Genomic DNA, 140,409 nt, shown 5'->3' with positions numbered 1-140,409 from the left:
GTACACTTTTTTTTTTTTTTTTGGTGTTTAGAGATTAGAGAGTCACAATAGCTGGTGATGAGAATCGAACGGAAGGGAACTTTTTGACTTACATAGAGTTTGAAGATAAAATTACGAGTTGTTTATGGCTAGATTTTTATAGCAAGAGTTGTCACTTCTTTGTTTTTCAACCCGTAATAAATTCCTACTTGTATAATGAACAATTAAACATTATCGGTAAAAAGTTTTTTCTTGCCTTATAAAGAGGACAGGGAGCTCCATGTAATAAAATAGGCTATGTACTAGTGGCATTGAACAAGGATATGATAAAGCCCCTTTTGTAATATACTTGCAAGCGTTAGCTCATTCACAGCAAATTTAAAATAATACTGTAATTGTTTTTCATAATGGATATAAGATAAATTAATACAGTACTTACAAAGTATGGAGTACCAATTAAAACATTCATTATATAGTACTTAGATAGATTAAGCGATCATGCCAAGACAAGCCGGGCATGTTCACTTCAGCTTAATTTCAGTTCAGTTCAGCTCTAATCAGTTCAGTTCCTAATTTCTTCCTCTCATAAAATATTCATTTCAGCTTTATTCAGTTCAGTTCAGTTCAGTTTAGCTCCAATCAGTTCAGTTCACTTCAATTTTGATCAGCTCCAATCAGTTCAATTCAGCTCAGTAAATGTAAACAAGCCCTAATACACTTTATACACTTATTAACAATACTGTAATATTAATAATTAATAATAACCCGTAATAGAATTGTATGGAGTACTTTTTTTCAGAAGTTGTTGTATGAGTTCTTCAAGTCAACGTAATGTCGGTCCATAAATTAAGTATATTCCACTTTATTTAATTATTTTTAGTGGATAGTAGCTGTAGACTTTTACTCTTAGTTTTTTTGACGGGTAGCAGTATACTTTGGACGCTCTTTCGCGTGGAAATTACGCTACTTGGTTGTTTCACGTGATCAAATGGACTTGTTCTTGTTATCTTTATGCCTCTTACAATATTCCCTGTTTTTTTTTTTCTTCGACAATACTAACAATATTCTTTTTACCGAATACTCGTATCAAATATTCCATGCTTTGAAAGTTTGCCCATGATATTCGATTGACTAACTCTTATTTTTATGATAAACTAAAATTTTGGAGACTATTTTGAATGCTTGGTGGAAGTAAAAAGTACACCCTCCGTCACTTAATTAATTAAAGGTTAAGTGATAAAAGAATCTAAAGATCTTGCTTTAATAGAGATGCAACATCAACAGATGAAGAACTCTCCTCAGCATTCCTGGTTCAAATCAGCATTAGACAACCATCATATTAGGCTCTAATCATTTGGTACTAGTATTGAGAATTTCGACTTAACTAAATTTGTTTTACAAGTTATTAACAAATGCTAACAATTTAACAAGAACTATATTAACCCTCCAGATAGATGTAAGTTTTATAGGCAAATGTGCTGAATATCATGAACAATAAGTACAAAATGCAGATACAGGATGCTTTCATCAGTCAATCTTACAGATTAATAGCTAATCATTAAAAATGCCTCACCTAAATCAAAATTTCATGATAATTGAATGATAATTCATTCAATTATTCAACAACATTTCTTTCATTTCCTTTTTGGTGGGTAAGGGAGTTTATTGTTATTGACAATTAAGGCAGTGTAACCTTTCATTTCATTTCTGTACTGGGATTACCGATCCTTTTCTCATCAAAATGTTTGATATCTCCCAACATCTGAACCACTACTGATAATCTTAGAGTTGTCGTTGCAAAAAACGCATACCCCAGCCCATTGGGTGTCAAAGTCTCTAGAGTTATATAGGCTTTGATCTGCAGTTCGACTTTCTTCAGTTCTATGAATAGTCCAGTCTGCAGTTTACCCACGAGCTCATCCAACTTCACCTAGTAATTAGATTGCTTTGTATAAAACACTATAAATATCCTGTTGTGGAATCAACAGTATCATCAGAGCCAACACTGGCCTTTATTTTCTGTATCATCTTCAACACTTGCCACATTGGGGGCCTTTGCTCCGGAGATGTCAAACTGCATAAACTTGCCACCTCAACAAGCATTGCAAGGTGGTTGTCTACAAAGCAGTCATCATCGCCCCTCATTGACTTCACCCAATCGAGCATATCATGGGGTGCAAGATATGGATGGTGAGAAGGGGGTTTTCCTGAAAGAAGCTCAAGCACGAGAACACCAAAAGCATAGACATCTGTCTTAGGAGTCGCCTTCCTAGCTGAATTCCGGGCCTCGGGACCCCTGTATCTTGCAGAATCAGGATCTTCATCATCAGAAGATGCTGATAGTGAAGCAAGGCAGTAATCTGTCAGGCAGGCCTCAAAGTCTGTGCCTAGAAGGACATTAGAGGCCTTGATATTGCCATGGATGAGCTTGGATGCTTGGTGGATGTAAGCAAGGCCTTCAGCTACGTCCTCAGCTATCTTCAAACAAGATGTCCAATGAAGAGGTTTTGCTCGCGTTGATCTTGACCCTGCAGAATTCCAGAAACTATAAGTAACAAAATAGACCAACAGAAAGATCTGATTTCTGTCTCACCAAGACCAAATCAGGCAAAATCCAACACAGTTGAGAGTGAGGCATGTGCTTAACAAGTTATCAGCAACATTATTACTAGGGACTACACTTCACAAGAGTAGAATGATAATTTAAAAATAACAGTAAACAGCTTCAGTAAAGGAGAAAAAATAAGAACAGTAAACAAAATCAGTAAATGAGTTGATCTAAGATGTTTCCATTATTTATCTTATCAATGCCCTCATATGCTTAAATTGCATTTTTCAAAATGTCACAAAAATAAATTTATCATGCTTCCTAGTTAAAACAAAATCTCACAAAATGTCACAAAATCTCCAGCATAGTGCCTTCATTTTTATAGATATTTTCACCAATCAAAAGTACCAGACACCAAGCTTTACAAGGCCACAAACATATATAGGATCAAAATAGAAGTGAAGAAGAGCAAAAGAGATGGTCCCCGAAAAAAACTTTAAGGGGATCACAAGGAGCAACCCATTGGAAACACTTCATGGCTAAGAGACGAAGCAAGAGATACAAATCCACAATCATAATAAGGTCAGAAACATAAGGTCAGAAACAACTGGAGAAGAGCAAAACAGATGATCCCCAAATATACTTCAAGTCGATTACAGCAATGAGCTTAGGATTGAATCAACGATTTAATCATTTGGATCAAGTACCTTTCTTCTGATCAAGCCAATGAGTTGAGTCTTCAGAGCCTTCTGATTTTTTGCTATTTATCCTACTTTAAGTACCAGCTTTGATAATGGCATAGTCATCTTTATCGGAAATAAAGGCAATACAATCAGTCTACCCTATCACTTCCTAAGTTCCTATTCCACGGAAAATAACCTAAATAATTTGGCAAGCACCTGAACTCCTAGGCTGCTATCCAATAAGTTGATTGCATGCACGAACATGAAGGTTAGCTTTGTTTAATCTGGTTGTGCTTGAAATAAACAGTTTCTATTTGAATTTGTGTCCCAATATATACTGCATGAGCAGCTTTACACCACGCAATTATTATCTTTTTTTCATATAAACTTTCAACTACTATAACTGATTAACTATGTTAGCATCTATTGGGACAGAAATACCAACTAACATTACAATCGTAATATACTGATATAGATTATAGTCTTATAGACCACATAGTATATCTATAGGAGCAGAACTACCAATGAGCACTATTGCTTAATGTTTTATACCAATCATGGCGGTAATCATTCAGTTCTTTTCCCTTATACTAACTTATCAGTCCTTTCTTTTCCATTAATCAATGTCTTTCAATTCCTTCATTGCTTAATATGTTGCTAGCTAGAGTCTAAAATAGGACCCAATATCCAGTGATGCAATTGACACTTTTTCGTTGCTACAGTGATGTTCAGTTGGCTGTTAGCTAGAGCACAACCAACCCGCCCTTATTTTATTTTCCCACATGATTTTGATATTGAAATTTCTCACATTTGGGTTATAATCTAATATTCGGCTTCACTCTGATAAACTAGCTATTCTAAGATCAACAGAAAGGACCATCTGCATGGCAGATTGACAAGACGTAAATATATCACAGGTTCTATTCATGTAAAATCATAACAAAGCTAAGGGGAGGAGAAATATTAATTAACTAACCCCAATTATGATTTAACTTTTTGGAGTAAGACCCTATTTCAAAAATAACTTAAATGTTTTGGGGAAGGGACCACGCAATTTGTGTGGCCTGTAGTCATACCTTATGGACTTCCTTGATAAGATCAATCATTAATGCTCTTTTACCTAAAAATACCTCATGTTGTTGTTGATAGAACTCCACAAAAAGCTAGCTTAAAGCCTAAGATTCACTTATGACTTAACCTTAAAAAATCAATATAACTGCAAAATATTTGGAGAGAGAAATTATGTATGTGTTGGACAAAGATTTTGCTGAAAGTGTACTCAATTCTAACATAATCAGAGATACCTAGTAAAACCTTGAGCAGCTTCAGTCAGTCTAGAATATTGGCTAATAAATGCAACTTTCCACCAATTTAGAACCATCCCTCCCAAAACTCACACATATAAAACATCTCCATTATCCAGCTAATTAGATAGATATAAGGGAGTTACCTAATCAATTGCTCACAACACCCAACCTTTACAGTTTCCTTACCTTTTCCCTATAATAACAATGCGCTTAACAGCCCACCTTTAATACGTGGTATAAAATTTGACTCAAGTAGCAAAATTACCACATATTTGCATTGTAAAATTTGTGTAATGCGTAATAGTCCAAACACAATCACATAACTAGGGTAACATAGCTTGAAGGCACAATACAGTCTGAACAAGACTGGTAGTCATTCAAATGGATCTTATTTCCTCCTAACAAACAGAGCATGTTTGACATACTCCATTGTCTCCATTTAAGTACATAGTGGTAATGCTGCGAGTAAATTTACTACAGTATACTTTTTTTTTTTTTGAAGTTGAGTATATATACGGAGCATAGCATGTTAAAAAGGGGATCAATTGAAGTTGAGTATATATACGGAGCATAGCATGTTAAAAAGGGGATCAATTGAAGTTGAGTATACATACGGAGCATAGCATATTAATTGAACTGCTCAAAACTATGTATATACACATAAAATAAGGAGTCCAGTTGACAAACAAGTCAGAAAAGAGAAGCGCGATCATCGGCACTAGGCATTGATAATTTGATATTCACGAGTTTCTAATCAGAACGCTTGTAAAACTATTGTCAGTCACTCTCCGATTTTACCACCTCCCACTATCTAACTTTCTCAACTTTCTAAGTCACGAGACATCCCAATCACCTGTGTTACCTTACAAAATTTTAAACTTGTAATATGCTTATGACAGATTATTTAATTCAACGAGTATAATAATTACGGAGTATATTAATTTACGAAAACTAACAAACTCTATCGTCAGACTCACCACAAGACCACACCAAAAGTACGAGTATTAATTTATTTACTCATGACAAAATTATACCCAAAAAACATTAAAATTACATCATATATTTGTTTTATAGCTTCGGACCACGTTGATTTTTTTTTTATACTCGTATATCAAAATTCAAATCAACAACCCGAGAATCCTAGACCTCTCGTCCCTCGTACAAACAAAATAATACGAAGTACTCCGTATTCTATATACTCGTATACGTCCATAACAACAACAACAATGATTCTAATTTCTAATAACAACAAATCAGACAAACATCCCAATTAAATCATACAAATGCTTAAATTAATTGTTAATAAGAACAAAATTAAAAGAAAGTAGTTGAAAATCATACCATGAATAAGATTAAAGACACTGCCATTAGGTTGATAATCATAGATAATCAACCTTTCTTCATTAGCTTGAAAATAAGCTCGAACAGGTACTAAATTCGGGTGTCGCATACTCCCAACTATTTCCATAATCTTCTCAAACAACTGACTATCAACACCGCTCATTTTAATCGCATCAAGCCTTTTAACGGTCACGATTAACTGATTATCTAGCTTTGCTTTGTAAGTGGTCCCCATTGTTCCTCTTCCTAACATCTCCGCCGAACCTCTCATCAGCTGTTCTAGGGTGTACAGTTGCGCTTCTCCTATGCAAAACACCAGATTCCCGCTCTTCTCTCTCCTCCCTCCACCACCACTACCTTCTTCATTCTTCATACATTTATCATCTTCTAATTCATTGCTTTGTGAATCAAATCTAACCCTAATTACCTCCGATTGTTCAGTCATCACTTCGCCGGAAGAAGAATTTCCGGCGTAATCCTTGGATGTTTTCTGAGTTGTTGCAATCGACGTCTTCTTCTTCGCAGCTAGAAACATGAAGAACAATGACGAGAATAAGAGTAAACCTCCTAATGAAAACCCTAGAATCATGATTGTTTTCTTCCGGTGTGATTTCATTGCTGGAGGAGAAAGCAGCGATTCAGAACCATTTGAATTTGGAGGAGAAGAAGAAGGTTGGTTCATAGCAGAAGAAGAATCGAAGAAAGGAGAGCGAGAATCGCAGGGTTTATTAACAATGTCGCCGCATAAATTAGGGTTTAACGAAAACGAAGAAGGAGTGAATTTGGAGAGAGTAGAAGTATCTGGAATCTTCCCGGAGAAGTTATTGGCGGAGACATTGAAGAAGAGCAAGTCGGATTGGTTGAACTTGGGGAGGCTGCCATTGAAGGAGTTGAACTGAAGCTTGAGAGTAGTGAGGCGGTCGAGGTGGAGGAAGAGAGGAGAGAGAGAGCCGGTGAAGTTGTTGAAGGAGAGGTCGAGAACACGGAGTTTGTAGAGAGAGAAAATGGAGGGAGGGAGGGAAGAAGAGAAGGAGTTGTGGTCGAGGAGGAGAGAGCGGAGGTTGGAGAGAGAGTGGAGGTCGGAAGGGAGAGGGCCGAAGAGGGAGTTGTTGCGAAGGACGAGGACGCGGAGTTGGTCGAGGGAGGAGAGGGTGTTGGTGGGGAAAGTGCCGCGAAGGGAGTAGTTAGGGAGGGAGAAGCGGACGACGCGAGCTTGTTGGCATTTGACGCCTTGCCAATGGCAGTAGTCGAAGTGTTCGTGGAGTGTGAAGAGGAGTTTGTTGTCGAGGTCGGCTTTTGATTTGAAGGATAACAGAGAAGCTGCGTCGTTTGGGGGGACTGGGACTGGGACTGGGACTGGTTGTGCTGTGGTTTGAGAGGAGATAGAGAGGAGGAGGAAGAGGGTGAGGGTTAGAGGGTGCATTGGAAGGTTAGGAGAGAGAAAGATGAGGTCCAGAATGTTGGGTTGCCAATGCCATGGAAGTGAAGGAGATGACAGTACTAGTGTACCAGAGAAGTGTGGGGTGTGGGGTGTGGGGACAGTCACTCAGAAGAATTTCTTGTCCTATAATAATGTGCATGTTTGATCATTAAAATATTGTTATTGCTATTTCCTCTTTCCTTATGTGTTTGCTTTCATTCCACTTCTTATGGTTCTTTTAAGACGTGTTTTAAAACAAAACTATTTTTATACTCCTCCGTCCCTAAATTACATTCCTCCTTTCTACTTTTGGTATTCCAAAATTACATTCCTCCTTTCTATCTTTGGTTAGTTTTTTTTAGTAAATCAACTCTCTTTTTTTGTTTTATATTTAATACTTTGTCACTCATCCTTACCTAATTTCACTCATAATCCTTGTGCCAAATTACAATGAATATGATTGGTTAAAATTTTTCAATTAGGAGCATGTGATTGGTCCTATTTTTTTTTTGCAAAGGATTGATGACATGTCATGAGTAATAACTATTCTATCTTTGTAATTCCCATTGCATTATCTAATTATTGTTATTTGTCTTATTCTTCTCTTCTTAATTCCCGTGTAAATTTCCAAAGAGGAATGTAATTTAGAGACGGAGGGAATAATGAGTAAACTCTAATATCATACGGAGTATTTATTGTACTAGTATAAAAGTACACAAACTAATTTAAATTCAATCAGATTGCATATGTTACATACTCATATTTCTTATAGATTAACCATTAATGATAGTTTGTGGTGAAACTTGTGTAAATTTGATTAGGCAAATAAATAGGAGATTTAGTACTTTGTTGTGTATATGTCGTACTTTAATATTTGTTGTGACAGTTTGACTGATACACTGACTAATACATACCGTGCTCTGTATTATACTTCGTATCTTGTAAAAGTATGAAAAAATAAATCTTAAACATACATTGAGATAAATCTAATTACACGGAGTAGACAGGTAGGCGGTGTCCAAGATTTTACTAATAGCAACAAAAAATTGGGAAGCGGGTAAGTTTGAGTTGGAGAGGTTGGAGTGTTGTTGGGAGTCTTGGGAGGAGGTGAGAGTTTGTTGGTTGGAAATAGAAAGAGGAGATTGAGGGGAGCAGCTGGCGGAATACAGTTTTTGGAAGGGACTGAAATGGTTAGATGGGTCACATGGGGATGACAATAGAAGACTTTGTTGACACTTACACTACACTAAACTAGAAACTAGTCTTGTTTTTCAAACATAACACTTTTGCTAGGATTACGCAATTGAAAATGATACTACCAAGAGCTGATTAGATTTTGAAATGGTTACTTTCATGTACAGTACAGCAGTACCAGAGGTCTAGAGTCAAGTTGGGCCAAAAAACACACCACCATTGCGTTAGTCCACCGCTACTCAATCTAATGTGCAAACAAACAATACGGAACTACCTAGTGTTGGAGACCTGGAGTATTTAACTCGTACGTTAATACTCGTGTGTTAAAACTCCTTCCAATCCTTTTTATTTGCACCATAAACAACTTGCATGTGTTTATCTTTCGATCATGTCTATATGATCTGGTCATATCTCTTTCTCATCTGAGTTTGCAATTTTACTAGTACAGAGTTTTACTTTTTATTACTTCTCACTCTAGGAATCACGTCGTCAACTTGTGATCATCTGGCTAGTTGTATACTTATGATGAGCTAATGAGACACAAGTCAAACCTTTTTTTTTTTTTTCTTTTTTTTTTCTCTTTTTTTCTTCTACTTTGTGCACTTTCTTTGAGTACATGGGCAATATGAAAAGCAAAAGTTAGTAATAAGAGTAAAGATAACAAAAACCATCAAAATAGATTAAAGTTACTACTCAACTTTCTAGCTTCTAATCTTTGAAGGTTAAGACCACCTCCACTACATAATGACAAGAAATAAAGTATCATTGCCTTATAATTACTTTAGCTCCATTCGAAGTGTTAAGTTGCTAACCCACTAATAAAAAGTGAATGATTGTGAGCTACCTATGTCTTCTTTAAATTTACATGACATAAAATGAATAAATTGCCAAACACTGATATCCTTACTTTCTGTTAAGATGTGCTTCTCTTTTACTTTCAATTTTATACCGATATATCAATAGAGGGAGTATTGTAATTAGGTCCTTTTAAGTTTCGTTGAAAGAAAAAAAAAAAGAACCTTTTAAGTTTTACTTCGTATTTGTTTACTAATACTCCTAGAGAGTAAAGTTTAATCTGAGTAAAAAGTTTAACTTCCTCAAGGTTTTTTAGATGCATCACTTTTAAAATCAATCACGAATTTATTAAGTAGTTTTTGGAGATTGAATAAAAAATAAGAACCCATAGAGTTATTAACTAAGAAAAGTGATATATTTATATTAAAACTTTCGTATAAAAAAAATGATGCATCTAAAAGATTGAGGAAGTATAAACTATAATTACTTTTTTTTTTTTTTTGAAGCAATAAACTACAATTAGGGCATGTTCTCCTCACCTTAATTTCAATTCAATTTAGCTTAACTTAGTTCAATAAATCAGAACAGGCCTTTACTATGTATGTTGTAAATGGAAAATATTAAAATAAAAATAACAAAATAATTATATTGATTAACAACCTAAAAAAATGCTTAATTATCCGGAAAAAGACGATGACGCGTCCAATAGTAGATAGCATTATCGAGTGCTGACGATACGAGCAATGTTTGCTACCTTGCCAATATATACGAAGTATTTGTCTACAAACATAATCAACAGCGCAGATAGAGGAAAGACGTTTCGAGCTTAATTCAATGGCAACTGACTTCAAATCAATTCCTGTCATAGGTATATTCCTTCATCACTCTTTCTATCTTAATTTACTCTTTTTTATTTAGTTTTTTATTTTTTATATACTTTCGTGTATAGTAATTCCTGTCATATGAATGAAATTTTTGTAAGGAATATCTCGATTTAAATTGTACACAAGAAACCATTTCATTTATATTAAATGAATGGCATAATTGAGATGCTAAATTATAGTTTCAATGGTGGTGCATATGTCCATCTTGTGGGTGTACTCCATCCATTTTACAAAGTTTTATTCATCATTCGCGAATTATACATAGAAAAATAAAAAAATTGCTTTTTTCTATGTAATTATGTCTAAGGTAAATCACACAATATCATGCAACATGTACACAAAGATATTAAAGGTTAACGTTGTGTGATCAAGGAAAAAGAAGACGATAGGAACTTTGTGGAACGGATGAACAGAGTAATTAAGATAGTAGATTGTAAGGGACAAACAACTTTAATCAATTGTTTAGAAATGGAAATAGATTAAACTAGGAAGCCCTGTTAAAATTGATCTTTATGTTAGACTGCTAGTTGCCTATGAGTATAAAGTGGTATTCTCACGGTGAGAAACGAATTTGTTTCTCATGTGGCATTTTTGTGAATAGATCAACAACTTTTTCAACTTTATTCAACTGTGGAGCCCACAATTTGAAAAAGTTGTTAATTTATTCACGAAAATGCCCCCATGAGAAACAAATTTCGTTTCTCACCATGAGAAACAGGGAATTTCTCTATAAGCTAAGTGTCAGTGATCATAATTTGAATTTCAGTGTTTTTTTTTTTTTTTTTCCTTTGACACAATGCAGATATTAGTCCTCTGCTTGCTAAATCTGATGATGCAAACATGGCTGAGGATGCTGGTGTATGTGAGGTTGTGAAACAACTCGATAAAGCATGCAGAGAGGCTGGCTTTTTCTATGTGGTATTCAAATTTCGTTTATTCTCCTCGAGTAGTCTTTATATGATTAGCTTAGTGTTGTTGCCTTCCCTTAGACTTCCTTGTTCCCATTTGCCAAAACTTCGTGTCGTGCACATGTGATAAATGATCACACTGCTGAGAAGGCAAAGACTTGGATGATCCTTAATTCCTTATAATATCCAGGGAACTGTAATTACCATGTCGTATTGTGTGATTGCAGATAACTAGATAAGATGAGTTAAAGTTTTCAACATGAACCTAATGATCCTCGTGTAAGAAACAATTATGTACTTCGTTAGCTTGAACTCGATGTAAAGTACAATTATGTATTGTCCTCGTCAAAAATTTCCAACAGACACTACTAGACATCTAAACTCCATGTATTTGCTGAAATGAATGTCAGGCTTTTTATGACATGCACCCAAATTAGGAATTGTTTACCAATCATTTTGTATAAGCACTATGTTAGTAAAACTTTACCACACTGGGAGTTGGAAATTTGTTTTTACAACAAACAATCTTGTGATATGGTATTAAATGGTTCTCTTTTTTTGCTGATTAGAAAGGCCATGGCATCCCGGACTCCCTTTTAAAGGAAGTCAGAGAAGTCACCCATAAGTTTTTTGACCTTCCTCTGGACGAAAAACTCAAGATCAAGTTATCTGCTGCAACGGGTTACAGGTTATAAATTTCATATTATGTATACTTACTCTTTTTAGCTTTGTAAAGAGCTTCACTCAATGTACTAGTATCTTTACTTTGAATCTTAAAATGCAGAGGTTATCAGGAAGTTGGAGACAATATAACCAAGGGTCTGCCTGATGTGCATGAAGCTATCGATGTAAGTCAATGTTCTATAATCCTTCGTTGATGAAGCAAATCAAGCAATCGAGCAATATAATTACTTGACTGGAATTTGCTTAACAGAATGTACTGTGAAGTGAAAATAATCATATTGGAGGACTCATTCCTCGTACTGGTTGTTTTCAAATTTATGGATCATTTGATTGTGGCAGATTGACCAGTGTCCCGTGGTCAAATATTAATTCTATTAAAATGTCATAAAGTATGATGTTCTGTAAAGTCCTAGTAGCTAACCATTTAAGTTGAGGATCATAGCTATTTAGTTAATGGGAGGCTCTGCAGTCAACTGCTTCAACATAATTTTCTTTTTGTTCTAGTTATACAGAGAATTGAAGCACGGAATGTACGGAGACATGGGGAAACCAATGATAGGACCAAACTTATGGTATGTGCAAACACCATGGTTTTTATTTAAAATTTGTCTTCTATGACAAATGCATAGATAGTACTTATATAGGTTTAATCTCGACATTGGTTTACTCCATGTTTCTTTTGATTTCGGAATCAAACTGGTTGTGTGTTGTGTGGAAATGACCGAACGTGCATGTAGCTTGAGTATTCTAGTACAGAGTAGTGCATTAAGATCATACATTTACAGTCTTGAGGATCCATCACAATTATCACTTACTCAAGGTATTGTAAGACAATGGATTTACTCCCTTTAATGCAGGCCATCCAAGCCTCAGAACTTTAAAGCAGTGATGGAGCATTATACTGAACTATGCACAGGTATGTTTTCTATCTCATATCTCTCCTCTCTAGACCAAAACTGTATATTTGCTTGTATTCGATCCAACCAAGGTTTCTTTCTATTGGCATAAAAACAGAACTTTCTAGGAAGATTGTCCAAGGTATTTCCCTAGCCTTAGGTGGATCAGTCAATGAGTTAGAAGGTCGTATAGCAGGCGATCCATTTTGGGTCATGCGTTTGATTGGTTATCCTGTGATCTCGAGGGAAAATGGGCATAACGAACTTGGAAATGACATTGGATGGTAAATTCTTAGGATAACATTACTTTGGATTCTTGCATTTCTTTTCACTCGTTATTTGCTGTCTAATGTCTTTGTTTTGTTATTGTGTTCAATATTTATACAAAACCTCAGTGGAGCTCACACAGATTATGGTAAGTTTATTCTTTGCAAAGATTAGAGAAATTTGGCTTTTATGTAATGGTATTGATCTCAGTATGATTTTCAATAGGTCTTCTGACGCTCGTCAATCAAGATGACAGCATAACAGCTCTACAGGTATGTTTAGTAATTAGTAGTGTACCAGGGACCAGCCTTTTTAACCTGTTGACTTAACATAGTTCTTAAATTCCCAGCTCATTTTTTTAATCTCTTGTTTGTGTGTTACTTATTCTCAATTCACCTCAAATGTGTTGAAGGTTCGGAATCATTCAGGAGAATGGATTTGGGCTCCTCCGATTCCTGGGACATTTGTCTGCAACATCGGCGATATGTTGAAGGTACATTACCCTCATCAGTAGTATGATTAAATCGAAATTGAATATGTTGATTTGTGCAGATTCTGTCCAATGGAATATACGAGTCCACCTTACATCAAGTCATTAACAAGTCTCCCAGATATCGTGTTTGTGTTGCATACTTCTACGAGGTTATACTCTTTCTATATCTCCTAGTGTTTGTGTTGCATACTTCTACGAGGTTATACTCTTTCTATATCTCCTATGCTATTCTCTATCTTGTTCTGTGAAAGCTAAAGTTTCATCGTATTCGCAGACAAATTATGATGCAAAAATTGAGCCCTTGGACATTTGTGTACAGAAGACCGGGGGGATCAAAAAACTTGGACAAGCTGTTTATGGTGAACATTTAATTGGCAAAGTCACAACTAATTTTCGATACTAAAAATGTTTGTACAGTTTAGAGTTTTATGGTCATATTGTCCTAGGATAATAGGTTGTGCCATCTCTTTTTTTTTTTTTTTTTTTTTTTTTTTGAAACCCTTATTGATTGTGCCATCTCATTTAAGTGACTGAAAAGTGGTAAAAAATAGCCCGAGTTCTTGATATTCATTTATCTTATGTTATTGGGCCGGTAATATGTACTTGTGATCTAATTGGATGAATGTTTCTCTTCTTTGTTATTTCCATTCAAGATGTGTGTGAATTTAAAGGTTTTATTTTAAAAATGAAAAGTAGGTTTTTATAAGGAAAAATTTGCCGAAATACTAGAATCTTGAATATTTTATTATCTAATTTATTTGTTATTTAAATAATAAATTAACCAAAACAGCACTCTTACAAAGCGCACCAAACAATACAACCATATCTTGAGGAGAGTTCATCAAGAGTTTCAAGACTCTCTTCTTAGTTCAGTTACTCTAGTGGTTCTATAAAAACCACATCTACGAGAGTGAGAGATAACTTAAGTGGTTAGAGCTCCCTCCCGATTTCATGATATTGTGGGATTGATTCTCACCCTACCCTGGTGGCTCTCTAAACACCCAAAAAAAAAAAAAATTAAAAAAATTATTAAAAAAAAAAAAAAAAAAACGCTACAGTTATGGTTGCGTTCAAGGCAAGTAATCAGCTTGTACAAAATCAATGCATTAATAACAAGCAGATCTAAAAAAAAAAAAAAAACTACAATTATGGTTGCGTGTTCAAGGCAGGCAATCAACTTGTACAAAATCAATGCATTAATAACAAGCGGATCTAATTTTATTTCAACTGCATGCATAGGACCTCCATAAAAATTGGGAAGGTCGTACTATTATATATCATCTTACCAAGTTGCATATAAGATCAACAATACTATTATTTGGATTTGAAATTAGGAATAAAATCCAAGTGGTATAAGATTGGAATTTGATTTCTTTTTATTTAAAACATTGAGATTTGGTATGAGCCATACCTAGCTCATCTTGATTTAGCCCGTACCTTGTGATTTTGAGGTATGAATTTACCAATTGAAATTTTCTTAACAAAATAAGTTTGAAAAAGACAAAACTCATAATAATTAGGTTCATTCATGCCTAATAAAACAATGAACTAAACGTCTAAACACCCCCTTAGGATTTTAATTAGGTTATGTTAAAGTATTTATCTTCGAATAAGGAAAGCAATATTTTTCTTCCTACCAACCCGTTTTCCTATTTTTCATCTTTAGAGCTTTTACCTCATTTTGACCGATTGCAGTTACCTTATGGTAATTATTTAGCTATTTTTACACCATATAAAATTTATTCTGATACATGATACTTTTTGTCTTTTTATTTCTAATTATTTTTATTTCGGCTAATTTACAAACAAACAAGAACAACTAAACGTGGCAAAGCCACCTCAACTATATCCTCATAGAGGTACAACTGTACAAGTAAACGTGGATAAATTTATTATGATATATTGATACATGATACTTTGTATCTTTGTATACTCATATTTTCTTATTTCGGCAACGTGCCAAACTCTGTGCACATTTGACGACAATTCATTTATAATGTATTTAATTGTATTTTAATTTTTAAATTAGGTGGTTGGTAAATTCCTTACAATGTCGATTTTTCTAATTGGCCAGAATAAAAGCACATGTTTTTCATGTGTGTGTTGTGGATAAGGCTTATGATGAGGCCGTAAACAACTTAGAATTGTAATGCTCGTGTACGATAAAAAGGGTCGTGCGCAATCTCACTCTCACTATCTCACTCACACTTTGATTGGAAGATTTTGCATTTGAAATTAATCATGAACTTCCAGCTTTATTCATTCCCTGTTATAGGTAATACGGAGTATTATATTCATTGCTTTTTTTGTTACTTTATTTTAAGTATAAGGCCTTTTCTTTTTAGTTTAGTTTTTATCTATCCTTGATAGTTTGATGGTCAATTGATTATATTCGTAGTTTAATGATTGTGTAGCCAATTTCAAATCATTTTAAGACTAAAATCAGACTTTTGTTGTTGTCGTATCATAAAAGGTTAAAGTATTTACTCCAAAGTCACCTTAAAGATTTTATTAAATACTTCATAATTTCGATCGAACTTAAAAACAATGCACTTTTTTATATAAAAAACCTCGACGTTATAACCTTAAACTATATTATATTGCTAAAATTGTACTCTATAAAAATACTTTGCTAGTATATATATTAAGATCAAGTTCACCAAGAGCTACAATGTGATCTGTGTTATTTGAACTCCCGATTAAATGGATGTATTATTTAAAAGATATGTTAATATTCATTTAATTTAAAATGAAAGTTTTAGTTTAATTTTACTTGTTATATGTCTGATACAATATATAATACAGATATAAGTCCTTTGGTTGCAAAAGCTGATAATGCTAATATGGGTCAAGATGCTGGTGTACGCGAAGTTGTTAGACAGTTGGATAAAGCTTGTAGAGATCATGGCCTTTTCTACTTGGTTGGTACTCCATTAAATATTTAGCTTTAGAAGTCATCACTTAAATGTTTTGCTAAACTTAAATTATTTTTACCGAACGAAAACTAATTTTAAATTAAATTATTTGTATTGATTCACTATGATATTTTGTTGTTTAAAGTTGCTGAATTTAATGGAACTTAACTTATTTAGGTTGAAATATACTCATTTTTACTAAACTAAAATTACTTTTATTGAATTATTTTTAAGGTGTCAATAACATGGTCTTAGACTATTTTATACATATTCGAAGTACTAAATGGTTCTATATTTGTTGATTAGAGAGGTCATGGCATCCCAGACTCTCATTTAAAGGAAGTAAGAGAAGTCACACGCGAATTCTTTGAAATGCCTCTTGAAGAAAAAATCAAAATCAAGATGAGTGCAGCGACTGGACACAGGTTTAATGACGTATATAATTCAGCTTGGTTGTCGTTACTAGCAAATTTCATCATATCAAAGGAAATATGTCCACTTAGCTATTAATCCTGACTCGGGTGTTAAAATGCAGAGGATATGAAGAACTTGATAAAATTTATACCAATGGTCTTCCTGATGTGCAGGAAGCTATTGATGTAAGTAAACGTTCCGTACTCCTCACTTTTGATCGTCGAGTTATGTTGTTTGGTCGACATCAATGTAGCAACCATAGATTATCAAAGTTAGAATAGGAGTTAAGTTTTGTGTTTTATCTGCTAATAGCCACTTTAACTGTAGAATGATTTTCTTTAGTTCTTAATTGTTACTAAAGTATTACAAAGAATTTGCAGATGGAACGTATGGAGATAAGGGAAAACCAATTGAAGGACCTAACTTGTGGTATGTGGCAAATTCTATACATACATATACCTTGATTTTGTACTTGCATTGTTACATACAACTATACAAGTACGTAGTATATTTGCTTAAACAACTTCATTATTACTGATGATAAAACTAAAGTAACTATAAACTTAGCTTACGTGACTATAGTAATATAATCATCTAATGCAATGTATACTTCTCCGGTCAGTGGCAAACCTAGTAATCTTTTCAAGTGGGATCAAATAAATTAATATATACTAAATTCTAATTAAACTTAAGTATGTTTATTATACAAATTTTTGTACACATATTGTACATATATTGCACATATATATTATATATATAGTACATGTAATATAATATTAATTGACTCGTGTAATCAAATTTGGGCACCATATATTTGTCGATCGAACTCGTAGATTGTCTGTCCAAGATAATTAATTTAATTGTTCTCTTTTTGTTAAATTGAATAATGTAGCAAACTTTTACAAGAGTGAGTTAATAAGTGGGGTCAATTATCTTAAACATGATTCCGCTTATACTTCTCCTTTTAATGCAGGTCATCCAATCCTCCTAACTTTGAAAAAGTGTTGAAACAATATATTGATGTTTCCACAGGCATGTTTTCTACACCTATAGGATAAGAATATGTATGTGTGTCGTGTGTGCTCGACTTTGATTTAAACTCGTTTGCTTTGTACATATATATAACAACATAGCTTTGTAGAAAGATTATGAGAGGTATTGCACTGGCTTTGGGTGGATTAGGCAACGAGTTTGAAGGTAATATTGCTGGCGATCCATTTTGGATTGTACGGTTGATAGGTTATCCTCCGATATCTAAGGGATCAGATGGCGAACCACAACGCATGGGATGGTACATAACTTGATCTTAACTTGTTGTGGATTCTTGAATTTCATTTTAATTTTGCTAAATTAACTAATTTTTACCATCTACTACTATGATCTCGGACATAACCTTAGTGGAGCTCACACAGATTATGGTAAGTCTTTGTTTGAGGGATTGTAAATTATTGACTTATGTGTGACATATTCATTCATAATGCTCTTGATTGACAGGTCTTTTAGGATTGGTCAATCAAGATGAAAGTGTCTCAGCTATAGAGGTATTTTCATTATAATCCGTGATATTTTTTTGTATATATAATAATCAAACTAGTAAATTCATTGCTTAATATAACTCAGTATTTTGTTTGATTATTAGTTGTTATTTGACAAAAAATAAAAATAAAATAAATAAAAATAAAAATAAAAATAAAATAAATAAATAAATAAAATTAACGTCAAATGTTGTTTGAAGGTTATGAACAATTCTGGAGAGTGGATCTCTGCTCCTCCAATTTCTGGCACAACTATTTGCATTATTGGTGATATGCTAAAGGTCCTTAATATCTTTCCATTACTCCGTAATATATATATATAAGCCTAAAATCAAAATATATCTCATAATAAGTTATTTACTTCCATCAATGTTGTCAATTGCAGATTTTGTCCAATGGTTTGTACAATCCTGCTCTTCATCGGATTATCAACGCGTCCCCAAAATATCGTGTTAGTGCAGTTTACTTCTATGAGGTTAACCTCTATTTGATCATCTTTAGATTCTTTACCCAATATTTATGTATAAAAACTATTGTTTTCATAGCCTTTACACTAATGGACAGACTAATGAAGAATTTTCTGGAGACTAATTATGGTATTCATAGTCTTTACACAATTACAAACACTAATGAGGAATTTTGTGTTGAATGGGCAGACAAATTATGATGAACCTATAGAGCCCTTGGACATTTGCGTACAAAAAAGTGGTGGAAAAAAGAAACTTGGCACTGCTATTTATGGAGACTATCTTGTTGCTAAATTGAAAAAGGCCTATCCGTTTTAGCATACGGAGCACTTGGCTACAAGAGTTTTATGTTGTACACTTGTACTACATAGCTTGTTGAATAGCCAATTAGTCAAGCGTACAATCTTGCTTTTATCGTGCATTTAATTGCTTTGTTAGTTAATAAAATAAGCCCATGTTTTTACCAATACCCTCCAAGTTGAGGGTTTTACATGGTGACATGGTATTATAAGTTGAGATTATTTTGGGTCCAATGGATATTACAGTACTATGCTGATGTCCTTCCATAATATATGTTGCCAACTACAAACTTAAGTAGATAAAAATAAATAAATAAATAAATAAATTTGATATGTCTTTCCATGATACAGTATATAGTCAAATGCGTATTGTAAAATATATTTTTGACAAATAGGCTCTTTTATAATAAATCCATTCTAATATTATGTAATTTTTCTCATATAGTATTAATTTAAAAATAATTATAAAAAATTATCGTGCATGGAACAGGACCTAACCTATTATAAATAAAAGGTGTCTAACCTCACTCAAGGGTTACACAATTGATATGAAAAAGTACTTAGTACATGAAAAGGACCATAACCAAATCTTAACATTCACAATTTTTGTGAGTCCAGGAATTGTGCCCCTACGGGCGGGGCAGACCCTTTGAAAGTGAGAGGCAAGTGTAAAGGATCCACACTCTTAAAGTGGTCTCTATACTCACTTGAATTTGGCCCCTAAGTCTTTCAAAAAATTCTTCAAGGTCCGCCATTGTTCAGTTATAGGATTTATGACGTGAGTTTCAGGAACCACAAACCAAGGACATAAGCCATGGATCAACTTTTGAGTAGATGAACGAGCAGTCGTACATACCAGACACAACTGCGCACGGAGGCATTCAAGATCTAGCCAAAGTATGACAAAATATTGCCAATTGCCATTGAATTGTGTGAGCCACCAACTCCCTCTTTAAAAAAAATCTTGTGAAAACGGTCAAGTAAACCAAACACATCAAAATCAGAAATTTTGACGTTGTGGAAAAAATTGTATTGGATACGAAGGATTACTAAAAAGGAAAAAAGACAAAGTCCGTTAGAAGGCTGAAAAGTTACCAAAAGCAGAAGAAGAATTGGAGAAGAATAAGTCATCCTTAATTCAAGCAATTACCAGTTCAACACACTGTAATAGTCGTATATACACTGAAACCAACTCCCATTAATTCAAACTTCCACACATAATAATTTATTCACAAAAAATCAATCAAATCTAGGAACTACTTTGCAATCTGTAAATTATCGATTAAACAAGATTAAAAACTCGACTATTTGCTGACTTGCACCCACGGCCATTTAAGAGTGAAGACTTTGTACATACATCATCCTCCACTTAAGTTGTAAATTTTAAAACACCACCATTTTATCTCCAGTTCCTTCCACAATCCCTCACAAGTCACAACACCATGAGTATTTTCTTCATAATCTCATCGGTTACCATTTTAGTAGCCTCCTGGCATTTCATCGGATGCATGGTGAGCAAATTCCATAACCTCCCTCCCAGCCCATTTTCTCTTCCCGTTCTCGGCCACCTTCACTATCTCAAAGACCCACTTCATCTAACCTTGTCCAAAATCTCCCATAAGGTGGGGCCAATCACTCTCCTCCACTTTGGACAACGGAGAGTCCTCCTAGTCAGTTCGCCGTCAGGGGCAGAGGAATGTCTGCGTCAAAACGATGTTATATTTGCCAATCGCCCACGTCTTTTGACTGGTGATATATTTGGCTACAATTGCAAAACTTTGATATGGGCACCTTATGGAAATTTGTGGCGGAACCTCCGTCGAATCTCTTCCGTCCAGATCTTTTCTCTCCATTCATTGCAGCTCTCCTCAGGAATACGTTCAGAGGAGGTGAAGTCCCTGATGCGTCGGATAAGTACAGAATCCGAGAGAGATAATCAAGTGGTGGATATTGGGGAGGCTCTGTTTGAGATGACGCAGAAAATGATGATGAGAATTTTGGCAAAGGAAGGGTATAGAGGAGAAGGGAAAAGGTTTAGGGAGGTAGTGGAGGAGATAATGAGGGTTGAAGGAAGTCTCACTGTCGTTGACGTGTTTCCAATTTTGAGGCTTTTTGGGATGAAAAGGAGATATCAGGAGAAATTCAGGGGTTTGGCTGAAGAGAAGGAAAAGTTTTTGAATGATTTGATGAACAAAAACAAACAATCTGTTATCAGCTCAAGTTCTGCTGGTTTAGTTGTTTCATCGAACAGATTGAAGATGACACTAATTCAAGTTCTGCTCTTGTTACAGAAAACAGAACCTGAGTTTTACACAGATGATATGATCAAAGGCCTGTTTCAAGTGAGTTCCCTTCCTGTACTACTTATTTTCTAACGACGAAAGCAGATTTTAAAATAAAATATACTAAACAAAATAACAGGATTACTACAGTATCCAATTTAAAATTTAAATTAACGGAAATAACACAAAGGTATGCACAAAAAGCATTGGAAATAGCACAGCATCAACAGCAAATCTTCTTTACTAAATCATGTTAGATTGCATTCAATCCCTTTTTTTTTTTTTAATAAACATCACCTATACTTCCTGCTAATGCATAATGAACCAGGTCCAAATACTATATTTAAAACCGTAGAATTACTAAAATTCCACACACCCCCCCCCCCGGTTGAGCGTGAAGATCAACCCTGGTAACTCACCTGGTAGCCAATGGAGTGAGAAACTGCTCCAACTCCGTTTCCTCCACCATATGCCTTAGTATATTACTTTAATCTATGATACAAATAGTGTAAAGAAAAAGGCAACACATATATTATACCCTACTAAGTATAGATGATTTCTTTGGATAATAGCTGAAATTGCTGATGAAACACTAGCAATATAGCAATCTCTCACTACAAACGTTTTTAAAGTATATATGTCCATTTGGCATATCCAATCCATTTTCTTGCACTCTTTATATGGTGCTAATACCACTTTCCAACAATATAAAAGACTAATTGTGAACATTTTTTCATGGTGAGTTAGGTATTACTATTGGCGGGCACGGACACTTCAGCAGGGACTATTGAATGGGCATTATCATTAATGCTCAACAATCCGCCGATTCTCAAGAAAGCACAACATGAGATTGCTACACAAATAGGATATGATCGACTTATTGAAGAATCGGACTTAAGCCATCTTCCTTATCTACGTTGCATTATATATGAGACTCTAAGGCTATACCCTGCAGCTCCACTTCTAGTCCCTCATGAGTCATCAGAGAAGTGTGTTGTTGGGGGATATACTATTCCACATGGCACTATGCTATTGTTAAATATTTGGGCCATACATAACAATCCAAAATACTGGTCTCAGCCTGAGGAGTTCAGGCCCGAGAGGTTTGAAGGGGTAGAAAAGGATGAAGAGAAAATGAAGTATAAATTTATGCCTTTTGGGTTAGGAAGGAGAGCTTGCCCTGGAGAGGGCATGGCCATGCGAATGGTTGGGCTTACATTGGGATTGCTACTGCAGTGTTTTGAGTGGGGAAGACCAAGTCCTGAATTGGTTGACATGAATGTCAAGAATGGGCTCAGTATGCCCAAAGCCAAACCACTTCAGGCCAAGTGCCAACCTAATAAACCTATGGCCCAGCTCATTGCACAACATTAATAAAGAGGGAAGAGATGATGTGTAATACAAGTATACGAATATGTTTCTAAAGACTAGAATCATTTGTTTTTTTTGGGGGGGGGGGGGGGACACAAATCTTATATTATCAAACATTTGTAAATAGGATTGTTAATGTTTTCACTAGATACATCAAACAATGTGAGAAAATCTAATGACAGTACTCCCAATAGTGAACTATTGTAAGCTAATGTTACACAAAAAACATTTGAGCCTCCATATTCTTCCTAGGCCACATTGTATAATAAAGATGAATTGAATTCTTACAAAAATAAATACGCACCTTGAACTTTTGCAATGCATGTGGATCATGTATTAGTACTGTCCTTCAAATACAGTGGAATCTTAACATCTAGCTCTCGAAGCCGATCCACCAAGCCATATAGGAACTCAAATGTAAGCCTAGATTGTGCATTAAGATCTTCCCTAACCTGCGGTTGCATCCGAAACCACTCCCCCAGCATCTTGTGCACGTGTGCTCGGACAATTCTCCAAGGAACAGGATACTTTTCGCAAAGTTTCAGATATTCAACTAGCAGTTCTGCCTGGTCTATGCTTCCATCTTTACAACTTTCTTCACCTTCATCTACCCATTCAGGGGTTCGAAAGCCAGCAAAGAGGGCTGGATTTTCAAGGAGAGCATCAGCTGAGAGAACCCCTTCTGCCCCTGTTGCCTCCAAACAGCTGTGAACATCATCCAAGTGTCTAATGTTCCCATTGGCAAGAACTGGGATTCTGATAGCATTTCTGACCTCTCTAATCGCACTCCAGTCTGCCCGAATTTTCTTTTGGTCCTTCTGATCTCTAGTTCGACCATGAACAGCTAGAAGAGAGCATCCAGCTTCCTCCAACATCTTTGCATAGTTGATTGTATCCTGCAGATCTGGGAATATTCTGATTTTGCAAGAAACAGGAACTTCAAGGTTTTGAGCCAGTTTTTCCACTAAAGATTTTACAAGAGGTAGCTTCTCCATTAAAAATGCTCCATAATTACCTCTTCGAGCAATACGCTGAGGACAGCTGCAAAGTGCATACAAAGCACATAATGAAGTATTACTTAAAAGGAATGGGATAATCGTTTTAATTGAAAATTGTTTACATATAACAGTACAGAACACGGAATAATCATTCCGGCAGCAGTATAAACCTGGCAGTGGTCAGTCAACAATTCTTACCCCAAATTGATATCAACATAGTCACAAAACGGTTCCACCATTCGGGCTGCTTCAAGTAAAACATCTGGATCATTTGCACAGAACTGGACAAATAATGGACGGTCCTCCTACATGTATTACCCAATGCAAATTAGCTAAAGAATGCAAGTAAAATTTAAAAACAGTGACTAATGTAATCCCTCTGATATTTCAACGGATAAACTTTGTAAGAAGACTAAAAACTAACAATCTATTATTGTGAATGGCTGAATGTATATGGTTTTGGTAGTCAATTTCATGAAGGGTAATTTCACTGACTAGAATGATAGACAGTCTTTTTAGAGGGTATTAATGATGAAGTAACACATAGTACTTGTCAAATTTTATATGCTTCTGAAATTTCAAAGATGATCATAGTAGTTTTAATGCTTTTACCAATGACAAGAACAGCAAATAGAAGTATTGAAAGTTGTCAACAACATTAAAAAAAAATTGACACACACCATTGAGAAAATGTGACAATCATACAAATGTGACAACAAATAGGAGAAGAGCGACGGACCAATGCAGGCAAAGTTCATGCATATTACCCTAATACAGCAATAAGCTCGGTAAAACAAGTTCAAAATACCAAGTGTGAACAATCACAAGCCTGACGAATAAGTTCCTCTACATGAGAGCGTAGTTAATAATACCTAAAACATGTTGATCTTCCTAGATAGGCAACATATAAACCAAAGTCCGACAGCTAATCCGAAAGAAACAATATGGATCAACCAAGTATTGAAGACCTTTCCTTTACAAAAATTGAGACAACTATGTTCTCAAAATCCCTTACATTACAATTGGCAAATTACTCTATTAATGTTCTGCATAATTTATTCACAAGAATTCCTTGCTTAATACTACAACAATAAGTTTTCCATATCATCCAATAATAAATCAACCATTTTTTTTTATCAATTCTAACAAAGCACAAATGATACAAATTAAGTACATTTCTAAATTTCACTAAGTACTCTTTGCATCAAATTGACCTAGTTCTTCCACAAAATGCGTCATAAATTGCACAAATTTAAAATCATAAATTGAATCGAATAAACCAAATATAATCAACTATCAATTTCAACAATTCACTAAAACCCTAATTTCATAGAAAGAGAAAAACCCCAACCTGGCAAGTAGTAAACTCCGACGCACGATACTTCTCAGTCTCAGAGAAGATTCTAGAATGCAACATAGGAGTATAAGCAGCCTGAGCTCCATACTTGCGGCAAAGCATCCTAAACGGAAGCTCAGAGCAATCAACCATGGGAGCAACTATCAATTTAGGCCGGCCCAACTTCTTCCAATGGGCCCAAGCCCGTTCTATTCGAGCTTCTCCGGTTAAGTACCCATTGGGCTGGCCCAAAGAGAGTCCCTTCCCCTCCACCTTATCTTCTCTCACCTCCGATAGTGTTGGCCCCGAAGAGCAGAGGAGCTCGTCGTGGTTCTCTTCTTGGGCCGTTGATGGTGGTGGTGGTAGAGTGGTTAGAGAAGCCATGAATGAGAGCTTTGGAAGTTGATGAAGGTGATGGTTATGGCGGAGGAGAGAGAATCTCATTAGCAGATCATTGCCGGCAGTTGCTGGTTGCGGGGAAAACAGCGGTTTATTCAGGATTTTTTTTTTTTTTTTTTTTTGGGATTTTCTTGGATGATGTTCCAATTGACTGTTTTGGAGCCCAATCATGTGTACGAGCCATAAAAGGAAGCCCAACATTCATCACTATCCTCCAAGCCCAACCTTAAGTTCTAGTTTTTTTTTTTTTTTTTTTGACAGGAAAGTTCTAGTTACAAGTGCAGATTTACTCTGTTAGACTGTTTGTTCTCTTTTAGTCGTAACATTTTTACCCTAAGATAGTCATGGTTGAAATTGTCCTTTAACTTAATATCAAGAGCCAGTTTAATAAAGAGGACACTGCTCCTTTAAAGTGAAAGCTTAACGAACAGTCAGTGTAATGAAGAGGTCACGGGTTTAAATCTCATCCACCCCTTTTGAAGTGGAAGCTCAATGGACTCTAATGTAATAGGGTGTAATTGAGTATATAAACTGATTTTGTCAGGACATAATAGTCATTTCAAATCAATAATATCATTAACTAGTGTTTAGCCCGGGCAATGCCCCAAGTCGATACGTTAAAAATTAGTATATTATAGTTTTCATATATTATATTTTATGTAGATAAAACTTTGCTTTTAATATTTTGCATGTACATAATAGTGTTTAATATTTTTATTTTAGATTTAGTCTAAAAAAATTTTGACATGTAAAAGTACAAATAAAAACACTCTCATGATCTACATTAAATATATTTAAGAAGAATAAGTTAACCATATTATTAGATAGCAAAGTTGGTATGACTTATTATTTATTTTTCAATGGACTTAAGTTCGATTCTTGACAAAAACATTTTTTTCAAATGACACGTGGCATTCACATTTCTAATTGGGTGATGTGGCATGCTCTTGGTGGAAGAGAGGGGTGACACATGGCGTGTATCCTTGATTAGGAACGCCTTTTAATATATAGTATAGATATGATTCAAGTATAGTAGTCATTCTTTTTACCACTAGATTTATTTATTTATTTTTTTTTTTTTGGAAGGAATACTACTAGTTGATTTGTTATATACAATTGGAACTTTCTTTTTGTTAGTTGTATGAGTACTTGAATAATATAGAAAGAAGCTGAGCTCCCTGAGCCAATTCCAGAGTCAAGAATCTTTAAAACCCATCAATCAAATTATTAGAGGAAATCATATTTTAAAAAAAAGTAGTATGAATGAAGCTAATGGAACTTTAAGAGTAATCATTTCACAGCAAAATGGACATTATCTAAAGCCAAAGCAAAAGACACAAATCACATCCTTGAAAGCATCAACACTCTCCCTTTTTGACTTCCATCTGCCCTATGCATAATATGAATATATGATTCACTTCATTTCTTCATACACCAAATAATAATGGTTTTAACGTTAAATTAGATTCCTGCATAAGTAGGAGTATAGCTGTATAGGTGAGCAATTAAGGTGATTAAATTGACATCAGTTAAAACAACTACAATATGTCTCAATCATCGTTGTGCAAATTTGACTTGTTTTAATTGATTATGCAAATTGATCCGTTGATCAGAATTGTGCATATTCAAATCCTTTGTGAAATCTATGTCTATAATTACTTGAATCAAACCAAATTCAACTTGAAAACCACAAAAATTGATAGAGTTATGGGTGAAATGTCTATGAAATAGTATTGTGAAAGAGGACATGAAAATTTGTCAGCTCTAATACGAGTACTATGATACATATCTGTTAAATTTTGATTTAGATTGTAAATGTCGTATAACTTTCAAATATTGCATTAGGTTTAGCTTCAAAAGAAATTATTAATATAAGAAATTATTAATATAATAGATGGAGAAGACAATTTTAAAGTGACAAAATCAAATTAAAGTGTCACTCAACATACAAGCAAAAAGAATTAAATTGAATAAATGATTTCTTTCAAACTATGGTTTTATTTTTGAGGATTTCGTTGGTATAATTGGTATGAACATAGTTAGAACAATTCTTTACTCATAATCAAATCCACACAAAGACTATAAATAAAGAAGTGGTCAAACCACGTATTATATAAGTAGTCAATATTGTTGGTCTATTTTCAAGCTCACAAGTCACATTCTCACATCTTCCCTTCTTATAATATAATTAAAATTAACTAAATAAAATAAACTACAAGCTAAGTTAAGTACTAGTCAATATATAAACATATACAATATGCCAAAATAAAAAAATCACAAGATGCCAACGAACCCTAAATTTTGTTTAACCTCTATCTTAAATTATAATCTACCAAACCCACCATATCAATGTCTATATATTATACTTTAAGTTTTTTCATGCATGCAAATGTGTACAAAAAAGAAGTAATCAATCAATTAAGTAAAGTATTACATACTTATATTAACCTAATCCACTATAATCTCCTTCGAGATGATAGCAAGATGACTAGATAGTACTACTTTAGCTATGCTATAGATCAGAGCTTTTACTACCATGCATGCATATATGTAATTATCCTCGATTTTTTTTTCCTTGTTCACTTGATTGATAACTACTCCATAATAACTAAGCTAACAAGGTCAGATCAAATGAATAATCTTCAAGAAGACTCGAGGATGAGGCTGGAGGTTTCGACGACAGAAAGAGAGTGGTTGTGCTCCCCTTCGTAGGTTACCACCAACATATTTGGATCATCCAAAGCCCTCTCTACATGTTTCCTCGCTGGGCACCCTCTCACTGTACTGCACTTGTAGTATCCTCTGTTATTCACAAAAAAAAAAGTACAATTAATTAGTAATGACGAACATTAGGGTCACGTTTTATTATGAAGATAATAAAATGAAGTATTAAACATACTTCAATATAACAGTAATGGCTTTTTAAGGAATATATGAGCTTTCTAAATTGAACCAGGACATGGAAATAATGGGAAACATAAAAGATGATTTTCAACAAGTAACATCATAGCCATAGGAAAAATTGAATCGAAAAGACTTTTCAACGCATATTCAAGGTTAGTTGTCATATAGTCATAAATCTTAACATTGATAGTCAAATATAAGGATAAGACTGGTTAACTAAATAATATCATCAATAAAAGGGTTAAATGACTCAAAACCATCCACTCCACAGAACATTCCACATCTTTTGGTACAAGCTAAATTGTCTATCGAGATTACTAGCTTGTGTTCGGAAAGGTATACGTAACAACTAAGTTAATTTTGATTGAGCACATCTAAATTACGTGACTATTAGTTTTGGATGGAAAGATCGGGCGGACAATCGGCACATGTTATACATGCATGGTGAGTCATAAGCCATTAAAAGTTGACTAAGTATGTTATACATGCATGGTGGGTCATAAGCCATTCAAAGTTGACTAAGCAAACCGATGAAATTAATCAAAAGTCAAGTGCAGTTACGACATTAAATCGAAGAGTGTTGAATAATTGATGAATCAAGATGCATGGTAAACAAGTCAAAACAACAATTGTTAAAATTCAAAGCGTTTGTTTCTGTGAAATTAAGGGTCAAACCCGTCATTATTCAGATGAGAAAGAATATGTGGTTGGTCAGACTTTCGTGTGTACTCCAAGCATTACGTTCGCAGCCAAATTGGACTTTTATTACAAGAAAACATATTTTTTTTTCTAAAGAATTGCTCTAATTGATTGGAATAGTTAAAATTTATCAATCTCTTTCGGCCTTTTCTCTCTCTTTATGTAATGGTTTTTGTTTTTTTTTGGGTTGATTGCTTGATAAGAGTCCAAACCCTTTGTGGCTTTGTTACTCGCATTTAAAAAAAAGGTTGGACCAACTAAATAGACTAGCGTAAAAGAATTTGTGTATACCTATACGGATCTATACTCTTCTAGTTTACGATTAATATCCACGGAAAATATAGTAAGCTACAAGCCTACAAATTAAGACACGTAAATTGCATACTTAAGTATGGGGTTTTTTTAGACATTATTTTGCATTAAAATAACTTAAGAATGAATGACTAATAATTTTCTCAAGTGTACTACTCATACTAGGTACCTGTATAACAAATGGAACAAACTACAGTATAAAAGTGGTATCTCCTTTAACAATGTCTTACAAATTTGAAATGCTGTATTGGTTAATTTGTTGGAAATGATTGTAGTAGAAGGAGTACACCTTTTAAGGTAAAGTTACATTGGATACCAATCACTAGACAATGCATTTTCTTTAGACTTTAGCTATTCCTCCCATCCAAATATTATTATTGTACCCCGTTAAAAAAAACATTATGTTTGTTTATTGTAGTTTGACTAAAGTTTATAGTCGAGCCCCTCGTCCATTATTGTCAAAGACGAACTTTGATGATTATTTATTTTCTTAACCTTACTTAATTCGAAGCACTCCATATTTTAAAATTAAAATTAAATTATTAGTCATTCTCATAGTATTATTGTACTCTGTATTTGCATAGCATAATTGACAATTAACAATTAACACATACAGAATACGATTTAACATCAATAAAAAAAAATATGAATGTTTTGTAGTGAAAATTGTAAATTGTTATTAAAAAATGTACATTAAAAATCGCGAAAAAAAAAATAAAGGGAGTATAATGGTCCGTACCTTGGATGTGGGGATCCTTTGATAGGTTTTTGACCATACTTTCTCCATGAGTAATCATCGGGTGGTATGTCTGCCATCTTCGCGCTTATTGCTGGTACTCTCACGATTCTCTTTTGCCTCATTTTCCTATTTTCAAATTTCAATTAATTAATTAATCACTGTAATTAACATAAATAAAATTTTATAATCTTTAATTTCGGGAAATAATAAATAAAAATGAGTTACCTCTTCTTAGAGCAGTGGCAACGACCAGAGGGCCCACCACACTTGCCATTCTCGGAAAAACACTTCCTAACCTTAAACGACGACGTATGAGAAAGAGGCGGTCTACCCGCCGACGAAACCATCCCGGAATAATTCGTCATCTGAAACGACGTCGTTGTGTTGGCACTATTCGCAGCAGCAGCACAAGGAGGAGTATTCATTGTATGATGATGATTATTATTCATCAAAATATCCTGCTTATTATCCACGTCAGCAGTCAACGTTGACTTAACGGAGTTACCAGCCGAGTACGAGAAATTAATCGTAGCCGTCGGTGCTACCACCTTCGTCGCGTAATCGTACCCGTTCATCTTCATCCCCGGAGGCGGAACTTGCTGAAGAGGCTTTGGACATAAAACGACACCGTTTTGATGCGTTTGATGATGCTGTGGTTTCTGGTCAACAGCAACGGGTGCCCGACGAAACCTCGCGTGGCCCGTCCGAGCCCGACCCAGAAGTGAAATAACCTTCTTAAACCTGAAAACGGCGTCGTCTGCTACGGCTTGATAATTGGAATCATTCTCCATAGTATTGGTATTGTTAGGAGGAGAGAGAAGATGAAGGAAATTATGAACACTTTGAAGACCAGCAGAAGTTTCATGAGCAATGGCTTCTTCCATTTGATGATGATTTGAAGAGGAGAGAGAAAGTGAGAGGTTTGAAGATGATGAACCCAGCATTAGATCTACTGCCATTTTTCAAAAACCATTCCTCAAAATCAAAATAAATAAAAATCAAGAGAATTAGAGAAGAAGAGTAACGTTTATGTGTTTGTTGATTGATGATAAAAAAAAAAGGGAAGAAAGGGAGAGTATTTGATGTCTTTTTTTTCTTTATTGATTGATGATGGATATGTGTTTGTCCTAAGTTTTGGTCAAATTAGATGCCATCGGCTATGTTTAAAAAAGAGAAGAGAGAGAGAAAAAGAAGGGGGGTCTACTGTTGGATGACTGACCTCATACTTTAAGACCAATTTTGATTTGGTTTTGTCAAACTTAGGTAAGAATAATCAACGATCACATTCATATCCCTATGTTTATGATCTTTTATACGGTCTATTATGATATTTTATACGGTATATAAAACATGGACTAATTGATACAGTATTTTTTCCGTTATTTATTGATCTTTCTATTTTTAATTTATCATCAATTTGTTAGTTGGCATGTTTTGACTTTTTTTCTTGTAAATACTCCATGTTCACATTAATTTTTACGCTCCTTCGCTTTACTAATTGTTATTCTTTGACTAGAATATACGGAGTATGTTTAATACTCCGTACTATTTTAATTGAATTTAATACAAGTGATAAGAGGGATAGTTGAGGTTTTTTAAAAATTTATAGAATAAGATCGTAGGATTAAAATTTATTTTAAAATTTTATTTTAAAAAATAAGGTATAAATGAGAGAGAAAGACATACGAGTAATAAGAAAAAAGGGCTAAGGGTTAGTGGAAACCTTGAAAGGAGATAAATCAATATAATATCGAAAATCCAAAATGTATTGTCTGTCCAAAACCCAATTGTAACATGTAAAAAATGGTCACATTTAATTTAACTAGGGTATCCTACGCGCGCCATGCGCACGGAGGGGCTAGCTCTTGCGGAGAATTTGTATTGGCATGTATTTAAGCCGTTGGTTTGGGTGGTAGACCTGGTAATTTTAATAAGTACACTATCTGGTTTATGTGTCTATGTGATAAATTTGTAGAATACTATAAGAAAGCCACCAAAATCTGTTAAGACAATTATTTTTTAAAATCCTAAAAAGTTTGATAGTGTTATTTCAAAATTATTATTAAATAATATTTAATTGATTTGCATCCCTTCATATTTTAAGCGTCGAGTGTTAGTTTAGAACTCTTAATTGATGTGCATGTTTCAATAATACTTAGTGTAATATTTTTAGCGTGATTTTCTTCAAATGATTTTTTTGTGAGCTGTGGACCTGTGGTCATATGAACTATGGAGTAATAATATGTAAAATGTTGCAGCTAAAAACTTAATAATGTATATTTTTTTCCTCTATTTTAAATTCTCTCAATAATTAATACCCGCTATTTTTTTCCTACCATCGATTGATTTCCCTTAATTTTAGGATTTTTAAGTTCTTTATACCTCTTGATAACATACGTCTGCTCAAATATTACTGTACTATTTAATATGAATCTCATTCAAATTCTATAACGTTTTTTATATGTACATTTTAAAAGCTAATAAACCTTAATGGTAGTTGTAATTAAAGGACAACAAGATAGTAAATAAGAAGAGCAATTACAAAAGAGTAAAAATAAACAGTATCTTGGTTATAAACCGTCTCTTTATATATACAATTTTTTGCTTTTTAAATAATAATAATATCATATGAAGTATACAACATCAGAATTTTTTTATTTAAAAAAAAACGTTGTAAAAAACTGAATTAATTAATGATATATGAATAAAGAAAAAAAGGCATTAAATATATTAATGATAGTAAACATATCAATGAGGGTAAAAATGTAAATATACATTTTGCACACAATTTGGTACACATTTTTGAGGGTATAATTGGTAGCACACTATTCCTAAGAGTTATTTTCTACTTTTCATAAGGTAGGGAAATGCGTAACATTTGCAAACAAAGGGAGTACTCTTACCCCCTTTTTTTTAACACCGTATAATGGTAAGAAAAAATGAAGCCATTAGGAAACTTATTGGTAATAACTAATGATATCAACAGCTAGAGTTATGTGTCAACGAGTTTGTTTAAAAAAAATATCAATTAAGAAACGGATGAAGTTTGTTTAATCAATTACTGTAAAGTAAAAGTGGGAATTATTATGAATTTATTCCAAAACCGGCCTGAATGTTGAATCGAAGTCATATCATTTTTTATTATTAGCAATAAAAATAGGAATATCATTTGTAAGATAAAAAATATTCCTTTATTACAAATAATAAGAAATTGAGATGGTATAATCATGTTATAGTCCCATTCAAAAATCAAATAAACCTATACATAAATTAAAAAGAAAAAAAAAATCATATTCCGCCAAATTACCCAGAAAAGATTTGAATATAAAAGGTCAACATTTGACCAAGTTATTAAGGCAATATAAAGCAACATTAATACCCTTCGTTATTTATGGGAAAATGAATAAAGAGGTAGATTAAAAATCAATACGTATCAAATAAAAAGAGGGAGGAAAAAAAAAAAAGGAGTGTGCCAAATGGTACTTTAAAATGTCTTTATCAAAAAAATGAATTGAACCCAAGGGTAATAATTTAGGGAAATTCAGTAAATAAATATTGGAAAAGATAAGCTTCTATATATAAGAAGCTAAAAGTGGAAATAATTGACAATAAATCAACATTTATTAAACCAATTTACTTGTGAATTACCAATAAATTCCTAACTTAATACTCATAGCAAATGCTTATATGATGGTTGTGAATTGTCAATAAATTCCCACTAAAAAAGAAAGTATTTTAAATGCTTATAGCTTTACCCAATAAATAAAATGTGAAATCAAAATTAATACCAAACAAATAAACTGAATCAAATGATAATTGACCAATTTATGATGGTTGACTTAATGAATCATGAAAATATCAAATGAAATCAATACCAAAACATATGAAACAGGTGGAAATTATTTGGTGTAAGATATGCATGACATATAATTTCAATTGCCAATATTGTTGAGAACTTGAGATACCAAATCACACATTCTAGTGTATTGGCAATCAATAATCATGCTGAATAGTTTTATCAGCAGCAAATGCTTGCAAATCTTGAGCGTGAAAATCGAATACTAGTAGTAGTACAGCAAATAATACTTTATACTGTAATTCTGTTTAAGTGGACTAATCTTAATTGCTGGAATACGGAGTATTAATCTGATTGCTGACAAGATTTGTCGGGTCTTTGACTAATGTTTTCAGTGGCGGGACCTACTAAAGTTGAATTTTATTTTTAATAAAATAAAACAAATCAAATGTAACGAAAGAACAAGCGACAAACGACAAAGCATTGTGGGATGGGAGACTGCATCTTGACTAAAATTAGTCGTTTTAATTACGTACTCCGTATTCATATACGAGTATTTTTTATTTTATTTTAATTTTTATGAAAGGACTCTATTACTAATTCGGTATCCTTCACAAGTTTAGCCAATTCAATTCCGTATGTCAACGCTTAATAGTAGAAGGGGAAGTAAGAGTCTCAATGCACAAGCAAATACAGTTAGAAAGGCTCGAACTTGTGACTTTAAAGTTAAAAAGTAAGTTTCCCATGATTCCATCAAACTTTGCTTGGTTCTGTCATATTAATTATGGAATAGCTCTCCAATTGTTTTGCTAGGAATTAAGGTGTAATTTTGTTTGATTAATGCGGAACAAATCAATGAAAAACAAGAATGAACGAGAAAAACAATAATGAAGAAAATAAACAAAGGACACAAGGATTTACGTGGTTCGGTCAAAATAGACGACATAAATCTACGGGTAGGTTCGAGAGCTTTTTCACTATAATGGAGAAAGAAGGAGAAAATAATACAAGGAGTCTTAAATTTAATGGCTCAAAAGGTATGATCTAATTGATCAATTAAAGGGTCCTTTTATAACATAAGGAAACCCTAATAAAAACCTTAAATTGTTCCCCAAGTATACTCTAATAGCCATCATAGAAAAGATATAATTTTAGGAAATATCCCATAAATTATCTTAGAAAAACCGAACTACCGAGCTGTAGCTCAGCAGCTAGCTCATGCCTGTCGCAAGTCCTCATAGGGCCGAGCTATAGCTCGACCATTCGTTGCAATTTTCCTGTTTCGCCATGTTATTGTAAAACGCCCGTATGTAACTTTCTTGTTTCCCATCGGAATTGGACATATGACCTATAATTGGAAAGCTTTTGAACTAATCAAGCTAGCTATCACCTTTAACTTGAATCATCTCAAAATCACTTGTAGTTTGAGAGATATTTGCATTTAAAGTCAACCTTACAAGATTTCGAGTCACAATGTAACTTGTAATAATGTGTTTTTTTCTTATAGTATTTGGGTATTATACTATTATTCAACAAACCATGAGTTTGAAAGGAAGACAAAGGGGTGAACAAACCAATGGAGTTAAGGAAATTAAGGGTTTGTTCACTTCAGCTTAATTTCAGTCCAGTTCATTTCATCTACAATCAGTTCAGCTCCTATCAGTTCAGTTGAGCTCCCAAATTTCTTCTCTCATAAATTATTCATTTTAGCTTTCACTAGTAGAAAAATGCAAAGAGGCACCGCTTTGGCCACCGGTTTTCGAAAACCGGTGGCTTAAAAAATGGGCGGGATAGGCTAATTCAAATTGCCACCGGTTCAAACCGAACCGGTGGCAAAAATGGTAAAGGCCACCGGTTTGAACCCGTGGCAATAATCAATTAAAAAAAAAAACCGCCCCCCTTATAAACCCCAAACCCTACTCATTCCTCACAGTCGCTCTTTCTCTCTCCTGCTCTCCCCTCTCCCCTCTCCTCTTTCTCTCTCCTGCTCTCCCCTCTCCCCTCTCCTCTTTCTCTTCTTTCTCTTTCAATTCGTCCTCCGTTCTTCGACCTCCTTCTTCTTCGATCTCCTTCTTCTATCTCCTCCTTCTCTTTCTCTTTCTCATCTCCTTCTTCGATCTCCTCATTCTCTTTCTCATCTCCTTCTCTTGCTCGAAACCTTGAGAAAAAAGTCTGAAAATCTAGCATCGATAGATAATGGCAATGAGATCCGCAGCAACTGATGTTTCTCGCTCATCTCGACCACCACCGCAACAATAAACCACGAAGACATGCACGAGGTTTGTGTTTAATTAATCGATTTTTTGGGTTGATTAATCGGATTTTGTTGGGTTTAATTGATTGATTTTTAATTTCTGGGTTTAATTAATCATTTTTGGAATTGTTTGAGTTTCTTAATCGATTTTAATTTGATTTTTAATCGATTATAATCAATTTTAGTTCTGGGTTTTTGTTTTTTGAGTTCGTGAATCAATTTCTTGGTTTTTTTTTTCTCGATTTTTTTTAACTTATTTCTGGGATTTTTTTTTTCATTTTTGTTTAATTTTTTTTTTCTGGGTTTTCTTCTGGGTATTACTAGTTATTGATTTTTTTTGGGTTTTTTCAGTTGTTTTTGTTTATTTTTGTGGGTTTTTTTTTTTTTTCTGGGTTGTTGCATTTTTGTGGGTGTTACTGTTTGCATGTCTTGGTGGCCTGAGTTATTCTCTTTGTCTTCACCTTCGTCTCCTTCTTGCAGCCTGTTTTAATCGATTTTTTTTTTGTTTTGATTGATGCAGGAATATTATTGATTTAGATCTTAAATCGAATCGAAGAATCAAGATGAAGGAATATTGTTTTTATATTGTAATTTTTTTTTTATTTATATTCGATTTTAGTTTTGTGTAATTTGATTAATTTAGTTCTTCTAAATTGGAATTGTTATACGAGTAATTTATTTGTAGTTATTATTTTAGTTTTTCACTCTTAACAAGTGTGCAATTACTTAAATATTGATGAATATATTTGTTTTATGTATATTATGCATATAAATATGTTTCTGCTACATTTTAATTTTTTTTTTATTTTTTTTTTTTGTTTTTTAAGGGCATTATTTCCACCGGTTAACCAGTGGCAATACTCATTAATACAAAAAAAAAAAAGCGGGACAGATTATTGCCACCGGTTCAAAACCGGTGGCTTTTTAAAAAGCTAATTGCCACCCCCCAAATGACCACCGGTTCAAAACCGGTGGCATAGGGGGGTTTTGAACCGGTGGCCAATTGATATTTTCGCCTAGTGTTTATTCAGTTCAGTTCAGTTTCGTTCAGTTCAACTCCAATCAGTTTAGTCCAGCTTAGGGCCTGTTCACATTTACTTAATTTCAGTTCAGTTCAGCTCTAATCAGTTCAGTTCAGTTCAGCTCCAATCAGTTCAGTTCAATTCAGTTCAGTTCATCTCCTAATTTTTTTCTCACAAAATATTAATTTTAGCTTAGTTCAGTTCAGTTCAGCTTCAATCAGTTTAGTTCAGTTCAGTAAATGTGAACAGACCCTTAGTTCAGTAAATGTGAACATGCCTTAAGCCAGAGGAAATACGAAAAAATGTAATGTTGATTACATATGTAAATATGTACTCCATAATAGTATATCATTTAAAAACTACTTAAATTATTTTTATTATTAAAAAAGTTAAAGGAGAGTGTGACATGTGGTGCGCGTTATTATAGACTAGTATAGATTAGTACTCTGTATTTTAGCAGTAATATATATTCATTCTTCTTATATCCTAATGTGTCATTCTTTTTAATGTACTACGAATTTCAGTCCTTTCATATATTAGGCCAATACATGGAATTATGGAGTACATTAAATCCTCATGCTTTGAGAATTTTGAAGAGTTCTGAAACAAATGTCAAAAAGATTGTATTGTTTTATTAGGTTTGACTGTTTGACTAATTGATCAATTTACAGTAGGTTGGTTGAACCTCTTCACCTATGCATGAAATGTTTTGTAGTTGGGGTTTAGAACGAAGGATAGCAAGAATAACATCAAAGTCAAATAGCATAAGCTGCTATAGTTATTGCAGAGTTTGAATTCTTGCACTCCCCTCAAAAAAAAAATAAAAAAAAGAGTATGCATGAGACTAATTAATTTGGGATTAATATCAAAGTCAAATATACAGCATAAGATAGTTTGTTATAATTAATTGCAATTTCACTGTAACTCAATTTATGAAGCATGCATGAGATATAGTGCCGTATAATCATTTATTCTTTGTTTTTTCATACCTTTCTTTGTTTTGAGTTTTAGATGTGCTAGTGTGTAATGTGAACGTCTTATGCTTATGCTTAAGGAAAGGAGCTAGTTAACTTGCTTTATTAGAAACCCTCTTAATTTTAGATTTTATATAGACCATGTATTTAAGCCGAAATATATTTGTTTGAACTAATCATTGGCCTACTCGCATAACATTTGTCACTTCGGTGAATAGAGAAACAACTATCATAGCGCATATTTAGCTTTAGTAGTATGACATCGTTGACTTTTTGCTTTACTCGTGCCGAAGAGGGGAGACATTACTCACATTAGTAGGGAAGACTCTTCTCATGTAACAAAAATTTACATTCTCAATATAATATGGTCAAGTGGGCTAAGATTTGTTTGAATCGTCTGATCCATATATTTTTTCATATTATTATTATTATTATTATTATTATTATTATTTTTTACAATTTTTAACCTTTACCAGTATAATTAAAAATGTATTTCGTATATATAAATTATAAAATGAAAAATAGTTGAACTATTTAGTAACGAAAGAAGTACATCACTAATATATTATAGATCGGTGAATAAGGTTTTTTCTTTTGAAAAGATTATAGTAACACATTAGACTAGATTATACAAATGAATTGTTTGGAGCTCAAGAATATTTTTGTTATCATATATAGTATAAACTTTTTTCATGAGTATAATATCATACTTCGTATATATCAAATACGATTAAGAAGAATCAAATTTCCAATATCATATCACTATGTACTCCCTCTGTATCAAATTAGTTATTCTAATTACTCGTATATACATAATATACATTCAAATAATAAATAATAATGGTCCCCGACCCCGTGATTAAACTAATCAAGTGTGTGAAAGGCGTAGTCAAGTGCGCAACATGTTGGGTGGCTGAACCTTGAAGACATCAAGATTGAGAGGGAGGTGTAATAGATATGACCAAAAGGTCCACGTGATCCATGCACTAGAAACATGACAAAAATTGCCTTAATTAAACTTTGCATTTGGTCAACAGACAAAAATCTCAAGTCAAAGACGGCAAAGCATTCGTAAAAAAAAAGCTGTGAAATTTCAAACTGCTTGCATATGTTTTTGTTTCAGAGAAATATACACGACGCCAGATTAATAAAGGAGTCTTCGTCGTCGTCGTAGAAATGCCGCCGAATTTGGAAAAGCGCGCAAAGAGAATACGTGATGGAGTTGGCTACTCGCTCGTGTAACACCATGTTCAATTTGTCGAATGTTGTACATTTATTTTATGAGTAGCTCACTTCCAATTTAATACGTTGAAGTGCCATTCTTCACCCAAGAAACTTACATCACCCGTCTCTCTCTTTAATTAATGTTTAGTACTGTGATGGAGTATTAATGTTATGCATGACATGTCCATTGCACTGATTTAACTACTTGTATATGCCTGACAATATGATACGGAGTATGGAGTATTATTTTCAATATTGACTTTTAATATCTATAACTAGTTTTAGGGCCCGGGCGATGCCCCGGGTTATTACATATGGTTAATCATTATTATACATTGTAATTTATAACTCAATTTTCTTATAATTAAATTGTTGTTCATATTGAATTGTCATTTGTTATATATTAATATTTTGTATTCAAAAGAAGACATAAAAAACAACTTAGCTTGGTGGTAAAACATTTAATTTTAGATTTAGAGGTTGCAAGTTCAAATCTTGTGGAGAGCTTTTGTTTTTTATTATAAGTGCATGATGTGGTGTAATGATTAGTTGAGTAGGTGATGTGGCATAGTGAGGGTAGTTTATGTGACACGTGGACGTTATTAAGAACACATTGTGCATGACGTGACGTAATGATTAGTTGAATTGGTGACGTGGCCTAATGAGAGGAGTATACGTGACACGTGGACGTTATTATAAACGCCTTTTAATATATTAGTATAGATTATGCAATTGTAAAATTTGAAAAAGTTTATGCTTTGACAAAGCTCAATGGGACATATTATACATTTGTACAATACAAAATTTACGTACATGTATTTTTCCTCACGTATGAATTATATACAATAAATAGTCAACTATCAGCTATAAGTCTATGACATTACGAGTACTAAAACTTCTCCATTTATTTATTCTTCTCATTTTAAATCATTTTATTTAAATTCATGTTCGAATGAGTTATTAACACATTCCAACTACATATAGAGAAGAGATGATTCAAACTCGTGACGTGTATTCTCTCAATCTTTTGTAGTATATTGATATTTAGTACTTTCTCTATTCTCAATGAATATTGTTATATAATCAACTTTTGTGTTACTTGCATATACCTCGTATTAAGAAAAGAATAAAATCAACTTGTTGCATTACTTGCTTTTATTAAGAAATGAAGATAGTATTACCAAACAACTTCCATTTGAGTTGCAAGTAATGAGGAAGAAGGCTAAATTTACATTCATTTGGATACTAATAAAAATTATTCCGTAAGCTTTTAGTAATGACAACTTGGTATACCAGGAATCGAGTAAGTGGGAAACTCCCCTCATTTGTGACTTTGTGGTTACGAATTCGAGCCCCACCAACTACATTTACTTGGGAGTAGGGGAATTCCCTTACCTCCCCCTTTACTCTCAAGCGTTGACATGTAAAGTTGGACTAAATTAAATTGTGACAGGTGCTAGTTTAATAGACTTCTTCATCTTCCCTTAAAAAAAATAAAAAAACTTAGTGTACCAGGCCCATGGACTAATGGACCCTTTATAAACTCTGGGCCCATTTTTATTAGCAGTATAAACCTTTAGTTGATAGCCGAGCCTTGCCTTGTCAACCATCTTGGTAATTGGCCTTACTGCTCATTAGAAGTATACTTTGCCACCTGAACAAAATTGATCATTACTCATTAGAAGTATATGTAGCCCGTTTTTTAATCAAATCCAAACAAAAAGAACTGGGTTGTGTTAAGTTAAATGGGCCCATTTTCGGATTGGGCTGTTATGGGACTGTTTCAGGCCTGGCCCAACTCGTACTAGTTGTTGAATGTTGATCATAAAAATATTGTATTGCTATATTGCCTACATGTGCACCTTTTTCCCACCACCACATAAATTAGCAAGCCTTTAGAATTAAGATAAGTGCGATATTGACTATGATGATTGGGAATTTCTCAAGTTATGCTCTAATGGGTTGTTATCAATATTGTAATGTAATGTAAATTAGATTCAATTTATCTAAAAGTACATTTTGTAGAGATGATGTTAATTAGGCAAAGTGAAATAAGTTTACTCATGTTAAATTATTGTGATTATGATTGGCCGATGGTTGTTTAGATGGATCTTTCTATTGGTTAGTTGAGACTTTGTTTTGTTCTATATTTTGGAGCTTATTAACAAAAACGAGTCTATTTGGCAATGAGTTATGAATTAACGTAATTGTTATTGCTTGTGTATAAATGTATGGTAGATCGTCGTTAGTTGATAAATTCTTCATTGTGTAATATGGCTAAGGGCATTGGCATAATCAGTGTTTTAGCTAGGTAAATAATAATGATTATTGTTAAGTTTCAAACAAAAATATATTGTTTCACTATTACATATTTACATTTGCAATCCTCTCCATTTTAGCCTTTTGAAATCAAATCTTTCTCAAACTCTTCTTACCAAAAAGTCCAATTATTAATTTGTACCAATTAGATCGGGCCAGTATTTTTCCCTAAAAGGCCCACACTTTTTCCGCGAAAATGGCTCAACTCAATCCATCGGCGGTGTTAAGTGAAAATGTATACGGAGTAGTTTTAAGTGAAAACAAACTTAGGGCCTGTTCACATTTACTTAATTTCAGTTCATTTTAACTCCAATTAGTTCAGTTCAGTTCGGTTCAAACCAGTTACGTTCAGTGTAGCTCCTAATTTCCTTCTCTCATAAAATATTCATTTCAGCTCAGTTCAGTTCAATTCGGTTCAGTTAAGTTTCAATCAGTTCAGTTCAGCTCAGTGCCTCAGTTCAATAAATATGAACATGCCCTTAAAGTAAGAAAACAAACATACTTCATATCTATATTTGCATTCATATGTTAAGAAGCTCTCTAAATTCATAAGCCCAAAATCTAATGCAATAAAGAATTAAACATAATTTTTATATAATCAGATTTTCCCCTATAATTTACTCCACATATTTTATTTTCGGTGTTTTCTTCTATTTTTTACATTTGATAACATTTTTTCTTATATTTTTAGGGCCTGTTCTCTTACGTTGAAATTCAGTTCAGTTCAGCTGAGTTTAATTCAGTTTAGTTCACTTCAGCTCCTAATTTTCTTCTCTTATAAAATATTCATTTTCAGTTTAGTTCAGTTCAGCTGAGTTCAGTCAATGAGAACAAGCCCTTAATCGTTACCTTAATACGAAGTAAAAGTTATTTTTCTAACTAATAATTTTCCTATGTGCTCAGAAAGTTGAGCCCAATTCATTAATTTATTAATTGAAACGAATATTAATATGGCATTTTAAAGGACAATCAATGCTTGATTATGTAAAAAAATAAAAATGTAAATAGTAAACTTTGCACTGGAAATTTTGCATTTTTAATTTTTAAAAAAAAATCATAATGGACTTGTGTCATCTATAATAACCGTTCTTGATATCAAAAAACGAATCATTTGATTGCAAGGATGCAAACTACTAAATTAATTATGTAAATAATACATATAAAGAATAATAAGGTGCCAATTCAGATTACCGGATGGCAGGGTTTGAGTCAAGTTTATTAAATATGAATCGTGTTGATAAATTAAGATCATATAGATTAAATTTCAAATTGGGTCACTTTCGACTTAGGCCGGAACTGTACTCTGTAACAAATTTACTACTAGCAAAATGTCGAAATTAGTACACGACTATAAGGAGTACATGTGAGTTGAGAGAGACTAGTGACTAAAAGAACCAACCCATTTTCATTTCAGTTTGATTGCTATATTATCGCCACCCGAAATAAATTCTGGAAAATCTCTCTCCACTTTTTGTCCGATTTCTTTCCTTATTTACAGATTTTCTTTCCATGTCTAAAAATTAAAAAATCCCTTTTTTTTTGTTATTCAAACAATTTCTTCACCAATCTTAGCACAGACAATACCAGCAAAAACAACACACAGAAAATCAAGTAGGTGCTAGAAAGTGACCATCAATCAAACTCCCCCCCAAATTCTCTCTCCTCCATTCTTAAATCTCAAGTTTTCTTCCAACCATTTTTTTTCTGGTTGATTGCTTAATCTTACCCACCCACCTCTTTCCTACCTTTTCTTTAACTCCATCATATCCGCCATTGTTATACCCTTCAAGCTCTCAAAAACCCATAAAAAATGAAGCAGCTCTCTCTGCTTCAACAACAACAAGCTACTCGCCGGAGTAACAGTTTCAGGTCAGTTGACGGCGGCGGAGTTGACGGAGTTATGAAATCTCCGGCGACACTATTCTGGGTTTTACTTCATGGGTTATGCTGCTTAATTAGTCTTGTTCTAGGTTTTCGATTTTCTCGTTTAGTATTTTTTCTTCTATTTTCATCAACTTCTACTTCTCCAAACTCTTCATCTTCTACTATTACAGTACCATTTTTCAGAACCCTAGAAACTCGATCTCCGGCGATTCTTCAACCGCCGATTCCGGCGAATCGGACGGTGGCGAGTCGGGTTGTTGTCGGGCGACATGGGATCTTGATACGACCATGGCCGCACCCGAATCCGGAGGAAGTGATGCGTGCTCATCGGATTCTGGAAAGAGTTCAGAAAGAACAGAGGATGCAATATGGTGTGAAGGAACCTAGGACTGTTATTGTGGTCACTCCTACTTATGTTCGAACTTTCCAGGCTCTTCATTTGACTGGTGTTATGCATTCTCTTATGAATGCTCCTTACGACGTCGTTTGGATCGTCGTCGAGGCTGGTGGACCTACTAATGAGACTGCTACATTGATTGCCAAGTCCAGGTTGAAGATTATCCACATTGGATTTAACCGGCAGATGCCGGTGTCGTGGGCGGATCGTTACCGGGTGGAGGATCTTATGAGGGTTCAGGCATTGAGGTGAGTTGTTTGATTTTAAATGATTTAGTGATTGATATTTTGATTGGTGTTGGTAATGTTGAAAAATTTAGTGGCATATGATTTGAATTTTGTTGCTTTAATAAATTTGTTGATTATTTGTATAATTCTTATTTGGAATTGGATAGATTATCGATATAGTATGAATTGAATTTTTATAATTTCTATAAATGTGGCAATTTGATTTTAATGTATCTAAGAGCATTGCTTATGTTATAATGTTAGAAATTGAAATTGAATTTTGATGATGGATAATTTTGTGGTGGGGGCAGATTGGTGAGATACCGGAAATTGGATGGTCTAGTGGTTTTTGCTGATGATAGTAATATGCATAGTATGGAGTTCTTTGATGAGGTGCAGAAAGTGAACAATTTTGGGGCTCTTTCTGTTGGGATCCTTGTGCATTCAGGTGATCCTAACGAGCCTTTGCAAATGGAGAAGACGGAGAACGAAGAGAGTTCGTTGCCTATCCAGGGTCCAGCATGTAATGCATCAGACAGTTTAGTAGGTTGGCACACTTTTGATACAAGTCCTTATGTAGAGAAGAGTTCGGTTCACATTGGAGACATGGGGACTGTTTTACCAAGGAAGGTTGAATGGGCTGGGTTTGTGTTAAATTCAAGGTTGCTTTGGAAGGATGATGTTGATGATAAGCCGGAATGGATGAAGGATTTGGATGTTTTGGCTGATGAGAGCATAGAAAGCCCCCTTTCACTACTGAAAGATCCCTCTGTAGTAGAACCTCTTGGAAGCTGTGGCCGCAAGGTTTTGCTTTGGTGGCTTCGCGTAGAAGCTCGAGCTGATAGCAAATTTCCTCCTGGGTCAGTTGCTCACCTTTGCTTTTCTTTATTATAGTCAAAATATTGATAATTTTTAAATTATGATTTCATTTCACGTCTCTCCTTGCCTCAATTTACCTATAGTTCGTGCTTTGCTTTTGTTGAATCTTGAATAACTGTTTAACCTTTTTAAATACCGGAACTGTCTTATAAGATCTGGTCACCCCTGAACTGAAAAGGAAGGTAGAGGCTAGAAATATACTTCAGTTAAGATCAGCATTCAATGATTTTCATTTTCAAATTACTCCAGTTAAGATCATCTTGCAACTATTGGCCTTTTCAATTACTGTAGTTAGATCAGCTTGCAATTATTAATTGGCATAGCTTTTAACAATGTTTATGCATCTTGTATTGTAAGGTGATAAAAAAGCAATTACTGTATGAGTTAACTTGCTATTTGATATAACTTCTTTTTAGGGATGTGCACCTTTCTAACTCCCATTTAATTCTTGGAGATCTAGGTAGAGCAAGAAAAATCTATGTGATAAAGAATTAAAGATACATTATATTGGTGGCTTGGGATTTGGTTCAATGAATATTTCAATGATGCTCAATGTTGTAACCCAACTTCTGAATAATTAATTACAAGGATACCCTGACGTTTGAGGCTTTCATCTTATCTTTACTTGAGGTGGCATGAATGGGAGGGGTGGAGGACTGGAGGGGAAGATGTTGACTAGAAATGATTTCATTGGTCGTGGGAAGTCATTTGGTTGTATTGTTGGTCCTGGTCATAAAAAGGTTAAAATAAAATAAGATTATAGGATATGTAGATAGCTCTACAATAAGGTAGGCTAGGATGAATTTGTTGAACTCGATAGCTGATGAATTCAGTTGCTTGACTTTCAAACTCAAGCACCCCTAGGAGGAAATTGTGTTGTAAAGAAGGAAGTGGAAAACAAGTTGATATATGCTGTAGTATTTTGTAATTGCCAAAAAAAAGGTTGACACTTGGCTGGGGTTTAAATGAAGCCATTATGCTGACTTATAGTCTATATCTATCTAGAGAATTCTTAGCTTAGATGAAATCATCTCACACTAATTTAAAATTATCAAGACATTAAAAGTTACCCTTCAACATTGTAACAAGCCACCCCTGAAATTATTTAAAGTCTCCCTCATATTAGACCATCTCATACAGTCAATGTGGCGCTGCATGCTTGTTAAAAATCACTCTTGTTTCTAGAAGAGACTGACCTGATAGTCATGTTTTCAAAATTTATGTCCCTGAAAAAAAAATTAAGATTTCATCTATTTACATGTTCTGTCTAGAAATATATGCCCAGGGTGTATGTGGATTTTATTTCTCGATGGAGTATTTTAATGTGGCGTTGGTATGTAACATGGACTTGATTTGAGTGCATTTTGTTCTCGCTGTAATCTAGCCGAAATTAGACAGAGCTTCCTTGTCACTTTGTGCATGTATTTTAACTAATTATCTCGAATTGTTTTCTTGCCCTCTGGTTTTAGTTATTAGGTTGATAACAGGGAAAGTCCATTATGAAATATTCGTGGACTCTTTAACAAAATCTATATCACCCTTGGATGTACTTTTAAAGTACCCAATTTTCATGGCTTTCAGTGATTTATTTTCCCATTTCATATCATTACATAGGCACTTAAGACTTCAGGTAAATTAATTAGCCAAAGTACTAAACACAATTTCACCATCACGGAGCATCAAGGTCGCTTTTGGCAAGTTAGTTATTATTATAAAATAAATTTCGCAAGTGCTTTGCATTATTAGGATTTAGTACATATACTTTTTGCTTGATTTTCTCCATTTCTGAAATATCAAATAGCCTACATGGCTACATGTGTATCCTTGAATGTTGATTACCTACTTTAAAGCCAATTTGATTAGATTTGCCTGGCTAACTTTAGACGAGATATGAACAATGAATAATAAAAATTGTCATCTTTGAATGATATCAAAGATTTCTCGTGTGCCCTTGAGCCTCAGATTTGTAAAATCTAGTGACATTTCAGATGTGCAACCAAATAAGGGCAGCTTTCTACGCATTCGGTGTGATATTTGTGCTTTTGGCGGTGATCTATCTTTGGTAATTTATTAATTGATTGGAGATGAGTTGGATGACTCCTTTCTTAACGATGAATTTTATTCTGAAAAAAACACATCCCTGTCCCAAACTGACGTGTATGTATTTTTCTAATATTATGAACATGTACTGATTTTAATTTAATGGTTGAGCAGCAAAAATTAACATACAACTCAAAAAAAATACTTACATATCAATAAGTTTGTAATCTTTAAGCTATATGTTCATAATGTTTGAACTAAATGATTTTTTGGGACCAACGTCATGATTCTGTGCTCATGATATAATAATTGGGTTTAATACATTGCCAATATGCGTCCCATTATAAGTTTATAACCCTTGCTCTCCCAAGCCACTTCTTGTATATATATTAGTACTTAATAGTGAGCATTTGTCCTAGGCCAAAAAAAAAAAAAAAAAGAAAAAAGAAAGGGATATGTGCCAAGGCATGATAGCTAGTCTACCATCTAATTCAATGACTTCAAATTATTGAATTAATGTGTGGTATCTTTCAACAATAATAATTATTGTGATAAACGGGCCTTGGCCACACCCAACACGAGTGTCCACTTTACAAGTCCAAAGAGGTTCCACCTCAAAACCATATGGCAATGAGGGGAGTAACCCCTTAGCCGTATAAAGTGGACACAACTTTCTCTTTTCTTCAATGTGGGATGCACTTCCCAACACTTTGACACTCTTTCAATGTGGGACAACACTTTCACTCACATGTGGCTGATGTGGGCTTGCTCATGGGCTCAACACATTGAATAAATAATACCAAAAGACTCGTTTCCTATTTTTGCTAGATTTATTTCAAATTATTTATACTGTACATACACCTTGAGCATCTAGATTGACTTTCATTGACCATGCACATTTATCCTCCTTGCCATTGCTAAAGAATATGACAAAGGGCTTAGTTTGGAACTGACATATTCATACATATTAGTCTGGACTATAGACAGCCTGTTTTCACAAAAATTCTAAATACCCTTGCATTTGCCTGAATGGGTTGAACAAGGTTTTGAAATAATATGCTTACATGAGCATATGATTTTCAGCTAGTTGTTTGAAAATAACTTTATTTCTAATAGACTGGTCAGAGGTAAAACATGTTCACCACCCTAAATCTTCCTAGTACTGAAACATGATTAGTTCTTGTTGTATATTTGTGGATTTGTGTTTTATAATTTGGGATTTGGCTGCTCATATTCACTACTCATAATTGTTATGCTTGATGGTTTGTTGCCTTGAGTGCTAAGGTCTAGAGATGGGTAGTGTTTATATACTGTGTGGTTTTGGGATGCTCTCTTAAAACTACCTCTAAAATGTTTGGCCTAATTACTTCAATATACTGTGTTCCTAAAAAATTATTTGCTGCTTTACCCTCTTGTGTCATGTCAGGTATATTGTATGTGCTGAGAGTAGCTTGATATCTTGATAGGTCAATAATTATGTTAGCTTTGGGGAACTATCTTGAAGTTTGGCATTTTTTTTTTCCAGATCTGAACTTTGATGTTCGTTCTGTTTGCATGAGCCACACCTTTCACTGTAGTGTCATTGTTTGGAAAGCTACTTCTTGTGCAATGGCTGCAATCGTACTCTTACTTGAGCTGGATAACGATAGCCTAGTTGATAGTAAGACCCTTATAACCTGGTCATTACAGGAGAGGTGATAGATACTATACTTGGTGCTAGGGTGCCCTGAGCCTAGGAGGAGTATTTTTTTTTTTCTTCCTCTAGGACACCTTTGCCTTGTGATTATCAACTTTTCTAGTCTCCCAAACAATTAAAAACTGTAAATTCCCCTTGTAAGGAGGTCTTCCAGTGTTGAGTGTGGATAGGGGTCTGTGCCTCATTCAACTCCTATTGTCAGTAATTGTGTTGTAATAATTGAGGACATAAATATTGAGGACATTTCCTTCAGAATAAAAAAATTATAATAATTAAAGGATGCTGCCTATAAATCGTAATTAGTTCACCACTATCTATCGTATAATGTCTACTCTTCCTAGGAGCTATATGTTGGTAGAGCTTTGGCATAGAATGCAGGCAACAAAGATAATTTTCTTTTGACTTTTGGTTATTGCTGAAAATGCTGCATATCCAAGCTGGATGATTAGTGAACTGTTTGGTGAAGTGTTTTCCCGAACATGATATGAAAGTGAAGCCAACTTTATGCCAAAATCATATCACCAACCAGCAGTTTAGCTGCCTCTGTCATCTGAGGACAGTTCAGCTGATTCCAGTTAGATGTATTTTTGATGTTCACACTGTTTATTGATGTCCCTTGGCATACTATATAATAATTCTTTGATTGTTACGCCACTACATATTTGGGGGCTGTCTGTCTATTGAGAAGAATATGCTTTCCTTTCCTGCCTACATCTTTGTTCCAATCAGATATGGACATTTATTCAGTATATAATGTTTTTTTTTTTTTTTAATTCATGCAGATGGGTAATTGATACTCCTTTAGAGATAACCGTCCCTGCCAAGCATACACCATGGCCAGAAATTCCTCCTGAACTCCCGTCCAATGAGAAGGTGATAGCTACTGAACAGCAGCACTTTGTCGAAGAGCGTGTTGTGAAACGGCCTCCAAAAACTCGAACCAGAAAAAGAAGTTCACGCAGTAAGAAAAAGCGTGAAGCTAGAGTTGCAGAGACAAGATTTTCTTCTAGAAATACAGGAGATAAGTAAGAACCTTCTTTTTCAGGGGTATCTTCTTATTGATTGCACCCTTATTGTTTAGTCCCATATTCCGAGCCCTCGTACATGAGAGAGATCCAGCGGAAAGCAGTCAAAACATATACAAGTACAACCTAGTATATAAGCAGAAGTTCAAGATGAGGTTTTGTAAAATTGGGTTGGTTGATAGTGTGTATTTAGTTTTCATCCTCATTTGGTTAATTCTTTTTTCTTTTTACTTTTCCTTCACCTTTCTGCAATTTTTATTTTAATTTTTGGTTGATTAATCTTCGGGTTCTTAAGCAAGGCCTGTCAACCAGTTAATCTACCTTCTTGCCTTAGGAAACCATTTGTATTCATACATCCTTCAAATCTATACATACCGCCCCTTGATATACAGATTTACAGATTGTGTGCTGTCCTTCGTTGGGCTTGCAAATTTCAATGATTGATTGATTATGCTGCTATGAATGAAAATTAGAAATGGATTGTTTGTGCTCTTATTCCTCTTAATTAGAGTGATTGCTTTATTATATAGATGGTACGAAGTACATTACAAGCATTAAACGACAAGGAGACTACCAATTGCGCGCGCGCACACAAAAAAAAAAAAAAAAAATTCAACTGCCTTAAACTTGAATACGATGTACGTATACAATAAGTACTTCGTATTTGGACATTGGGTCCAAATGCGAATGGCATAAAAATTAATGACAATTGAAATCTTAACTGAGAAGAGAAGAGTTGCCGTTCGTTTACTTTATTAATGTTTTGGTATCAAAGTGTCACACTATTTAAAGAGAGAAAATGCTTTATTATTATTTATTTTTTGTTGAGGAAAATTGTTTTGTTTATTTATACGGAGTGTGGGTAATTCTTTTGAGGTGCAGATTTAAAATTTTTTTTTTTTGAAAAGGGATGAAGATTTGAATAATCTTTTATTATTGTGTATTTAATGTTGTTAGATTATTAAGTAAGGCTTAGGGCCTGTTCTCATTGACTGAACTGAACTGAATTGAATTCAGCTGAACTGAATTGAATTCAGCTGAACTGAATTGAATTCAGCTGAACTGAACTGAAATGAATATTTTATAAGAGAAGGAAATTAGGAGCTGAACTGAACTGAGCTGAACTGAACTGAACTGAATTGAGCTGAACTGAACTGAACTGAACTGAACTGAACTCAGCTGAACTGAAATGAAGTGAATTGAATTTCAACGTAAGAGAATAGGCCCTCACTTGGTATGCTTCTTTGGGGTAGAGATTCTTTTTCTTTTACTTTTTTTGAGGACGAATTGTGTCAAATTGTTTCTCCATGCATTACAATTTAAATCTCTCCCTCATTTTGTTTATTGCATTAGTTGAAAAAATTGATATGGACAAATTATTAAGGTATACATTGAGCTAGTTATGAGTAACAGGGTGAGGCACTGCTTATAGACTTTTCTTTACAATAAATTTTTTCTGACCTCAAAAAGTAAAGTATTTCAATTTATTTATTTAAATAAAGTTTCTTTTACATAAAATGATGACAAGATATGGTAATGTAATCACTAATTTGAGCTACTAATATGACAAATAAAAATAAAATAATAAGATATGGTGCTGTAATATGAGCTACTAATGCGACAAATGAACCGGTTACATGTATATCAACGGGGCTAACCGTTAGAATCACCAAGGAGGTTGGTTTCCTTCACTTGGTTGTAAATCTATGGGTAACGACATTTTGCAGATCAAAAGTTGCAGTGCATTTATTTAGCTAATTGCACTGGAAATCCAAATCCAGTTGCAGCAGATGGGATCTCTAGTCCTCTAGAGTGGGCACTTCAACTACTTTGTATAAAACTCTTTTTAAAAAAATGAAATTATTTGTTACAGATCTTAGATCGAAACAATTATAGCAACAATTGGTGAATTGAAGATAATTTAGATAATAAAGAAAGTGGTTTATTGAAGTCAGTTTTTGGGAATGAACAACTAAACTGCAGTTGTTAACACAGACAACGTTAGCAGCAGCCGCCCAAACCACACGATTGGCAAGCGTATACATGAAATTTAACAGACTGCAGAAAATATAAAGATTTTTATAATAACTAACCAAATAATAACGGTTGCCACACTTTCTGTTCAATTTGCTACGTGGTTGGGCGTGCCTTTGCAGACCAAAATAAGATGCACCGTCTCACATCACATGATCTTTTGCCTTATTTCATAAATACTTGTGTTCTTTGGTGCATATTGTCATACTACCGTTGCAGGTTATGTGCAACGATTAGACATTTTTTCCTCTCTACTTTATGTCAAATCGTTGCACATAACCTGTAACGGAGGTAGTAACCGTAGTATATTGATATTGTACTTGTATACGTTTATAATCTAATCTATTTTAATTTGCTGTTAAGGTAAAACTGTTACTATCAATTTTTTTTCTTGAGAAAGTACTTGTATTAGTTATATAAGCATTTACACAACTACACAAGTACGCGCCTTTTTGAGGTTTAGTTCCTTTTTTATGTTGTGGTTGAGTAAAACTGATGAGAGACAAAATTGACAAGTCCAAATATTAGAATGTAAAAGACGAAAATACTCTGTATGACTATATTAGCAATGGTTAATAAGTTTCAAGCAATTTTTTTTTAGCAATGTTTTGAGGTCATTGATAAAGTAAATAATTTAAACAAAAGGAGTGGATGCAATACAAAGTAGTTGTTAAATAAATACTTTACTTTTATCAGCCCATATCACATTATTTAGAAATTTAGATGCTTCAATTTTTAATGATACAATGTCATAATATACATCAAAATTTGTTTTATACGTAGTATATAGTTTTATAATTCGTACAAAGTAGTTGAAGTCCATATGTTACATATATATGATACAACGGGATGTACAATACATACTCACTTCAATCAAACAATGGAGTACTAAAACAAGATCTTATGCAAATGGATAAAGAAGGAGATCGATCGTGACGATCGAGCTCGCTCAATAGATTCAGAATCTATTTAATCCAATTATAGAAAGGATTCCATGATTCCATGAACATGGGGATGTCAGTTTATATGAAGAGCTTGTGAGTTGTGACGGCATGGTGGTTTTGTGTATTATTTGCGTTGGAAGCTCGTTTCTGACAGTGTTAGATACTTCTTGGACCTCATCTTTGTTGTTCGATCTCTTCCATAGTATAGAAGATAATTGATACCCATACGTTTACTCTAAAATCTTTTATTTATTTAATTAATGGAAAAAATAAATAAATTTGCCGCCCATCAATAAAGATGGGTGAACAGAAATATTCATTCATATTTTCATGAAAGATTCCAACAAATAGATAAGAGTAACACCATAAGGAAGGGCAAAATTAGTCAGATTTTATTAGAAAAATAATGTGTATTATTACTTATTCAATTAATTGATTAATTATGCATTTCTGGTTTGAAAATTATACTAAAATATATATTTTCTTTTCTTCATTTTTTTTAATAGAAATTATGGTTATTACTTTAGCACAGTTTACGAAGTCTACAAAAGTAGTGATGTTCATATAGGCAATAAATTGGTTAGCGCCGAATACTTTTTTTATTTTCTTATTGGTTATGACATCCTAATAGCTATATTTGCTAAATGCGTAAGCATTACTTCTAAATGGGTGATCTTTTACCGATAAACTCAAAATTAAAAGGTTGAAAACACGAGTTTGTCTCTCAGAATATCTAGTCTAGTCATAAAATTAAGACATCCTTGCACGTTTAAAGGACTTTGGATCCTTGGAAAGCTTCAACAGGACACATTTAATAACTACAGTAAGATTTAAGTAAATTGGATTGACTGAATCTGCAATCTGAAATCTGAAAGGTATGTAGTGATTTGGTTGCAAGTGGGGAAGGTGGTGAAGTGAGCTTTGTGTATAGGATTCCCCCCAAACAGGTTGGGTTGCAGAGCTTAATTGCAGTGTGGAAATCTTTTTGTTGTAATTTATTTGGCTGCCGAAAGACTACTTTAACCCCAACAACGAACTTATGTAACCCTACTCTTTGGTTCTACGCTTGTTTATACCACTTACAATGGGCATGCTCTGATGCTCTAACTTCCAACTAGCACTGCAAGGTCTGTAACTCTGAAATCTCTAGGTAACCATGCTATATGCACGTCATACATATATTACAACCTTAAAATTACAAGGTAAATTTTGATACGATAAAATTACCTTATTTGACACATTATTGTACCCCGTCATATTATTGCTTGGTAAGTTGGTAACTAACTTTTCAATTTAACTTAAATTGTTACTCCATGCCTTTGTTAGCTAGCAGTCAAGTAAAATTAATTTCAAAAAATTGCTAACAATCGCAAGTCAATAATTAAAATGATACTAAATTTTTTAAACATACTTAAATTATAGAATTAATTCCAATATTAAAAATACATAGAGGAATACTGTTTTAGGGCGTGTTTGGTAAAATATAATTGTGAATGTAGCTGTTAACTGTGAAAGTAATTGTTAGCTGTGTAGGTAGCTTTTAGCTGTCAACAAGCTGTTAGCTGTGAAGATAGAAAATTTAGGTATAAGTGATTGATAAATTAGCGGTTGACTAGCTGTCACGTATAAAAATTAAAATTATAGATTAAATTTTCAAAAGCTAATATTTCTAACTTTTCTTAAAATCTACCACCAACGCTAAAAGCTACCATAATCACTATTTTGCCAAACACTCACAATTTTTGTTAAGTAGTGGTTAAACCACTAAAAACTACCTACAAACTACTCAAACAATAACGCCGAATACGTCCTTAATCTTCTTTTTCATATGACCAAATATTTCCTGTTACTTTGATAGTTTGATAATCCTACAAAATTCCTAACCGTAGAACGTATAGCGGTTAGTAAATGTATGAGTCATATTCCAAAAAGGCATCCAAATTCACTTTCAAAATCGCATCACTATTGCGGACTTGCGGAGTACCGCTCTCCCCCTTCCCACGATACCAGCCTTTATACAAGTCCCAAGGGATATGCATATTTTATTTTTCTTCCCCATTTATTCCTAGGCAGTCTCATTTGAAATTTTTTTTACTCGTAGATGTTTCCATTGAAAATTGAAGAATTATATAATGAGGATATATAAAAGCAATTTAAGAAAATACTATACATAAGGTCTGTTCTCTTCAGATTATTGTCTATTCAATTCAGTTCAGTTCAGTTTCAATAACACTTCAATTCAATTCATATCTTAATTTCCTTCTCTCATGAAATATTCAGTTCAGCTGCAATAAGTTAAGTTCAGTTCAGTTAATTAGAACAAACCCATACTCTTAAACCATGATAATGGGAGATGGCATTTATGAAACTATTTTGGGCATCAAGTAAGACTCTCGAGCTATTTGATGAGAAACTTGGGAAGCTCATTGATGCATAATCTTATCCGGCCAAAAAAATGTTATGTGAAGGCCAAATTGAAAGCTATTATTCCAAAATCAGACCATAATTAAAGATTTTGGGACCTAATATGGAAAACTCTGGTGATGACAAGGGATGCATCTTATTAGAAGTCAATTGGTTATTTATGTTAATATTGTATATTTGTCATATTTATCATGTTAGGAGTTTTAGGCAAGTCGGGTTTCTTTTGTATTGTCATCTCAAGATCATATAATAATGTTGTTTGGAACCACATTAAATGCAATAATGGTCACATAAATTAAAGTCTTGTGATGACATTGAGTTAAAGAAAGGAGATATGTGTGTAATTAACTAAATTGATAGTTCAAAGGTTAAGTGGATGGTTCCAATCAATCAAATTGTTTTTCACCGTCTCGTGGTGTTCATGGTTAACACCTTGATCACTTTCTTTTCAAGCCTAAAAAAGTCAAAAATGAGGCTATTATTCATGATTTTGAATCAATTTCGAGAAATTCTTTCAAAATTCAAGTAAACTGTAAGAGTATCTCCAAGGATCATATACTCATATATAAAAATTGGTTTGAAACCATAACAAGCCTTCTAGTAGGTTTATAAAGTCACCGAAATGTGTATATGAATATATGACCATATGACTATTCATAAGACACTCATACTACTCATACTAATTCAATCCAATATTAGAAATAAATACACTAAGTCAATTTTTGCTAATCCAAATCATACTAGGACTACACACATGATCAATTATCCAGTAATATCTTAATATATATCTTCTTCATACTTTCTAAAAATAATAAAATATCGTTGTAGCAACACCTATTCATACCAGGACTCATATTCACGCCTATATAAACCTCCCTTCCAACACCTTCTTTTCATAACACAACAAACCCTTTTCTCCAAACATCCTTTAATCCAATCCTTTCCTTTCCCAACAATCAAATCTCTCTTTAAACTTCTCCTACAACAACCATGAAACTCCGGCTAACATCCGCCGTGTTAACCACCATCCTTTTCTCTCTCCTCCTCTCACCACTAGCGTTAGCCGCGACGACGGAGCGGACTGACGCAGAGATCATGGGCCTGTACAAAAACTGGCAGGCCCATCACGGCAAGGCCCGAAACGGCCTGCCAACCCCTGATGATCAAAAGAGGTTTGAGATTTTCAAAGATAACTTGAATTTCATTGATGAGCATAACTCTGTAGACCGGAGTTATAAACTTGGGCTCAACAAGTTTGCTGATTTGACTAATGAAGAGTACCGGTCCAGGTTCTTGGGTACCCGGCCCAAGCCCATGAGTATTAACCGGAAGGTTAGTCTTCGTTACTGGCCTCTTCCCGGTGACCGCTTGCCTAATGCTGTCGATTGGAGGAAAACTGGTGCTGTTAACCATGTCAAAGATCAAGGCCAATGTGGTATGAATTCTTAACATTATTTTTTTATTTAATTTTTATTTTAAGATTCTTTATTTGTTTTTGAATTTTTTTAGAAAAGATTCGGTTTCCAGTTTCCTTCTTATGGAGGTTTTTGCCTAGATTTTAAGTGGATGACTTTTTTATTTTTTTATTTTCTTTCAATTAAGGTTAAACAATTAGATTTCCTTAAATTTAAGTTAATTGATTAATTAGATTCCCTGAAAATAAGGATAAGCCATCAAATTGTATATGTTTGAAGAGTTGGTTTAACAGGGATTGTGAATTTGTGATCAAGTCTAGTTTGAACTAATTGGAGCATTTTTGGATGGTATAGTTGTTGATAGTGGATAAGTGATTCCTTTCTTGAAGGGATGAATCCTTGAAATTAGGACACTTTTAATGGTAGTTTGTTTGTTGGAATAAATTAAATAATCTCATTGAGAACTGCTACAACTAATTTAGTTTGAATGGTAGCTTTACCAAACATTCTTTTTAATTGTATTGTAGTACTCCTTGTTGGGCCATGACCCACGATTTGGACTTTTGGGCCGGCCCAATAGACATGTCCTTCAGTATCAAACTAAACACCCTTTGTTTTGTTTTTGTCCTGTTTTTTCAGGTAGTTGCTGGGCATTCTCAACGGTAGCAACCGTAGAAGCCATCAACCAAATTGTGACAGGAAACCTGACCTCCTTGTCCGAGCAAGAGCTTGTCGACTGTGACCGAGCTGTTGATCAGGGGTGCAATGGCGGTCTCATGGACAATGCCTTTCAATTTATCCTTGAGAATGGCGGTCTAGACACCGAGGAAAGTTATCCTTACAAAGGTGTTGATGGCCAGTGTGATCTTAATAGGAAGAACAACAAAGTTGTGAGCATTGACGGATATGAAGATGTCCAGCCTTACAGCGAGAAAGCTTTAAAGAAAGCTGTTGCTCACCAGCCTGTTAGCGTTGCTATTGAGGCTGGTGGCAGAGCTCTCCAGCTCTACCAATCTGTAAGCATTTACCTATGTTTTTGGTCGAATTTGTCAGCTCTTTTGTTATATTTTTTACCTGTCATAGTAAAAACTGTCATGAATTCAGACTGTTTTTATGTTCGAAAAACAATTTTAGTTAAGAAAAATTATTCAATCAATAACTTAACACTAGAAAAATCACTAGTGAGTCAGTAAAATTCACATGGTTGATGTATGTAATATCGAAAATTTAGTGAATATACATCCAAGTAATATTATAACTAATCAATTTTTGTTTGCTGTTCTTGTGTTGCAGGGTATATTTAATGGCCACTGTGGGACACAACTCGACCACGCTGTAGTGGTTGTAGGATATGGAACGGAGAATGGAAAAGACTACTGGATAGTTAGGAATTCATGGGGCAGTGGATGGGGTGAGGAAGGATACTTTAGGATGCGCCGCAACACCCATACTTTCACAGGCAAATGTGGGATAGCAATGCAGCCATCTTACCCTGTAAAGCTAACCAAAGAACCCATCAAGCCTTTCTCGGTTGTCGAAAGTGATGATGGCAAAGTAAGCAGCTTCTGAAGAAAGAAGCTAGGAATCATTAAGGAAGTGGCAGAAAATATGAAGGGGATGACTATTTTTTAGCTCTTCTATGAAGCCACTTTAATTCAAAATCAAGTATTATTTCCTGTTTTAGAGTATTAATAGGAGCCTACATGGCTGCCTCTATTTGTGTATATAAGTTTAAAGTTAGATTGCATCTCCTGGGGAAAAAATACAGAGGATGTTGCAAGTTTTTTAGAAGTTTAGCTTTCAGTTTCTTTTAATTAATGAAAGGTCACTTCTTTTCTAATCCATATATGAGCAATGAACATGTTTTTATGTCCTGAAATTCTTCTATCTTAGTACTTGTACTATATATGAATCCAAAGACGAATGATCAGGTTATAGAACAGATAGAATTGAAGTTTTCTTCACTGCAGGAGAAGTTTAGTTGGCTGGAAAGACTTCTTCGGTCCCAATTAAAGTTTAACATTAACCAAAAGACGATGTCTTTTTTTTAACACAAAAGGGCAGTAGCTTATATTATATCAAGATAAAGTTGATGATAGAAATCATCAGAGCAAAAGAAAGGTACCTGCTGATTACAATCAACAGACCTGAAGGACGATAATCAGATGGCATACAAGACCGATCTGAATTATCAAAGTTCATCCTAATACTTAAAACATAAACTAAAAACAGAAGCGTAAAAGCATAGTAGTAGTAGTAGTTAACAGCATCACAGTTGTTGTTTACAGCAGCAAAAGGAGAAAGAAGCTGCGCCAAAGGGCTAAGCATCATGCCCTTCTGGCCTTCTGGTATCTCCATAGCATATGTTTGATAAAATTTAGGAGGAGGATAAGTGAAAGGAACCTTTTCACCGGTCTTGTACTTTGTTCTACCCATAATAGCTAACCTCTCAGCAACATAGTTAACACATCTATTTGCATGGAAAACACTAACATTCCAGTCCCTTTTCAAAAGAGCAGCAACATCTCTAATAATATTGCCCAAATCACCATCCTCAAAAGACTTGGGGTCCTTCAACATTTTTCTCAAACTGTCAGCATCAGTTTCAAGCTCCAAATACTTGATCTTTTTATCCCAGGCAAGCAGCAGGCCATCCCTTATAGCCAGGCAAGCAGCAGACCAAAAGACGATGTCTTAACCTGTGTTAACACTCTAACTTTACATATGAAGTTAGGACTTAGGAGTAATGTTATCTCTTCTCCGTACTTAATCTCTGTACCTCGGCTTAGTGTTAATCTTGAGTTAGAACGGAAGGAGGATGATGTACTCATTTAAGCAAGGTTATCTGATTGTTTTGTTCACTTTCAACCTTCAAAAGCTTTTATTGACATTATATGAGTGTAGGGACTAGGGAGGCATACTTGCTCGCTCAATCAGGCCATCACTAAGCCTTATTTTCATCTCCTGGACTCCTGTCCTATTCAATTTTGGAATATTTGGCCTATTTGATTGATCAAATTACATTTTGTTCCAAAATTATATCTTTTGAGTTATAAAAGTTTATAGTTTTGGGGGGAAAATTGAATTATAAAACCACCTCAAAATGCTAAATACATGTAGTGTTACAAAAAGAATAATCAAAATTGCAAAAATGGAGATGCGGGGTATCGATCCCCGTACCTCTCGCATGCTAAGCGAGCGCTCTACCATCTGAGCTACATCCCCACTTTGTTATTGTTATTGTTATTTTCATTAGAAATATAATTAAACATACACTATGGGCTCAATAAAATGTTATAGGTCAAAATGGCTACGAAAAAAAAAACATGTATGGTCCAATAAACTGATAAACCACGTTCATGACATATCTTTTGTTAAGGACCAATTACCAAAAGGTCAACATGGAGTTGGTTAAACCGTTAAACACGTTTTTTGTTCGTGATAACCTGATAACTATATCAACTTAATTTGTGACTATTGTGAGGATAATAAAATTGTCTAAAGTTGCTAGTATGGACATAAAATCAAAACATAATTAATGTTTTTAATCTGTTATAGTAGAGCCGTAATGTTCTTATCTATAATATAATTTAAGAGTTTTTTTTTTCCAACTTTTAACCACAGCACTTAAATTCCCATCCTTGCAATTCTAGCCCTTCCAATTTTTTTTTTTTATTTTTTAAATAACCAATAACCACCATTTTAACTCATAACTACCCATATCACTTAAAAAAAAAAAAAAAAATAAATAAATCAATAACCACCATTTTAACTCATAACTACCCATATCACTTAAAATAAAAAAATAAATAAAAAAACCAATAACCACCCTTTAATAACTATCACTTACCATTTTTTCTCTTAAATATATATACTACATATATCCCGTGCATGAGCACGGTACACTCTAGTTTACATTATTTATAAGATATTTTTTTTAATGTATTAACGAAATCACTCAATTCTACCTAATTTATTGTGTAAAAGTCTTCTATAATAATCAATAAACTATCTTTCATTTGCCCAAATATCAGACCTATAGCATTACATTGTGTATAGTAAGATCTGAAACTTTAGTCTTCTTTTACTTGCACAAACTTTAAGATCTTTTTATCTCCAATCAATTTTATGCTTTCATGTAAAGTTTGTCAATGTCATCACCCAATTACATCTAATTTTGGGGAGGTTACTTTCTTGTCTTTGACTACAGATATCATAAAATATTGGATGAAATTAAACTTCATGTTAGTGTAGCATTATTGAATCATAAACGTGACAAATAATGCTAATTAATTATGTAGAACCATATGGCTGTCTTATTCAATTGCACCTTCCTTGATTGGGACAAATTAATCATATAGAACTATTTCCAGCTTGTAAACCAGCCCTACCGCAGTTGAGGAAGAAAGGAGGAACAAATTTTAAATTGTGACTAGTTTCTTATCCTAATCATATGAACTACTCATTGTGCCAATTACTTAATATGTGGAAAAAAAAAAGTCAAATCCCTAAAATAAATAATGTGTAAGCCATGGACGTCATCCAAAGTGTCCAAAGCCATCACGGTAACATCTCTTGTGCGGAGAGTCTTCTAATATTTTTTCCCCTCTAATCTCTTAAAAAACTATAGAGTTTATAATGACAAGATGCACAACAAAGATGTATAATTGCCCGTTCCTATACCAAAATTATACATATTTGTTGTGCATCTTGTCATTATAAACTTGACATAATTGCCGATCCCTTGTAGTATTGAAAGCTAATCTATAAACACATACGAAGTACATCACAAAGACTTTTTGTCTAGGCAATATCAGGGGATCCTAATTGCTTTATTTCCATGTAATTCATCTTCAGGATCCATTATCTTCAAATGGTATATTAGATCACACCTTTATTCTATATTCCTATTAAAACCCTTTAAATCTCTCCTTTTCATCTTAGCTCCATTTCCAAAAATAAAAATCAGCTTAAGTTCTTTGTATAAGAACTTTTTTAGAGATAATCTGGGAAAAAAAAAAGAAAAAAAAAAGAAAAGTAGTCAGCAAAAGTAACTTCAAAAATAATTTAAGAGCTAAAAACTCCTTTATATGCTGAAAGAATAAAGGGCTCCATTTAAAGTTTGTAGTGCTTTGGCTCTTTGGAGAAAAATAAAGAAAATGGTAGCTGTTTACAATAAAGATCTATTGAGTTGGTATTTGATAACTCTGAAACTCAGAGAAAAACTCCAAAATGCTGAAACATCACAGCAACCTGAGCAGCAACAGCAGCAGCAGGCAAGGTTGCAACTCCCGTGCGAGCCGCTTCAAGTGATGGTCAATGGGGAGTGCAGAAGGCCAGAGGAGATGCAAATCTTGCAATCACCAGCAAATCCACAAGAGTCTGAATGGATAATCTCGATCAAGGAGAAACTCGAACGAGCAAGTAATGATGATGTTGCTGGTTCATGGACCAAAATATGCATATATAGAATCCCACATTTCTTGAGGGATGATCAAGGGTTAGGTCAAGAAAAAGAAAAAGCCTATGTTCCACAAGTAGTTTCCATAGGGCCTTACCATCGAGGCAGCTATCGTCTCCAATCGATGGAACGTCACAAATGGAGGGCCTTACACTATATGTTAAAGCGAAAGAGGCAAAGCATCAAGCTCTATCTTGAGGCAATGCAGGAGTTAGAAGACAGGGTGCGAGCTTGTTATGAAGGACCGTTAAGTCTAACAAGCAATGAATTTGTGGAAATGTTGGTGCTTGATGGTTGCTTCATTCTCGAGTTCTTTAGGGGGTATACCGAGGGGTTTGAGAATCTTGGTTATGAAAGGAATGATCCTATTTTTGCAATGAGGGGGATGATGTATTCCATAAGACGAGATATGATGATGATTGAGAATCAAATTCCTCTGTTTGTCCTGGATAAGCTCATTTTACTCCAATTGGGTGATCAGAATCAGAAGAGTGTTGTTGCAGATTTAGCAATCATATTCTTTGATCCATTGTCACCCATTGATGAGCCATTAACTGCTAGGCAAATGACCAAGTTGAAATCATCTCTACACTCGAACGCAGTGGCTTTTCATCCTTTGTCAGACCAGGCTGGCCTGCATTGCCTTGATGTGTTTCGGAGGAGTCTGCTCAGGAAAGGCCCCGAGGCAGTTCCTAGGCATTGGTTTAGAAAATGGTCCCGAAGAAATCTAGTGGCTGATCATCGGAGGACTCAGCTCATCCATTGTGTTACAGACCTTAAGGAGTCTGGTATCAAGTTCAAGAAGCGGAAGACTGATCGTTTTTGGGACATTAAGTTCAAAAACGGAGTCTTTCATATTCCTCGGCTTCTAGTTCATGATGGGACAAAGTCATTGTTCCTCAACCTTGTGGCCTTCGAGCAAAGCCACCTAGATTGCACGAATGACATAACAGCTTATGTGGTGTTCATGGATAACTTGATTGATTCAGCACAAGATGTGAATTACCTTCATTACTGTGGGATACTTGAGCATTGGCTAGGGAATGATGCTGAGGTTGCTGACATGTTTAACCACCTTTGCCGAGAGGTGGTGTTTGATATAAATGATAGTTATCTCGCTAAGGTGTCTGAAGAGGTAAATAGGTATTATGATCATAGGTGGAATGCTTGGCGCGCAAGCTTGAAGCACAAGTACTTCTACAATCCCTGGGCTGTCATCTCTTTCCTCGCTGCTGTTTTCTTACTGTTGCTAACTGGAGCACAGACCTTCTACTCTGTCTTTGCTTATTACGAGCCCCCCAGTTGAACACAAAGAAGGCTCCTGTCTCCCTATTTTCTGAATTTCTGGCAGTAAACTCTTCCTGGAGTTGTACAACTACAGGTGATTTTGGTAGGATTTTAAATACGGATTGTCTGCGGTTCTGTAGTCTTATAATTGTCCATTTTTTCATAAACCGAAAATAATAAGAGAGTATTTTTTCTGGATAATATTATCTTCACCTATTACGAAATGTCGTACCATGTACGCAGTATGTAAATACTCCCTTTCTCAGTAAATATTTGTCACATTATACCAATACTCTAATCTAAGGATTAAAAGTACTTCGTATATATGATGACAATTTTACAAATGCATCATATAATCAACATTTTCATGTAAAGGTTAAGAAACCAACCATATATGTCACAGATTTATCACCACTAAGAAACTCTGAGCAGTCAATTGATGAGCAATACTCTCAGTGAATTGATGAAGATTTTCAAACACATTATGTAAGAAAAGACATTCCTGATTTCACTACCGTGTTTTAGAATAGCTACTTGATGATTTGCAAGCCATTATTAGAAGTCAAAAATGTTCCAACTACTTGAGCAAATACTTGGCAAATATTGTCCCTTCTTGGATGCATTATATGCACACCTCCAAAACTCTCAGTAGCCTACCCATTGTTGATTAAGGTTTTGCATAATGAACGATCGAAGCTAAAGGCTGAACCTAAGAGAATGCATGTCATGTGTCCACTCTCCACTGCATGAGTCCAAAGCAGCAGAGTTCAGAGTGCAAACTCAACATCCCATTGAGGATAAGATATGGAAAAAATAAATTGAGAAGCACATATCTGCAGCATATTTGTGTGATGTATAATTGTACATTTTCACTGTTTCACAATTGAAATAATGGTTATTGGCTCCAAAAAGAAGCTATGAAATCCATAAAGATTTGAAATGCAACCTCATCAGGAATTGGTGATGTGGAGGAAAATGAAAGATATGTCATTTCATCTCCAATAAATCAAACTAACGTTAAACGTTACAAGGCTTTTGAATAGAAATAAAATCACGATTCCTGTTGATACAGCCTACAAGAAACTCGTGATGTTTCCCTCTATACAAAATTGTAATGTCAAGAGGAAAGAAATAACATCAGCAGCCTCCTAGATTCAGTCAGATCAGTAATCGTTGCACAAAGGAGCCTGCTTGAGTGATATGGATGACAATGAATCCTCTCAATTGCTAGAACCAGACACCAGAAAACTGTAGCTACCACTCCTAACATTGTCCTGAGGTTCATTGAGCAGCAAAAACATATTCTTTCTGAGATAAGAGAACGAAATTCCAAGTGGGAGACATAAGGAGCAGGAAAATTAGACCCATTACATAATATCATCTCTTTCATTAAAGATTCCAACCAACACACACAATAAACTCATGTTCCGACTCATGCCTTGGGAGTATTAACAACCACTTTATTACAATTAAACTTAATAATTAAAAGAGAGAAGAGGGGGGGGGGGGGGGGTGGAGAAGATTGTTTCACCTACCTAAATCATCAATCCCTGACAAGTGCAGCGCTATCTTCTGCAGCAGACTTCCTTCGATCATAACGCTGAGACTTACAGAGAGAGTGTTAAGATGACATTCCATAATATATACTTCATATATAAATAAAACATAAAGAATTCCATAAGAAATGAAAAGACAAAATATCAGACTAACTATAAAGAGACAGGTTAGCATACCTTTTTCCCAAAGGAGAACGGGACATATCTGTATTTGATCATATGGTGTATTTGTCTTCTCATGGTGAGTGTGAACAAAACAACCCAGTAGAAGAGGAGTATAGGCCAAAATACGGGGACGTCAAACACACTTGAAAATGTCATGGCAAAAGCTATGCAGAAAGCTTTTGTTAGTGAGTACCTTCACATATAAGAAGGGCAGATTCAGTCATTAAGTAAATATATGGAGTACTAAAATTCTTTGAGTAAGAGTATTTGAATTCTATGTCAAGCCTCTATCACGTTTACACAACAGTAGATAAGTATCTTGAAAAAGAGTATTTCATATATGACCCTTGCATATGGAAAAGTAGGATAGTTGCAATTCCTCCCACTCAACCTTGGGAGGAGCCTTAAGAGGTATGGTAAGTGAAAAATTCAGATCTGATGAAATTAACGATAATTACAACTAATTAAACTAAAAGCCCTTGATCCCCAATTTGTTCCTTATCATTTCTTTCTTTATTTAAATTGGCAAGTATAACTGAAAAAAATCTGAAATGATTAATTGGTCAGAAGAACATAAGTTATTGGACTGAAGCTTATAGGACAAGTCAAAGAGCAGCCAAGGTACCTCGGAATTTATGGACCACAAATCCAACCTTTTGTCTACAACAAATAAGTTCTATCATACTGTATTCCACACAGTTTAGCTTTGCCGCCAACCTGCACTCCAATTTAATTCCAGAGATTCCTCTCTAGTCGTTCCTTGGACAGGATTACTTCTCCTTGCTTCTTATGAACAAGGTAGCCATCATCCTCAATTAATGAGCCTATGACATAAAAAAAGAAGCTAACAAAACACCATATGTCTAATCCTTCGAGTAATTTAAAAAACTGTATCAACATCTTTGATATACACACCATCCCTCCAAAAAATCTCTAATTTCCTTCCCACACCTTCGTCACTTCTATGGGAAGACTACTACAATTAGCCATAGCCTTGAACAGATATGATCTGTTGCTGTCACAAACAGTCCTGAGAAACACATTAGGTTCCATCCAGTTTATCCAAGACTCCAACTCCAGCTACATGTCATTCATCAACTAGCGAGGTGAAACACACTTCAACACTACTTTGTTTTTCCACTCAAGCATCTATTGTTCCAGCAAATACCCCTAATTCATCATACATTAAATCCCAAACTAATAAACTATGATCAGTACATACTCACTCCACTAGGTACACATACCCTATTCCAAAATCGAGCACAAACAATCAATCACATAATACTCAATGAAAGTCTATAATTACAAACCATCACCACACTTGCATCAACACTAATCAAACTAGACAAGATTACTCTACTAAACCCGAAATTTAATTTCAAACTAGAATTATACATCAACACTCTTCCCCATTAAATCAAAACCCATATCAAAATAACCCTGAAAACCAACCTAGTACGGAATACACAAGATCTCAATTACCACCTAAAACAAGAAAGACACTTGATCAATCAATTGTACAGTACTATCATAAATTCAAACACAGCATTCTATAACCAACAATCATTTTACATCAACCCTAAATGCAAAATTACCAAACTTCTGCTTCAAATTAAAGTGCAATCACATTCTAAACATTGCATAAACTCTTGATTAATAAAATCAATAATTGACTGAGAGAGATAAAGAACAGACCAGAATTTGAACTCAGGAAGACGGCGAACAAAGGGGCGAAACTCATCGGAGCCCCGAGTAGGTAAAACGGGTCCATCAGTGAGTTCCTGGATCTCAGGGTCGACCTGAGGAGAGAGAAAAGCGATAAGAAGGTTAAGAATGTAAATTCCCAACCCATACGAGACGATGTAGAACCCTTGAACGAAGTAAACTCGAATAGCGTAAGCCAAAGCGATGACGAAGAATGCGATCCAACGGTAGAGCATGTGAGGCGTCGATTTGTCCAGATAATGCTGGAACCGCTGCGATACCATGAAGCTCCACCGTGATGCGACGGTTGCGGGTGTTTCCGATGACGTTAGGGTTTCACCGCCGCCGCTAACGCCGCCGCCAGCCTCCATCATTAGGGATCCGAAGTGTCGCGAATCTAGATTGGGGTTGACGGGAGATTGCGAGGAGAATATGATTTGCAGAGGTCAGGAGGAAGAGGGAGAAGAAATGGGATGCCGATATTTTTATCAATTAATTTTTTATTTTCATCTTGCTTATATTTTTTTTTTTTCCTTTTCTTGAGGTGATTTTAATTTTGAGCTCTTGGAAGGTCTTGCATTCTTTCCTTATTTTGTCTTGGTTTGGTACTTTATGTGTCGATTTTGGTTTCAGATTTGGATTTTAACCTAAGTTCAATTTGATACGAAATAATTTAATTTAAATGACGGGTTGTATATTCCAACTTTGAGGTTGAGGGTTCAATCCTCACTAGAGACACTTTGAGGTAAGGATTCCCTTACGTTCCCCCCCTCTCAAAGTGCCTAGCCTGCTAACTTGAGCTGGGAGGACCGTTGATTGCATTTCTTGGATGTTGAATAAGGAATAACTTTTAGTCTTGTTATAAGTAGATTGTTTAAAGCTTATAAGAATATTTCAAGTTAATGTCAAAAAGAGTTGGCATTAAGGCCTTAAGGGAAGCCAACTTAACACACTTTTTGTTATTGATTAACATGAGATAATATAGGCTTTGCCCAACACAATATTGTGCATGTTCAATTATAGTTATGCACTTGTACCTCAGTCGAATTTTAGGTAAGGAAGCAAGACACCACTCATAATTGTACTTGACATATTAAAAATACGAAGTAAAAATTCTTCACGTACTCTTAATAGTTCCATGTTAGGTCAATTTTTCACAATTGGTGGCACGAGTCACTCTAAGTAACACGAGATGGTGGCGGTGCATAGTGACTCCACAATGATATGGATTGGTCGGAAGTCTTGGGAACAACCGCAGAAGGACTAGGTTCCTAACTGTTAACCGAACAGCCCATTTTCCCATGCGCTTATGCCTAATTGCCTTGAACCAACTAATTGGACAATACTAAAAGCCAAATTGGGTAAATCCCCTCAACAACGACACAAGTCCGCGCAATCATTTCAAAATCCTCACCCCCTCTCTTCCCACATTCTCTCTCGACGAAGAAATCGCGCCCTTTTCCGGTCATAGTCGCCGCTCCAACCACCATTTCACATTCCAAGCATTGCCTGAACCCTAATTTTGCGATCATCTCAACGGATTCACAGTTTCAACTGATCAACGCTGTCAAATCTTTGGTGAGTGATCTTTGAACTTGCTATCAGAATTTGCTTCTATCTACATTATGCCATTTTCTCTCTCCTGTTCAAGTGGATTAGCAATTGGTGATTGGATGGATGATTCTTCATCGGAAAAGGGAGGGATTGTGGATGATTTTTTTGGATCAGTTATAGTTAGCTCAAATACTAGATCATGGACAGAAATTAGATCGATTTTTTTTTTATTTATTATTTTTTTTTTTTTATTGCGTCGATTGATATTTCTTTGTTAGAAGAAATGCTTTTTATAACGCCTTAATGTGGTTATATTTGATTGAAATTATGTTTTTGTAGAATCAGAATTGTGGATTTGATAATGTCATGAGGTAACTGCATTCTGGCATTCAATTGGAGAATTGGAGTAGTAATTTGTGTGAACTTCAATAATTTTATTTTATTCTAAATTTTAAATTTTCTGGTCAAATTCTATGTAATGGTTTATGTTACTTGACTTTTGCTTAAGAATCTTATCAACTCAATTAGTTATCTGTTAGATTTAATCATTTAAGAGTTAGTAATACCTAGTAAGTTACTATCAATTTTAAGAAGGATATGCAAGTAATGTGGTTTTGGGCATTGTTGACGTGATGCTGTGTAAATTTTCGTACCATGTCACCGCACATGATAAACATTACCATTACAGAGCCTACACAGCCATTAGACCTGACATATAAATCTGAGCTTGAAGTTGCAAGGTTTTTTCAACTTTATGTTTAGAATGTTTGCGCAATTAGCTGATCATAAGATACTTATAGTATACTAATATTTGCATTTATGAGAGGCACATTTAAGGATATTGCTAAGTTTTAAGACCATTTAGCTCATTGGTTAACAGTTCAAGGCAAGTTTTGCAATCTCCGTTCATGAGAAAGGATATCGTGTATTCTTATACGGAGAAAAAATCGTCAATATTAGTTTCTCACTACTTTTTGAATAAAAAGTCATGGAAGGGGAGGAGAAAGGCACGCTAAGTATTACTGCCACGAATGAGTGTAATTAACATTGGATTTCAAGCTGTTGGCAGTTAGGGACTTGTATGCCTTATATGTTCCCGTGATGTATTCTGTATTGATATCTAAGTTATCCTTACTACCTTCTACCTGGAAGTTCGGAAATGTATGTTCATTTTTTTAGACATCCTCGTTTTGTCCTTTTTAATGAGTAGCCTATTAGTTTCTTTTTTGTAATCAAATTGATGATTAGTGAATTTTTGTAGCCACTTCTCTTTGGACCTAATATCTTTCACTTATTTATCATGTTGTTAGATCTGTCACATCAGTGTTGGGCAGCTAGGATCTTTGACTATAGAGATCATTTGCCATAAAATTGAGCTTAAACTTAAAGTGCTTACATGGATAGCATGCTTTCTTGCAGGGAACATGGAAGCTGCAGATTCCCCGTCTCCACCACAGGAGAAAATTTTAGATGTTCAAACTTCTGGTTCTGCTGCAAATCCTCCATCATCAGCATCATCATCTGCGTCTGGTATAAATTCTTGGGCCAAAAGCTTTAAAATACCACAGGCTTCAGGGGATACTGTGGGAGAATCACAATCTGGAAGTGGTGCAAGATCGACCTTTGCACGATTTACAAGTGGTCTTGGATTACGATTACCTGCATCAAATCCTGTGGCCAGCGGAGATGCTCCAGCAGATACAGCACCTGCCCGAGCTGGTGTTTTTGATTCATTAACAAAAGGGTTAGTTGACTCATCTCGCAGTGCTGTAAAGGCTGTGCAAGCCAAAGCACGCCATATGGTCTCGCAAAATAAGCGGAGGTACCAGGTAGCCTTTCGTCTGATTTGTGATGCTAAGGTGTTGGGCTGATGGCATGGAATATTGGTCATGTGGTTGGAATTTGTATTATTATTACTATTAATCTCTTCTTTGTCCTCAACTTTTGTTTCTAGGAAGGAGGATTTGATTTGGATTTGACATATATCACGGAAAATATTATTGCTATGGGATTCCCTGCTGGTGACATCAGTTCTGGAATTTTTGGATATGTTGAGGTAGATGAAGACCAATTAACATGATTTTCATGGCTAATGTTATTATGTTTAATACAATAGGGGTTTGATGCAGGGGATCTACAGAAATCATATGGAAGAGGTGATTAGGTTTTTTGAGACTCACCACCAGGTATATGCCGCAATTTGAACTGAATATTTGGTTTAGTGCCATAAATTTCTTTTTCAAAGAAGAAGCTCTCGAATGGTGTCTTAATTTGAATAATACCTTGAAATGGTGATTGAAGAATAAGGGTATATAATCTCATCACTGTAAAATAGTATCATATCTTCAAATTATTTTGGTTGGGTATGCCTCTGGTAGGATAGGGACAATGTCACAATGATTAAAGTTGTAAATATGCTCTGTGTGTGTTATGATCTGATTTAGATTAACTATGCATAATGTGGCTCTTTTCCTCCTTTGCTTGATAAAAGAATTATTTCTCATTGGAAGGGGGAGGGGAGGGGAAGGGAAGGGAAGGGGGTGGGGGTGTGGGTGTGGGGTTGGAGGGAGTCTTTCATAACCGGATGATTGTAGATAAAACTTGAGATGGAACCTAACTATATCTTATTGGCTGGCTAATGTGATATTTAGGGGCCTAAATCTACATCACTCATGCTCTTTTTTCCTTTTCTTTTTTGTTGAAACATGTTTCATTTAACTGTGTATGTGATTTCATGCAGGGCAAATACAAAGTCTATAATCTTTGTTCAGAGAGGTTGTACGATGCATCACTTTTTGAGGGGAAGGTCTGTATTTTCTCCTCCCATTAGTGTGTGAATTTCATATGCTTGTATCATGCATGCATAGATTAAGTAGCTTATATGTTGAACTTTCACATGCACATTGCACACAGCACACAAGCTTACATATACCTTTACACTTTGTTTGGATAACAAGATAGTAGAGAAAGAGAGGGAAAGGAGAGAGGAGTAGGAGTAGGGGAAGGAAAGAGGAGTATGATTAGGATGGTGTTTATTAAAAATGGGTGGGAAAACCCCTCCCTTTTCCCCAACCTCTTAATGCTTTTATCCTCAGTTCCTAACAAAGTGTTAGTTTCTCCTTATTCCACTTTTCATGCATGTACTATGACAGAATCATAACATTCAATTTGGTGGATTTTGTGTCTCTGTTATGTTTTGGTTTTGACAACTAACAGTCTTAGTATGGAGTTTGACTTTTTTCTAAATGGATGTTGTTCTTATCATCTATTTTGTCTTCTGTTCCACAGGCTGCATCATTTCCATTTGATGATCATAACTGTCCACCTATTCACCTCATCTCCTTATTTTGTCAAAGTGCCTATACATGGTTGAAGGCAGATGTTGACAATGTAGTTGTAGTTCACTGTAAAGCTGGTTTAGGGAGAACAGGACTAATGATTTCTTGCCTACTTCTGTACCTGAAGGTATGAATTCAGCTATGCTGTTTCTGGAAGCATAACACAAATCTTGGTTCTAAATTGTATACTTACTGGTTTTGCAGTTTTGCCCAACAGCGGAGGAATCTATTGACTTGTTCAATCAGAAAAGATGTGTAGATGGAAAGGGTCTTGTTCATCCAAGTCAGATTGTTAGTTAACTGCTTCTAATAAAGTTTTCATGTTTTATGGCTTGAATCTTTCAACATAGTAACTCTTTTACGTTTCTTATAGAGATACGTCAAATATTTTGAGCGCATCTTAAAAGACTTTCAAGGTGAAAATCCATCCAAACGCAGGTATGTCTTTTGAAATTTATGTCCATGGCTCCATGCTGAATCTTATTTAATATTTCGTCCATCCTACTAAGATTGCCCCATACAAATTTGTTCACCATTTTTAAGAGTTGGTTCGTTTGACAGTATGTAAGGTTCCTATTCTGTCTTTTTGTGGTTTCACATGGGTAGTCAAGCTGTAAAAATTTACTAAAAAGGGTGTAGGGGAAAACTCATTAGGACATCCATTTTTAGTATATTGGGAAATCTTAGTGGTTATTACTTGTACAATATCAATTATGAGCTAATATAAATGCTGGCTCAGGTGCATGCTTAGAGGATTTCGACTTCACAAGTGTCCATACTGGATTAGGCCATCTATTACCATCTCTGACCACAACGGTAATTATGAATTCCCACCAACTTTCATTATTTATAGCCATGATAGAGTTTAATTCAATGAAAAACATTCGTAATTTTGAAGTATCTACTAGCCTTGCAACTATCGTATCTGAACAAAAGATAGTGTATCTAACTGTAAAAATGTAATGAGATTCAACCTCATGTCATTTCGATTCGTCTCTCTTCCTACCCTAATCCCTAAGAACTCCTATGTTTGGCTAAACGTGGGTTGCATATTGCCTTGGGTGCTAAAACAAACTTAGCATAAAAGAGAGCCGATGTGGGTTCCATGAACATATTCATCTAAGGCGCTTTGCCAAGGCATGAGGCTATCATTGCACGTTGCCAAAGCATGGGCGATATTGTTGCTACTCTACCAAGGCATGGGCAATATTGTTGCTACGCTACCAAGGCATGGATGCTGCTGCATAGTTAAGACGCACATCAAAACACCTCATAAATACAACAACAAAAACAACACCACCAAAAAAAAAATAAAAAAAAACTATTTTTGGCAATTAAGGTTTTGGCTTGCCATAAGGCAAAGGCAAGGCAACACTAAAGGAAAGCCAATGCAACTCAAGGCCAAGACAAGTCAATTAGGCAAGCAATGACATGATCACGAGGGATGGACCAATGCTGAATGAAATTGTTTTGGGAACCAAGTACTTTGTGATCCCATGGATGGAATTGATGCATAACCTAGGTAGGTTTAAAGATGTTCCTCAAAGACTAAATTTGGAAGCTATAATTCATGAAAAAAAAGTCAAAAATTTCCAAAAGTGAACGCTATTATTCACGCTTTTTGAGCAATTTTGGAGATTTCGGGACCTGGTGTCAAAAAGTCTTGAGATACTAAGGGATAAACCACGGGGTCATATAATGTCGTTTGGAAACATATATGATCATTATATGTTGTCATGAACGTCCGTGGTAGGCTTAAGTTTATGAAATCGATGCAAGTTGTAAACGGGTAAATTGACCGTTTGAAAGCATATTGGATGGTTTTACCCACCTAAATAGACCCCCGGGGGTATTAGGGTCCATGGTAAGCATCTCGACAATTTTTGTTTCCCGACTAAAAAAAGTAAAAAAATTTCGAAATTGAAGGCAATAATCCACGCTTTTTGAGCAATTTTGGAGGTTACGGGACTCATTGTTGAAAAGTCTTGAAATATTATGGGATACATCCCAAGGTCATATAATGTTGTTTGGAAGCATATATGATCATTATATGTTGTCATAAATATCCGTGGTAGGCTTTAGTTTATGAAATTGTTGCAAGTTGTAAACGGGTAAATTGACCGTTTGAAGGCATATTAGATGGTTTTACCCACCCAAATAGACTCTTGGGGAGTATTAGGGTCCATGGTAAGCATCTCGACAATTTTTGTTTCCGGGCTAAAAAAAGTAAAAAATTTCCGAAATTGAAGGCTTATCCACGCTTTTTGAGCAATTTTAGATGTTTTAGGACCCGGTGTCGAAAAGTCTTGAAATGCTAGGGGATACATCTCGGGGTCCTATTATGTCGTTTGGAACCATATATGATCAGTATATATTGCCATAAATGTCCGTGATAGGCTTAAGTTTATGAAATTCGTGCAAGTTATAAAAGGGTAAATTGACCGTTTGAAGGCATATTGGATAGTTTTACCCACCCAAATAAACTCCTAGGGAGTATTAGGGTCCATGCATCTAGGCAATTTTTGTTTACGGGCTAAAAAAAGTAAAAAATTTATCCACGGTTTTTGAGCAATTTTAGAGGTTTCGGGACACGGTGTCGAAAAGTATTGAGATAATAAGGAATACAACTCGGCGTCATATAATGTCGTTTGGAACCATATATGATCATTGTATGTTGTAATAAATGTCCGTGGTAGGCTTAAGTTTATGAAAACGATGCGAGTTGTAAACGGGTAAATTGACCGTTTGAAGGCATTTTGGATGGTTTTACCCACCCAAATAGACTTCTGGGGAGTATTAGGGTCCATGGTAAGCATCTCGGCAATTTTTGTTTCTGGGCTAAAAAAAGTAAAAAATTTCGAAATTGAAGGCTATTATCCATCTTTTTGAGCAATTTTGGTGGTTTTAGGACCCGGTGTCGAAAAGTCTTGAGATATTAGGGGATACATCCCGAGGTCTTATAATATCGTTTGGAAGCATATATGATCATTATGTGTTGTCATAAATGTTCGTGGTAGACTTAAGTTTATGAAATCGATGCAAGTTGTAAACGGGTAAATTGACCGTTTGAAGACATATTAGATGGTTTTACCCACCTAAATAGACTCCCGGGGAATATTAGGGTCCATGGTAAGCATCTCAACTATTTTTGTTTCCGGTCTAAAAAAGGCAAAAATTTCCGAAATTGAAGGCTATTATCAAGCTTTTTGCGCAATTTTGGAGGTTTCGGGACCTGATATCAAAAGGTCTTGAGATGCTAGGGAATAAATTTCTGGGTCATATAATGTCGTTTGGAAGCATATATAATCATCATATGTTATCATAAATGTCTGTGGTGGGCTTAACTTTATGAAATCAGTGCAAGTTGTAAACGGGTAAATTGACCGTTTGAAGACATATCAAATGGTTTTACCCACCTAAATAAACTCTCAAGGGGTATTAGAATCCATGGTAAGCATTCCGGCAATTTTTGTTTTTAGGTTAAAAAAAGTAAAAAATTTCCAAAATTGAAGGCTATTATCCACGCTTTTTGAGCAATTTTAGAGGTTTCGGGACACGGTGTCGAAAAGTCTTGAGATAATAAGGAATATATCCCTGGGGTCATATAATGTCGTTTGGAAGCATATATGATCATTATATGTTGTCATAAATGTCCGTGGTAGGCTTAAGTTTATGAAATCGGTGCAAGTTGTAAAAGGGTAGATTGACCATTTGAAGGCATATTAGATGGTTTTACCCACCTAAATAAACTCCCGGGAAGTATTAGGGTCCATGGTATGCATCTCGGCAAATTTTTTTTCCGGGCGAAAAAAAGTAAAAAATTTCCGAAATTGAAGGTTATTATCCACGGTTTTTGAGCAATTTTAGAGGTTTCGGGACGCGGTGTCGAAAAGTCTTGATATAATAAGGAATACATCTCGGGGTCATATAATGTCGTTTAAAACCATATATGATCATTATATGTTGTCATAAATGTCCGTGGTAGGCTTAAGTTTATGAAATCGGTGCATGTTGTAAACGGGTAAATTGACTTTTTAAAGGTATATCGGATGGTTTTACCCACCCAAATAAACTCCCGGGAAGTATTAGGGTCCATGGTAAACATCTCGGCAAATTTTGTTTCCGGGTGCTAGGAATTAGCTCCTACAATAGTAAGTAAGCAAGCTAATTAGATAGAAAAGGATGGCTAAGAGGGATAAGTTGTATTACCAAACTAATTGTTCAACAATACAATGCCTTCTTTCGAGAGGAAGGTGCTCTCCAACAACTCGATAACAGACTTCTCAACAATATTCAACATGATGATTATTCCTTCTAATGAGGCCTATTTATAGAAAACTCTCATAACAAACTCTAACTTATTGCCCGAGCTACTACTAATAGGCTATGACTATCATACCCTTGCCCTAATATTGATTCCTTGCATTACCCGCCGCCCTAACATTCAACTTGTCCTCAAGGTGGATAGTGGATAGTAGTCGGCACTTGATCCCCGACCATGGTAATGAAGAGTTGTGTTCCACTTCTCGTGACCACCGTAACCAAGCTTCTGCTTCAATGAGGTGTTGAACTCGGTGGAGAATTGATACTGTTCTAAAGCCCTATAGTAGTCATCAGGTAGTACATTTGTTAATATATGCAGAAGGACTAAGTAATGGAGAATTGCTTGTGAACTGAAAGTGTTAGTAATGGGCCTTGTGAAAGCTGAGCCCATTTCCTCTCTTTTACCCACTCCAGCAACCATTTTAACCTTCTAAGTTCGCAAGCCTATATCAGGCCATAAGTTAGTATTTTGGCTAATGACAAAAATACCCTTACTAGCTTCCTCTAGAATTATCTTGCCTTCCAAGTCAACAAAGGATGCATTGTGGCTTCTCCCATATTTCGTTGAATCTGGTGTCTTCTGCTGCAAATCCCACGCCACTCCAAAAATCACCACCGCACGCTTTCTCGGACCATCATCGGATCCACTTGCTCTAGAACCGCCCCTCACGAAGAGTCCTTCCCTATCCAGGCCACCACGAGCGGTGGTCTTACCTCCACGCTTAATTTTTTTAGCCACAACTCCCTCAAAATTGCTATGAACACTACCAACAAGCCCACAATATCCACCACCCACATCGCCGATAATTTCCCTTAGACCTCCACCTGTTAACCCATCCCCGAAATCGCCAAGCCTTCCCCCATATTCTAGTTTCCTTGCAAAACCCTCAACTCCGCAACCAGTTGCACCGTTAAGTTTGTCAGGCCCACCAAAAAATCACCACCACCAGCGCGCACACCCTGTGGCGATTTCCTTGCGAAACCATTACATCCAGTACTTGGTTTCTCGCCGGCGACACCTTGACCACTGTGTTCATGGCTAGTAGACTCGATATTACCACTGCCACCGGATTTGCCATCGCCGGAATTATCAAATCTACAACCACTCACCATCGTTATCGGCCCCTGATATAAGCTTTTCGACCGGACGTCAAACATCCCACCACCACTACAAATTTCGACACAGCCTCCCGGACCACCACCCGAACCACAGCATCCGGCACCACCTTTCTCAAATCTCTCAAATATTCCACCATATAAACGACCAACAAAACCACCTGCCTTATTTCTCAACCTACTGCTCTCAAAATACACCTGCAAACTCACCATGGCTTCCACCATTACCTCCACGAGCTCCTTCACCTGATTTCTCCACCATCACGCCACCGGATAAGCTGCTACTGATGGAGCAAAAGTTTTGCTCAAATCTAGAAATTTCCTCACCTATGGAAACTGTGGTTGACTGCAACCCCTCACCGGAGAGGAGGCACTTCCTCCTCCTCCATTAAATCTGTTTGGTTCTATTCATCCTCAAGCTCTTCTTCCCTTTCCTTCAACTCCAAATTCATGGAAGAGAAAATCGGAGAAAAAACATCATCAATATATTTCTCAAAATTTCTTTGAAGGTTATCAACAATTCTCTTCGTGGATTCCTCCATCCTTTCGGAGAATTGCTCAAGTAAATGTGACCAAATCGGAGCTCCGACGAACTCCATTCTTTTTTCTTTTTTTTTTTTTTTTTTTTTTTTGGGAAAACAGAATTTCAATAGCTTAATCCACCAGGATACCAATTTGCTAGGAATTAGCTCCCAAAACAGTAAGTAAGCAAGCTAATTAGATATAAAACGATGGCTAAGTGGGATAAGTTGTATTATCAAACTAATTATTAACAATACAATGCCTTCAACATCATGATTATTCCTCCTAATGAGGCCTGTTTATAGAAAACTTTCATAACAAACTCTAACTTATTTCCCAAGCTACTACTAATAGGTTATGACTATCATACCCTTCCCCTAATATTGATTCCTTGCACCAGGCTAAAAAAAAGTAAAAAATTTCCGAAATTAAATGCTATTATCCACGTTCTTTTAGAAATTTTGGAAGTTTTAGGACCCGGTGTCGAAAAGTCTTGAGATACTAGGGGATACATCCCGGGGTTATATAATGTCGTTTGGAACCATATATGATCATTATATGTTGCCATATATGTCCGTGATAAACTTAAGTTTATGAAATTGGTGCAAGTTGTAAAAGGGTAAATTGACCGTTTGAAGACATATTGGATGGTTTTACCCACCCAAATAAACTCCGGGGAAGTATTAAGGTCCATGGTATGCATCTCAGCAATTTTTGTTTCCGGGCTAAAAAATGGCAAAATTTCCGAAATTGAAGGCTATTATCCACGTTTTTTGAGCAATTTTGGTGGTTTTGGGACTCGTCGTCGAAAAATCTTGAAATACTAGGGAATACATCCCGGGGTCGTATAATGTCGTTTGGAAGCATATATGATCATTATATATTGTCATTAAATGTCCGTGGTAGGCTTTAGTTTATGAAACCGTTGCAAGTTGTAAACGGGTAAATTGACCGTTTGAAGGCATATTAGATGGTTTTACCCACCTAAATAAACTCCCGAAGAGTATTAGGGTCCATGGTATGCAACTCGAAAATTTTTGTTTCCGGGCTAAAAAATGGCAAAATTTCTGAAATTGAAGGCTATTATCCACGCTTTAAGAGCAATTTTAGAGGTTTCGGGACATGGTGTCGAAAAGTCTTGTGATAAAAAGGAATACATCTCGGGGTCATATAATGTTGTTTAGAACCATATATGATCATTATATGTTGTCATAAATGTTCATGGTAGGCTTAAAATTTATGAAATCGGTGCAAGTTGTAAACGGGTAAATTGACCGTTTGAAGGCATATTGGATAGTTTTACTCACCTAAATAGATTCTCGGGGAGTATTAGGGTCCATGGTAAGCATCTCGGCAATTTTTGTTTCCGGGTTAAAAAAAGTAAAAAATTTCCGAAATTGAAGTCTATTATCTACGCTTTTTAATCAATTTTGGAGGTTTTAGGATCCGGTGTCGAAAAGTCTTGAGATACTAGGGGATATATCTCGGGGTCATATAATGTCGTTTGGAAGCATATATTATCATTATATGTTACCATAAAGATCCGTGATAGGCTTAAGTTTATGAAATTGGTGCAAGCTGTAAAAGGGTAAATCGACCGGGCATATTGGATGGATTCACCCTCCCATATATACTGCCAGGGAGTATTAGGGTCCATAGTATGCATCTCGGCAATTTTTGTTTCCGGGCTAAAAAATGGCAAAATTTCCGAAATTGAAAGTTATTATCCACGCTTTTTGAGCAATTTTGCTGGTTTCGGGACTCGTTGTCAAAAAGTCTTGAGTTATCAGGGGATACATCTCGAGGTCATATAATGTCGTTTATAAGCATATATGATCATTATATGTTGTCATAAATGTCCGTGGTAGGCTTAAGTTTATGAAATCGGGTAAATTGACTGTTTGAAGGCATATTGGATTGTTTTACCCACCCAAATAAATTCGTGGGGAGTATTAGGGTCCATAGTAAGCATCTCGGTAATTTTTGTTTACGTGCTGAAAAAAGTAAAATATTTCCAAAATTGAAGGCTATTATCCACGCTTTTTGAGCAATTTTGGAGGTTTTAGGACCCAGTGTCGAAAAGTCTTGAGATACTAGAGGATACATCTCGTGGTCATATAATGTAGTTTGGAATCATATATATGATCATTATATGTTGTCATAAATGTCCGAGGGAGGTTTTAGTTTATGAAATCGGTGGAAGTTGTAAACGGGTAAATTGACCGTTTAAAGGCATATTGGATGGTTTTACCCACCCAAATAAACTCACGGGGAGTATTAGGGTCCATGGTAAACATCTCGGCTATTTTTGTTTCTGGGTTACTAAAAGTAAAAAAAATAAATGAAATTGAAGGCTATTATCCACGGTTTTTGAGCAATTTTAGAGGTTTTAGGACCCGGTGTCGAAAAGTCTTAAACTTCCGGGAAGTATTAGGGTCTATTGTAAAACATTAATCCATTCTTAGCTGACGGAGAATTGTGGGTTGATAATAATCTATCCTGAAGTGTTGGTATAGTTCATTTTTGGGACAAAAGTTAATTAGATACTCTCTTCTCATAGGCTTTTGCTATTAAATCAGATGGACTCTTTTAACTTGTTAAGATTGGATTTAATAATACTTATCCTGCGTTTGGATTGCCGCTTGCTTTCTGCAATGCCTTGTTTTTAGTATGCCTGATGTTGGTATGTCCATGTACAGGGATTCTATTCACCACAAAAAAACATGCAAAAACCAAGGACCTGCTGGTAATTTTTATTTGGATCTCTTTGCTGACATTTCTGTGAGTTTCTAATACTGCTTATTGCTACGTTGGAGAAATTTCTGCAAATCTCACTTAGTTGAATGCAGCCAGAAGATTTTTGGATGAACTCTTCTAGAAAGGGGATAGTAGTGTTTGCTTTACCAGGAGAGCCAGGTCTGACAGAGTTGGCAGGTGACTTTAAAGTTCACTTTCAAGATCGGCATGGAGATTTCTACTGGTTTGTTATGCCTTACCCTTTTCCCTTCTACTATTTCAGAGTTGATGTGAATATGTGATACTGAATTTTGTGTTTCTGACTTTCTGTTGCTAATGTCTCATTGACATTTGTGAGGAAGCAATTTGTACATTAATAATGAAAAGTTATAATTGTCTCTTTAATTGTATGGACAACATATTGATGGTTTGGTCATTGGCTTGTGTTTGATATGGGCAGTGGAAGGACTTCTATGGCTTTAAGAAATGTTAAAATTTTGTCGGAATCAATGGCAATAACATCCATATAATTTATCCAATATGGATGCTTTTAACATTTCCTTCATTTGAAGAGTCCCGAGTAACCAAGATTCCTTTTTATTCTTTTCCTAATTGGAATCTTATCATAGAAAGACATTCTTAAGTTTGTTGATCACCTTAGTTTATGAGTACGAGCATTAATTATTACTCCCTTTGTCCTTTATTGTTTGTCGCATATTCTATTTGAGGCCGTACTTAAATTGCCCCTCTTCTATTTTTGATCTTGGGTACCAGAACTTTTACATTTGCTTTTGTCTCATATCAATGCTATTCAACAAAAAATTGACAAAGTAAAAAATGGTTAGGAGGCAAACAATTGGTGATGGAGGGAGTATTTATTGACAATCATACTTTTATGTAAAACTACTTAAAGTCAATTGATAGCGTGTTTGTTTTTTCAGTTGGTTTAATACAACTATGACGGAAAACAGAATAATCATAAATAGTGATGATCTTGATGGGTTTGACAAGGTAACACTTACCAGGAATTTTGAAACTTTAACACTTTTTATTAATTGCTTAAACTCTTTATACTTTGATTCTTAACTAATTTTGAATTTTTGTTTACATTTACAGAGAAAGCTTCCTTCACCTACATTCCAGGTGGAGATAGTGATGAATGATTATGATGGTACACTTGCAAAAAAGCCAAACGCTGAACAAGAAAAAACAAGGTCTGATGCAAGCGCAGAGCAAATTGCATCCAGCAACAATGGTGGTGCTGTCATACCAAAGACAGAAAGATCAACTGAAAAAGAAGAAAAAGATGATGTATTCTCTGACAGTGATGGAGAAGGTGGATCTTCCAAAACTACCCAGGTTCATGCTTCTGCAGCTGGAACTGGTAGCAATAATCAAGTTTCTAGTATAACACAGAGGACATATCAGATGTCTGTTAGCGATACAAAACCAGCTCAAAATAGCAGTAGTAGCTCCTACACTGATGGTGTTGGGAAATCTGGATCAAGTGTTGAAACACCGAAGCTCGGTTCATCTACCACTAATGATTTCAAGGCCATTGCAGCTGATGCTTCTGTTTTCAGTTTTGGGGATGAAGACTCTGAAAGTGAATAAAATAGGAAGAACCCATCTTAATTTTTTTGGTACTCCTTGCGAGACCCTTGTAATTTCTTGAATTACTTGGGCATGCATTGTGACAAAAACTCATACTTTCAGCCTTAGTGTGGTAATTTTTTGATTCTATAATGTTTCAGTTCCTGCTGCAGTTAATCAAATTCTTTGTGAAGGCATTAAACGTCATTGCTTGACAAGATGTAACAACATTTTTTTGTAAAAACTATTTTAAAACAAAAGTTTATGTTCTCTAGTTCTTTCAGCCACATTTTGAAGATTTAACAGATTGAAAACTCAAGAATCATTATTCGATATCCTATCAGCATACCGATGCAGCAGCTAGTATCATACACCACTAGGAAGTGAGCATTTTGGCTAAATATTAGGCCTAGGTAATTTGACCTTCCTATATGAAAATATTTGACAAATATGAAAAAAAAAAAAAATTAAAGCATACAATCATACAAATTATTGCGTGAAAAAAAATAAATAAATAAAAATTCCTCAGGATGCAATATCAACCACTAGGCGTTAAACCAAAATTTTACAAATGGCTGGGGAATCAACTCCTACACAAAAATTATCTGGTTGTCACTTGTTTCTTGATCATGCATAACCTCAAATCATAGGCACTTTCAAAATTTGCAGAGCCCCAAATTAACCAGCCGGGGATCTAAATTAGAGATTTAAAATTTAAAGCCCTTGTTTCCTTGTAAGAGCCGCTACAATCTTATGCAGGCTAGAAATCTCTTGATCTCTTTGGCTAACCAAATCCTTCAACCTTTCAATCTCCTTCACATGATCAACACAGAGAATCTGCTGAGCAGCTTCAGAAGTTTGCTCGATCTTTAACTTCTTTGATTCATTTACTGCTGCCTCTGTTGGATGTGCTCGTTTTGCAGAAACTTTGTCAAGAGGAGTGTCAGGTAACATTTTCCGAACACATATAACAGCTGTCGAGCCATTTTGAAGCTGGACAGAGACAAGTTTCTGAGACCGCCCATAAGTGTCCTGAAAAAGAATAACGCACAGTTCAGCTCACATTACAGAGCTAGATTGTTAAAACCTTAACCACCCCCACACACCCCCCCCCCCCCCCAAACACACACACACACACACATTCTTGCAGACAAGCAGCATCACGATATTCATGAAGGTAAAATTTGGGATAAAGTTGAGACCTTTTCTTCGTCTCCTTCCAGATTTTCATACGTACTAAGTGCCTCCTGTGGACTTTTGAAAGTAGCTAAGGCAGAATACTTGTCACCTCGAACTTTCTTACTAGCCTGCCAAAAAGTTTAATTATACAAGGCAAATTCTAGGTCAGGAGCAAGTAGCAAACAAGTAGCAAGATCAGATACCCAACATTGAGATTAGCACAATATTAACATAGAGAAAATTAGAAAGTCGATTCATTATGTTCTGATTCATGATTTAATCTGGAAAAAAAATATAACCCTTTATCCCAAAAAAGGCCTTCAAAAGCAACGGCGTAAGAAATAGATGGGAGAACCATAGCATAGCAAGGGTCCATTTGGCTCAAATTTTTTCAACTATATTCAGGCAAAATATGTACAATGTTTGAACAAAATAAGCTTTTATTCAAACAATTTAGGATAATAAAAAAAATTAAAAAAACAATTTCACACAATGATATAATTTTAGGCAAAATAACTTCAGATAAGACAAGTACTAAAAGTTGAACCAAACAGAGTCCAGATAAAAGCTTCACTACAAGGAAGTGTTCACAGTAATTTACTTATAAATGAAAGATTAAAAAGTAAAGAAAAGCATGTTTCACTAGCCAAAGATATAACTAGCCCTATAAAAGAGATAGTAAAGAACAAAGGAAAAGGAATATTGCACACCAACCTGAATTTCAATGGTGAAGTCTCCAGGGATGATCTGACCTAGTTCTTCGTTTGGAAGATCCTTCGGTATTCTGTGTATAAGGAGCTTTGATTTTTCACCGTCTGGCACCTACAAGTATGGCGTTTAGTTCAAGGAGACAAACTATATAATTACAGAATCTAAACATTCGGACTTACATCAACCTGAACTACAGGAATTGTGCTGTCAAATCCATTCTTTATCTTTGCTAGCACTAATTTCATAGCAGCACATGCATCATCAACACAATTATGCGGAGCACCCTTCTTGCGAAGTTCAAAGCCCAACACAAACTGCCAAGACAATTTAGAACAAAAAGAATCGAACGAGTTAGACAATTGAGCTTTTATAGCATAGCTTAGCATACCTTCAAAGTAAATTTAGAGAGTGAATTTCCACACTCATAATTTGCATATTGACAATCTAGTAGAGAGGGAAGATAGTAACATGCCTTGCACAAATCGTTCAAGGAAGGTCTTCTTTTCGTTGATTCATCTCCAAGTTTGAAGACAAAAGAGGTGTCAATGATTCTTGCATGATCTACCTTCAAAGCTGTGGAAAGAATTTATACAATCGAATAAATCAACTCATCTATATTAATTAATAATATTATTAAAACTCAAAGGGACAATATGGTGTTGCCATGTGTCACCCCTTACCTCAAGATGATTTGGCGCCACATGAATTATACGTGTCATCCTATATGTCATAACTATTTGCCACACATCATATTGTATTAATGTACAATCTCCTATAAAAACTCTTCATAACCTCCTTATAGTAATTAATTTAGTCTATTTGAAATACTCTTCATATGTGTAACATCCCTATTTAATTTTCATCTATACTATTATCAATTTATCATGTAACTCCTTAGTAAATTACACAATAATCTACCATATAATTGGTAAGAAACTAATTAACATTATTTAATTATGTAAAGTATAATGAATAAAAACCTATCACAATAATTTGCTACTTAAGTTTTGAGTATGGTTGGCTAGAGCTGTCAATTCGGGTATTCAAGTCGGGTTTGGGTCGGGTCAAATTAGGTCTCGGATTGAATCTGGATTAGGTTGTGTCGAGTCAATCTAGCTTCAGATCAGGTTTAGGTTTAGTTCAAGTCAATTTCAGTTCAAGTAATAACGGGTCGTTCACCTTCTCGGATATAGGTCGGGTTCAATTCGAGTTAAAATCAGATCGGGTTCAATTTCAGGTTCGGGTTGTGTTAAGTCGTGTTTGGATGGGTTAACAAGATGGTACATTCGGGTTCAGGTTAGTATTATTGAGTCGGGTTTTGGTTCAAGTACAATTCTAATAAATGGCGATGTGGCCAAGTTGAACTATATAATTACGGCTTTCATAATTTGTCAACGAGTAATAGAGAACAAAAGGTATATAAGCTAAAGAAAAGATTTTATTTAAATCAGATTAAGGGTTTAAAAAATTATACTAGTATATAAGCTGAATAAAAGGTATATAAAATTTTATTAAACCTTCCATGACACGGGTTCATATTTAAATTGGGTACTTCGGGTTCAGATTGTTTACGGGTAGAATTAAATCGGTTGACGGTTACTATGGGTGCAAGTTCAGGTTCGCGTCATAAAGTATTAAATCAAATCGGTTTTCAGTTAAGATCAGGTTCGGGTCGGTTCAAGTCAGGTTACAGGTCACTAATTTCATCGCATTTTTCGAGTACAGGCTGGGTTCAGATCATTGTCGGTTAAGGTCAAGTTCTCGGGTCAAATCAGTTTTTAAAAGCTCTAATAATCCACACCTTTTGACGAAATTTTGAGGTTTCGAGCCCAGTGGCAAAAAGTGTTGGGACCCTAGGGGAATTATCTCGGGTCATATAATGCCATTAGAAACCATATATGATCATTATATGTGTTCATAAACGTACGTGGTAGGCTTGAGTTTACGAAATCACTGCAAGTTGTGAACGGGTAAAAATGACCGTTTAAGAGCATATTGGATGGTTCCACTGACCCAATTAGACACCCGGAGGGTATTAGGGACCATGGTAAATATCTCGGCAAATTTTTATTTCCGGGCTAAAAAAGGTTAATAAATTACAAAATTGAAGGCTATAATCCACGCTTTTATGGAAATTTTGAGGTTTTGGGGCCCGGTGGAGAAAAGCCTTGAAACCCTAAGGAATACATCTCGGAGTCATATAATGCTGTTTAAAACCATATATAATCATTATATGTTGTCATAAACGTCCGTGGTAGGCTTGAGTTTACGAAATTGGTGCAAGTTGCGAACGGGAAAAATGACCGTTTCAGGACATAGTGGATGGTTCCACCGACTCAATTGGACTCCCGAAGGGTATTAGAGACCATGGTAAACATCTCGACAGTATTTATTTCCGAATGAAAAAGGGTTAAAAAAACTACAAAATTGAAGGCTATAATCCATGCATTTTGAGGAAATTTTAAAGTTTCGGAGCCCGGTGGCGAAAAGTGTTGAGACCCTATAGGATATATCTCTGTGTCATATAATGCCGTTTGAAAACATATATGATCATTATATGTTGTCATAAATGTCCGTGGTAGGCTTGAGTTTACAAAACCACTTTAAAGGCATATTAGATGGTTCCACCGACCCAATTGGACTCTCGGAGGATATTAAGGACTATGGTAAACATCTCGGCAATTTTTATTTCCGGGCGAAAAAAAAAAGTTAAAAAATTACAATATTGAAAGCTATATAATCCATGCTTTTTGAGGAAATTTTGAGGTTTTGAGGCCCGGTGACGAAAAGCCTTGAGACCCTAAGGGTTACATCTTAGGGTCATATAATGCCGTTTGAAATCATATATGATCATTATATGTTAGTTTAAACGTCCGTGGTAAGCTTGAGTTTCTAAATCACTGCAAATTATGAATGGGTAAAATGATCGTTTAAGGACATATTGGGTGATTCCACCGACCCAATTGGACTTTTGGAGGGTATTAGGGACCATGATAAACATCTCGGCAATTTTTATTTTCGGGCGAAAAAAAGGTTACAAAATTACAATATTGAAGACTAATACACGCTTTTTGAGTGGCGAAAAGCCTCGAGACCCTAATGGATACATCTCAGGGTCATATAATGTCGTTTGAAACCATGTATAATCATTATATGTTGTCATAAACGTCCGTAGTAGGCTAAAGTTTACGAAATCACTAGTAGTTGTGAACGGGTAAAATGACTGTTTAAGGGCATATAAGATGGTTCCACCGACCCAATTGGACTTCCGTAGGATATAAAGGACCATGGTAAACATCTTGGTAATTTTTATTTCCGCGCTGCTGCGCGAAAAAAAGTCAAATATTTACAAAATTAAAGGCTGTAATCTGCGCTTTTAGAGGAAATTTTGAGGTTTTGGGGCCCTAAAGCGAAAAATGTTGAGACCCTAGGGGATATATATCACGGCGTCATATATTGCTGTTTGAAACCATATATGATCATTATGTGTTGTCAATTTTGTACGTGGTAGGGTTGAGTTTATGAAATCACTGCAAGTTGTAAACGGGTAAAAAGACTGTTTAAGGGCATATTGGATGGTTCCACCGACCCCAATTGGACTCCCAGAGGATATTAGGGAGTATGGTAAACATCTCGGCAATTTTATTTTCGGGCGAAAAAAAAATTCAAAAAATTAAAAAATTGAAGGCTATAATTCACGTTTTTTGAGAAAATTTTTTGAGTTTTAGGGGCCCGGTGGCGAAAAGTGCTACTCTAGGGGATACATCTCGGGGTCATATATTGCTATTTGAAACCATATATGATCAGTATATGTTATCATAAACATACGTGATAAGCTTGAGTTTACAAAATCACTCCAAGTTGTGAACATGTAAAATGACCGTTTAAGGGGCATATTGGATGGTTTTAGGGACCAATGTAAACATCTCGGCAATTTTTATTTCCGGGTAAAAAAAGGTTAAAAAAATATAAAATTGAAGGTTATATAATCCACGTTTTTTGAGGAAATTTTGAGGTATAGGGGCCCGGTGGCGAAAATCCTTGAGACCCTAAGGGATACATCTCGGGGTCATATAATGGCGTTTGAAACCATATATGATCATTATATGTTGTTATAAACGTCCATGGTAGGCTTGAGTTTACAAAATCGGTGCAAGTTGGAGCATATTGGATGGTTTCACCGACCCAATTGGAGTTCTGGAGGGTATTAGGGACCATGGTAAACAACCCGGCAATTTTTATTTTTGGGCGAAAAAAGGTTGAAAAATTACAAAATTAAAGGCTATAATCCATACTTTTTAAGGAAATTTTTAGGTTTTGGGGCCCGATGGCATAAAGTGGAAAAATTGAAGTTTATAATCCACCCCATTGTTCGAGTACAAGTTGGTTTAGATCATTATCGGTTAAGGTCGGGTGCTCGAGTTCAATTTGAGCCAAATTCAGATCGGATTCAACTTCGGGTTCGAGTTGTGTCAGTTAGGTTTGAGTGGGTTAATTGATGGTATATTCGGGTTCGAGTTAGTGCTGAGTTGGGTTTTGGTTCAAGTTCAATTCCAATAAATATTGATGTACTCAAGTTGAACCTATATAATTACGCCTTCCATAATTTGATACGCATTATCAAGATTTTATTAAACCTATATATGAGTAATAGAGAACAAAAGGTATACAAGCTGAATCGGATTGTGGGTTTACAGATTTGTACCTATAAGTTGAACAAATGGCATATAAATTTTATTAACTCTTCCATGACTCGGGTACTGGTTCTAATTGGGTCGGGTACTAGTTCGGGTTCAGATTGTTGTTGTGTCTAATTAAATTGGTTGACGGGTTCAAGTCAAAAAGTATTGGATCAAATCGATTGTCAGTTAACATCAGGTCAAGTTCCGGTCGGGTTATAGGTCACTAGTTTCACCCCACTGTCCGGGTACAGGTTGGGTTCAGATCATTGCTGCTTTAGGTCAGGTTCTCGGGTCGAGTCAGTTTTTGACAGCTCTATGGTTGGCTAATCTAATTACTTTTTTTTGAAGAAGAAGAAGAAGAACAAATTACTTATTATTTTTAAGTGTACATAATATGCACTCATGATGTTTTATATTAATAAAAAATAAAATAAAAAAAAACACATTAATCTTCTAAATTTAATGTTGATCAAACTTACAAATTTAAAATGATCCTGGGCATCGCCCACGCCAATAGATAGTTAGCACATATTAATAGAACAGTAGCACAAAAACAAGATAGAACACTAAACAATTTACTTCATAATGCACCAACCTTTCAGATCATTACTGAGACTGTGCCCAACTAAAATAGCCCCTTGGGACAATAGCTTCTTCAACTTTTTCTATAAAGATACCAAAAAGAAAATTTTTAGTCGGTACTGGGAGTATCATAGTATGATAAGCCACACTCGATCACGATAAGGACTTGGGAAAATAAAATAGAAGATATATCTAACCTGTATATCAGCAAGAAAACAAGTGATGCCATCTAAATCTTCTGGAGAAACACCAGTAATTTGTCCCCTATAATCTGCTACTGCTTTATTAGGATTAACAAATTCATGGAGTTTTACCTGATATATCAACAGATAAACATGGGAGTTATGATTCAAATACAAATACTAAAGCAGTAAAGCATAGACTTCCTTAAGATATACCAGTAAAAAATTTCATACAAGATCGAAAAACCAAATAGTATGGTGGTACCTCTAAATCTTGATCTACCACGCATATTTTAACCAAGGCTTCAGTTCCATCCTCACACAGAACCATCTCACAATCAACAGCCAGCAATGTCTCTGATGTTGCCAACTTTGACTTCTTACCAAGTTTTGTAACAACCCAATCCTGTTGACCACAAATTTGATTTTCAGTACACTTTCAGCTCTTTCATGGAATCACAATATTACGTGCAACAACAAATTAAGGAGACATAAAAGGAAATTCTAAAATTGACCTCCTCATATGATGGAAATGTATACTCAATTGGATACTGTGGATGTTCAAGTGTCAAACGAACCAATTTCTGCACTGCCACAATGATAAAACATGAGAGTTATAACGTTGAAGTTAGAAATTCAACAACATATCTATGCAAAGATCAAGGATTCAAAGCCACAGTTGAGGTTGTCCAAAAAGCTATAACGTATAGCATTACTAATATACTACCATGAATAAATCTTGCTCTCGCAAGGACAGTGGATGGAGAAAATTAGTGTTGTATAAGTATAACAAATCTATAGCAAACTACAGAAAGCAACAATAAAACCAAAACTCTATTCCCAAAGGGATGGGATTAGCTGCATGAGAAATCCTCCATCACGGCATTGCTTACTACTCAATGCTATATGCTTTTGCAGCCCCACTTTCTTTAGGTCACTACTCTTTCCATTCATGTCATCTATAGGAGCTATAGAATAGACATCAAAGTATTCCTAAGAGAAAAATGTGCAAAAGTAAGGAATTTGAAGGTCTTTGCTGCAGCATGACATAGGCAGCATACCATGTCTTAAGTCTTTTTTCCGGGTGATTTTAACTCTTTTGGTCACTCCAAAATGAAAATTGACACAAGCCAAGTAACTAAGACATTCAAGCCCATACATGTACTCGAAGTTTTGCGTTGCAAACTTGCAGCATTGAATTAAACTATAACTGATGCCGAATGGGCAAATAGCCAAACTAAATCAGAATGAGATAGCATCACTACTTTATGAGCTCTCGGTTTAATCCCTAACTACCACAAGTCACTCAAACTTTATCAAGAATGTCAAATTACCTGTACAGGTGATTCAGCATCTTCTGATTTCGCTACTTGTTTCACTAGGTCCCGGTTAGAATGACATGTTAAGAGTTTATCAAAGTACTGCACAGCAGTAATACCACATTACACAATGTCAGAATAATGTAGCAGAAATGACACAAAAATCAAAAGAAGGGTTAAATATGATACTTTTAAGTCTTCCTCTTTCTTAAATGTATCTAAGAAAGCGCGTAACACTTCCGGGGTCCTCCTAGCTGGATCACTCATGCTTGCGCCAAATTTTTTATCATGAACTTTCAAAAAATCCTTCCATCCTCCATTCTCACCCTCCATTCCCCTCTTTTGTGACAGCTTAACAATTTGAACAAGAGCCTACACAAATCAGTGTCAACAGAACATGAATCAGACATCAAAGCAAACCATTATTTTGTATTAACATCTTACAATATAGCACATAAATACATAATTTAATGTAATCACAGCCATTTCATAGTATATTTTTCAATTATGGTAAGTACATGTTAACACAAAATTTTGGATACCCGTTTTTTCTAATTATCAAACAAATGACAAACCTCACTATCTTAAGCAAGGTTAGCATAATCATACAATGGTACAAATTACACAATTAAAATATTGGAATTAATTGCACAATGTATTGCTTATTTGAATACTAGTTTTGGTACTTCTGGAAGCAAAAATTCTGAAACCCCAATTTAAGAAAACACAATAGTAGATTAATTTAATCAAAAATTGATGAAAAAATCAACATAAATTCACTTCACATATGTTAGCATTGCATTTGTAACAACCCAATTAATCAATAAAACAAAAAATTACAATTAAAAACTCAAAATTAATTGAAGAGAAGAGGAGAGAGAAAACAAAACTAACATCTTTAGAAGCAGTAGCAAGCTTCTGATCCATGGTAAAAGAACAAGAAGAAGAAGGTGAAAATGGCGGCACCTCCCGAAAGTGCAGAGACACAGAAAGCAGAGACGCAAAAACAACTCCTTGTTTTGGTTGGGGTTAACTAAACCTCGGAGTAAACCTGGTTATTGGGCGGGTCAACGGACCGGGTCGGATAGCAGTATTGGATCAAAAGTATTACTCCGTAATGGGTTGGGCTGCTGTGTATCAGTTGGGTTTCTTTTTTCTGGATTGGGTAAAGCGGGTCATGAGCGAAATTTACGAGCCGTTTGGTATGTGGGAATGAGAATTTGAGACCTTGACAGTAGGATATGAGTTCGGGTGAGACGGATTTCCATCCAATAAATGTTACCCTTATTGTTTTTTTTTTTGAAACCATACCTTTATTGTTAAAGTAGCTTAATGTTTTAGCATGATGATATTAATATTATCAATATATTTGCTTTGAAATTGATGAGTCAAAGTCTTTTCACTTCAGCTTAATTTCAGTTCAGTTCAGTTTCAATCAGTTTATTCAGCTAAGTTTCTAATTCCCTTCTCTCATAAAAAATTCATTTCAGCTCTATTCAGTTCATTTCGGTTTAGCTATATTCAATTCAGTTCAGTTCAGGTCAATTTAGTACATCTAAACATGTTCTAATTGTCCTGCAAAGTTTCATTAAGAATCTTGTAATTTTGATCATTTTTACTAAACATGGGAACATTATGGGTCATCAAGAATTTTTCTTGCACCTTGGATTTCATAATCGACATTATTGATTTGTTAATGGAAATATTATCTTACTACATACTTTCTTTGTTTAGTTGACACTTTTTTTTTAAAATGGTAAAATTTTGTTAGGTATAATTCCTACTTTACCCTTACTCCCTCACACAATCTTGAGTTGGTATGGGTATAATTGTCCTTTTCCTTCTTTTTTTTACACCTTAATATGTGTGTCAAAATCAAGTGTGTCAACTAATAATAAAAAACAGAGAAAATGTACTATATAGTAGTGAATCTTGCATGACACCTCATAATCTATCTAATAATTTTAACAATGTTATGTATATGCAATAAATAAGTAGCAAGAATTTGTGCATGAAAGACAGAGATCAATTCCTAATTTTATCCTAAACAAACTGGGGCACTAATTAGTGTATTATAATAGGAGTTGGTGTCTTGGTGAGATAGAAAAGTGCCAAAAAAAAAATGGGAAATAGTTGTCATGTTCCAACTCTGAAAATGATGTTTTATAGTGAATTAGACCAAATAAAATAAAATTAGAACAAAACGGTAGTCTAATTTGACTATTCAGCCATCAATGTTATACACACGAGTATAATTCCTGGATGAGTTTGATTAGTGTTATCTATGATAGTATAAAACCATTGTCATTTCTATATTTTGTGGCTTCATGGGTGAATATTAATATCACTAAAGTCATTATGCGAGTAAATAATACGAGTAATAGCATTGATACCGATTATTTCATTCATATATACCACGAATGCACTAAATATATTGCAATATCTAGCACGTATAGGCAAACAATACTCCGTATCTAAAAAGACTAAAAGACTGAAAATGTGCAATTGTTTCGGGGCAATGCATATGAAGTAGACAGAAATTGAAAAGTATAACCCACATGCCATCTCTTACAGGCTATATACAGTTGCACAGCATGCCAAAATATATGCATTCTTAAACACTCAAAACTCAAATTGTACTCCATTGCAAATGGTATAAGAGATTTCAGACTTTGACTCGGCAATTTTCAGCCTACTAAATAATGTTTATTAGTCAAACTAATCTGCAACTTGAACACACCTTTGTCCTTATTTTGATCAATTTTAGGATTTGAACTTGTCAAAGTTTAAACACCTTATAAACCAGAAATAACTGATAAATCAAAGAAACACAATAAAAAAGAAGACGAGGAAAGCAGCCCAAAGTCGTCTTTTCTAGTCTTTATGTTTGATTCTACAGATTCCAGAAGCTTGGACCACTCTTATCATTTGGGTTAAACTTAGAGTGAGGTTGAAGGAGATACATTTAGAGCTACTCCAGGCTTTCTAGGTAGTGCTTGACCTCGTCAAACCGACTCACAACCCATTACTTCACCCAAGCTAATACGTCAAGGCTGGTACATAATCGATCATATGACCTTAACTGAACCAGTTTAGATCGATAATTAACATAACTACATTTGTAAGTACTGAACTTTCGAAACCACCATAAATCCATAATTATGTGCCAAACAATTTGTGCCAGAAATACATTCAAGTACAATCACAACATAGCCATGTAGCCAACACAAATAAAGTTGAGCAATTAAAATCTTCTGGGTTCTTAACTGCTACTATAGAATGTACGACCAGCTTCTTCTAAATGAACAACAATAGAGGCCTTAAGATGACGGATGTACAATTTCTGGAAGTTAGTTTGACTAAAATTATTGATCAAATAGATATAATGTAGTGGTTCAGAATTAATCAAACTTCCAGCCCATTTCCAGGGCAAAAATAAATAATGCACTTCTAAGTTCTAACAGGCAGATAATCCTGAAGTAGCCTTCCAAGTTGGCTATAGAATCTGTGAACTTGCCATAATTGGGACATGCAACAGGTAGATGGAACTGGGAATCTGATTCAATGATGTACTGAATTCGAAATTATCTAGCATGTCTCCAATAACTGTACTAAAATATCCCTAGTTCAATGCCAGATCAGAGCTGTTTAAGGCAAGAGGCAACTCGACAACTACGCCTGTCTAGCTTCGAATGTGATCAGAGAGAGGTTTTCCTACCTAGCCATGCCAATCCCAGAATTGCCTAATGTATATGTTAGACTCATACTCCAGACATGAAAATACAGAACAATCTCAGCCTGTGTTCAACCCCGAGTTTGAAAATGATCAGTTTTCATCAATCAAATTTGCAAAGTTCAGCTAATTCGGGCTCACTTCCCATGAATGCTGTGAAATCATAAGCGCAAAAATAAAGGCAGATTGATTGAAAGAATCACAGGAAAGGATTGGGACAATGAACACTCATGAGAAATTATGAGTGTAACTTTCTATCCACTGGTAACCACCAGCAAACAAAAGGAGCGTCATTTTCCAACCAATTGATGTCTCATGACCACACTTTACAGTCACATAGTCACATACAAAGTTTATACATCACAAGAGGCCTTAACTTCTAACCTAGATGTTAGGTCAACTACCTTTTCTTCTCCTAGCAATTCATCAAATACTCCCCTTGCAAATATGAATTTTAATTCAGAGTAACCACCGTCCAACGACGCACATAATCTATCAATCCTGGACAATGATAAATTGACCCCAAGGACGGGAGCTTGTCGATGTACTGGCACATTGAATAGAAAAAAGGGTGTACAAATTCAATTTGGCTCCCTCTCATGGATAAAGAACTCTGTGATTGAGACAATATCTCCTGTGACACTTCCTATTTTAAGCAAACAATAATATCCTTGTTCAAAGAGGCAATCAATAAATAAATGTGCCAAGTCTAAAAAAGTGCTGTAAAATATACATGAATCAAACCGATAAGAAACTCACAGGAAGTAAGAACAGGTGAAAACCAATTACTACCTAACTACTTATTTAAGTGTAGAAGTCAAGAAAACACAAACACAAGTTAACTTCTTTCCAAATTTAGTTGAAAAAGGGTAGATTATCTGGATAAGAAACAACCAGATGCGTCTGAAAGGCAAATAAAATGCACTGACATAATATTAATTTATGAAGACAGTCAATTATCCCAAACCAATGATACTCAGATTCGAGTACTCATGTCAAGCACAAATATATGTTGCCACTCTGATACTCTGCTATGGTGTATTTCCAATTTTTAGGAACAAAATAAGTGTCATGCATCTATATTACTATACCCACAAGGACCCAATTGAGGTGAAATGGTGAGTCTGACCAACATAGTCTCATACACAAATGCAAAGCTGTACTAGCAAAACAGAGAAAATGTATGCATAAAGGTCAGCATCAATTAATCTTTCTCAGTGAAGCAGCAAACAATTGCTAAGATTATACAGCTATTGGAAGCATCAAAAGAAATCCATGAGCAGAAAATTAAACATCGTTTTATGCAGATTTTAATCAGTTGACAGTGGCAATTCTGGCAAATGCACCTTAGCACTTTAGCAGTATAAATGGGAGCCGATAAGGCCAAAGTAGTACATAAGTAAGACTGAACAATGTGAACATATATCTAAAGTAATTATCCAAAACACATCTTCCTAAACAAATGCAGCAATTTTGAATTCTGCACATTCAAGTTCAACTGGAATGAACAACTTCTTGAAACTACAGATAGATAACTAAACAAGCAGAAAGCATGTAATGTATCAAATATAAATACCATAAAAAGGATGAAATGAAATAATTAAACTTCCTTTCTGCGAATTGCTTTGCTGCTTGAATTGTTCATTGATTACCATTGGTATTACTGCTACCAGTTGACCACCTTCTCAAAGCACAGGCTGCTATATTTCCACCAAACAAGAAGCTTAACTTCGTCCTGAACAAAGACCCGCGGCCATTGCTCCTAGAAGGAGCCTGAACAGATGTTACATCAGTGTCCTCTGCTGGAAAATCGGCACCATCTTCCTGAGCTCCTCCCGCTTCACTTGCACTAGCATCAACAGCCTCAATCTCATCAGCATCCAAATTAACAATCAATGATTCCCTCTTCTCCCTCAACCACTCAACAACATCTCGAGTCACATCCCTACACTTCTTAACCTTAATCTTAACCAAGTTGGGACACCCCCAAGCCAATGGCTTTAACCCATTATCCGAAATGGGGCAACTCTTGATGCAAAACTTCTTCAATGCCGAGCATTTCGAAGCAATGCACGACATCTCCACATCGCCAATAGTCTCACTACTACATAGCGCCAACCTCTCCAAATTCCGACAATTAGAAGCAATCACCTCCAAACTCGTGTTCGTGGGATTAATGCCAATCAACACCAATTCTTGCAAATTAACACAATTCTTCCCTAACACAATCAAACCCTCATCCCCAATCTTATTAGTCCTCCACCCATCAATGTGAACTTTCCTCAGCAACTTACACCGCTCCGCCACCGATATAATCCCTATATTAGTACACTCAGGTGTCTTAACAAGATGCAGAATCTCCAAACTAGCACAATTAGACAGAGCAGATAACCCAAAATCAGTAACCTGTATCCTCTCAAGATGAATTTCAACTAACCCATTAAAATTACTATTATCACTATTACTATTATTATTATAATTATAATTATGATTAGATTTATCAGTAGCCATCATTTCCAAAACCCTATCCCATTCCCCCAAACACCGAATCAATTTCAAAGTCTTGAGATTTTTAGACCCAACAATCAAAGGCCCAAACAACTGCCCATTATAAAGCTCCTTCAAACAAATACTCTTCAACGACTTCGCCGCCAGGCCCGGCCCGATGGGCTCGGCGGCAGCCTCTGAATCACCATCGTTGTTAATCCCACGAAGACGCTTAATCGAAATCTCTTCCAGCAAAACGCAGTGCTCAAGAACAGCGTTTAGACCCTTAGCACCAAAAACGCAGGACCCACAAGAGAGCTTTTTAAGGGACTTACAGTTCTGTGCAAAAGCAGCGATTCCGAGGTCGGTGAGCTCGCGGCAACCCCGGAGTTTCAGGCGGGTCAAGTTCCGGCACCAGAGAGAAATCAAAACAAGGGCGTCGTCGCTAATACTGATGGATCGACGGTCGCATCGAAGAGCGAGCTTCGTAACCGAGTCAAATCGGGCGAATAACGACGGCAAATGAGTCGAGATCTCCGAGTTAGCGTTGAGGGAGAGACGACAACGACTTTGACCTTCAACAAGGAACCACCGTTTACAGACAAGGGAGCACCGTTTACGGTCGCCGGAGGAGAGAGAGAGGAAGATGTTGGCCAGACATTCGTCGGGGATTTCCGATGTTGGGTCAGGGAAGATGGGCCCATGAACAGGCCCACCTTCGGATACTACAGCTGGGTCGTGGGTTACCGGAGGAGGTGGCGGAGGATGCGGCGGAGAAGGTGGGTGAGAGGTGGTGGTTTTAGACATGGGGGTGGTTGATTTTTTGCGGGAAGAAGAGGTGAAGCGAGTTGTGAAGGAGAAGGAACGAGAAGGATGACGAGTCAACTCGGGTGAGTTAGTTGGGACGGAGGGTGATTGGCCCATCCAGAGTGGCGGTTGAGGATCACGCGCCGTCGCAGAAGGTGGTGGTGGTGAAATGAGGATGGAATAGGGAGGAGAGAGAGGGAGTTATCATGAGAAGAAGAGCCGTTGGCATTTCTCTGGAAGATGTGTAGTAGTGGTGGTTATTATCATACACATTGGTTTAAATTTTTTATTTTTTTTTTTTGGGTTACAATTTTGATTTGTTGTTTTTTTTTTTTGGAAGAGTGGGAAAATAAATAATGGATTATGAGGAGGAGAGAGAAAGAAATGGGTCAAGGCTCAAGAGGAAAAAGCCTAGATTGGCCAATCAAAGTTTAAAGTTCAAAGGTCTAAAAAAGAAGATAATTAAGGAAAAAGTAGAAACAAAATTACAAAGTTTTCTCTATTTAATTAATTGGTACAAGTGTGATTTATTTTATTTCTTGAAATGACTACGTACTTGTATAAACTATAAAGTACGAAATACGGGGTACTCTGTAATTTGTAGTTTTAAATAGTACGACTATAGATTACGGAGTGCTCTGTAATTTCTAGTTTCAAATAGAATAATTCTGTTACTTTCATGGTCCTTTGATTGAAGCTTTTGGAATGGAATTATAGTTCATTCCATCCATATTATTGTTTGGTTAGACATTTTTAAAGTATGAAATCTCATACCAAAGGGGGTTCTAATTCCACCTCATTTTCCTAAAATCTCATACTCACCTCAACGCTTAAGAAGTTAAGATTTGCAATCTATTCTTTTAATGAAACGTATAAATCATTCCAAAACATAAATCAAATAAGTTCAAATAACTATAGGGTTTAAAATCTATACCTCCCTAGTATGAGATCTTCATACTAATCCATTCTACTTTAACGTACCAAACGGGACCTCAATCTTTCTAAGTTTTTTGAGATCTCTCGTTGATAATAATCGGTCTTTTTTTTTTTTTTTGCAAACTTATGAGTTATGATTTTATTTTTTTATAGGAAAAAAAAACCGTTATTACTTTCTCCATTTGCTTCATTTTGAAAAATTAGGTATTGCATAAAGTTCTATGAAATTTCTAAGGTCGAACCAAGTAGGGAATTTATAAAATAAAGTACTTTGTATATGTATTGGAGATATATTTAGTTATTAGTAGCGTATAAAAATATTAAAAAAAATAGTGTAACTAGGGCTGATAGGAAGGAATATATTATGAAAAAATATTTGTGCTAACATATAGTAAGATAGAGAGATACTACACAGTAAAATAGTAGTGGACCCTTACCACATAAAGAAAGACTACAATTATTTATGAAACAAACACAAAAGGAAATAAGAGGAGTTATTTTTATCACACCACTTTCTACTACCCAAGTGAATTTCAGTAAAATCATGATATTTATCCAATCACGAAGTATTAGGTGCCCAAACATCGGCCAGTCCACCTTAACCCTTCCGCAAACACTCTCTCATCTTCTTCCTCGTTTTCTCCCTCCTCTTTCAATTTTTAGCACACTTAATAATCAAAATCTTAACAATGGTGAGATTGGTATCCAATTTGCAACGTAAGATAATCCTGACTATCAATGTAAGTTCCATTGAAGATTTGAAGTCTTGTTTTTAAAAGTGGTTTCTCTATTTATATACTCCGCATAAGACTATTTCTTTTCAAAAATTTTACTTCTCATTAGCTTATTTTATTCCTCGGACAAACTTGCTTATACAATATTATTTTAATCAATTCAATTCAATCAAAATGATATATTTTTAAATTTATAAAAAAATCTAAAATGGTGTACTTGAACAAAATAAAACGAAAGGAGTATGAATTTTTATTTTTTAATTAAGGTGTGGCCGTGTGGGGGAATAGCAAATTTTACACTAAAAAAATTGAGTTTGATTGTTTGAATGAGGACAAAGATAGATAAGATGATGAATGGCTTTGGAAAAGGAATCTAGAATGGGCCAAATGACGACCAGCTGACCAAGCGTGTCTTAAAAAGTATTATTGGCATGGGTTTGAACGTTCCCCCTTTGGACTAACCCCATCAATCTATCATCATCTTCCTTTTCTTTTGAATTTTGAATAATAAGGTTAACTTCCCATTTCATTACAAGTCTAATACAGTAATACCCACACCAACCTTCTTAATTATTTCCTCTACAAAAGTTGAATAAAAAGGAGTTTAAAGTAGATCTATATAAGAAGATGGGGTCAATCTAGATTTTTTCTATTGACTTCTTGAGGGTTAAATCTAATGTGTTTAATTTAATAAAATTATTTTCATTCTAAACAAATAATTTTGTTAGGTCTGGACAAACATAAAATTTGTTCTCTTCACCTGGCCTGTTACAAGGAAATCTAGTCTGCTTTTAATAAGGTATGATATGGTTTGATATGAATTTTCTTTAAAAGCGTGGATTATAGCCTTTAATTTTGTAATTTTTTGACCTTATTCGCCCGTAAATAACAATTGGCGAGATGTTAACCATGGTTCCTAATACCCTTCAAGAGTCCAATTGGGTCGGTAGAACCATCCAATATGCCCTTAAACGGTCATTTTACCCGTTCACAATTTGTAGTGATTTCGTAAACTCAAGCCTACCATGGACGTTTATGACAACATAAAATGATCATATATGGTTTCAAACGGCATTATATGACCTCGATATGTATCCTTTAGGGTTTCAACACTTTTCGCCACCAGGCCCCGAAACATCAAAATTCCTCAAAAAACGTGGATTATAGCCTTCAATTTTGTAATTTTTTGACCTCTTTTCGCCAAGAAATAAAAATTACCAAGATTTTTACCATGGTCCCTAATACCCTCCGGAAGTTCAATTGGGTCGGTGAAACCATTTAATATGCCCTTCAACGGTCATTTTACCCGTTCACAACTTGTAGTGATTTCATAAACTCAAGCCTACAACGTACATTTATGAAAACATATAATGATCATATATGGTTACAAATGACATTATATGACCCTGAGATATATCCCTTACGGTTTCAAGGCTTTTCGCCACGTGCTCCGAAACCTCAAAATTTCCTCAAAAAGCGTTATAGCCTTCAATTTTGTAATTTTTTGACCTTTTTTTCGCCCGTAAATAATCTTTGCCAAGATGTTTACCGTGGACTCTAATATCCTCCGAGAGTCAAATAGGGTCTTAACACTTTTCGCAACCGGACCCTAAAACCTCAAAATTTCTTAAAAAAACGTGGATTATAGCCTTCAATTTTGTAATTTTTTGACCTCTTTTCGCCAAGAAATAAAAATTACCAAGATGTTTACCATTGGTCCCTAATACCCTCTGGAAGTCCATTTGGGTTGGTGGAACCATTTAATATGCCCTTAAATGGTCTTTTTACCCGTTCGCAACTTGCATCGATTTTGTAAACTCAACCCTACCACGAACGTTTATGACAACATATAATGATCATATATGGTTTCAAAGGACATTATATGACCCCTGATATGTATCCCTTACGGTTTCAAGGCTTTTCGCCACCGTGCTCCGAAACCTCAAAATTTCCTCAAAAAGCGTGGATTCTAGCCTTCAATTTTGTAATTTTTTGACCTTTTTTCGCCCGTAAATAAAAATTGCCGAAATGTTTACCGTGGACCCTAATATTCTTCGGGAGTCAAATTGGGTCGGTGGAACCGTCCAATATACCCTTAAACGACCATTTATACTCGTTCACAACTTGTAATGATTTCGTAAACTCAAGCCTATCACGTACGTTTATGACAACATATAATGATCATATACGGTTTCAAACGACATTATATGACACCGAGATATATTCCCTAGGGTCTCAACCCTTTTCGCCACCTGACCCTAAAACTCAAAAATTTCCTAAAAAAACGTGGATTATAGTCTTCGATATTATAATTTTTTGACCTTTTTTTCGCTCGGAAATAAAAACTACTGAGAATCTTTCCATGGTCCCTAATACCCTCCAAGAGTCCAATTGGGTCGGTGGAACCATCCAATATGTCCTTAAATGGTCCTTTTACCCGTTCGCAACTTGCACCGATTTTGTAGACTCAAGCTTACCATGAACGTTTATGACAACATATAATGATCATATATGGTTTCAAACGGCATTATATGTCCCTGAGATGTATCCCTTACGGTTTCAAGGCTTTTCGCCACCGTACTCCGAATCCTCAAAATTTCCTCAAAAAGCGTGGATTATAGCTTTTAATTTTGTAATTTTTTGACCTTTTTTCGCCCGTAAATAAAAATTGTCGAGATGTTTATTATGGACCCTAATATCCTTTGGGAGTCAAATTGGGTCCGTGGAACCGTCCAATATGCCCTTAAACGGCCATTTATACCCGTTCACAACTTGTAGTGATTTCGTAAACTCAAGCCTATCACGTACGTTTATGACAACATATAATGATCATATATGGTTTTAAACGGCATTATATGACACCGAGATATATTCCCTAGGGTCTCAACACTTTTCGCAACCGGACCCTAAAACCTCAAAATTTCTTAAAAAAGCGTGGATTATAACCTTCAATATTGTAATTTTTTACCTTTTTTTGCCTGAAAATAAAATATATTGAGAAGCTTACCAAGGTCTCTAATACCCTCCAAGAGTCCAATTGGGTCGGTGGAACCATCCAATATGCTCTTAAATGGTCATTTTACCCATTCGCAACTTGCATCGATTTTGTAAACTCAAGCCTACCACAGACGTTTAAGACAATATATGATGATCATAAATGGTTTCAAACGACATTATATCACCTCGAGATGTACCATTAGGGATCTCAAGGCTTTTCGCCACTGGGCCTCGAAGTCTCAAAATTTCATGAAAAAGCGCGGATTATAGCCTACAATTTTGTTATTTATTGACCTTTTTTCGCCCGGAAATAAAAATTGTCGAGATGTTTACCACGGTCCCTAATAACCTCCGGGAGTCTAATTGGGTCGATGGAACCATCCAATATGCCCTAAACGGTCATTTTACCCGTTCACAACTTGTAGTGATTTTATAATTAAACTCAAGCCTACCACGGACGTTTATGACAACATATAATGATCATGTATGGTTTCAAACGACATTATATGACACCGAGATATATCCCCTAGGGTCTCAACACTTTGCCCCACCGGGCCCTGAAATCTCAAAATTTCCTCAAAAAGTGTGGATTAGCCTATGATGTTGTAATTTTTTAACCTTTTTTTGCCCGGAAATAAAAATTGTCGAGATATTTATCATGGTCCCTAATACCCTCTGGGAGTCCAATTAGGTCGATGGAACCATCTAATATGTCCTGAAACGGTCATTTTACCCGTTCGCAACTTGCTTTGATTTCGTAAACTCAAGCCTACCACAAGCGTTCATGACAACATATAATGATCATATATGGTTTCAAACGGCATTATATGACTCCGAGATGTATTCCTTAGGATCTCAAGGCTTTTCGCTACCGGACCCCTAAACCTCAAAATTTCCTCAAAAAGCTTGGATTGTAGCATTCAATTTTGTAATTTTTTTTAACCTTTTTTCGCCTAGAAATAAAATTTGCTGAGATGTTTACCATGGTCCTTAATACCTTTCGGGTGTCCAATTAGGTCGGTGGAACCATCCAATATGCTCTTAAACGGTCATTTTACCCGTTCACAACTTGCATTGATTTCGTAAACTCAAGCCTACCACGTACGTTTATGACAACATATAATGATCGTATATGGTTTCAAACGGCATTATATGACCCCGAGATATATCCCCTAGACTCTCAACACTTTTTGCCACCGGGCCCCGAATGTCAAAATTTCCTTAAAAAGTTTGGATTAAAGCTAGAACTGTCAAAAACTTACCCGACTCGAGAACCCGACTTAACGAAAAAAGATCTGAACCCAGCGCGCCTGTACTCGAACAATGGGGTGAAACTAGTGACCTGTAACATGACTTGAACCTAACCTGATCTTAACCGAAAATTCATTTGATCCAATACTTTATGACCTGAACCCGAACCTTCCCCCGACTTGATATTAGCCGTCAACCGATTTAATCCGACCCGAAAACAATCCGAACCTGAACTAGTACCCGACCCAATTAAAACATGAACCTGAGTTTTGGAAGGTTTATTAAAATTTTATATACATTTTATTCAGCTTTTATACTAGTATAATTCTGTAAACCCTCAATTCGATTTGATAAAATCTTTTGTTCAGCTTATAAAACTTTTGCTCTCTATTACTCGTATATAGGTTTAATAAAATCTTGATGATGCTTGATCAAATTATGAAAGGCATAATTATATAGTTCAACTTGGCCACATCGATATTTATTAGAACTGAACTTGAATCAGAATCTGACTCAATATTAACTCGAACCCAATTGTACCATCTTGTTAACCCATCCAAACCCGACTCAACACAACCCAAACCTGAAATTGATTTTGATCTGATTTAATCTCGACTTGAACCCGACCTATATCCGAAAAGGTGAATGACCCGTTATAACTTGAACTGTAATTGACCCAACCTGAACTTAAACCTGATCTGAATCTAGATTGACCCGATATAACCTGATCCTAATTTAACTCGAAACCTAATTTGACCCGACCCAAACCCGACTTGAATATCCGAATTGACAGCTCTGGAAGTGTAGATGTAATGAACTGCTTTTGTAAGAGGTTATTAAATTGTATTTGACGTTGGTTTTAAGGATCCATTAAAAAAATATGTATATAAGACCATTTCCTATATACGAAGTACTCCGTATAAGTCTTCAAAAAAAAAAAAAAAAAGTACTCCGTATAATGCCAATGAATGAATAAATATACCCTTTTTATTTTTATATGGACACCTATATATACTTCGTATAAAACTTTATGAACCCATCACTTTCAAAAGGAAATTTGTTTGATTTACAAGTGATTAACAAATAAATCCGGGTTTGGATGTCGATTTTGTTTCTAACTGTACGCTAACTCTTCAATGATTGTCTATAGATATTTTTTGACAAAATACTACTCCACAATTATTGACTTAATTATGTTCCACAAGTTTAATCAACAACTCATCACATAATCAATACACTAATTAATCAAGTTTTGCAATAATACGTCGTACAGGACACACCTATTAGCTACGTATTCAGCCACTTAACTGCAATTATCCAAAAATCAATTATGAGGTCATTGAATTCAAAACTAAAATGACAACTCCCTCCTTTTTTTTTTAAGAGTGGCCTTAATCAATCCATTTGTAAGTGCATATTAGTATGGGAAAATAAATAATCGATAACATGGAATATAAAAAAACCCAAATGAGTGTAAAATCAATGAGGATGGAACACAATATAATTCTGACCCAAGTTGAATGAACGTTGCATACTATTGCAGATTATATAAAGTAATACAAAAAATAAAAAATAAAAAAAAAAAAAAAAAAAAAAAAAAAAAAATAGTAACCCACCAAATCGACAATGATAAATTACTAATTGTCTAATATTCATTAAGACAAACTCCTTCTTAAGAAGTACACCTGCTGAAGGATAAAAGGTTTCTTTATTTATTTATTTGTTTATTTTTTGACATTGGGATAAAAGATTAAAAGGTAATTTATGAGTTCATCCTATATTATCACTAATAAAATCAATTTCATATTATCGTAAAATTTCTTCAAAAAAGAAATATTTTAAAAAAGTTTGATATTACTTTTAATGCCTTTTTCAATTAGTATAATTTCAAGATATCCCAAATAGTGACTTTTAAAATCAACTGTTAGGAATGAACTTATCATTTATATTCTTAAACAGAAAATATTGCATGCACGCATTTGAGAGTGATAGAGTATAAAACATATTCCTGGGCCTCAACCATCAGCTTAAGCTTTTGGTTGAGATGGTCCTCTAACATGGTATTAGAGCCCGTTGGGCTAGAAGTGTGGATGCAGCATGGGCCCTCCTCATACCCTGCGCTTAATATTCCACTTGAAAGTGGGGGGTGGATGAGATTCGAACCTGTGACCTTTGTGTCACGCTGGCTCTGATACCATGTTAGTGGACCAACTCAACCAAAAGGTTAAGCTGATGGTTGAGGCCTAGGAATATGTTTTATACTCTATCAGAGAGCATTGAGAATGGTAACACGCGATACATGTAACAAAAACAAGTTTGCAAATCCTTCATTAGACACAAGATGTTGCATGCACTTTTGGAGCACTAAAATGGAGCGTTCATAAGCACATATAAGAGACATACACGAGGCACAAGTATAATCCCTCATTTAAAATTAGGAGTCACAACAAACAAGTTACAACCCTTTGCACGTGTGCATAATATTAGATCCGTTAATTGTAAACGAATGGAAAAACTACACTTATAACAGGGCATAATCATAAGAATTAAAGAATACATTACCAAACACGTAATCTAAACCTAGAGATTAAAGGAGTATAAGATAATAAGATATCATGATTGTCGTTTTTCCTGGTTAAGTTGTAACTTGTAAGGAGATCATCAAGCCCTTTAGAATTGGGCCAACTTGTGTGTTTCTAGTCACACATCGGCCCACATGCATTCTCTAGTTTTAGAGCCCAATCGGAATTTAAGCCCGGTAAAAACAAGGGCCCATTGGGAGTCTTCTAGCTTCCATAATTTTGCTTCCAGATATGTTATTTGTGACTTTGTGATATGGGATATTACTTGAGAATTAGTTGTCATATTACGGAGTATTCCGTATATTAAATTAAGGATACGTTATGAATTTAGGATGTATGATAATGCTCTCAATTATATGTGTGTTAATTCTATCATTTACTTAACAATTTCATAAATACTTTGTACAGAACATTCACGTGTTACTTTACTACTTCAAATTGAATTACCAATACTAGCTATACGTGACAGCTAATTCCAACAAATAGACTAGTATAATGGTTTAAACCTCAATGAAAATTCAATTTCCACCAATTATTTCAGTTGTCATGGACAAAGATAGATCCAAATCAGAGTAGATTCAGCACGAAGCAAAACTCATGTGCAACAAAAGGTAAGTCTTTACTCTTTAGGTGTCAGCAAAGTCACATAAATGGTACATAAAGCCAATACTAAAGTAATGTAAATGACAACAAATACAACATTGAGACTAGCTTTTGTTTTGTCTCCTAAACAAAGTATGTAGCCAAGCTTCTAGCAGTGAAAATGGAGTTACTATTATCTTGTTTGGACACAGATTATTCATCAATACTGCTGAAACCAGCTGTTTGTGTAAGAGATTTCATGTTTAAGGTTTTTTAACGTATCCTGACAACTATCGAAACGACACAAATTACTTCATTTTAAGTGAATAAATGATGCAGGGAGACCTGTTTAGGAGAAGATGCGTCCGATTGTAGTATCTAGTTATTCTAGTACTAGAACTGTGGATATAACCTCTCATTCACTTGATAGAAGTTAAATCGTACTTTGGTCAAATGTTAAACTCATATACCGAGTAATTTAGTTTTGTCATGTCTCTTATGAAGTATTTTGTACAAAAAAAAAAAAAAAAGGTAAAGTTGTAGTAATATAAAATGTTTAACTCTCTTTTCTTTCGTTAATGTGAGACACTTACATGTGTTGTTTGAAATGACTATGTCTCATGAGCCAATCTTATACAGATTATAGAGACAGAGTAAGATTATTATTTTATACGATTCTTAGTGAGTCATGTAAGGATTAAAACCACATGATATTATGAAGAATATCTCCTTGAGTCCTTGGCTAGAAAACCAATGAGATTCCATCTTAAAATCACATAACAATAAAAAATTAAGTCTCTTTAGTCTTTTAGCATTTAATTTATCTTCTTTTATCAACGTGGGACACTTATACTCCGTATGTTTTGTTTAGAAGGATTATGCTTTAACACCATGTTACAACATCGCTCGCTTTGCTTGACACATTGAAAGTGGAAAAAAAAAAACCCTTTTTGATTCCTCCCCAAACCACTGGGCCAAGGGTCAATAAATAAACAAGCTAAAGACACAAGAGAAATGTGGAGTTCTGGAAAGAAAGCAGCGACCTTTCAAGTTAGAAAATGTGTTTGGTCCCATTAAAATGTAAATAGAAGGTTATATATGAGGCAATAATGAAGAATAGATAAGCAGAAGACAGATAGATGGAAATGCAGATAGTCCTAGTACTTTCTGAGACAGTTAACCATAAGATTTATAACTGGAGAGAATGTGCCATGCAACTTTCGTGCCTTTATTCAATGTGCTTCAGTTGCACTGCCAACAAATTTCAGATTTGTACGGTGCATATTTCAAATGAAGATTACACGTACTACCTTTTTCTGCAACTCTTGTGGATAATTTGATCAAAAATCAAGTTTTTAAGGCCTCAATTATAAGGTCTAAGTTAAGCTAAAACAATGTACGTTGCTTAGTTTAGCAGACAATGTGATCAAATCTTGTTTACGTGATTTGTCCATTTATGACTCTATTTCCTTCCAAAAAAAAAAAAAAAAAACACTTTGATTTAGTTTAAGTATGAGTTATTTACTTTTAGACATGCACTATTTATTAGTTTCAATTCTTGGCTTTCACGCGGACTTTAGATCAAATTTTTTTAGATAAAATAGACTTGTAGGATTCAAAGGTGAATAACATGAATGATAATTTGAAATCATTTTAAAAAAAATTCCCATCTTGACTTGTATACTATTACACATATACAGATATACTCACATATCAACCTCAAGATAAATTTCTAAGTTAATCAATTGATGTATGCAAACTTTCATATATGTTATGTAAATCATCATAGTCTACTGTGATAAATTGAACACATTTTTTTACTTGCCAAATGGTCAACCAATTATGAATGGTAAAAACCAAAGATATGGTAAATGTCAAGTAGCCTTCTTATAAGGTCAATGGAATGTGACAAAACAATCACACAAATAATGAGTTGCATATTAGAACGGTTTAATTGTAAATTATTGGTTGTACAAATATTAATTACAAAAAGTATAATAAAAATTACTAATGTTTATGGCTAATCATTTGTCATAAGAGGTTTAGACTTTCAAATAATATGCCATCTTTCCTTTTTATTAGTCAGTGTACTGTTCACTTCCACGATTAATAATAAAACATTAAAATACTCTTAAGAGTTAGGCTTTTTACACCATTAAAGAAACAAAATTTTGATATCTTCAATTCTACAAATAGTGATATTTTGGATCTTTCTAAATTAATAAAACGGTAATTACAGAAAACAAACACATAAAATTGTACTTTTTACACCAAACTTTGAGATCAACAAGGAGTTTCTCTCTTGTCAACTCATCCTTGTAAGAAAAAATTACACAAAACAATCAATAAAAATCAACATGTAGGTCAAGAGTAAAAGCCTAAAAAGAGATAAATACACAAACAAAAGCCAAAAACAGAGGAAAAAGACAAGCTTCAAAACCCCTCAAATAAAACACTCTCACCCTTATTACTTAATTTTTCAGGGCCCCTCCTTCTCTCTCTCTCTCTCTCTCTCTCTCTACAGTTTATTACTACTAGAGTTCAAAGCAATGGATACCCTCAAATTCAATTTCATTGCTAACATAAAAGGCAATTCCCAAACTCTCAAAAACTCACCCAAAAATGACTACTTTAGAAACAGAGCAAGAACAACAACAAACCCTTTCAAAAAGCAATAATCTTCTTTTTCTTGATTGTTTGTATTGTGAAGAAAAATGTTGGGATAATGCTGAAGATGAAGAGTATAATGATCATGATAATAATGTTGAAATTGGGTTGGCAATTTTATCACCATTACATGATTCTTCTTCTTTAGTTTGGTGTGAAGATGATGAAGAACAACTAAATGCTCTGTTTTCTAAAGAAGGAAATACTCTTCTAAATGAGGGTGATTTGGGTGTTAATAAGTTGTTATTGGAAGCTAGGAGAAAGGCTTTAGAATGGATGATTAAGGTTAATCATCACCATAATTTCTCTGCAATTACTCTGGTTTTGGGTGTTAGTTATTTTGATAAGTTTATCGTGAGTTTTGGGTATCAAAAAGAGATGCCATGGATGACACATCTTGCTGCTGTTGCTTGTCTTTCTTTGGCTTCCAAGATGGAAGAAATCTATGTTCCTCTTCTTTTAGATTTCCAAGTAAGTTCTTTTTTCTTTGCCATGATTTTTGAAAGAAAGTAGTGAAAGTGCTTAAACATATTCCAAATTGCTTAACATTACATTAAGGTATTAGTCTAGTACTCTAATGTCATGTTAACAAGATAAAATGACGCGTGATTGTCTTAAATTTTATTAGGGAGACATAAATACTTTTTTTTTTTTTTTTTTTTTTTTTTTGAATAGAGGGAGACATAAATACTTAGGACTTTTGTATATATCATTCAATTTTAGTATTGTAATGTTTTTGCCATGTGCCTGTCTTATTAGTTGGAGGAAGATAGAAAGGTGAAAAACATGTTGGTAAGATGACAAACTTTTGTACAAAACTGTCACACAATTTATTAGGCTAACATGAAGTATTTTATTGTCGACTTAAACATTTTCAAGGATACTATCTCGATGTTTATTTTTAGAATTTTATTTACTACGAGTAATGTCTTACAACAAGCTATTGCTTAATAGTCTAACAAGCTATTTTTGAGAATTTTTGTTTTTGGCTGAGCATTTTTCCTTGGTACAAATTATTGTATCTTATGACTTATGTATGATTGGTGTAGGTAGAGCATGAACAGATATTTGAAGCAAAGGTTGTTCAGAGAATGGAGCTGTTAGTGCTTTCAACACTTGATTGGAAAATGAATGCTGTGACCCCACTTTCCTACTTTGGACATTTAATAAGGAAGTTCAACATAAAATCCCATTTTCATGGAAATATTTTAACCAGATGTGAAAACCTTATTGTCTCTGCCATTCTTGGTAAGCATTATGCATCATTTTTGGCAAACTAAACTCAAGTCACAGGGCAGGCCAATTCAAGACATTTTTTTATTTATATAGTTTCATAGTAAAAAGAAAGACTTAGTTTGATCAAAATTTGTGTTATTTCATTGGTATATTATAAGGACTGCTACATTATGTGTGCATAACCTTAAACGACGTTCATTTGAATGCAGATCCCAGGTTTATGTGCTATGTTCCATCCGTCTTAGCAGCAGCAAGTATGGTGAAAACCTTGAAAGAAATTGGACTATGGAGTACACTAGAATACCAATATGATGTCATGGATACCTTGAAACTTGACAAGGTTTTGCACCATCCTACTCTCTTTTTTTTTTTGGTTACTATAAATTCCCTCAATAACATTAAATTTTTTTACAGGTTAAAGTAGAAGAGTGCTACAATTTCATCCAAGAATTGTCAAGCACAGCAAACAAACGAAATCGGAATAATTCATCAGCAAAAAGGAGAAGTCCATCAAATAATGTGTTTGATGTAATCTGTAGTGAGAGTTCTAGTAACAAGGATTCACCAACAATATCTTTGATGCAACCATCTGAACCTCTACCAAAGAAATGTAGGACAATGGGTCCCCCTTGTTTTGGGTAGTTTTGCACATGTCCAAGTCCAACTACCAAACTTCACTTTCCTTGAAACTTCCATTTGTTGGACTACCTTCTTTGAGACTTGGAACTTTATCCCTACTTCAAAATTTTGTATCGCTTTTACCTAGCACTGATGTTTTTAACCATGCATATGTTTGTTGGAAACTTCTCTACAAAAAATCCTTTCTACTAAGAGTACAAGAAGTTCGTTGATACTACTAGCTTACTTGATATCCTACCATACGACGGATTGTACCAATCGAGCTGTCACTCAAAGCCGAGACAGGGCATGTTCGATATAATAGTTGGTTTCGGTTTTTGGTTTTAAGATTTTTAAAGCTGTTTGATAAACCAAAAGTAGTCACTTATAAACTCATCATTTCGACGGATCATTATAGACTGAAAGCTAACAAAACACTAACCACCAATTTATGCTTCTAATTGCAACAACTCAGAGAATATTGAATCAAAAGCAAGTTAAGGAACAAAAACCAACATAAAGATTATATTTCATTTGCAAACATTCATTCATTATTAAGCATTCTCAGCAAACTGAGGTATGAATTTAACATATATTATACACTATACATATTTGCAACAAAGCTTCACTTCTGATTTCTGAAAGGAAAGTCTGATGTCAGATATCAGAAACAATGCTCCAATGTGTAGGCAGTAGATGTTGATTGTAATTTTAAGACTGCAATTACAATCAAGGAAGACGAATAATGAGCAAGTGATTATTATTGCTATCAATAATCTAAAATAAACAATTGGAAATCGAAGAAGAACTTATCTTGCCTTGGTAGTTATGTTGCCGGTAAGCCACTCTAGACCTTCATAAAGACCTTCACCAGAGGTAGCACAAGCAGCCTGTATAAACCTGTCATATAACATATCGATACACTATTACTAACCCGTTTAACTAATTAAGGCACCAATAATGACTACGACTTCTTAATTTGTGCAACATAAACTTAGATCTGTACGAATTTTAATAATGAAAAAAAAGTTAGTTAAGTGGTCAGATGATATGGAATGGATGGAGTAAAGGAGTAATTAGCTATAGTAAGGAAAGGGTAAGAAAAAGCTATACCAGCGGCGTTGACGAAGGGAGTGGAGGCCAAGTTTATCAGTAATCTCAGCAACAGGCATTGCATTTGGAAGGTCTTGCTTGTTGGCAAAAACTAAAAGAGATGCATCCCTCAGTTCATCCTTCAGCAAAAGAATCGGCCTCAGTTAAGACAAATTGGATCACGATGTAAAAAAAGATGGGCCACAACACATAAAAGCCCAACAAAAAACTGAATTCTGGGCCCAATTAAAAATAGGGAGTTTGAAAAAGACCTCATTTAGCATCCTGTGGAGCTCATCTCTGGCTTCTGCAATTCTCTCTCGGTCATTACTGTCCACTACGTAGATAAGACCTTGGGTGTTCTGGAAGTAGTACCTCCACAAAGGTCTGATCTGTTGTCGCGTTGGTAAAAAAAAATTAAAAAAAAAAAAAATTACTTAAGGTATCGATGATTTTCTTTACATTATATATGAGTTATTCTAGCTAATTTGTTTTAATTTGATCTAACATAAACTCACTAAAACAGCTTATACTAGTAGGATGCATCAATTAGGCGAAAGCCACAAAACAATAACATAACCAGGCTACACAAAGGTGGTGTAACGTGTTCATATCAAAATGTCGTGGTTGCTTTAATGATCACCAACAATACAGTAACGCACAAATTAGAAAAAATAAATAAATTCAGGGGACTTAGGAGTTAGGACTAGTTGTTCCTTGTCTTGGCCACCAACATCCCAAACAGTGAAGCCTACATTTTTGTACTCCACAGTTTCCACATTAAACCCTGCTCAACATATACAAACGTTAAACTAAATATAAATTATATGTCACGCTTTTCAATCTCTAGAATCATAAACCATAAAAACAAGCTAATTCAACCATTAAATTTAAATTTGTCGCTAGCTAATTCAGCCATTAAATTTGAATTTGTCACTTATATGAGTTATATCAATTAAACTTAATGCAATGCTCAATCGAGTTTCAAACTGACTCTCCCACACAACCATGTTTAAGTTGGTACGCGTTCAAACTCTCTTCCTACACGAGTGAATGTACACATAGGTGACACAAAAACACCAAATTTGATCAAAAACAAAATGATCACATACCAATAGTAGGGATAGTAGTGACAACTTCACCAAGTTTGAGTTTGTAAAGGATGGTGGTTTTACCAGCAGCATCAAGACCCACCATCAAAATTCTCATTTCTTTCTTTGCAAACATCATTTTTACTAATCTCGACAGTGCTACTCCCATCTCTACTTCAACAATCTCTCAAAATTTCAAAAAACTAGGAAAAAAAATTGTACTAATTCTTTTTTTTTTTTGGGAGAAGAATCCAATACAAGAACAGATATAAAGAGAGATCGAATAAGGTTCGGCTTTAGGACGTGATCAAATTGTCAATTTGGTTCTATGCTTTTATACTATTTGCAAGCAATTTTAATCTTATTTTATTATTGACCAAGCAGAGAAAATCTTTGGTGGGGCCCTTGTTAGTATTGCATGACATGTATTAGCTTATAGTTTTACAACATACAGCCAATTACAGATTCTTAATTGTCCACGTAATCAAAGTCAAATGATTTAAGGGGTCAAAAAATAAGTTTATTAATGGACATGGAATTTTAAGATTGAACAACTCTTCTACATCCTTAACAAGGAAGTATTAGTGCAATATGTAATAAAATTTTTTCAATTGGTACAAATGATGAAATGTATCCTAATCATAAGAGAAGAATAATTTGCGTACATTCTTTACAAGTATCAATAATACACAAGTCATTAAATGTATCAAATCTAAAAGGTTCCGGCTTATATATTAAGAAGGATTTTGACCTTTTATTTTCATTTAAATTCCTTACATATCGAGATCATCTAACAATTTTCCTAAAAGATACATAACATTATTTTAGATTTATGATTTGTCCCATTTCTAAGATGGAGTTATCATAGCTAGCAATGGTTAGATTATAAATGTACAATTATAAGAAAGTGAATCATCAGATCATATAAACTGTGATACAAACATAATCTTACAAACTACATACATGAAAATTAACCTCCATTAAGCATTGCAAATGCATGTATAAAAGAAGTGAAAGGGGGGATGAGAATCGAGTTATGAATGATTAATGTGAGGGAAATAGGGAGGAAAGGGAAAGAATGAGCCCAAAATGACGTCACGTGGTAGTTGAGGGGCAAGAAGGTGGTAACTTTTGATTTTTTGAAAATAGAAGGTGGTAATTTTCAAAAAAAAAAAAATATAAGGTGGTAATTGCTAAAATGGACATAACAGAAGGCGGTAATTGTCAAATTTCCCTAATAAATACTAAGAACTTGCACTAGTGATTTTTACTTCCAGAAATGGCTTCTTTTGCAGATTGAAGAGTGTTAACAACAGCAGCGCCGGCCCCCGACAAGACATTACCACTGCTGGTGGCAGGTTTTTCTGGCTGGTGAAGCTGGTGAATCACCTCAATAAACCTTTGTTGTTCCCCTTGCCCTGCAGATTGACTTAGATCAACTGTCTCCACCACTTTCACCTCTCCTGTGTTGTGTGGCTTAGTCTGCTGGTTATTCTGTTCATAAGCCCAAAATAAATATATTAGCACTAGATCATAACCTACCAATAATCATTTTCTGTAAACCTAACATAACCGAAGAAAAGAACAATGTCATAAATAGGATTATAACGAAGATCATGCAATGCGTAACTTTACCATCCTGAATTATGAAGTTTTTGACGAGGAGAATAAACAGATAGAAGAAAGAGTGATAAAGATGTCAAAATACGATGATAAATAGTGTTTTTTTTTTTTTTTTTTTTGAGCAAATATACAGTGATTTCTTTTTAAAGCTATTTTCTGTTCTACTATTACGGGCCTTTCTTTGGAAGCTAGTTTGTAGGGGAGAATTATGGACATGTAAACATGTGGTTCATTCCCCCCCTGTTTTTATCAATATGAAATGTGCAATATCCATACTAACGTCAATATTGTTGAAGATCCCGGACGAGTATTTGTGTTATCCAGGACACACACAAATACACAACTACAGCTGTCAATTCGGGTATTTAAGTTGGGTTTGGGTTGGGTCAAATTAGGTCTCGGATTAAATCGGGATCAGGTTATATTGGGTCAATCTAGCTTCAAATCAGGTTTAGGTTCAGGTCGGGTCAATTTCAGTTCAAGTTATAACGGGTTGTTCACCTTTTCGGATATAGGTCGGGTTCAATTTCAGGTTCGGGTTCGGGTTGTGTTGAGTCGGGTTTGGATGGTTAACAAGATGATACATTCGGGTTCGGGTTAGTGTTGAGTCGGGTTTTGGTTCAAGTTCAATTCTAATAAATATCGATGTGGCCAAGTTGAACTATATAATTACGTTTTCCATAATTTGATCAAGCATCATCAAGATTTTATTAAACCTATATACGAGTAATAGAAAACAATAGGTATATAAGCTGAACAAACGATTTTATTTAATCGGATTAAGGGTTTACAAAAGTATACCAGTATATAAGCTGAATAAAAGGTATATAAAATTTCACTAAACCTTCCATGACTCGGGTTGAGGTTTTAATTTGGGTCGGGTACTAGTTCGAGTTCGGATTGATTTCGGGTCGGGCTAAATCAGTTGATGGTTAGTATAAGGTCGGGTGAAGGTTAAGGTTCAGGTCATAAATTATTGGATCAAATCGATTTTCGGTTAAGATCAGGTTAGGTTCAGGTCGAGTTACAGGTCACTAGTTTCACCCCATTGTTCGAGTATAGGCTGGGTTCAGAACATTGTTGGTTAAGATCGGGTTCTCGGGTCGGTTCAGTTTTTGACAGCTCAAGCTATAATCCACAATTTTTTAGGAAATTTTGAGGTTTCGGGGCCTGGTAGAAAAAAGTGTTGAGACCCTAGGGGATATATCTCGGGGTCATATTTAAAACCATATATGATCATTATACGTTGTCATAAACGTACGTGGTAGACTTAAGTTTACGAAATCACTGCAAGTTGTAAACGGGTAAAATAACCATTTAAGGGCATATTGGATGGTTCCACCGACCTAATTGGACACCCGGAGGGTATTAGGGACCATGATAAACAACTTGGTAATTTTTATTTCCGGGAAAAAAAAGGTCAAAAAATTACAAAATTGAAGGCTATAATCCACGCTTTTTGAGGAAATTTTGAGGTTTTGTAGCCCGGTGAAGAAAAGCCTTGGGACTCTAAGGGATACATCTCGGGGTCATATAATGCCGTTTGAAACCATATATGATCATTATATGTTGTCATAAACGTACGTGGTAGGCTTGAGTTTACGAAATCACTGTAAGGTGTGAACGGGTAAAATGATCGTTTAAGGGCATATTGGACGGTTCCACCAACCCAATAAGACTCCCGGAGGATATTAAAGACTATGGTAAAAAATCTCAGCAATTTTTATTTCCAGTCGAAAAAAGGTAAAAAAAATTAAAAAATTGAAGGGTATAATCCACGCTTTTTGATGATATTTTGAGGTTTCGGGGCCCGGTGGCGAAAAGCCTTGAGACCCTAAGGGATACATCTCGGGGTCAAATAATGTCTTTTGAAACCATATATGATCATTATATGTTGTCATAAACATCCGAGGTAGCCTTGAGTTTACGAAATCATTGCAAGTTGTGAACGGGTAAAATGACTGTTTAAGGGCATATTGGATGGTTCCACCGACCCAATTAGACTCCCGGAGGGTATTAGGGACCATAGTAAACATCTCGGCAATTTTTATTTCTGGACGAAAAAAGTCAAAAAATTACAAAATTGAAGGCTATAATTCACGCTTTTTGATGAAATTTTGAGGTTTCGGCGCCTGGTGGTGAAAATCCTTGAGTCCCTAAGAGATACATCTCGGGGTCATTTAATGTCGTTTGAAACCTTATATGATCATTATATGTTGTCATAAACGTTTGTGGTAGGCTTGAGTTTACGAAATCGGTGCAAGTTGCGAATGGGGAAAATGACCATTTCAGGACGTATTGGATGGTTCCACTGACCCAATTGGACTCCCGGAGGTTATTAGGGGCCATGGAAAACATCTCGGCAATATTTATTTCCGGGCGAAAAAAGTTCAAAAAAATACAACATTGAAGGCTATAATTTACGCTTTTTGATGAAATTTTGACGTTTCGGGGCCCGGTGGTAAGAAGCGTTGAGATCCTAAGGGATACATCCCGGGGTCATATAATGTCATTTAAAACCATATATGATCATTATATGTTGACATAAACGTCCGTGGTAGCCTTGAGTTTATGAATTCACTGTAAGTTGTGAACTGGTAAAATGACCGTTTAAGGGCATATTGAATGGTGCATCGACCCTATTGGACTCCTGGAGGGTATTTGGGACCATGGTATTCATTTTGGTAATTTTTATTTCTAGGCGAAAAAATGTCAAAAAATTACAAAATTGAAGACTATAATCTACGCTTTTTGAGGAAATTTGGAGGTTTAGGCCTTGGGGGCCTGGTGGGGAAAAGCCTTGAGACCTTAAGGGATACATCTCAGGGTCATATAATGCCATTTGGAACCATATATGATCATTATATGTTGTCATAAACGTCTGTGGTAGGCTTGAGTTTAAAAATCGGTGGAAGTTGCAAACAGGTAAAATGATCGTTAAAGGGCATACTGGGTGGTTCCACACTTCCACCGACCCAATTGAACTCCTAGAAGGTATTAGGGATCATGGTAAACATCTCGGCAATTTTTATTTCTGGGCGAAAAAATATTGAAGGCTATAATCCACACCTTTTTAGGAATTTTTAAGATTCTGGGCCCGATGGAGAGAAGTGTTGAGACCTTAAGAAATATATCTCGGTGTCATATAATGCCATTTGAAACCATATGTGATCATTATATGTTGTCATAAACGTACGTGATAGCCTTGAGTTTACGAAACCACTGCAAGTTGTGAACGGGTAAAATGACTATTAAAGGGCATATAGGACGGTTTCGCCGACCCAATTGGATTCCTGGAGGATATTAAGGGCCATGGTAAACATCTCAACAACTTTTATTTCTGGCGAAAAAGGTCAAAAAATTACAAAATTTGAAGGCCCGATGGCGAAAAGTGTTGAGACCCATGGAGATATATCTCGGGGTCATGTACTGCTGTTTGAAACCATATTTGATCATTATATGTTGTCATAAACGTATGTGATAGGCTTGAGTTTACAAAATCGCTGCAAGTTTTGAACGGGTAAAACGTACGTATTGGATGGTTCCACTGACCCAATTGGACTCTCGGAGGGTATTAGGGACCATGGTATAAAACTTGGTAATTTTTATTTCTGAGCGAAAAAGGTCAAAAAATTACAAAATTGAATGAAGGCTATAATCCAGTTTTTTAAGGAAAGTTTGTGGTTTAGGGGCTCGGTGGAGAAAATCATTGAGACTTTAAGGGATACATCTCAGGGTCATATTATGCCGTGTTAAACCATATATGATCATTATATGTTGTCATATACGTACGTGGTAGACTTGAGTTTACGAAATCACTACAAGTTGTGAACGGGTAAAATGACCGTTTAAGGGCATATTTGATGGTTCCACCGACCCAGTTGGACTCCCGGAGTGTTTTGGGGACCATGGTAAAAATCTCGTTAATTTTTTTTTTCCCAGGTGAAAAAGGGTCAAAAATTACAAAATTGTAAGCTATAATCCACGCTTTTTGAGGAAATCTTGAGGTTTCAGGGCCTGGTGGCGAAAAGTGCAAAATTGAAGGCTATAATTCACTCTATTGTTCGAGTACAGGCTGGGTTTAGATCATTGTCGGTTAAGATTGAGTCTTCGAGTCGGGTCAGTTTTTGACGGCTTTAGGGTCTCTACACTTTTCGCCACCTGGCCCTAAAACCTCAAAATTTCCTCAAAAATTGTTGATTATATAGCCTTCAATTTTGTAATTTTTTGACCTTTTTTTGCATGGTAATAACAATTGCCGAGATGTTTAGTATGGTCCCTAATACCCTCCTTGAGTTTAATCGGGTAGGTGGAACCATCCAATTTGCCTTTAAGTGGTCATTTTACTTGTTTTCGTACATGGCTCTTGTATTGGCTATAAGCTCTCACCGGGCCTTTACGTTGCCGGATAATGGTCATATGGGTCCACACAATATTATATGAACCCGGGATTTATCCCGTAGTGTTCTTTGAAATTCCAACACCAGCTCCTGACACACCTCCTAAATCACTCCGATTTCGTGTATTATACTGTACAACTAATAGTCTATGATTAATACAAGTATATTCAAAATACTACTCCGTAATAGTATATACTAATTATGCAAATGCAACCAGAGCACCTGTCAAAAACAATACTGCAGCAAGAGCACTGTGATCATAGCACAAAAGGCTAGGAAATTAGACAATGATATAACTGAATAAACATATATGAGGTTTTCAATAATATCATAATAGGATCCAAGTCATATAAGGCGATACAAATACTATTCTTAGACTGACTCTTAAAAAATAGTTGAGCAACGAAATGAATCAAGAGCAGTTCAGAGGCTTTAGCTAAACAAAAATTTTGAACTCAACATATTTCCACTTCTATTATGTACCAGAAAAAGACATTGGTATACCATGTAATATGACAGACAACATCAGGGTCCAAACCAGCAGTAGACCGGTAGTCTAGCAAGTTGATAATGGTGATCCACTTTGAAGCACATTTGAAACATCCGAGAGCTTTTGCCTTGGAGACAATGTAGTGTTGGCAGCAACATCAACATCAAGGTTGTCAATGGTCTTTCTTTTGAGTGTTTCCAACTTTAAACCATCACCTGAATTCTCAGCAACTGGACTCGGACACACAACATGCTTCTGAGTTAGCAACGCTTGAGCTTCTTCTATCACTGATGCATTATCATCAGCAGCATACAAAATTTTCTTTATTGCTTCAACAACCTGTCATTATTACAATTCAATAGAGCACTTAGTTTCTAAATTCCTAAATAGGTTATAAAACACTAAACAATATACAAGTATAATGTGAAGAGTTGTCTCGATAGAAGCTTGACTTACAGGTTGATGTTCAAGCTCAGGACTTTGGCATAATATCTCGACATCTCTCAGCTTCGCAAAGTAGAAATCCCTTTCCTTCTCAAGACTATCAACTGATAGCTTCAACTCAGTGATCTGCATAACAATTGCATAGTAAATTACTTCTGAAATGGTAAGGAAGTCCATCCTAGGCCAAAATATCTTAATTTACTGCACATGCTAGTATGGTACAGTACCTTTTCATCATATGCACCCATTTCATTGGAGACGGGTTGAGGAGCTATGGCAGCTTGATTAGCCACTTGCACAGAGGGGACATCAGCCTTCCGAGAGCTTTGAGTAGAATGAGATTTGGTTGCTGCCGTTGAAGACTTAGTAGAAGGATGTGAAGCAGCAGTTTTTTTGCTATTTTCCTTTCCTCCCTTACAAGCTTCTCTCCTTTCTGAAGGATTGTAACTAATCCAGAAACAAAATTTATAATATGAAGATTAGAAAAGAACAACATGATTTATTGTACAAACAAAAAATGAGGACATTATACTTGATTACTTGGTGCAAAAATAAAATTATAATATAAAAATAAGTACAAAGTTTATAGAGAGGACTAATTACCTAAAATGTTCTAAGCACAGAACCAAATTATCGTATAAGAGCAAAGTGGACGAGACAAGCAGTTAAGGACAGCCGATTGAATACTTAACACAGATTATTAGAGCATAAAACACTAATCAAGAGAATTATGATAAGGAAATTCTCAAAAGGTTTGGTATCCAGCAATGTCATGAGTGAATCATGAATAGGAAATTATAGCTAATGCATACATGTTTACTATTTAGTGAAAATTAATGCAAAAAAGAGATCCTCAACAATTCACACCTCCTTAGAGTTCTCATGTATTCTGTATTAGCTTGCAAGCTTCCTATCTTCCCTTAAAAAATTGAATTGCAACTAACCCAAGAGTTAACATGAGGAGTTAAGAAAAACAACATCACGATTTACCATGCAGCCATAACTTATAAACTTCAGTCTTAAGAATTTGACTTGGTGCTTCAAAAATGGACAGGCAATCTCAGAGGTGAGTAAGTGCCTATCCATGTTCCAAGCACAAGACTAACTTCCAAACTGCCGCAAAGCACACTCAGATTAATGGTTCAAACACATTAAAGGTAATGGAATTTCTAATTCAAAGTATTGGAAAATGCATGATATTGAAGGGAACATGCATATTATTATTGAAGAGAATTCTCAACAGGACATCGTCTAAGGTTATGACATTCAACGGTGTATCAGTCAGTATGTATCATTAGAATTTCATAATGCAACTTGAGAAAACGTGATTATTTTTAAAAAAAGAAGCAATATGAATATCGATAATTAACACCTCCTCCCTCACACAATAGTATAATACCGCTTCCACTTACAGTAAAACTGTAACATACAGTCAAGCAGAATTGCAGATAGTTCAACAATAGCCAGAACCTGAGTACCTTGGTATGATACTCGGTTTAGTACAAAACTATCCTCCACATTTGACAATTTTTATATGGTTTTGACAGCAATTTCTCTTACTAAATTTCAATTTAATACTATAAACACGTAATGTATTAAGTAATTTCAAGGCAGAATTGAACACTTATTTCAGTTATAGACAAATGTATGCATTAGCATCTTGATGTAACCAAAGTTGGACAAACGAAAACTAAATGCAGCATAATTTCTGGAATGAAGGTAATAAAATTGTCACAGATTTCATTCAATATCTTTCGAAGTCACTTCATAAGACAAGTTTTCATACTTGTAAAACACATCCAGCCGTTGACAAAACAACTGATTTAATCAAACAACATATTAATTGCAAATCAATTTAAACAAAAGCTAATTGACAGAATTTTTTAATAGAAAAACAAAAAATAAATTACTTGTTTGAACCACCGTTGTTGACAGAATCACAGTAACGCTTCATCCACTGCAGAAACTCCAGATTATCCAGAGGTCTTCCCTTAGTGAGCTTATTCACCTCAATATTCTAATCATCACAAACATCAACTAGTTAAGCGATAAAATTGAAGAAACCCTAACATTTCAAGAAAAACCCAATAGAATTTGTGAGAAACCTTAGAGATTTTGAGCTTGTTGAAAACATCTTGAAGAACTTTGTAATTCTGAATCATCTCGTACTCATTCTTCGCATCGAAATTCACCTTATGCATCGGCACTATACCTGGATGTGCCGCATCCATTAGCTGACAATGAACTGCTCCACTGCACGCCTAATTTCACACAAAATTGATAAATTAGGGTTTCAATTGAAATTTAAAGGCCGAATTTCGAAAAAAAATGTTGAATAGCAAATAACAATTACGAAATTGAGGACAAAGATGGAGAAAAAACCTCTTCGACTTTGGAGATTTTGAGTTGAAGAGTAGAGTTAATCCAAGCAAGAATCTCCGATCTACCGACGAAATACGCAGAATCCATCATTCCGATTTTCGACGCCATTTTCGATTTCTCTGCTAGAAAATAGAATTCTCCTACCAGAGTTGTCTGGAATTTGTAAAAGAGAGACGATATTTGAATTAGGGATTTTGGGCGGGATAATGGTGTAGATTATGAAACTGTCGTTGAGTGTACGTTGTACAGGCTGTCAAATACTTCTTTTACAAATTGCAATTTTTTTTCTTTTTTTTTTGTTTACTCTTTGATATTGGGCTTTGGTATCAAAATACATATGTTTGGGCCTTTCTATGGGCAATGAAAAACTGAACCTGATGAGTTTTTTTTTTGAAAGAAACTGAACCTGATGAGTTTTTTTTTTTATTTTTTGAAAGAAACTGAACCTGATGAGTTTTTTTTTTTTTTTTTTTGAAAGAAACTGAACCTGATGAGTTCAACGAAGTAAGTTACGAAATTTTACTTTCTCAAAGGATTAAAATTCTAATTACGGGTCTGTTGTCATACGATTATTTTCAGTTCAGCTCTAATCAGTTCAGTTTAGTTTAGCTCTTAATTTCTTTCTCTTATAAAATATTCAGTTCAGTTCACTCAATGAGAACATGCCCTACGTAGTATTGTATATGCTTTTCTTCATAAATAATTTGTATACATAATTACTTATTATCGACTCTTAATTATGACAAGCTTATGAACAAAAATTCATGACTATGCTTTGGGCAATATGGTTGCATTATTAGTGATAATGAAACAAGATTTTCGTATGATATATCATACTGATTGACCAACATCACTATCAATGATCAATCCATCATTTATTATCATCTACTTGTATGAAATCGGAGGTACGAAGTAGTTGTTTTAGGCTAGAAATAGTTGCCACTTTGAATGATTTGTAGTAGTTCTAAGAAGACAAGTCATATTGTATGAATACTATCAGATCATTTAAGGTACTTATAGAATACACAAGGATTATAATCAAGGAAACCTCCTCTAGTGCCAAAGTTAGAGTTTATAACAAGTTCTAGCCAATAATTATATTATAGCCAATAATTATACCATTAGGTCTTTAGTCTTGTCATTTACATTGGGTCAATTGTACCTTTAAAGGGACATGTGTCGTGGGCTCACTTTGTACAAGGCCCGTGATTGGATAGTGATTTTGGCACTAGTGATAATCTTCAATTAAAAGTCCAAAGAAAGATGGCATTGATATGATTTATGCAAAAAGCCAAAATTTTCAAAGAGAGGATAAATATACAACGTATACAATCAATTTAGTTCAAATCCTTATACTTTGACCTTAATTTGTAAGACAAACCATTATCAAAGGGACCATTAAAGTACCTTATGAATATTACTTTTAGACGAATAATAACAAACATAAGAGTTGATGAAGAGAATAGGAGTCCACTTATGTTCTCCGAATATATATTTTAGACTATTCTACAAAATAATGATAAGTTCATTATTTCCTATATACAACACGTAGCCGCAGTTGGCTAAGAGGAAAAAAAAATAAAAAGACAATCAATGGCATTACTCAACAATATCTAATAATGTTGGTAGCTAAGACTATGATGAAGACAGTTACACCACAAACAACTCCACAACAGCACAAAAGCAGATAATTAGACAAAAAAATAAAAAATAAAAAACTATCTGATGAAGTGATAATTAAACAAAAGAAAAAAAGAAATTAAAAAATGTCAATCATACATACAACGTAACACTTTGAATTTATCTCTCAATAATCTACAATGCTTTGTCAGCCATACATTAGTACCAACATTTAAGGACCATAATAATATGGTGATGATGGTGGTGGAGTTGATGGTGAATTTGATGTTATTTTTTCTAGAACATGGAGTGCTTCTTTCATTGAGGGTCTTTTTTGTGGTACATGTGAAATACAATTGTACCCTAACTTTAAACAACTTAACAATGCCTCCTCATTACCTTCCAAGTCACCTCGAATTGTGGGGTCCGCCATCCGGAGCATCCGTGTTCGATCCTCCAACCCTACTGCCAATTCGGCTAAAACGGGTGGGCCATACTCATCCGATATCACAACCTTTCCTGTTATTAGTTCAAGTAACACTACCCCGAATGAGTAAACATCCCATTTTGAGCTCGGCTTAAGGCTCCGTAATGATTCGGGTGGGTGGTAAGGTGAAACAGACCCAATGGAGCTTGTACTTGGGCTTGGGGTGGCTCCCACTGAATAGTCTTGGAAGCTGTCCCTTGAGGCTGTGGATCTTTTGCTACCAAAATGACGGGTCGAACCGCCGGGTATGCACCCGAATTTACCCATTGAGAGCCTTTCAAGCCCAAAATCACTAATCTTGGGCTCCATGTCTACGTCTAGGAGTATGTTATTGGGCTTGAGGATACCATGTACATGCTTCTTTTCGTGGATAAAATTTAGCCCACGGGCTATTCCTTTAGCTATCCTTAGCCGAACCCCCCATGGTATATGGCTTGGTGAAGAGCCAGTTTTCCCTGGAATTTTCAGATCAAACATTAGTCAAAGAAATTAATAATACTATGCTTCATAAATTGGGGAAAAATTACATCGTTAAAAAAATATTAAGTAGATCAAGAACAATAATCCAAGGTTGGCAATAAAAATAAACAAGTCAATGAAGTTATGTAGTTTTTAAGTCAACTTGTAAACACCTTTTACATTTTCATTGGCGAGTCAAATTAATTAATCACAAGTAGTTCACATAATCGCATTGATCAACTTAAAATATTCATGTACTACATATATAATTGTGCATTCCTAAGATAATGACCTTGCTTAATTGAATAGTAGCTCCCATAGAGTCCAACTTTAGGCGAATTCTCATAATAGTTAATTGTATACTTGGGGCACTTTTTTCTATTTTGAAGGAACTGGTGACTTTACTCTTTCAAAGATAATTTACTTTGAATGGTTCACAATAAATTAGTACGAGAGCAAAAAAAAAAAAAAAAGACTAACAGAGTATCATGCACAATACAATTACTAGTAAACTAACAGTTCTGCATATTATACTACTATTAGACAGAGTGACCAGAAGCCAGAAAGTTACTATTTTTGGGTAATAATTAAACAGATTTTTACAAAAGAACTTTTATGAATCCAAAAAAGTTACTGTATAAGGTATTAGTACAATGCATGAGAACAAAGTAGATGAATTCAAAGGAGACCCCCACCCCTATTAATATCATTTGTTCACAATTGTAACTTCTCAACTACGAGTAGTTCTATAAACAAGTTAAAAATAATGACATGACGTACCAATAACAAAACTTATACAGTATGAAATATTATTTGATCCAAAATGAAGAAAAAAACACAATAACTCTGAATTCCTCCAACAGTATTCATAAAGACCCCCCCGAACCCCAAGGCCCCAATAAGAGTTAATATGCCAGTGAAGTGTGAACCTAAAAAACAGAAATTGTACAGAAACCAGTGAAGAAGTCTGTGGAAAATAATTCCTCCTTCCGTTCCGTGAACAAACAAGTACTGTACCATATTTTTTTATACGGTCATTAATATACAGCTTTAACTACTCGTATCTATGTCTTTAATTATTCATCTAGACTATAGTGATTTATCATAACATTTGTATTTAAGTACAAGTATTACCAGAAACACGCATATAGTGTAAATTAAAAAGTCAAAGTCGAAAGTTTATTGAAGGACATATGATAAGTGTGGGTGATGATGATGGGACCAAATAAAACAGCCAGGCAACGCTATGTACATGAGAGTTAACACTTGGAAGATGAAGTATTAAATTTGACTCTTATCAGCATTTAAAATTATGAAAGGCTTCCGTTACAACTACTCCACCACCCATTGTTCCCCCCCCCCCCCCCCCCCCCCCCCCCCCTCGAATCTATTGCAAAGGCCCCTCAACCGATTTTTGGCCCGGTTATCCCACTTTTATTTAACTGATCTTTACATATTGTATGGGATATTTTTAATTTGTTGAAAAGGACCCTTTGGACTAGCTCTTAATTAATTATAAACCCTCAATCTTTGATCGACCCCTTGAGGACTTTAAGCATTGGAGGCCGACAATTATTCATGCCTTCTCAACTCGAATTCCATTAGTTAACACTCATGGACCTCTACGACTTGAATCTTGAATTATGATCGAGTCAATCACATTCATGTATGTTCCCTTTTTCCTATTTTCATGATTGAGCAATCATTTCATTGTAAAGGACAAGAGTGTGCTCCATACTTCTAAAGTTGAATCAATACATTAAGCTAAACGGTGAGCTCTTATAATTCTAAACTTTTGAGCCAAAACGGACAAATAAACATAAAATCAAAATAATTTGAAACAGATGTCCATACACCTGAAACACCAAATATGTTCAAAACATCTCATATGGCATATAATGAGAATCACATCACAAAACATAGAATAAAACTAATTTCATGCATATTATTTTTCTTCTAAAAAAACAAAAAGTTTGAACCACTCAACCACATTCATCAATATCATTCTTTCCTACAAAGTACTTTATAAGTCCCTAGCTAGTAAACTATCCAAAAAGTATTGCGCCTATCATGCTTACTGAGTAGCAAATAATTAAATAGATACTTGATGGCTAGCATCAATTAGCACATCTGAAGATTTATTTTGTAGCTGTCTATAATGTCTTAGGCTGTTACTTAAACATAACATAGATTAACCTCAAATTATATAAAGAGAGACTAGTTAATACCCGAGCTATAATATACTCGATTCTTTTACTTAATACGGAGTACGACTATAAAAAATTAATGGCCATGAAATTATGCACAGTAAATAAATTTCTCCGTACGACACCATGCATGATGCGTTGCCCAACAAATGACAACAGAATTCAAGAATGCAAAGAGAATAAATAACAAGAAGAAAAAAAAAAGTACTCACTGTAACGGGCGTTGGCGAGGCTGCCATTGGAAACATACTCGTAGATTACGAGCTTCTCATCGGACCCCCAATAAAACCCGCGAACCTTAACCAAATTCGGGTGAACCATCTTCGCAATGGCTCGAACGTGACCCTCAAACTCCTTGAATTTTTCCACACTGTTTGATTCCCCAACTCTTCTAACTGCTAAAACAGTACCATCTTCTAGAACTGCTTTGTACATTATGCTTGTACCACTTGCTCCTAAAATATACGCTGACGCTTTTAACAGCGTCTCTAATTCCAACTCTCTTTCTCCTCCTCCACCACCGTCTACCGTTACTAACTGTCCTTGCTCCTGCTGCTGATGCCGCCGCTCGTTATCTCTGTCCTCGGACCCGCATTCCGTGTCATTATCATCTTCATCATCTGCATTGTCGTCGCTTTTACTTTTCCTTAGACAAGACCACTTGGCTATACCTTTAGAGTCTGACAGCGACGACGAACTTGATGTTGATGACAAATGATCATCTCTCGTAGCTCTTATTATCGCCGCGGAGGCTGGACTTCTATTATTCAAAGTTTTAGCATTGATAGTAGTGTTTTTATTATTCTTCTTTCTTTTACACACGTAGAGGAACACCATGGCAAGGATAGCAATCCCTGTAAAATCACCAACTACAATGGCGGCGATTATATGAGGCCGAAGCCCATGATCTTTCTTCTGTGGGCCGGGTTCCTGATTTGGGCCCACGTCTGGTGAGCTGGCGAAGGATTTGGGAATAGCGGCGAAAGCGGGCGGTGGAATGGGCTGACTTGGGGCCGGAGTTGGGCTTGCAAGGATTTGACATGGGTTGCCTGATGGGGGCCCACAAAGATCCGGATTACCGGCGAAGGAATCTTTCTCTTGAGAAAGTAACACATTGGAATCAGGAATCTCACCGGTTAAATTATTAAAGGAGAAATCTAATGTCGCATTTTCCGGTATTTTGTTACCGAAATCCCGAGATATTTCGCCGGTTATCCGGTTATTAGAAAGGTTAAAAATCTGGAGTTTTTCTCCTCCGAAATCAACGGGAAGTGACCCGTTTAATGAGTTGGAGGATAAATCAATGACCCGAACCCGGTCAAACCCGCCCGGAATATTGCCGGTGAAATTGTTTCTTCTTAAGGAAACTGAGCTAAGATTCTTTAACGTCCCAAGATTCCTCGGAATATTCCCGGCGAGGGCATTTTCGGAAACGTCAAGAACTTCCAAGCTTCGTAACCCTCCAATCTCAATGATTTCTCCGGAGATCGAATTGTTAGATACGTCAAAGACACGAAGGTCTGGTAGACTAAAGAGCGAGTCCGGGATTGACCCGTTGATTGAATTTGAGGATAAATTTAGGGTTTGGAGGTGATCAATGAGGCCGAGATCGGCCGGTAATGATCCTTGAAGTTGGCAACCAGGAAGGGACACTCCTACTACGCGAGGAGTGTCCCCCTGACCTAATAGTGTAAAATTAAAAGAACTACAAGTGACGCCACGCCATAAACATGGTGTGGCGTCGTTAAAGTTCCATGACTCTAAAACGTTTAATGGGTCGTCTAAAATGGTGTATTTGAAAGAAAGTAGGAGAACACCATCTGAATTTAGACTAGAAGAGAAGTGTATATTGGAAACCAAAATGGAGAGGACTAGTAGTATGATGATTGATGTTGCCCTCATTTCATCATCATCTTTTGTAACAATTATTCCTCATCTTTGAGATTTTTGACAGAAAATGTTTACAGAAAATTTCTTAAAAAAATGGAATTTAGAAGGAAAAGAATGGGGGAGAATATTTGTAAGGGGAGTGAGATTTATTATGGGATGGCAGTAGAGAGCATGTGATAGGAATTTGTATTATGAACAAAAGAAACACAGCTCACACTAGTTAACTAGCCCAAATAAGCTTGCTTTTATTTTTTATTATTATATTATTAGTACTTTTTTCTTTTTAATACTCTAATTATTAATTTTATACTACTTCCCTTTACATTGCTGAAAAGGGGCATGTAATAAATTATATACATGTCCCTACTTCAATTCTTGGTGTGAATGCAAGAGGGAAAAATGATTATAATTTGACAGACTATCATACTTACTACTACCACCACCAGTGCAGCTCATTTTAGTATGAGAGCTGAAGGGTGAGACTTTCGGTGGACTACTGAACAGTGGGGATAAATGTATTTAATACTACATACGTATGTAATCTCTCAGTTTCTAACTGTTCTCTTTAGATTGTTTGACTTTTTTTGTGAGACAATCACTGTTCAATCAAGAAAAACTATTAGAAGAGATGGCATCGAAATACTAAGCTAGTTATAGATTTGTTACGTGTAGCTTTAGTCCGTTTACACATTGTGACATTGCCAATGAATTACGTTAATAGTCTATTAACTCTCTATTAGCCTATCAGTAGTTGAATCCTTCTCATCCTAAACTAATCTCTTTTCAACCCAAATATAAATATACTAATGTATACCTTACACCAATCATAAACCACTACTAGCTATCACACTTAAAGTAGTGAATGTGACTATTATTGAGCTATTTTTATATAAATGCGGAGGCACAAATTAAATGAGAGAGAGATAATTAAATCCACCTGGTATGATTTAAATCTATAAGATAACAACTACTTGAACTTAACCTATACTCGACATGTTTCGTAGCCTGTAGGTTGTAAGCTAGCAAGATTATAATAACGCTCGAGCAGTACGGCCATAACATGCCATAAGCCCATAATGTCTTTCAAATTTTCAATCTTTCACTAATCTTTTGTTTGTCTTTGGTTATCTTTGTTGGCCCATTACTTAAATTTACTGTCACTTTGATAGCGAATAAGTAGTTGGAATCAGGACATAAATTTAATTTTCTTGTTGTCGATGTGTGATGATGAAGGATTTCTACTTGTATTCAATTACATAATGTCATTCTAATTTATTCAAGGATGTAAGCATATTCTTCATATTATATTTCTTTAATTTCAAATCTCAATTTAGATATGTTAATTAGTTTTTGAGGGTTATACGTACCTTAACTTAAGATCATTTCTGTTTACATCATCTGCCCATTATAGCTCTATATACTTTTGACATTGATCGATTAGAATATGTATTAAACACTTTTGATGTCGATCGAAACTTTGTGTTCAAACTTTAAATTATTAGAGGGTTTTGTTGCAGTCGAGATTCAGTGAAAGTTTTGTAAGCTATAGGTTTGGGAGGAAGCATAAATCAGCCACATGACGTAGACTTAGATCATATACTACAGCATGACAAAAAACACATTAATATATAGGTTAATAAATAGGGGGTTGCAAAGCTATAATGATAAAGATAATTATATAAAATCATAATAAGTAGTACGTAACACATTATTAATTGATGTTTGTATGTTTTATATAACCAGCAAGTTTCTAACTAATAGAATCTATTATGGACGTTATGGTCGGATCTAAGTTGTCGTCGTCAATTGATCACATGCTGATCATGAGGGAGTAAGGGGAGTAACTGCACAGATTTGGTTAATTAGTCAATTAGTATTTCTGATTATTTCTTACATTATGTTTTATTGATTATGAATAAATAATGAATATGAATAAATAAGTTCAAAAGTTACAATTGCACATGAAGGCTATGACAAGTAGTACCATATCATGAAATGTCAAAGACAATCTTCTTACACCAAAGAGGAATTCCATTTTATCTCTTCTACTAATTTGGGTAAATAAGCAAAAGTCTTCAATTGATTATAAAAAGAATAAAAAAAAAATATTATTTCATATTACCTCCATTTTAGATTATTTGCAACCATTAGACATTTTTTTCCTCTCTACTTTATGTTAAACCATTGCAAAATACTATGAATAGGAGGTAGTATTACATATAGATGATCAAAATAAATTTAAAACTTAAAAATTTGTTTGATAGACGAGAAAATGTTGTAAAATTTTTAATTATGTTGATCTTTCTAACATTATTTGTGGGATTTAACTAAACAAGTTTTATAATATTAGAGCTCATCAGATCTGCTATTTATATATATTGTGTACTCTTTAAACCAGTAACATCTTAATTATATACTCCACATTAGTTTTCTTTTTTAAAAAATCATATATTCAAATAAAATGTTATGGGATACTTCGTGTATAGGGTAGAAAAGAGTCATACTTCATGTATAAAGTCAATAAATACCTCTTACGAGGTGGCATAATAAACTATTCATAGCGTATGTTATCAAATATTCTATGAGAGAGGAAAATTAAGAGCTGAACTGAACTGATTGGAGCTGCAATCAACTAAACTGAACTGAACTGAATTGATTGGAGCTGAACTTAACTGAACTGAAATTAAGTTATTAAGTAAATTAAATGTGAATAGGCCCTATTTAATTCATTTTTCCAAATATAATTTTTGGCTTTTGTTCCATGTTGTTTTTATTAACCTTATTGCTTTACAACATTATAATCCTACTTGCAGAGGGGGACCTTCCACGGGGGCCATTTGGGGCTTGACCCTTAGTAAATTATTGAAATTAATTAGTTAATAAACTTAAATAATCTTATTTTACTTATAAAATTTGAAATATAGCGACTAGTTTAAAGCAAGAGGCAAAAGATTCAAATTTTCGCCCCTCTAATACTTTCGGTCAAGATCCGCTGCTGCCTACTTGTACAAGGTGGAAGCATAAAATAGCATTATTCCCTCCTATTTGTTTCTTATTATGTTGTTACAACTTGACTTTTACAATCTACAATAATAAATATCTTATCTATAAGAAGCTCGACAACAATTGTTGATATAAACATTGACAACACATTTCAAATCGAATCAAACAAGATCCTTCGTTCATGATATGGTATATATCATGATTTGAGTTCGTTTTTATAGTCAAAATCTTAAAATTGACCATAAAAGTCAAACGTGACAAACAAAAAGGAACTGAAAATATTAAATAAAATTTTTAACATTTTGATTTATGATCAATTGTACTACAAGACCTTGGACAGCATTTGTACTACAAGACCTTTGAAAAAGTGTAAAGCTATGAAAGTAAAACTTACAAAGATCTCAATAATTCACATCTAAGAAGTGATATATCTGATGGCTATTACTTCTAAGCTAAGTTTTATGCTTATCTAGTTGTGATACCAATATAATGCATCAAATTCTAAACCTACTTTATTAAATTAAAACTTTGTATATATTGTATAATAATCATCTAAATGTAATTATAGATTCACCTTGATGATAAAGCCAAAAACCTAATCTGCAAATTGATTATAATAGATACCATCGATCGATCATGTTACTTTCATTTCATTTGTAAAACTTGTTTGCCATTTTGGCATTTATAGCTTTGAACCTTTGATTGATTTTATAACAAACATTTCTAAGTCTTTATTTTTATAATTATTATTATGCACTCCGTACTTCAAATCTTCAATCCATATGATATACTACTATTGTTAAGATTTAACAGAATATATTCTGCATATTTATCCTGCATGTCACGGAAAACAAAAACAATAAAACAAGGGGAAAATGTTAGAAGGTAGATGTCATCAATCGTCATCCTTCTTGATTTGTTTCTCTAATTGCATATGATTAAAGAATCTTCATTAGCAGCCTTTCTGTACTAAGTACATACTACTTTCACATATAATATAATCAATCTTTTAATTTTTAAATTAATTAACTATTAAGAAGTAATTTCCTATATTTCACAGAAAAGATCTAAGCTAGATACGAAAACCTAGGTTAGTTAATCTTAATTAAGGTATATATATACGCCAATTGGTTATTTATACAATTATACCTAAATAGTTAAGCATCTTTTCAATAACCAAAGTAACATAGTACTCTATTGACTTTTAAAATTATATGCACTTTGGCATCATGGAAAAAATTCCAAACCTGAAAAAGAGGTGCTAACCTCCTTTTTCTTTATTTTTATGTCTAATCTTATCTTTCTCACATATTCTCATCAATGCCAAAAGAAAATGGCAAGAAAAAGCACAAAGCACAGGTTCTTTAAGAAGGAAAAAAAATGTAGATATATATGCAAAAGGCCATCGCAATAGATCCTCAACCACAAAAGGCATAATATAAAATTCGTATTTAGATGATCGATCAATGTATATGCAATGCAAAGTAAGTTAATTCTTTATATATACTGTTCCATTCGCGTGAATGTCAATTGTCTTATTAGTTAGTTAAAGTCTTGAGAGATGATATTCAAAATACTTGTATGAGATTAAATTTCCTCATCAAGTCATTTGTCTTTTTGACTCATATATACATATTCTCTTCATTTCTAATTGAGTAATTGATGTCAGTTCTCATTATTATTAGAGACGACAATGATATGTGTGTGTTTAAGGGTTGTTATTTAACCATTTTGTATGGTAAGGACTAAGGAGATCAAGACACATTGACAAGTTTGGAAAAGATAGAGTTACAAGAAAACCCCAAATTAAAATTCATAGAATTTCTCCTGAAAAAAGAAAACATATGCTTTATCGCTCGTCTATAATTATTAGTAAAGCACTACATAACTTTTAATTTAATCATATTTACTTTCGAAACCAGTCAAATTAGAAAGAACCAAGTCATGATCTATGCACGTGGTTTGCGCACTAACAAGCAAGTGAAAACTACAAGTGTACTTATACTTTCTTAATTAAGTTTAGTCTTCACTCTAAGGATAAAGTCTACATACTTACTATCTAGGGAATCTAAATACAAGAATGTGGGAAACTAATTTTAATTAAAATTGGTTTTTATACAATTCGAAGAACAGCTTGCTTTGAAAACTTTGATGGGAAAACTAGTTGTCTAATTGAACGAAACTCCAAAAAATTGCATCGATATATGAAGTCGTCCCCGTGAAATAAGTAAACGCATCTCCGCAAATCCATTTCTTCGTGTTTGTTACCCATTAATTAAACTACTATTCAGCTTATTCTCCAGTTTTTTTATGTACTAATTATGTTCTTTTTTACTTAGCTTCCTGTCTAAACCTTAACTTGTGCTTAGTTTACTCGAGTTTTGTATAATATCGCGTACTCCCTCAATTTGGAGTTAATTTGTAATACTACTTACTACGTACATATAGATTTTTCTTTCGATGGGAATGATTAATTCTAGCTCCAACTCCAACTCCAGTATGCTTTGTTTGTTGTTTCAATTTTTAATAATCTTACAAAAATACTCTTTATATAGTTGTGTAATTCGCACTAATTTAAATTCTCCATATGTTCATAAAATTTGTTTGCATATTTATTGAGATCTAATAATACTTTGTACACTAAAAGATAAAAATGGTCAATTTTAAAAGTATTTAAAGAATGTATTTTATTTTCGATTAAGGGCCTGTTAAGATTGACTGAACTAAGCTGAACTGAACTGAATATTTTATAAGAGGAGGATACTAGGAACTGAACTTAAGCTGAAGAGAACATGCCCTAATAATAAATCATCTAGCTAACAGCTGATTAAACACCAATCGTCAAACACAATCTTTGTCTTTCACATAACCACGGGCTACACAGAAAGTCAGGAATCAACTATAAGCTATACAAATTTGTTGAAGAGAAGTTGCATGGGCTATAATATCAAAAATACGTGCAATTTGTCACATTAACATGTGAATCGAAAGAAATCAAACAAAGTGTCTGGCTTTTAAGACAATGTCGCACATGATACATGAATGGCGCAAGCTCTAATGCCACCACATGAAAGAGTGAACATAGAATATCTTATGCAGATGTATGTTTATTCTCGGGGTCACCTAAAGTATAAACATTTAAACATATGGTTTGATGCCATGAAGCAGCAATCGAAATCTAGTAGAAAAGCTATACAATCTCCAAAAATAGCATATTATACATAAAGGGGTTGTACATATAATTGAACCAAGTAAAGTAAAGTTTTAAACATGAACAATCATGGCAAATTAAATAATAATAAAAGAGTTGAACTCAAAAACCATAATAGCCTACTTGGTTTCATTTATAAAAACAAAATAACATTAATAAACTCATACTTAAAGGTTTTACAAGATTGAATTAGATCTTTTGAACATGCAAAGGTGGTTTAAGTTGGTCCGATTTTAAATAATACGTAGTAGTTATACCAGTATTAAAAAAACCTAGCCAATTAAAGTTTGATTTTATTGGAATTTAGCAGATAAACATACAAGACTCATGATCAATGCAAGCCCTCAACAAGATACTTCAATTCGTGTGATTGAGTTGAACAATAATACAGGCTTGTTTTACTCTTTTAGGTGTTGTCCTATCTAAAAATATAAGAGCAGGTTTCCATTTTTGGTGGTTTGTGCATGTTGAGGCTAAGCAGTGGACAGATCACAACAGCATAGTAACTTGAAACCAAGTCTAATGCATTACAAATAATTCCTGAAGAACGCCTAACTTTAAGTAACAGGATATGTCGTCCTTTCTCAATTATTTTTCACATGCCTCTCATAAAACCCACTAACTGATTGCTTCTAACTTCAACTCATCTAACTTCTTTTGCTCAAACATGAAGAAGATGAACCATTACGTGTATAGTAGTTTGTTTGACGAAAAGACACGGGAAATGATACTACCAACTTATCAATTCAATTTCTTTTACAGTTTTACACTTACTGTAACATAGGAAATACTATTGACAGTTTTACTTTGAAGTGGATCAAATTTTTTACTTGCTTTGTGATAGATAAGTGAATTTTCGTACTTTACAAAAAATTGCTATTTTACTTATCTTTTACGTCTTCATCTTTTAGATTAATGACCGTTTCTTCAAAACATGTAAAATAAGGGGTGTTACGTGACAAGGTTTTATATGTATCATTTCAATATACATTAGTGTATGTACTACGCACCTACCTTCATTAGTACTATAATGTTACATATTGAGTTATATGACTTATATCAAATACAGTACATTGTTAGATAGAGAACAAAAATAATACAATAACAACATGACTCTATTTCAGATAAAATGCGTAGCTATAACAATAGCTATAACAATCTCGCGTTGAAAAATACAATTCCTACGTTAATTGAGCACCAATCACAAAATGCCCTTTTTTGTTTTTTCAACAAGTGTTATTTGAAGTCCATTGGTTGTTGTTCGTATTGTATATTTTGTCAAGGTTATCATGGAGGAGTTTTAGGCAAGTTAGGTCTCCTTTATATTATACGGTTATATAAATTGTCGTATTAAATATCAATACAAAGACGACCTAACTTGCCTAAACTCCTCAACGATAAGCTTGACAAATATACAATGTGAACAACAACCAACCGACTTTTAATAAGTGTAACATGTAGATAAAACAAAACGTAAAAATAACAGAATTTTCCGATAGCGTTTTGCAGCTCATCTGTGCAACATTTATACTGCCTTGGGAGCACCAAGCCATAAGTTGTATGAATAAATGGATAATGCAATAAATGAGTAGGTTGGTTACAAATGCAACGAGGGACCATTTTTTGTCTTTACAAATTTTAAAACTTGTAGTACGGAGACACGGAGTACAACTTACTACTTACATAAAGAGGAGCACAAATGATAAATTACTACAAGAGCTAATAAAAAGCCTTTTCTCGTTTCTAATTGGATTTTGGTCGTATTAGTTTATACGTGGACTTTTGACTTTGAAACTTCAAAGTTTTCGAGCATTTAATAGCCCAAAATGGTACGAGTAGAATTTTGACTTTGGACCTTTATTTTTTTATTTCTGATTTCAAAGCCCGAGAGAGTTGACCTTGGGCTTCCAGCCAGACCAGACAATAGACACCATCTCCAACTCAATTGGTCCAAAGTCTCTAAACTTCTAATTCTGTGTGTATAAAAAATTTTCTGATGAAGGTCTCTTTTAAATTTTTGTAGGAACCTCGTGTTATAGACTATAGAGAGCCACAAAGGATTGTACGCGTTTTAATGTTACTCCACAATTGTAACCAACACGTACTTCGTAGTTCGTATTGTACTATCCATGGAAGTTCTTTGAAAATGTACTTGTTCTAATTCAAGATAATCATATATAGTTTGGTACTTTGGTTCAGAAATTAAGGCCTTCACTTTTTTCATCACCTAAATTTATTGCTCACTATCACATACTGTCCTGAAGACCTGAATTCATTTACAGAGTGTTACATACTGTTGAAGCCATTTGTATTTCCAGGACCAGGATATACATTATACATCATGCAAATGACAAACTGCTAATATGATTATTGTAATGTCTCACTACTAATGTTGTACAACTTCGTTACCTTTTACTTTTAAGAACGAACCTTGCTGGGCTAAATGGACTAAGATCAGCAATACTAGTTTTACCATCGATAACAAGTTCAGCCAAGGCAGCTCCTGTTGCTGGCCCATTAAGGATACCCCAGCAGCTATGCCCTGTTGCTACAAAGCATCCTTTCATACCCGGAAGCTCACCAATAACTGGAACACCGTCATCAGTGGATGGCAAGAAGCATGCTTGCTCTGCTGTAACCTGTGCTTCCCCTTCCTTCAAGTGTGTGGAAACATTCCCGGCCACTTGTTTAAGTATCTTTATTGATTCTGGATTGGGTGCTACCTGCTCCGGATCATCTGGCACCTCCTCTGTTGATGACATCCCACAAATATACACCTCACCTACGAAAAAGTATTATTTATATTAAGCCATACAAACAACAAGCTTCAGGAGTGAGGTCTATGCCAAGATTGCCAACAACATAAATATTCAACAATGAAATTACTCAATCTTGGCTAAACCGACATTGATTATTCCCCTAAATCGATACTTAATTACACACTTGATGCATAAAACAATATTATCAAAAACAGCAAATACCTAAACAACACCACTAACATACATTTTGAAAGAGACTACGTTGAACATAATGGTGGAGATGTAACTAGAGAACGAAAGTTATATTAATGCATTAACAATTGATCAATTGATCCCATATCAACTGTGACATACTCTAGTACTAGTCTACTACTACTATAAAATGTAGTGAGTATACCAACCATAAATCCACCATCTTAAATACTTCACTACTTCTAGTTAAAAAATATAATTCCACTATCTTAAACGGCAAGGAGAACAAACCATTGAGATACACAATAGTTACGACGTCTTCAATCGAGACTGAAACCTAACTAATCAATAGAAACAAAATAAGGTAATTTACCATAACATCCCACACTACAAATATATTTCAGCAAAATATGTCATTATGTCACTCTACTAATACAATGTAAAATCATAAACACACCTAAAAATTATGAGATTGTATAATTGAAAATTATGACTTAATAATGCAATAATCAAATTAAGAATGCAATAAATAAAGAGAGAAACTAGATAAAACAATCTATACCAGTGGGCCGAGGATAGACTTCAGGGTCCATGGGCCTACCACCATGGGCTGGATAATAAGTGAGAAACAACGCATGAGGCGAGATAACATCAGGCTCTTTGGGCTCTAAAACAATACTATGGGCCTTAAGCCCATAAACCCGAAACAACGACGACACCAAAGCCAACTTAGAAGACCAAGGCCCAAGAGCCAACACAACCGAGTCAGCATACAAAACTCGCCCATCATTCAAAACAACCGAGTCAACTCGCCCATCATCAAACCCAACCCCATCAACCCTCCCAATCACCACCTCCGCTCCATACTTCTCCACCGCATTCGTCATCAAACACCTCGTGAACAACTGCGGGTGCACTTGGGCCGTCGTTTGGGCCGTCCCAATGGGCTTCGATTTCTGGGCCGGCCCATCAACCCACGACGGTAAATTCTTAACATTACTACTGGGTTTACTGTGAGACTCGTCAATTGCCACGCTTAAGGTGTCCAGAGGACGATAACCGTAGGATGAAGGACCATCAAGTTCATCGGACAATGAACGGTGGAGATTGAAGCTGGTTCGTGCGAGGGAAGAGAGGGGCCCACCGTCGCACCAATCTAAGGCTAGGAATCCACCGGCTTTTCCGGAGGCGGCGCATGCGACGGAGGTTTGTTCAACGACGGTGACGGAAGCGCCGTTTTTTGCGAGAAAGTATGCCGTGCAAACTCCGATGACTCCGCCGCCGCATACCACTACTTTGCGCCGCCGGTCATCGCCGGTTTCCGGTGATTTTGACATGTTTCAAGTGGAAGAGGAGCAGCGGATCGAGGTCGCGATTAAGGGTTTGGAGTAAGGTGAGAGAAATTGACGAAGTTTAGTTGTTGTTAATGGTGATGAAGAAATTAATCTTGTTTCCATTTTTTTGTTTTCCCTTTTTTTTCACCATTTTGGATTTCTGGAAGAAGCGTTGCTCTGGAAGGATGGTGATTTGACACGTGGGATGAATTGGATTTTTTTGATACGGGTTAAAAGCCTGGACCGTTAATAATTGGGCTGAATTTGTAAAATTTGAAAAAAAAAAAAAAAAAACGTTTGGGTCTATTGGGCTAAATTATTTGGGCCTTATGGCTGATTAATTAGCATGTTCAACTCTACTTCTCTGTGAGCTTTGTATTTTTTTGAAGAACTATGAGTTATGTGCCTATGTATAGCTCAAAATATATGTGTGAATGTGTCAATTTGAATTTCAATGTGTTG

The 140,409-nt window shown here is 35.0% G+C and overlaps 15 protein-coding genes, 1 non-coding gene and 3 pseudogenes across 22 annotated transcripts; 8 read left to right on the top strand and 11 right to left on the bottom strand.

The window, feature by feature from the left end:
* Positions 1–1,436: 1,436 nt before the first annotated feature.
* LOC145602629 (putative inactive receptor kinase At5g67200 pseudogene) lies at positions 1,437–7,281 on the bottom strand (annotated as a pseudogene). The gene is made up of 2 exons (XR_014104578.1): positions 5,859–7,281; positions 1,437–2,507 (listed from the first exon to the last, which is right to left on the bottom strand). The product of XR_014104578.1 is annotated as a putative inactive receptor kinase At5g67200 pseudogene (transcript).
* A 2,758-nt stretch (positions 7,282–10,039) lies between these two features.
* On the top strand, positions 10,040–13,878 carry LOC145601383 (homoarginine-6-hydroxylase 2-ODD-C23.1-like). The gene is made up of 12 exons (XM_081657392.1): positions 10,040–10,135; positions 10,954–11,069; positions 11,629–11,747; positions 11,844–11,907; positions 12,248–12,315; positions 12,601–12,659; positions 12,758–12,923; positions 13,035–13,054; positions 13,132–13,178; positions 13,319–13,399; positions 13,459–13,548; positions 13,674–13,878. The coding sequence occupies exons 1-12, from the start codon at positions 10,102–10,104 to the stop codon at positions 13,800–13,802; spliced, it is 993 nt and encodes a 330-aa protein (XP_081513518.1). The 5' UTR covers positions 10,040–10,101; the 3' UTR covers positions 13,803–13,878.
* Positions 13,879–16,179: 2,301 nt separating this feature from the next.
* LOC145602627 (homoarginine-6-hydroxylase 2-ODD-C23-like) lies at positions 16,180–19,172 on the top strand. Its single transcript, XM_081658801.1, has 11 exons — positions 16,180–16,320; positions 16,621–16,739; positions 16,850–16,913; positions 17,090–17,157; positions 17,702–17,750; positions 17,862–18,019; positions 18,127–18,146; positions 18,223–18,269; positions 18,464–18,544; positions 18,649–18,738; positions 18,920–19,172. The coding sequence occupies exons 1-11, from the start codon at positions 16,180–16,182 to the stop codon at positions 19,046–19,048; spliced, it is 966 nt and encodes a 321-aa protein (XP_081514927.1). The 3' UTR covers positions 19,049–19,172.
* A 1,365-nt stretch (positions 19,173–20,537) lies between these two features.
* On the top strand, positions 20,538–22,685 carry LOC145602626 (cytochrome P450 81Q32 pseudogene; annotated as a pseudogene). The gene is made up of 2 exons (XR_014104577.1): positions 20,538–21,371; positions 22,059–22,685. The product of XR_014104577.1 is annotated as a cytochrome P450 81Q32 pseudogene (transcript).
* A 98-nt stretch (positions 22,686–22,783) lies between these two features.
* On the bottom strand, positions 22,784–25,518 carry LOC145601033 (uncharacterized). The gene is made up of 3 exons (XM_081656946.1): positions 25,032–25,518; positions 23,879–23,985; positions 22,784–23,723 (listed from the first exon to the last, which is right to left on the bottom strand). Exons 1-3 carry the CDS (start codon positions 25,458–25,460, stop codon positions 23,012–23,014), a joined length of 1,248 nt encoding a protein of 415 aa, XP_081513072.1. The 5' UTR covers positions 25,461–25,518; the 3' UTR covers positions 22,784–23,011.
* Positions 25,519–27,495: 1,977 nt separating this feature from the next.
* Positions 27,496–31,167, bottom strand: LOC145601251 (putative WRKY transcription factor 15). The gene is made up of 3 exons (XM_081657225.1): positions 30,295–31,167; positions 30,070–30,195; positions 27,496–28,217 (listed from the first exon to the last, which is right to left on the bottom strand). Exons 1-3 carry the CDS (start codon positions 31,026–31,028, stop codon positions 28,058–28,060), a joined length of 1,020 nt encoding a protein of 339 aa, XP_081513351.1. The 5' UTR covers positions 31,029–31,167; the 3' UTR covers positions 27,496–28,057.
* Positions 31,168–43,047: 11,880 nt separating this feature from the next.
* LOC145601389 (putative beta-1,4-xylosyltransferase IRX14H) lies at positions 43,048–50,205 on the top strand. The gene is made up of 3 exons (XM_081657401.1): positions 43,048–44,187; positions 44,478–45,026; positions 49,564–50,205. Exons 1-3 carry the CDS (start codon positions 43,469–43,471, stop codon positions 49,808–49,810), a joined length of 1,515 nt encoding a protein of 504 aa, XP_081513527.1. The 5' UTR covers positions 43,048–43,468; the 3' UTR covers positions 49,811–50,205.
* Positions 50,206–56,183: 5,978 nt separating this feature from the next.
* Positions 56,184–58,502, top strand: LOC145601907 (cysteine proteinase RD21A-like). Its single transcript, XM_081657993.1, has 3 exons — positions 56,184–56,643; positions 57,263–57,639; positions 57,917–58,502. Exons 1-3 carry the CDS (start codon positions 56,199–56,201, stop codon positions 58,190–58,192), a joined length of 1,098 nt encoding a protein of 365 aa, XP_081514119.1. The 5' UTR covers positions 56,184–56,198; the 3' UTR covers positions 58,193–58,502.
* A 1,273-nt stretch (positions 58,503–59,775) lies between these two features.
* TRNAA-AGC (transfer RNA alanine (anticodon AGC)) lies at positions 59,776–59,848 on the bottom strand. Its single transcript has one exon. It is a non-coding gene; the product is annotated as a tRNA-Ala (tRNA).
* Positions 59,849–61,782: 1,934 nt separating this feature from the next.
* LOC145602228 (UPF0481 protein At3g47200-like) lies at positions 61,783–63,572 on the top strand. The gene has a single exon (XM_081658404.1). The coding sequence runs from the start codon at positions 61,783–61,785 to the stop codon at positions 63,388–63,390; it is 1,608 nt and encodes a 535-aa protein (XP_081514530.1). The 3' UTR covers positions 63,391–63,572.
* Positions 63,573–64,263: 691 nt separating this feature from the next.
* LOC145601783 (protein RER1A-like) lies at positions 64,264–67,325 on the bottom strand. Of its 4 annotated transcripts, none has more exons than XM_081657853.1 (4): positions 66,788–67,325; positions 65,105–65,285; positions 64,907–64,977; positions 64,264–64,679 (listed from the first exon to the last, which is right to left on the bottom strand). In XM_081657853.1, exons 1-3 carry the CDS (start codon positions 67,168–67,170, stop codon positions 64,915–64,917), a joined length of 627 nt encoding a protein of 208 aa, XP_081513979.1. In that variant the 5' UTR covers positions 67,171–67,325; the 3' UTR covers positions 64,264–64,679; positions 64,907–64,914. The 4 variants fall into 4 exon arrangements, with proteins under 4 accessions (XP_081513979.1, XP_081513980.1, XP_081513981.1 ...); XM_081657854.1 differs by having other exon boundaries at positions 64,264–64,645; positions 66,788–67,324; XM_081657855.1 differs by having other exon boundaries at positions 64,907–64,971; positions 66,788–67,320.
* A 2,449-nt stretch (positions 67,326–69,774) lies between these two features.
* Positions 69,775–82,254, top strand: LOC145600907 (phosphatidylinositol 3,4,5-trisphosphate 3-phosphatase and protein-tyrosine-phosphatase PTEN2A-like). Its single transcript, XM_081656772.1, has 12 exons — positions 69,775–70,179; positions 70,305–70,406; positions 70,480–70,536; positions 71,091–71,156; positions 71,639–71,815; positions 71,893–71,979; positions 72,062–72,126; positions 72,428–72,504; positions 80,349–80,395; positions 80,499–80,629; positions 81,327–81,396; positions 81,502–82,254. The coding sequence occupies exons 1-12, from the start codon at positions 69,775–69,777 to the stop codon at positions 81,997–81,999; spliced, it is 1,782 nt and encodes a 593-aa protein (XP_081512898.1). The 3' UTR covers positions 82,000–82,254.
* A 126-nt stretch (positions 82,255–82,380) lies between these two features.
* LOC145600908 (small RNA degrading nuclease 1-like) lies at positions 82,381–91,637 on the bottom strand. Of its 2 annotated transcripts, none has more exons than XM_081656774.1 (12): positions 91,528–91,637; positions 90,823–91,005; positions 90,649–90,735; positions 89,830–89,898; positions 89,580–89,720; positions 89,330–89,446; positions 89,146–89,215; positions 84,341–84,441; positions 84,054–84,182; positions 83,872–83,979; positions 83,181–83,285; positions 82,381–83,010 (listed from the first exon to the last, which is right to left on the bottom strand). In XM_081656774.1, the coding sequence occupies exons 1-12, from the start codon at positions 91,558–91,560 to the stop codon at positions 82,693–82,695; spliced, it is 1,461 nt and encodes a 486-aa protein (XP_081512900.1). In that variant the 5' UTR covers positions 91,561–91,637; the 3' UTR covers positions 82,381–82,692. The 2 variants fall into 2 exon arrangements, with proteins under 2 accessions (XP_081512900.1, XP_081512899.1); XM_081656773.1 differs by having other exon boundaries at positions 82,395–83,010; positions 84,048–84,182.
* A 4,060-nt stretch (positions 91,638–95,697) lies between these two features.
* LOC145601381 (F-box protein SKIP2 pseudogene) lies at positions 95,698–98,086 on the bottom strand (annotated as a pseudogene).
* Positions 98,087–109,249: 11,163 nt separating this feature from the next.
* On the top strand, positions 109,250–111,611 carry LOC145602791 (cyclin-D3-3-like). Its single transcript, XM_081658944.1, has 4 exons — positions 109,250–109,880; positions 110,459–110,657; positions 110,855–110,985; positions 111,060–111,611. The coding sequence occupies exons 1-4, from the start codon at positions 109,365–109,367 to the stop codon at positions 111,285–111,287; spliced, it is 1,074 nt and encodes a 357-aa protein (XP_081515070.1). The 5' UTR covers positions 109,250–109,364; the 3' UTR covers positions 111,288–111,611.
* Positions 111,612–112,072: 461 nt separating this feature from the next.
* Positions 112,073–113,735, bottom strand: LOC145600129 (ADP-ribosylation factor-like). Its single transcript, XM_081656021.1, has 5 exons — positions 113,468–113,735; positions 113,063–113,142; positions 112,628–112,747; positions 112,377–112,495; positions 112,073–112,163 (listed from the first exon to the last, which is right to left on the bottom strand). The coding sequence occupies exons 1-5, from the start codon at positions 113,613–113,615 to the stop codon at positions 112,073–112,075; spliced, it is 558 nt and encodes a 185-aa protein (XP_081512147.1). The 5' UTR covers positions 113,616–113,735.
* A 6,101-nt stretch (positions 113,736–119,836) lies between these two features.
* LOC145602412 (microtubule-associated protein RP/EB family member 1C-like) lies at positions 119,837–122,979 on the bottom strand. The gene is made up of 6 exons (XM_081658606.1): positions 122,786–122,979; positions 122,509–122,664; positions 122,314–122,420; positions 120,631–120,850; positions 120,416–120,529; positions 119,837–120,298 (listed from the first exon to the last, which is right to left on the bottom strand). The coding sequence occupies exons 1-6, from the start codon at positions 122,891–122,893 to the stop codon at positions 120,026–120,028; spliced, it is 978 nt and encodes a 325-aa protein (XP_081514732.1). The 5' UTR covers positions 122,894–122,979; the 3' UTR covers positions 119,837–120,025.
* A 1,497-nt stretch (positions 122,980–124,476) lies between these two features.
* On the bottom strand, positions 124,477–129,708 carry LOC145602968 (putative LRR receptor-like serine/threonine-protein kinase At4g37250). Its single transcript, XM_081659105.1, has 2 exons — positions 127,771–129,708; positions 124,477–125,347 (listed from the first exon to the last, which is right to left on the bottom strand). The coding sequence occupies exons 1-2, from the start codon at positions 129,458–129,460 to the stop codon at positions 124,638–124,640; spliced, it is 2,400 nt and encodes a 799-aa protein (XP_081515231.1). The 5' UTR covers positions 129,461–129,708; the 3' UTR covers positions 124,477–124,637.
* Positions 129,709–137,851: 8,143 nt separating this feature from the next.
* LOC145602027 (D-amino-acid oxidase-like) lies at positions 137,852–140,069 on the bottom strand. Its single transcript, XM_081658137.1, has 2 exons — positions 139,176–140,069; positions 137,852–138,444 (listed from the first exon to the last, which is right to left on the bottom strand). Exons 1-2 carry the CDS (start codon positions 139,948–139,950, stop codon positions 138,068–138,070), a joined length of 1,152 nt encoding a protein of 383 aa, XP_081514263.1. The 5' UTR covers positions 139,951–140,069; the 3' UTR covers positions 137,852–138,067.
* Positions 140,070–140,409: the final 340 nt, after the last annotated feature.

This window comes from Chenopodium album, chromosome 21 (genome assembly GCF_948465745.1).
Source record: "Chenopodium album chromosome 21, dcCheAlbu1.1, whole genome shotgun sequence".
Lineage (NCBI taxonomy): Eukaryota > Viridiplantae > Streptophyta > Magnoliopsida > Caryophyllales > Amaranthaceae > Chenopodium > Chenopodium album.
The sequence above is the reverse complement of the archived record's forward strand: the minus strand, read 5'-3'. Positions and strand labels throughout refer to the sequence as shown.

What these genes read in the sequence shown, in the direction of transcription:
- LOC145601783 (XM_081657853.1), bottom strand. Translation starts at nt 67,170, where the DNA reads ATGATGGAGGCTGGCGGCGGCGTTAGCGGCGGCGGTGAAACCCTAACG. An exon ending in CTTCCTGAGTTCAAATTCTG is followed by an intron (nt 65,286 to 66,787) that starts GTCTGTTCTTTA and finishes TTATATGTGAAG; the next exon opens with GTACTCACTAACAAAAGCTT. An exon ending in CGTTCTCCTTTGGGAAAAAG is followed by an intron (nt 64,978 to 65,104) that starts GTATGCTAACCT and finishes TCTCTCTGTAAG; the next exon opens with TCTCAGCGTTATGATCGAAG.
- LOC145602027 (XM_081658137.1), bottom strand. Translation starts at nt 139,950, where the DNA reads ATGTCAAAATCACCGGAAACCGGCGATGACCGGCGGCGCAAAGTAGTG. An exon ending in AGTCTATCCTCGGCCCACTG is followed by an intron (nt 138,445 to 139,175) that starts GTATAGATTGTT and finishes ACTTTTTCGTAG; the next exon opens with GTGAGGTGTATATTTGTGGG.
- LOC145602627 (XM_081658801.1), top strand. Translation starts at nt 16,180, where the DNA reads ATGTCTGATACAATATATAATACAGATATAAGTCCTTTGGTTGCAAAA. An exon ending in ATTGAAGGACCTAACTTGTG is followed by an intron (nt 17,158 to 17,701) that starts GTATGTGGCAAA and finishes CTTTTAATGCAG; the next exon opens with GTCATCCAATCCTCCTAACT. An exon ending in GTGCAGTTTACTTCTATGAG is followed by an intron (nt 18,739 to 18,919) that starts GTTAACCTCTAT and finishes TTGAATGGGCAG; the next exon opens with ACAAATTATGATGAACCTAT.
- LOC145601033 (XM_081656946.1), bottom strand. Translation starts at nt 25,460, where the DNA reads ATGAGATTCTCTCTCCTCCGCCATAACCATCACCTTCATCAACTTCCA. An exon ending in CGGAGTTTACTACTTGCCAG is followed by an intron (nt 23,986 to 25,031) that starts GTTGGGGTTTTT and finishes TAATACATGTAG; the next exon opens with GAGGACCGTCCATTATTTGT. An exon ending in TATGTTGATATCAATTTGGG is followed by an intron (nt 23,724 to 23,878) that starts GTAAGAATTGTT and finishes TGCACTTTGCAG; the next exon opens with CTGTCCTCAGCGTATTGCTC.
- LOC145600907 (XM_081656772.1), top strand. Translation starts at nt 69,775, where the DNA reads ATGGAAGCTGCAGATTCCCCGTCTCCACCACAGGAGAAAATTTTAGAT. An exon ending in TTTTTGAGACTCACCACCAG is followed by an intron (nt 70,537 to 71,090) that starts GTATATGCCGCA and finishes GATTTCATGCAG; the next exon opens with GGCAAATACAAAGTCTATAA. An exon ending in TACCATCTCTGACCACAACG is followed by an intron (nt 72,505 to 80,348) that starts GTAATTATGAAT and finishes GTCCATGTACAG; the next exon opens with GGATTCTATTCACCACAAAA.
- LOC145601389 (XM_081657401.1), top strand. Translation starts at nt 43,469, where the DNA reads ATGAAGCAGCTCTCTCTGCTTCAACAACAACAAGCTACTCGCCGGAGT. An exon ending in ATGAGGGTTCAGGCATTGAG is followed by an intron (nt 44,188 to 44,477) that starts GTGAGTTGTTTG and finishes TGGTGGGGGCAG; the next exon opens with ATTGGTGAGATACCGGAAAT. An exon ending in GATAGCAAATTTCCTCCTGG is followed by an intron (nt 45,027 to 49,563) that starts GTCAGTTGCTCA and finishes TAATTCATGCAG; the next exon opens with ATGGGTAATTGATACTCCTT.
- LOC145601251 (XM_081657225.1), bottom strand. Translation starts at nt 31,028, where the DNA reads ATGGCAGTAGATCTAATGCTGGGTTCATCATCTTCAAACCTCTCACTT. An exon ending in TGCCACTGCTCTAAGAAGAG is followed by an intron (nt 30,196 to 30,294) that starts GTAACTCATTTT and finishes ATTTGAAAATAG; the next exon opens with GAAAATGAGGCAAAAGAGAA. An exon ending in AAAGGATCCCCACATCCAAG is followed by an intron (nt 28,218 to 30,069) that starts GTACGGACCATT and finishes TGTGAATAACAG; the next exon opens with AGGATACTACAAGTGCAGTA.
- LOC145602968 (XM_081659105.1), bottom strand. Translation starts at nt 129,460, where the DNA reads ATGAGGGCAACATCAATCATCATACTACTAGTCCTCTCCATTTTGGTT. An exon ending in CCTCGCCAACGCCCGTTACA is followed by an intron (nt 125,348 to 127,770) that starts GTGAGTACTTTT and finishes TGAAAATTCCAG; the next exon opens with GGAAAACTGGCTCTTCACCA.
- LOC145601383 (XM_081657392.1), top strand. Translation starts at nt 10,102, where the DNA reads ATGGCAACTGACTTCAAATCAATTCCTGTCATAG. An exon ending in AGGCTGGCTTTTTCTATGTG is followed by an intron (nt 11,070 to 11,628) that starts GTATTCAAATTT and finishes TTTGCTGATTAG; the next exon opens with AAAGGCCATGGCATCCCGGA. An exon ending in CTTGGAAATGACATTGGATG is followed by an intron (nt 12,924 to 13,034) that starts GTAAATTCTTAG and finishes ACAAAACCTCAG; the next exon opens with TGGAGCTCACACAGATTATG.
- LOC145601907 (XM_081657993.1), top strand. Translation starts at nt 56,199, where the DNA reads ATGAAACTCCGGCTAACATCCGCCGTGTTAACCACCATCCTTTTCTCT. An exon ending in CAAAGATCAAGGCCAATGTG is followed by an intron (nt 56,644 to 57,262) that starts GTATGAATTCTT and finishes CTGTTTTTTCAG; the next exon opens with GTAGTTGCTGGGCATTCTCA. An exon ending in CTCTCCAGCTCTACCAATCT is followed by an intron (nt 57,640 to 57,916) that starts GTAAGCATTTAC and finishes CTTGTGTTGCAG; the next exon opens with GGTATATTTAATGGCCACTG.
- LOC145602791 (XM_081658944.1), top strand. Translation starts at nt 109,365, where the DNA reads ATGACTACTTTAGAAACAGAGCAAGAACAACAACAAACCCTTTCAAAA. An exon ending in CTCTTCTTTTAGATTTCCAA is followed by an intron (nt 109,881 to 110,458) that starts GTAAGTTCTTTT and finishes TGATTGGTGTAG; the next exon opens with GTAGAGCATGAACAGATATT. An exon ending in TATTGTCTCTGCCATTCTTG is followed by an intron (nt 110,658 to 110,854) that starts GTAAGCATTATG and finishes ATTTGAATGCAG; the next exon opens with ATCCCAGGTTTATGTGCTAT.
- LOC145600129 (XM_081656021.1), bottom strand. Translation starts at nt 113,615, where the DNA reads ATGGGAGTAGCACTGTCGAGATTAGTAAAAATGATGTTTGCAAAGAAA. An exon ending in CACTACTATCCCTACTATTG is followed by an intron (nt 113,143 to 113,467) that starts GTATGTGATCAT and finishes TATGTTGAGCAG; the next exon opens with GGTTTAATGTGGAAACTGTG. An exon ending in GCCAAGACAAGGAACAACTA is followed by an intron (nt 112,748 to 113,062) that starts GTCCTAACTCCT and finishes ACGCGACAACAG; the next exon opens with ATCAGACCTTTGTGGAGGTA.
- LOC145602412 (XM_081658606.1), bottom strand. Translation starts at nt 122,893, where the DNA reads ATGGCGTCGAAAATCGGAATGATGGATTCTGCGTATTTCGTCGGTAGA. An exon ending in TGGGTGCATATGATGAAAAG is followed by an intron (nt 120,530 to 120,630) that starts GTACTGTACCAT and finishes ATTGTTATGCAG; the next exon opens with ATCACTGAGTTGAAGCTATC. An exon ending in CTGAGCTTGAACATCAACCT is followed by an intron (nt 120,299 to 120,415) that starts GTAAGTCAAGCT and finishes TAATAATGACAG; the next exon opens with GTTGTTGAAGCAATAAAGAA.
- LOC145600908 (XM_081656773.1), bottom strand. Translation starts at nt 91,560, where the DNA reads ATGGATCAGAAGCTTGCTACTGCTTCTAAAGAT. An exon ending in AGAAAGAGGAAGACTTAAAA is followed by an intron (nt 90,736 to 90,822) that starts GTATCATATTTA and finishes ACTGCTGTGCAG; the next exon opens with TACTTTGATAAACTCTTAAC. An exon ending in TGGAAGGAGACGAAGAAAAG is followed by an intron (nt 83,011 to 83,180) that starts GTCTCAACTTTA and finishes ATTCTTTTTCAG; the next exon opens with GACACTTATGGGCGGTCTCA.
- LOC145602228 (XM_081658404.1), top strand. Translation starts at nt 61,783, where the DNA reads ATGGTAGCTGTTTACAATAAAGATCTATTGAGTTGGTATTTGATAACT.